The sequence below is a fragment of the Zalophus californianus genome, chromosome 14, assembly GCF_009762305.2.
Source record: "Zalophus californianus isolate mZalCal1 chromosome 14, mZalCal1.pri.v2, whole genome shotgun sequence".
In the NCBI taxonomy this organism is placed as follows: domain Eukaryota; kingdom Metazoa; phylum Chordata; class Mammalia; order Carnivora; family Otariidae; genus Zalophus; species Zalophus californianus.
This window is the reverse complement of record NC_045608.1, coordinates 16558878-16669121: the sequence shown is the minus strand read 5'-3', so window position 1 is coordinate 16669121 and position 110244 is coordinate 16558878. Positions and strand designations below refer to the sequence as shown.

The window sequence follows — 110244 nt, the reverse complement described above, 5'->3', positions numbered from 1 at the left end:
CACTGATGGTAAGAGCTGACGTTTTTGAGCATTTATCCACGTGACCTACTATGACTACTGGGAGGTGAGAAACTGAGTATCTTCCATTTACCTGTCTAGAGCCACTGTCCACCTTCTTCCACTCGGCTCTATGCCCACGGAAAGACTGACCTGTTCAGGCTCAACAGTCTCCTATATCCTTTGGCTTTTAATCAGGTTTGGCCAATGGGGAGCCCCCAGGGAAATATGGAAGAAAGAAGGAAGCGTGAGATCAGGGTAGTTCTTCCTGGGCTCCCTCCCTGCAGGGCACCTCCGGCTGGCTCTGTTCCTCAACAGAAGGTCACAGCTTCTCCCTCAAGGTGGTTCTCTCCGTACAACCCCTTCTGAGCCAGGGAACTGCTCCCTTGGCAGCCAGGTGTAGGCAGGTAGGAGCTCTCACACTGTAACTTGCCCGGGAACGCACTACCCTGGTGGATCCCCGACACCCTGCTGACACATAACTAGTCCCTTTATTCAGCCTTCCTCAAGTTACCCAATTTGAGCGTGCCATCTGTTTCCTTCTGGGACAGACTGGCCACCCTAATTAAAATCCCCCTACTTTACAGAAGGAAGTAGAAATTCAAAGAGGACCAAGGAGATTACTCAGAAACACATGGAAAAGCAACAGGCCACCCAGAGGTGTACTCTGCAGGCAATGGGCACTGAAGATGCTCGTTGAATGAATGAATGAATGAATGAATGAATGAATGAAAGACTTGGTGGGCGCCAGGAAGGACTCACTCGCCCTGCTTCCTTGAGGGCTATCGGTACTTTACAACAGGATGTCAGCAGCTGAACTACTTCAGCCAGACAACTGATAACCAGCTCCCCAGCCCAGCCCAGAGTTGGCTTCAGGAAGTCTTGCGTTGGAAGGATTAACACACAGCCTGGGACACCAAGGAAGCAGCCCCCCACCTCAGTGAGACTCAGGAGTTATTTTTGAAAAGCAAGCAAGGCCTGCGGGCGGCCCTGGCAGAGCGCAGAGCTGGAAGAGAGAGCCAGGAGCAGAGAGAACAGACAGATACAGCGGAGCCCACGCCCCAACCCTGTGACGTCAGCCCCACGCACTGTGACATAACATGGCGGCGGTGGCGGGGAGGGGGTGTCCTGCATCCCCTTGGGAATTTTTTATTAGCTGTGGCAAGATGCACATCCCATAAAATGTATCCTTGGGGATTTTTGAGCCACTCCCACCCAGGCTGAATGACCCTGGGGAATGAATTCCAACAGGAACAGGGACTCAGATCACCAGCCAAAAATATCTGTGTCCAAATGGTGTGTGAGATTTTTGCTCAAGTCTGGAAAAATCCTAAAACTGAAGGGAGGGTCACTGCTATGAGGCAGAGTCAGGGGCCAAGGATCAGGAAAGAGTCGGCAGCCTTCACCCCAACCAAACAGCAGGAAGGCAGGGGAGGGCTGTGGGCCAGGGGAGGAGATGAGCGGAGAGCAGGTGTTGGGGCTGGAGTCTGAGCTGAGGGCTGCAGGGGACAGAGAGCGAGCAGCCCGAATGGTAGCTAATGAACCCTGCAGTCCGTGGGAGAGCTGTGTGCAACGGGGTGGGGGGTGGAGGGGGAGGTCAGAGGCAGCCATCAAGGCCCCAAAATAACTCCTGCTTCTGCTGGGAGGCTCTGGAACTAATCAAGATGGGAATAATCTGAAAATCCATCAGACGGAGGGTACTGAGAGGGCTTGTGTCTCCAAGCAGGGATTGGAGGGGAGGGGCCTTAACAAAAAGATGTGCTTTGCAGTGAGGAGTTGTTGTCCTAGAAGATGGCACCGACAGGAAAGCAAGGTCTCCCCAGAGTCCCCGTCTGTGGAGCACCGACAGTGTGCCCAGCACTGTAGCATCTGCTAAGGACGTGAGCCCTGAAGTCAGCCTGCCTGGGTTTGAATCCCTGCTCTATTTCTTGCTGCCTGTGCGATCTTGGGCAAGTCACTTTTTCCCCCCAACTCTGAGCCTGCCTCCTTACCTGGAAAATGGGGATAAAATTCATACCTGCCCCCATAGGGTAGGTGAGAATAAGAGCTCAGTGGGGGGCCTGGGTGTCTCAGTCGTTGAGCATCTGCCTTCGGCTCGGGTCATGGTCCCGGGGTCCTGGGATCGAGCCCCGCATCAGGCTCTCTGCTCCGCGGGAAGTCTGCTTCTCCCTCTCCCACTCCCCCTGCTTGTGTTCCTGCTCTTGCTGTCTCTCTGTCAAATAAATAAATAAATAAATAAAAGAATAAGAGCTCAATGTATGAGAACGTTTAATAGGATCTTCCCAGCAACCCTCAACCCTGAGGAGGCGGGGTGGTAGGCTTCCATCTCCTCATCTTACCAGGGGGGAAACTGGGGCTCAGAGAGCCCAAAGCTACGTGGTTAAGAAGTAGAAGCGTCAGGAGCCTGATTCAGGTCAGTCTAAGTCAGAAGCTGCCCGGGCCCCGCCTCACTACCATATAGACAGGGCCCAACCCCTCCCCCACTACCTCTCTGCAGGCCCCATGTAGGAAGGCAGATCCAGCGTGGACATTGGAAACAGCCTCCAGGTGAGACATGTAGGGTCCACTGGGGAGAACATCGCCTTCGACTCACTATATGACCTTGGCTGAGTCCTTTCCCCTCTCTGGGCCTCTGACTCCTCAGTTGCCGAACAAGGGGCTGGTAGCAGGTGATTGTAGTCCTGGAGGGTCTAGGTTCTCGCTTGCTGTTCTCTCCCAGTGCCTGGTGCAAGAGGCAGTGAGGAAGGGAGTAAGAAAGAGACTTGGGGGGCACCTGGGTGGCTCAGTCGTTGAGCGTCTGCCTTCGGCTCGGGTCATGGTCCCTGGGTCCTGGGATCGAGCCCCACATCGGGCTCCCTGCTTGGCGGAAGGCCTGCTTCTCCCTCTCCCACTCCCCCTGCTTGTGTTCCCTCTCTCGCTGTCTCTCTCTCTGTCAAATAAATAACATCTTAATAAAAAGAAAGAAACTTGGGCAGGGGTGCCCCAGTGACTCAGTCGGTTAAGCGTCCAACTTTCTTGATTTTCAGCTCAGGTTATAATTTCAGAGTCGTGAGATCGAGCCCCTCGTTGGGATCCCTGCTCAGCTCAGAGTCCGCTTGAGATTCTCTCTCTCCTTCTGCCCCTCTCCCCAGCTCGCTCATATGCACACACGCACACTCTCTCTCAAATAAATAAATAAAATCTTTAAAAGAAAAGAAACAAGACCTGGGCAGCCAGAAAGCAGTGTTTCCTTCATGTTCCTTTCCCTTCCTCTGGGGAATGGGTCTAGGCAGAAGTAAGAGCAAATGCAAAGCGCAGGAGATGAGAGCAGGCATGGTACGTCTGGAGGGCTGCAAGCAGGATGATCTAGGAGCCCCGTTAATTCATCCACTTGATGATTTAACCAATGTTCATTACCGTGAGCCAGACATTGTTCTAGGCACTGGGGACACAGCAGTGAACAACACAGATGAAATCACCATCTTTAGGGAGCTCACATTCTCCCTAAATGGGAAAAACCAAGTAAACACCACCAACCAGGATAATTTCAGGATGGGACAAGTGCTCTATGCATGATAGCAAATATTTGTAAAGCACCTAATAGGGGCCAAGTATTGTGAGCAGGTGTTAAATAATGTCCCATGGGGTATGTGCGATTATCACCATCCCCATTTTACAGCTGGGGAAACTGGCACTCAACATACCCAGGGCCGCACAGTTAGGAGCATCTCAGCATTACTGAGATTCAAACCCAGGCCATCTGGCTCCATTGTGAGGACATTGTGGGGACATCATGAGGACAGCATTAAATAGGGCAATTCATTCAGGGGAAAACACTCTAAAGAGGTAAAATTTTATCTGAGACACATAATAAGACACCAGCCATGGGAAATCCAGGAGGCAGAAGGTTCCAGATGGAAGCAACACTGAGTGCAAAGGCCCTGAGGCAGCTAGGAGCTTCCCAGGTTGGAAGAGGAAGAAGGAGGCCAGTTTCCAATGGAGCGGAGGGAGAGAAAAGGTCAGAGAGGCGCAGGGCAGACACGTGGAGGGAGGGAGGGAGGAGATGCAGGAGATGCGCCCAGGATCTTCTCAGCTGGGATGCTGAGAAGCACAGTCTAAAGCGGTTCTGATAGGCGTGGCACCCTCCTCTCCTTGCTTCAGGCCAATTTGGTCCAGGCAGAGCTGAGCTTTCCCCCAGGGTCTATTGCTGGGAAAGAGCTCCAGCTGGGCTGCCTGCCTACTGTTTATCTGCTGCCACACCTCCACTAGGAGGCCACCTCCATGACTGATGGGGACCGGAAGGAAGGACTCCTCCCATTTCTCACTGCCAGTCCTAAATCCACATCCTCCCTGGCCTTGGGCTCCCCACAGACCCACCCATGAGGGCCTCCTGGCCTCCAGTAGAAGCTAGACTGTTTTGCCCCTGCCCTCGGGGATCCCCTAGGTCTGAGTCTAGTCCCATCCAAGTGAGAGGGTGGACTGTTGCTCAGCCTGGCCTATAGTTAGAATCCACATTCCACCTCGTGTGATCTTGGGCAAGTGGCTTCACCTCTGTAAGCCTCAGTATCCTCATCCAAAAAATGGGAATAATGCCTCATAGGGTCACTGTGAGAATTAAATATAACAGGCCCAAGAGGGAGTTTTCTGGGGGATGGAAATGGTCTACAGTTTTACCTGGGAGGTGGTATATATAAAATTTAATGAACTGTGCACTTTAGGTTTGTTCGTTTTATACTATGACCATTATAGCTCGGTTTTTTAAAAAGTGCTAAGTGTCTGGTCCATGGTTTGTGCCACAAAAATGTTACCTAGTGTCAGTATTAGGCGTCCCATAACTATCTACTGAATGGACGAAAACTTTAGTGTCCTTCCATATTTCATCTATCATGTATGTGATTTCCGATGCTCTCAGTGCCTGGATGCTAAAGGAGCTCTAACTCAACATGTCCGGGACTGAGTTCTTCCCTTCACCTAAGTCTTCCCCATCTGCCCAGATCAGAAATGTGGATGTCACTCTGCCCGCCTTCTCCTCTTCCCTCCTTCGCCAACCCCTCACAGCCAACCCATCACCAAAACTGTCTCCAAAGATAAACCCCAACAATTCCTTCCCCTCGCTGAAAGGGCATGCTGACCTCCAGTCAAGAGAAAGAGCTTAACCACATGCAAAAGAATGAAGTTGGACCCCTACCTCACTCCATAGACAAAAATTAACTTAATGGATCAATTACCTAAATGTAAGAGTTAAAATGACAAAACAATTCATAAGGGTAAATATTCATGACCTCAGGTTTGGCCATGGGTTCTTAGATTTGACACGAAAAGCACAAGCAACAAAAGAAAAATAGATAAATGGGATGAAAAGTAAAAATTTGTGTGCATCAAAGGACATTATCAAGAAAATCAAAGGGGGCATCTGGCTGGCCCAGTTGGCACAGAATGTGACTCTCAATCTCAGGGTCATGAGTTCAAGCCCCATATTGGGCATGAAGCTTACTTAAATTTTAAAAAAGAAAAGGTGAGGGGCACCTGGATGGCTCAGTCGGTCAAGTGTCCAACTCGGTATCAGTTCAGGTCTTGATCTCAGGGTCGTGAGTTCAGCCCCAGAGCTGGGCTCCATGCTGGGTGTGGAGCCTACTTAAAAAAACAAGGACACCTGGGGAGCTCAGTCGGTTAAATATCTGTCTTCAGCTCAGGTCATGATCTCGGGGTCCTGGGATGGAGCCCCGCATGGGGAATCCCTGCTCAGCAGGCAGTCTTCTTCTCCCTCTCCCTCTGCCCCTCCCACCTTCCAGCTCATGCTCTCTCTCTCTCTCAAATAAATAAATAAAATCTTAAAAAAAAAAACAGTGAAAAGGCAGCCTACAGAATGGGAGGAAATGTTTGCAAATCATATATCTGATAAGGGTTTAGTACCCAGAATATTAAAAAAATAAACTCTTAAGATCAACAACAAAAAGACAAACAACCCAAGTAAGTAAAGGACAAAGAAGATATACAAAAGGCCAAAAACCACATGAAAAAATGTTCCACATCATTGGTAACTAAGCAAATGCAAATCAAAACCAAAATGAGATACTACCTCACATGTACTAGAATGGCTTTAATAAAAATAAAAATAAACAGAAAATAGTAAATGTCAGCAAGGATATGGAGAAATAGGAACCCTCATACATGCTGGTGGGAATGTAAAATGTTCAGCCACCATGGAAAACAGCTTGGTGGTCCCTCAAAAAGTTAAACATAGAGTGACCATATGACCCAGCAATTCCATTTCTAGGTACATACCCAAAAGAATGTAAAACAGAAACTCAAACAGGTATTTATTTACTGATGTTCATAGCAGCATGATTCACATTATGGTAGAAACAACTCAAATATCTATCAACAGATGAATGAATAAACAAATCATGGTCTATTCATACAATGGAAAATTATTCAGCCATAAAAAGGAATGAAGCACCCATGTATGCAACTTGGATGAACCTTGAAAACATGATGCTCAGTGAAAGAAGCTGGACACAAAAGTTCTCATTTAGGGCGCCTGGGTGGCTCAGTTGGTTGGGCGACTGCCTTCAGCTCAGGTCATGATCCTGGAGTCCCAGGATCAAGTCCCACATCGGGCTCCCTGCTCAGCGGGGAGTCTGCTTCTCCCTCTGACCCTCTTCCCTCTCGTGCTCTCTATCTCTCATTCTCTCTCTCTCAAATAAATAAAATCTTTAAAAAAAAACTTAAAGGCTTAAGTTTAAAACTTAAAAAAAAAAAAGTTCTCATTTATAGGATTCCTTTTGCATGAAATACCCGGAATCGGCAAATCCACAGGGACAGAAGGCAGGTTGTCAGAGACTGGGGAGCAGGAGATGGGGAGTAATGGCAAAATGGGGATGGAGTGTTCTTATGAGGTGGTTAAAAAGTTGAAATTAGGGAGGGCGCCTGGGTGGCTCAGATGTTTAAGCGTCTGCCTTCAGCTCAGGTCATGATCCCAGGGTCCTGGGATCGAGTCCCGCATCGGGCTCCCTGCTCCGCGGCAGCCTGCTTCTCCCTCTGCCTCTCTCTCTCTCTCTGTCTCTCATGAATAAATAAATAAAATCTTAAAAAAAAAAAAGTTGAAATTAGGGAGAGATGTTGGTTGCAAAACATTGTGAATGCACTAAATCCCACTAAACTGTACAGAAGAAGGAGGAGGAGGAAGAGAGGAAGAAGTACTGTTTCCCCTAACCCTTAAATCGGGCTGGTCTTAGGGCTGGATTTCACCAACACGACGCAGCAGAAATAATGTTTCTGAGACTTTTGAGTCGAGGCCTTAACAAGCCTGACAGCGTCTGTTTCTCAGAAGCCACCTGCTACGCCGTGAGAACCACACGGAGGTGAGCTGGGGCCCCCCAGCCACCAGCCCCTGCTGAACTCCCAGCCGGCAGCCAGCCATGCGGGTGAGGCCATTTTGGAGCCCTCCAGCCACCCCAGTGCCCCCAGTTGACACCACATGAAGCACCCCCGGAGAATCCTAAAAAAATAAGTTGTTGCTTTAAGCCACCAAGTTTGGGGGTGATTTATTACACAGCAATACATAACCAATTCTACATCTAAAAACTTCACAAAGCCACACGTGGCTCTCCACGCCCACCCCCAGCACTGGAGGCCAAGTCTCTCATCTCCCTCCAGGCAGTTGCTGCCTCCTCACTGGCTCCCCTCCTTCAGTTCAGCCTCTTGAGCTTCACCCTCCTCCAAAGCCAGAGGGAAACTTCTAGCCTTCCAGATAGCAGCCAAGCCCGTTAGCGAGGACAGCAAGGCCCTGAATGACCCAAGCCCATCCATCTCTGCAGTCCCAGCGCCCTTCACCCACACCTCCAGCCCCTACCACTCACACTTCCTATAACCCAGCACTACCACAAGCTGTCCCTCTACCCAGAACACTCTTTCCTACTCCCCTTCTCTTCTCCTGGCCTCAGCTCAGACATCACCACCTCCAGGAAGCCTTCCCTGATCTCCCAGACTGAGTTAGGTACCTCCTCAGGGTACCTTGTCCCCTTTCTAACCCTCATCACAGTAGCTGCCTCTGAATTGCTGTTGACATTTCGAAGCACTGTGAGAAATTTCAGGGTAGGAACAAAGTCGTCTTTGTGCTCTCAGAGCCTAGTACAGGCCTGACACATAGCAAGTACCCAGGGAAACCCAGGGGAATTAGGGAGTGCCGGCTGGGGACCCCCTCACATCTCATATGGGACTGTGCTGGGGCCGGAATGATGACTGTCAGAGCTGAGAGAGTGGAGCCCTCCCATATGCCCAACGCCTGACTGCGCGAACAGAATGACTTGTCTGACTCATCTGTCTCCCCAGTAAAGAGACAGTCACATGCAGTGGCTCCTTGTATGAGCTATGCAGGCGGGCAGCTCGGGGTTCAAATCCTGACTCTGCTACCTGCTGGCTGTGTGACCCTGAAGAAGTGACTTCACCTCTCTGGGCACACTTCCCTCATCTGTGATAATGGCGCCTCATAGAGAGGTATCGATGAGATGATATCGGTAAAAATGCTTAGCACAGTAACTGGTCCATGGCAGGCTCTCTGAAAGGTAACTGGTCTCTTCTTGCCACACACTGAGCTGCAGGATCCAGGCCTAGCACTGTGCCTGGCATATGGTGGCTGTTCAGCCAATGCCTTAGGAATGAATGAGGAAGGGGTCTGGTGATAAGACAATAATAATCATAACAGCACATAAGTATTAACTCATTCAGTCTTCGCTACCACTAAAGGAAGTGGGTACTGTTATGATGTGCATTTTACAGGTAATGAGATTGAGGCCCAAGAGCACACAGGTCTTCAGTAGTGGAGGTTAGATTTGGACTGAGACAGTCTGAGCCCTTTCACCCTCCAACCACCACCCAGACTGCCTCTCAACACCCAAGGCCTGCTTCTCCTGTCAGCTTGGCTTCTCAAAGCAGCTTTGTGGTCCCAAGCACATGAATCTCTCTCTGGGCCTCAGTTTCCCCACCTGCCAAGAGAGAACTGTAGGAGACAGGAGCCAGTGTGGAATCCAGGCCTAGCCACTCTCTGGTCGGGGCTGGGGACCTGCTGAGCAGCCAGCCCCGGCCGGGGCCATATTTTCCATGGGCTGGACTGTCCCAGGAGGTCACTGCATATTGACCACTGCACTATCTCCCCACGTTGGGAGGAGTCTGGCCTCTGCTTATTCCTGTCCCCCTCCCCAGGGCCCCTGAGGAAAGCTGAGGCGGCCACCCCCAGATGTCTATTCCTGTCCCTGGCCTAGCGCCGTGCTGGGGAAGCAACAGCTATTTTGAGGCCCTTCTCCCTCCAAGCATAAGCGGTGGGAAGGCGCTGGGAACATCCCGAACTAGGAGGCCGCCCATCGCAGCCTCACCCTGGATCTGGGCCACACCAGCCCTGCGGCTCTGCCCCTTCTTCCAGCTCTTGGCGATGTGATCGGTTCTGATCACAGCCACCGCGGTGGGATAACCCCGGAGAACCAGTTCCCAAGGACTTCCGCTAGAGGCTGGAGCACAGGGAGGCTGGGCCTTGCCCTTTTGGGAAAGGACTGGAGCAGGCACAGCTGGACACCCCAGCTGCGAGGAGGAACTGCTCTGAGCTTGAAATCGGGGAAGACAATGTGCGGGGCAATAATATAAAAATACCTAACATTTCTTGAGCGCTTGTGATGAGACAGGCCCTGTTCCAAGCACTTGACATGGAGGTAAGTCTTTTAATTCTCACAGAGAGGAAAACCTCACTGAGGTCTGGAGAGGGTAAGTGACTTGCCCAAGGTCACACAGAGGGTTGAGTGGCTGAGTCAGGACTTGAACACAGGCAAGCTGGCCCCCGGCATCCATGCTTTTAACCGTCTGAGCCTTGTTTTTCTTCCCTCTGAATCTTGCAAGCCCAGGGGGCTAATATAAATTAAGGGAATGAGCACTGGGTTGAGAGCCCTCTTGTCATTCCCAGGCACATGGCTGGCCGGCCCATGCAGGGAGTTCAAACTTCCTCACCTACAAAATGAGGCTGATATTACCCACTCCCAGGGTTGAGGTAAGAACTAGCAATAACACGCTTTGGGGACTCAGAAACGCCTCTAAATTATGAAATTAACACGTGCACCTGGTAAAACAGAATGGTACAAAAGGGGACCCAGGAAAAAGGGAGTTCCCCTCCGACTCCACACCTTTAATTTTTCTCCCCAGAGGCAACTTCCGCCAATTGCTTTTGGGTCCCTTTTTGGAAATTCTCCATGCACATAAAGACAGAGAAGTTATATTCGCATAGGGATTTAGAATATGGGCTGCCTGGTACTGCTGCTTACTATCTATGTGAAGCTTGGGCAAGCTACCTGTTCCTTCTGGGTCTCCCTTTCCTCACCTGTAAATGAGTTACTAAAATTAAAGTATCTCATGTAAAGGGTAGCTGTGAGGGTTAAAGGAGTCAATCTATGTAAAGTGTTTAGAACATCCTCTGGCACATGGTGTCCGATAGATATACACATACAGTGGATCCTTTCTGATAGACATTGAGATAGCCTTGTGCTATCAGAAACAATACTGCAAGACACATCCTCGTTCACCTGTCATTTGGCACAACTGCAAGAATCTCTGTGGGATAAATTCCTGGCAGAGAAATTGCTGGGTCAAACCGTAGTGCCCTTGTAATTTCAATTAATTTTTGGATGAGTGAACCCTCGCGGCAGGCAGGGAAGAGGGAAGGAAGTCCACGAGGCAGTGAGGACGAGGGAGGAGTGAGATGCAGTGTTCTGTCTCTGAGGCCCAGAGAGGGCCATGTCTGCCCCCCCGGGAACCTGGAGGACGCAGCAGCTCCCTAAGCCCCTGGCCAAGCAGATGGAGGGTTGAATTTTATACAGATTGTTCCCATAAAGGTTTTACAGGGAAATGGTTGATTGGATCAGAGGGGCAGGCGCCCCTAATGAGCAGCAGCTGCTTAACAAAATGCTGCAGCAGATACAATTTCCCTTTACCACTACCCACCATGGCAGCAAGCATCCACACCCTGGTAGGGACACTTGGATGCCCAAGTCACCTCAGAATGACACCCCAATCGGGTTTGCCTTCTCCGAACATCCTTCTAGGTCCCAGACATCCGAGAAGAGGTAGAGAGCAAGGGGTTAAGAGCACAGGTGTGGGGGGGAGACAAAAAAGGTCTTTTGTCTGCTGACATTACATTGTGACCTTGGACAAGTCATTTGCTCCTTGACCTCAGAGAAGGTTGTCCTGAGGGCTAAATGAAAGTGCTTACACAGTGCCTGGCACACAGTGAGAGCCTGATACATGGAAGCCCCGAAGATACAGATGAAGAATAAAAGCAGCTACTCTGGACCCCACCTCAGAAGAGCCTGGGAACAAGGTACACAGCGGTGGCCCCCCCATCCCCATCTAGGAGAGCGATTTAGCAGTTGCCCCAACCACGTCCTAGGGAATGTTCCAGATGTCCCAGTCTGGAAAATGGGATGTGTGACTTATGTTTCCAAGTAAGTTTTAAAGGCCTTGCCAAAGCTAATAATTCCATTTTGTGTCTGATCCAAAAGAGCAAATGGGAACTGTCAAGTGAGAAGAAGGCACTGGAAGAAAGTTTCCCAAGCACCCCCACCTTCCCCTTATTGATCTGATGTAGGATCTGCCCTTTCAGAGAATTCCCAGGAGTAACAACAGCAAGTACCCCCACCGATCAAGTAAGTGCCCAGGTTCGGGGTCAGATCGCGATTAGCCTCTTCCCGCCTGAGTTCTGTACCTGTGAGTTTGAGCCTCGGCGGCCCTCCTCCCTGTAAGGTGGGGATCACTCGGGCGCTGCGGTGAAGGTTCGAGGAGCGACTGCGGGCGAGCGCCCCGCCCCCGCCCGGCAGGCATCCCGGGGACCCGCACCACCGAGGCGCAGGCGCGTCGCCGCCGCCGAGCGCGTCCACGCCTCCACCGGCGGATTCCCCCGCGGCCTCCCGCGCCGCGCGGCGGGGACCCGGGTGGTTGCAAACAGCCGCCGGCCTCATTAGGAGACGTGTAATTAGCGGCTGGCGGAGCCGGAGCCGGCGCGGGCTAATTACCGCGGCGAGCGGGCTGCACCGCCCACGCCGCCGCCCCGGCCGCCGGGCCACGGCGGATGTCTGGACCCCCCCCCCGTGCGGCCGGCGGGGGGAGCCGGACCCCGTCCCGAGGAGGGGAGGCCCGGGACTGCCCCCCAGTGTGCTTGCTCCGGGGGCTACGCCGGGGGCGGGGAGGAACAGACCATTCACTCAAAACGGCGTGTACGGTGCGCTCCCGGTGTCAGGCGTTTCGCCCACGCTATCTCGTTTCTCTCCGGTTCACTCGCGAGCGAGGGACCACCGTCATCCTGTTACACAGATGAGGAAACTGAGGTCTAGGGACGTGAATTAGCCTCCCCGGCAGCAAGTGGCTGGAAAATAGTGAGGGGACAGGCAAAACCGTGCACAGGCTAGCAGCTGCTGCGTGGGCGAGAGTAAGGACTCGAGTCGGATGGCCTTGGGTTCGAATTCTAATCCAGCTCCTTACTGGATGTGACTTTGGTCTGAGCCCCAACTGCATCAATAAAATGGGCGCGGCGTTGGGATTAAGCGAGTTGAAAGCTAGGAAGTGTTGGTGTTACTTGAGGGACGCGAGGCGCAGGGAGGGGTGCTCTGAGGCTCTTCTCCGCGCACAACGGGCCTCTGACGCCCCCTGCTGGCCAAAGGGGGATGCTGGCGAAACCATTTTTGGATAAACAGGTTGTTTTGGGATGAGATAGCGTAGACACAGGTCCCTCAGCAGGGCCACTGCCCTCCCGCCTCCCCGCCTCCCCTCTTGCCCTTCCTTCCTCAGCATCCCTTCTTTATGGTGGCAAAGAGTTGAGAGATGGGGAAATTGAGGATTCATTCCAGACTTTGCAAATACGTGGCCTCCCTTCATAGACCTCACAGGGCCAGCCAATTCCACAATTCTACAAATAGGGATAGGTATAAAGATCAAGTTACAAAGCTGTGAACCACCGTACTGGGTATAACAAAAAAATCTGGAACTAATTTGTCTATCGTGGGAATACTGACCAATTAACAGTGTTATATCTGTGCAGCTGAAAAACAACATTGCAGAAGGGTTGACATGAAAACAGTCAAACAAGAATGAATCTTACAGACGTTATGTGGAGCAAAAGGAGCCACACACAAACAAACACACACACACACACACACACACACACACACATACTGTTGGTTTTTATATAAAGTTCAAGAACAGGAGTGCCTGGGTGGCTCAGTTGGTTAAGCGGCTGCCTTCAGCTGAGGTCATGATCCCAAGGTCCTGGGATCCCAGCCCAGAATAGGGCTCCCTGCTCATCGAGGAGTCTGCTTCTCCCTCTCCCTCTGCCCTTCCCCACTGCTTGTGCTCTGTCGCACTCTCTCTCTCAAATAAATTTAAAAAATAAAATCTTTAAAAATAAATAAAGTTCAAGAACAGGCGAAATTGGTCTTATGATAGAATTCAAAACAGAGGCTATTTCTGGGAAGGTTTTGACTGGGAAGAGAGCAAGGAGCCTTCTTGGGTGTGGAAATGCTCCCTATTAATATGGGTGGTAGTTACAAAAGTCTACACATATGTAAAAATTCATTAAGCCTTACACTTAATATGTACTTTATGCATAGTACACCTCAATAATTCAGTTGTAAAAAAAAGCAAAAAAAAAGTGCTAAACAGTTTGATTCTATTCATAAGAAAATAAAAGGAAAAATATAATTAATCATAGAGCAGCAGTTCTAAGTTTTTTGTCTCAGGACCCCTTTATGTTCTTAAATTATTGAGGATCCCAAAGAGCTTTTGTTTTTATAGGATATATTGATACTTATCATGGATATTAAAACTGAGAAATGTAAAGATTCCAAGTAAACAAATAAAACTGAGAAGTGTTTAAAACACAATAGAAAATCCCATTAGCCATCAGAGTTATAATGTCAGCACCTGTCACATAGTCTCTGGAAAACTTTACTGTCCACTCTGAGAAAGTGAAAAAGGCAAATAACGTTTTAGTATTATTATGAAAGTAATTTGACATTAGGGACACCTGGAAAGAGTCTCAGAAAACCCAGTGGTCCGATGGCACAGGGGGAACGAAAAGGAAGAAAATACACTACATGATAAATTATTCTCTCCCGGTGCTGAGATTATAATTTTTTATTTCCTTCTTGATACTTTTTTTTTAAGTAAAATGTAACAACCACGGATTGTTTCTGCAAACAAAAGCCGAGGCAATACACAGGTTTCCATAAGATTGTTGAAAGACCCAAACAGTAATAATATATTTGGCTGTACGAAAAAATTAAACAGAGCTCTAACCTGAAACTAGGGGTCCGATTTACCGTGTCAATCCCAGGCGTGTAAATGCAGGGTCTTGCCCTCAAAAGTTGTGCCGTCTAGTTTAGGGAGCGAATATAAGTGCATACACAACTTCACTGCAAGGTAATAAAAAGTAAATAGCCCAAGAGCCCCAAATGCGGCTGCGTCCTACACAGAATTGCAAACTAGCGTGTTGCAGAAACACCCAACGCAACCACACGCCACTCCATCGCGGATCTCCACCCCCAAACAACTAACTCGGCGGGGCTGTCAGCAGGACGCATGCGCTCTACAAATGTAGAGGGAGGTAGGGCTTAAAGGAGACTGACACTGGGTTCGGCCTCCCAACTCTCTAGCCCCGCCCTCCTACCCTGTTTCCCTCTCTGAGTGGTTGCAAGACGGCGGAGGGTAATTTCCCATTGGCCGCCAGCAGATATCCGGTTCGGGCGCAGGGCCGCCGGGCGCGGAGGCAGCCATGGTGCGGTTCAAACACAGGTAAGGACTCTGTCCAGCACCCGCTTCCCTGCCGGGTCCCCGCGGCCTCGGCCCCGCGCTCACTTTCCTGCTGCCTGCCGCAGGTACCTGCTCTGCGAAGTGGTGTCTGATGACCCCCGCTGCCGCCTGAGTCTGGAGGACCGAGTGCTGGGTGGCCTCATACGGGACACGATCGCCCGCGTGCACGGGACTTTCGGCGCGGCCTCCTGCTCCATCGGCTTCGCGGGTGCGAGGGTCCTGGGGAACTAGGCGGACGGCGGGATTGGGAGGGAACGGGGGCCGGAAGAGGGAGAAAGAAGGGGTACGAGCGACCGCAGGAGCTTCCAAGCCCTATACACAGACTTCACTGTACAGTATTGTCCTCTTGAGGCCACTCGGAGTCTAAGCCCAAGTCTGGACGAGTCCGAGGTTCCGCGGAGAGCTGTAAGGCAGGGCACTTTGCGCAAGAATCTGCTTTACCTATTTCACACGTGTATAGTGGGGATTGTGATTGAATTGAGCAGGATAATGAATTAAATGGGGAAAGCCATGTGTAGTTCCGAGTTAAGTTACTTGGTTACATTGACATCCCATGGGGAAAAATATTGTCAAAATTACCCCTAAAAAGCCCTTAATAGGGCAGATGAAATACAGAACCCACCACCGTATGTAAATGAGGAAGAGGATTCTTCTGACAGGCACGCTTTTTTCAAGTGGTTTTTTTTTTCACGATTTTATTTAAATATTTATTGGAAAGAGAGAGACAGCGAGAGCGAGCAGGAACAGGGAGGAGAGGGAGCAGCAGACTCCGCGTTGAGCAGGGAGCTTGACACATCCCAGGACCCTGGGATTAAGACCTGAGCTGAAGGCAGACGCTTAACCGACTGAGCCACCCAGACTCCCCTAGCCACACTTTAATATTTAAATTCATTACCTCTTTTACCCTTTGCTTAAAATTGAACACTGGAGAATTACATGCACATAGGCACAGTTCACTTATATTGGGTCATTCTCAGCCTCTTCAAGTACCTAGAGAGTCCAGTTGCAATAGAACCTGTTTTTCAGGGGGCGCCTGGGTGGCTCAAGTGCCTTAAGCTTCTGCCTTTGGCTCAGGTCATGATCCCACAGTGCTGGGATCCAGCCCATCAGGCTCCCAGCTCAGGGGGAGCCTGCTTCTCCCCCCGCTTGTGCTGTCAAATAAATGAAATCTTAAAAAAAAAAAAAACCCACCACCTGTTTTTCAGCCAAGGGTTTCCTCTGAGGAAGATGGTTCCCTGCCAATCCCTACCCCACTTATCAGTTAATCAGGGAATTAGAGGAGCATTTAAAATTCCAAATTCATTCACCAGTTCTGAGTGGTGTACAAAGCCTTGGGTGTGGTTTATCCCTTTTCCATAAATGAAGGTCTGTCCTAAGGTTTTTTTTCCTTCAGAAATTTTTTACTCACTGATGCATCCCAAGCGCCACTGCCTGGCACACAGTAGACTCTCAGTTACTCTTAAGATTTTTAAGTGAATCCAGTTTCCCCAAATGATTTTTTCCCCCTGCTGTAGTGCGATACCTCAATGCCTATACTGGAATAGTGCTACTTCGATGCCGGAAGGAATTCTACCAACTTGTGTGCTCAGCTCTTCCTTTCATCACATACTTGGAGAACAAAGGACACCGTTACCCGTGTTTCCTCAACACCTTACACGTGGGAGGTAGGGGTGCATGTGGTATGGCTGCTGATTTTTCAATAGTAACAGGTCCAGGGTTCAGTCTTGACAGGCAGGTGGGTCTTCCTGCTATCCTGCCAGAACGGGAGGCTTTCACCTAACTTGGAAAGTCTTTGAGGCAGACACCTTTCACAAGCTGTTGACCATGGAGCTCTTTCATGTGCCAGGTACAATTAGAACATGTCAGAAGTTCCTGATTCGTTACAACAGGAGACAGCTGTTGATCTTATTGCAGAACTGCACTGATGAAGGTAAGCAACATTAGCCAGTGCCCACTGAGCAGTAACTAGCCTGAGTAAGAGGTCACTCCCAAAGACCTCTTTCATCCCTGCTCTGCCTGCCTTTCCAGCAGAACGGGAAGCTATCCAGAAGTCTGTCACCAGAAGCTGTTTACTAGAGGAGAGATCAGATGAGGAGGAGCTTTCAGACAATGGCGGTGAGGAGGAGGCTGCTGAAGCAATGGAGTGAACCTCTCTGCAGGCTGTGCTGGGCCTGAGATTCAGGGCCCACTTGTTGGAACAGGACATTCTGGAAGGCAGCAGCATCTGCTAGTTTGCCAAAATGGATGACTGCAGACCAGAGGCCAAGGTATCAGCTCAAAATGGAGGACTTGTTCACTTAAACTGAAGTCACCTTTACCTAGCGCTGCCTGGCTAAGTGGTTCTGCAGGTGGTGAACCCCCAGTAGTTACAGACGTCTCTATCTAATTGCCTGGCTGAGTAGGTTTAATAAAAGTACTTGGCAAGGCGCCTGGGTGGCTCAGTCCGTTAAGCATCTGACTCTTGGTTTTGGCTCAGGTCATGATCTCACGATTGTGGGATTGAGCCCTGAGTCCCGGCTCTGTGCTCAGCATAGAGTCTGCTTCGGACTCTCTTTGCTCTCTCCCTCTCCTGCTCTGTCTCTCGCCTCTCTCTCAAATAGAAACTTAAAGAAATATACGGGGCGCCTGGGTGGCTCAGTCATTAAGCGTCTGCCTTCGGCTCAGGTCATGATCCCAGGGTCCTGGGATCGAGCCTCACATCAGGCTACCTGCTCCGCAGGAAGCCTGCTTCTCCCTCTCCCACTCCACCCTGCTTGTGTTCCCTCTCTTGCTGTGTGTCTGTCAAATAAATAAAATCTTAAAAAAAAAATGTACTTGGCTTCTGTAGCATTTAGTATACTTATGAAGTTCAAGCTTGGCCAGGTCTCCTTCCCCCTCTATCCCTGGCCTCAGCGGGGAGACTGGCTCCCTATAATGCTAGATGTATAGCCTCCCACTTGAGGCCTTGTGCCCTCACCCCTAGGATGAACCCTAAGCAATTCAGGTTATTTAGAGTAAAAGTATTAGTGAGACACGACAACTGAACTGGCACAAATCTATAGCTGGTCTCCTTACTGACCCACGGGGCCTTAAAAATACGAGATTCCTTACCAATCCTTAATCAGGTAACAGGATAACAAACGTCGTTCTTGCACTTTTCTTGGGGTGGGTGGGGGTGACAAAACCTGGCCTTGCCTGACATTACAAAGCCAAGCAGCAGCTGTCAACTTCCAGTTTTCTGCAGGCCGGGCCACCTGAGACGGAGTGACACTGCCACACTCACAGAGGTTAGGAGGATTTGGATCCACTACTTAACTAAGGACATTTCTAGGATCTGTTTTCTTGTATAACAAAACATGTTATTCAAAATCCCTTTTACATTTAACAGATTTGTAATGTTTGCTTCAATGTGTCCCCTCACTTTCAGGGCTGGAACACCCTCATGCACCCAGGACAGTTCCTGTCCCAGGATTTCTGAACCTCTTTCTTAAAAGAATGACAGGTAAAGCTAAGCCCAACTCGAGAACCCCTTAGGCCTGACAGTAGGAAAGACACTGCCCCATGTCGGCAGAGTGCTCAAGCTTGTAGCAGCTATTACTTTAACCTATTTAAGAAGTGTGTCTAGGGGCGCCTGGGGTGGCTCAGTCGTTAAGCGTGCTGCCTTCGGCTCAGGTCATGGTCCCAGGGTCCTGGGATTGAGCCCCAAGTCCGACTCCCTGCTCTGCAGGAAGGCTGCTTCTCCCTCTCCCACTCCCCCTGCTTGTGTTCCCTCTGTGTGTCTGTCAAATAAATAAAATCTTTAAAAAAAAAAAACAAAAAGAAGTGTGTCTAGCTAACCTGTAAAGAACTTTAAAAAACCAGAAAGCTCAGCGTTGCTTGTGCAGGTGATTTATTGCAACTGTTTGCCTTCACATTCTATATTATACCTAGAGGTCACTATTAAACAGCAAAATAATTCACATCACTCAAATTCTGCTCCAACCAAGTCATTGACTGCTCTAGAAAACAGGGAGGCAGTGGGCACTACCACTGCTTTCAAACCTGCCCAGCTCCGCCTCCAGGTGTGCCAGACTCCTCTGTTCCTACAACTCAGGCCACTGTCACTAGAAACAAGCTTCATCTAACAGTTGGCAGGTTCCAGGGCTTCTTTAGTGACAATTACAGCTTTCCTTGCCAAATGAGCCACATACAAGATCTAAAACCCTCTAGCACATAGGTAAGCAAACCAGGCCCGGCACCGCAGCCTGGCCATTTCTCAGAAGAAAAACTGCAATTCAAGCTGGGCGTCCTAAATCCATTTTATTCCCATCCTCTCTTTCTTTAACAAGAGGAAAACTAAACAGGAAAGACTCAACTATTATTAAAAGACACACTGAGCGATGTGTTGAAACCATGAGGCTCTGACATGTCAGCAGAGCAGTGCTAGAACACTCTGGGGTGTGGGCTACTCCAAGGGATGGTGAACGGACTCAAACTTATTTGGGCTGAGAAAAACTAATTACACATGGGTCAAAAAAAAGACTAACCCTGGTAACAAACTAAAAATCTTGGCAGGAAGAGATCTCTTGTGTCAATACTTTATTTTGGTGTAAAGATGGGAAGCTGGAAAATACACTGTATTTAAAATTTTCTTGGTTCCCCCTCACGCTGTGGAAACCCCCTCCCCCCAGAGCTAATCTTTTCAAACTCAAATACTTAAAAATTACAGCAGCAAAACAAAAGCACAGAAAAAAGAAAACCAGATGGAGAAGATAGCTGGGCCAGTAGTGTCACTTGGTGTGGACGACTGAGGTGCTGAACAGGAGCTTTTGTTTCTGTTTTTTTCTTTTCTTTCCTCCTTTCTCTTCTAAATGGAAACACAGAAAGAGCTTATTAGCTTTTGAATGCCATCCCCTTGCCCACAGTCAGTTTTCACTCCTGAGAGTCCCAGAGAGGCAGCTAAGGTTCTAGGATGAGGACTGCATGGATCCAGATACCAGTCTTTGCATGCTCCAGGTATTTGGGCAAGTCCCTTTAAGTCCCTAGACCCATTTCCTCATCTGCTCTACCCGTGATAGTTCTACCCATTTAATATAGTTGGTGGGAGAATAAAATGAGCACAATGCTAAGCACAGAGAAGGCACACCCTGAACGTTAATGTTCTTGTCTAACTGAATAACCACAGAGTGGTGTGGGCTTCAAGCCTGACTTCTCCATCTATTAGCCACCCTCTACCAAACTCAGGATTCTAAAATCTACTCTCCACTACTATGTCTTAGAAGGGACAAAATAGAGTTTCTCAGAATTTCACATCTAGGCCTCAAGAATTAATGTGGGGTGGCAAAAAGGTCCTAGCTGACATACCAAAAGGACTATTAACTGACAATAGCCTGTGAACCTACAGGCTCAGAGAGAAGTGCCTAATTAGTGATGTCCACCATGGGATCCAGGTGGGAATGACAACCCTGTACCGAGCACTCCATTTCTTTGCTTTTACCAGAGAGGGGATCTGAAGTAGCTGGTGTGTCCAGTTTCATGAAGGCTGCTTCAATAGCTTGGCTGAAGGAATTCTGGAAACTGGGCACAGGAACACGGTCTGAGTTATCACTCTCCCCATCGCTGTCCACAGGAGCAGGAGGAACTAAGCTGTTCTCATCTACAAAATACCAGTGTTACAATTTTAGAGACGATTCTAGAGACTCTGACATTCTGAAAGGGACCAAATTCCCCCTCCACTAAAAGGTCATTCTCACCTTTTTTGGGAGCAGTTTTGGGCCACACATCTGCTTTTGCTTTTCCAACCCTCAGCATCTGCCCAAGTGGGAAAGAGGGGAGAAAATAATTTAAGTAACCAGTCCAATTTCTTTTCCAGACTTGTCTTGACACTAACTGGCTAGGAGGACAAAGAATTATCACCTCTGGAAAAAAGGATTTTCCAGGTACTTCTTTCTTCCACACACTATTTCGGTCATGTTCTCTATATCCTGACCAGTAGAACGAGCAGTGAAGTTCCCAAGGTGTAAGGCCAAAGCCTGTTTTATTCCTTAGGAAACAGGTAAAGAATAGTGCATTGACAGCACAAGAGGTTCTTAACTCGGTTGGGAATCCTGACTTTGTGTCACTCCCTTCTGATAAGTTTTCCCCGCTCTTCTTGGGACCCCTAAAAACATAAACCCCTTGGAATAAGCAGTGTGCAGTACCCTCCAATTTTAAAATGAACCACCTGGCTATTGAACTCCAGTTACTTTAAGGCCAAGAAAACCAGAATAAATTTAACTTTATCCTGAAACTGCTCCAACAACCTTCATTACCCTTCAGTCTTTGCTTTTCCAATGGCTCCTTAATAATTAACTTTTAGATCCAGCCATAGACCAGATTCCTCCATGTACAGTAAAATCAGAATGATCCCTCCTGCCCCTGAATGAAGGAACTCTTTCATCTCATCTGGCCAAGGGCAGCTTCTTAATTATTGAGGGCCAGTGTGAGTCCCATCTGCCACACATGCCATGCTCACAGCAGGGGGAGTTTTATTCCTGGAAAAATACGAGACAAGCCCCACAAGATTCAAATAGGAATTTCTTGTTCTGAAGTATGTGTCCCTAAGTGAGGTACGATTATTATTCAAATGGAGTTGGGCTGGCAGAAGTTGATTTCATTGAATAACCTTTCTTTATCATGATCTTTTCCCTTGGTCCCTGGGAGTTTGGGGTTCAAATAATACGGCATCCAAATCATCTTACTCTTAAAAGGTCATTAAAAAATATATCACCTATGAATGTTTAAATGTTTAACCCGAATCTACTCATGAAAAAAAGAAACCAACAAATCCAAACTCTAGAGCTCCATATACAACAAATGGCCTGGATGCTTCAAAAATATCCATGCCATAGGAAGAAAATAAACAAAAAAAAAAGAGGCCAGAGAAACTGTTATAGATCAAAGGAGACTGAAGACTTGACAAATACATATGATGAGCAATCTCTGATTGGACCTGACTGAAAATACAGGACCCTTGAGACAAATGGAGAAATAGAAATATATACTATATGAGGTATTTAATTAGCTGAATTTCTTTGATGTGGTCATGACAACTGTGCTTATACAGAAGAATGTCATTTCGGGAGCCATTTTTCTTGTATTTGGTGGTGAACTGTCATTCATGAGGTCTGTAACTTATTTTCAACATAGTAAAACAGTAAAAAGAGAATTGTTAGCAAAATGCTAACAATTGGTGAACTTAGGTGAAAGGTAAAAGCGTTCATTATGCTATTCCTTCAACGTTTTTAAGTTTGAAGTTGTTCACCATATAATGCTGAAAAAAAGCAATGGCAATAAAACCTAGCTTAAAAAAACAACTTAAGCATTTGACATAACTCCTGGAAGCCACTTGCATAATTATCACCTCTGAAGCCTACCAGTTAATATTTGGGATTACTCTCAATTATTTCTTCCTCCTTGACTTCAGGACTCTCCTTACCAAAGTCCAATTCCTGCTTTTTTCTCAGCACACACTGCCATTCGTTGTGAGAAACATCCATTATCACCTGCACTAAAGAACTGTTAAGCTGATGATTCCAAACTAGCCCCAAAGAGGTTAATACTAATTCTAATGAGGGTGCTTGGCAAGCTGTCCATCCATCTTCCTTAGTTATCTCAATGCAGGAATGCTGAGTGTTGGTTTGTTGTTTTAAAGATTAATAAAGTCATCTGACATTCTTTTGCGTCGCTGCATCCAAGAGAGCAAGCTGGGTCACCAGCAGCTCTACCGGAGCCATCCAAGGAAATTTAGCCAGGGTTCTCGTTCTTGCTGTGTTTGCTCAAACCCACACGGTCTGAGATCCGGAAATAGGACCTCAGTATGTGCCACCAGTGTTTCCATCAGTACTCAAAGGATACAGGCTTCAGTAAATTGGATTAAGTGAACTTCCTTGAATGGGTCATCCAAGAGACCTATCTTAATGCTAACTCATTGTACATAAAATACTTCAATTACTGGGGGAGGGGGGGTGCGGGGGGGGTCTGACAAGTGTCACTAGCCTAGTGTTCCTCTAACCCAGCTGCCCAAGAAAGCTGGTCTGGCTAGTTATAGAACAACCAAGACCTTTCCCTTCCCAAAGTGAAGAGGAATGGTTTATTATCTGTAACAGATACACCCTACCTGAATCCAAGGTCCTAGAACTAGGGACCAGCTAAAATTGACTGATGTCTCCCCAGCCCCTACAACAGTGCTCACTACCCAAGTATCTAATGATTTTTTAAATAACTGAAGCTCTGATTCTCCCTCAGCTACTCTTGGCCTCTTTCCTTGGTAAGTCTATACAGTGATATCTGAGACTAAATCCATGAGATTTCCTCTTAAAAAAGCTTTCCATGACTATTACCATCCATGCAACATTAGCCTGTAAGTCTCTCCTTTTCCAACGGAAAGATTTCCAGAAAGAACAAGCAGCAGAGTTCATGTTAGATACCCTTGGGCTGTTTTACAAGCAAAAGATTTACCTGGGCAAAGGAAGGGAAAGGAGAGTCTTCTTCCAGACTCCCAACGCAGAATGAAGGACTGCCCTGACTGGCAGTGGGTGACAGAGGGGTCAGCAGAAAGTCTGAAAGGAAAGCAGACCTGATTATGTAAGTGAAGCTCCAAGGAGCTAGTCTATTCTTAACAAGAGAGAAAAGATGAACCCTGAATCAGGTCTGGATAATTACCAGCCCCACCTCAAAAAGCAAACCTGATGCAATTTCAATTCTGCCATGTTCTTACAAAGTCAAGAACACGGCCCACTATTCACACTAGTGATCTAGGGAGAGAAAAATTTAGTAGTCACAGTAATACTAGAAAGCATGGCAGAATCTATTCCCACACTAAGAAAAACCCTTTTCAAAGCAGCTGACTCTTGCCTTAGAAAAGCTAGTATGTGAAAGCACATACACAAACACAATTTTTATATCACAAATAATGTCATCAATGTTATGCAAGAGCAGTTGGATGGTGCTAGGAATGAGAGTACTTAAATAGCTTTGGCTGACTGCGGGTCTGCTACTGGGAGAGTGAATAGGCCCTTCCCTCCCAGCAGTGATCAGAACAGTGGATAGACCTGTGGGAAATGCTCAACTCTAGGTCAGAAAGGATGGAGACTATTACCTAGGGAGTATCAAGGAAAAGCTTGCATCTTCATACTGGATTTTGTTCGTGTGTGGGTGTGTTTTGGATTCTAACTGAATATTCCCAGGTCAGACACATCTGGCTGGAACATAAAGGCTAACCTGATCACATTTTATCTTTTTCTTGAAACTTTTTCATTCACATAAAACTAGTCCATGACAGTCCCTAGTACCTAGGCCTGGAGTCAGCTGAGATGATTATGTTCTGCCATATTCCTCTGTATAGCAGCTCTCTTCTTAAACTAAAGAGCATAATGGTCATGCGCATGGCCCTCAAGATGCAGGTTTCAGTCATATTCCTGTCACTAAGCCCCTGCCTTAGCCTCAGGCTACTAATCTGCAAAGTGACAGGCATACGATCACAAGAGGGTCACCAAGAGTTTTAAATACTCTGCTTAGGACATTTTATTAAAATGGCTGGCCACAAAAAAATTAAAAAAAAAAAAGGGCGCCTGGGTGGCTCAGATGGTTGAGCGTCTGCCTTCGGCTTAGGTCATGATCCCGGGGTCCTGGGATCGAGTCCCGCATCGGGCTCCCTGCTCCTTGGGAGCCTGCTTCTCCCTCTGCTTCTCTCTCTCTCTCTCCCTCTGTCTCTCATGAATGGATAAATAAAATCTTTAAAAAAAACAGACTTCGTTGATCTTTCCACTGGGAGGACCAAAAAATAAATTACAAACGGATTAAATGGGAAAAACAATACAAACACACACAAAAAAATTTAAAATGGCTGGCAAAGAAATACATTTTAATTATCAAAAACTATCAGCCATGTGGATGAAGATTAGAAAAGATAAATGTTTAATTTCATAACACAATACATTCTCTCTTTAAAAAAGTATTTTAAAAGGCTAAAGCCTCTTTGAACAACCTCTGAATCCTGATCTCACTTCCTAGAGTAAAACACCATTACCAGTTTAGAACATAATCATCTCAGTATTTTTTTTTTTTTTAAGATTTTATTTATTTGACAGAGACACAGCGAGAGAGGGAACACATGCAGGGGGAATGGGAGAGGGAGAAGCAGGCTCCCTGTGGAGCAGGAAGCCCAATGCGGGGCTCGATCCCAGGACCCTGGGATCATGACCTGAGCTGAAGGTAGACACTTGATGACTGAGCCACCCAGGCACCCCTCAGTATTTTTCTACACATTTAGATATATAAACCCATAACAAAATGCTGATTTTTATATTCTTTTAAAATCCACAAATGTGGGGTGCCTGGCTAGTTCAGTTGGTAGAGTATACAACTTGATCTCAGGATCATGAGTTCAAACCCCCACATCGGGTGTGGAGCCTACTTAAAAAAATAAATAAATAAAACCCCCAAGTGGTATCATACTTCGTCTTGTTCTACAACCTCCTTTTATCCTAAAGGTCCACCCATTAGTTTATGGAGACGGCTATTAACCTCTTTAAAAGGTGTAAAGTATTTCATAGTATAAATGCTATACAATTCAGCCATTACCTTACCACCAGATTTCATAAGCTTCCCCCACCCCCATTATAAACAATGCTACAATAAGGAGACATGTACAAAGATGCTTAGGCATACAAGGGGATTATATCACAAGTACAAACTAGAAATAAAACAGCTGGGTCACAAGGAAGAATCTAAGTTAAACTGTCCTGCCATATGAACTGCCTTGAGATTTTGAGATTTTTAGAAGACAGCAGGGTATAAAGTAGCCAGTACAGCCAATGGCAAAGGTGAATCAAATGGCAAAAATCTGACGTACCTCGGGAATATATTAACTACCCAAAGTAATGTTAGTCACCTAAAGATCCCACCATGCTGAGTAGGTCAGAGTTGTAAATTCAGACACCAGGGCTTTACTTAAGGTCTGTGGCTAGTGGCCAACTTCATTCTTTAAATCCCAACTCATTTACCTGCTTGGGAACCTGGACTTCTGCTAAGAGGAGAAAGGGAGAGGGCACCATGGCCCTCAGTGCTGGTGGGACCCAAAGCAGAACCGGAGGTGCAGGTATAGGAATTGAAGGCAGGAAACTGCTGTAGATTCTCTAGGGGAATGTGGACTTCTGGGTCTGCAAAGAAAAGATGAGAATGGTAGGCCCATTTAGAATATTCCTCAAATCTTTTCCAATAGTTGAGGACCATCAATATGAATCCCCCAAGGGTCTAAAAAAAGGATGTAAACAGAAGCTTTAAAACCCAAATTTAGGGGCATCTGGGTGGCTCAGTAGGTGAAGCGTCTGACTCTTGATTTCAGCTCAGGTCTTGACCTCGTGGGTCATGAGATCGAGCCCACCTTGGGCTCCGCCCTCAGAGGGGAGAGTCTGCTTGGGGACTCTCTCCCTCTGCCCTGCCCCCTCTACCTGCCCCCCTCCCTCCCCCCCACCCCACTTGCCTGTGCACGTACTCTCTCTGAAATACATAAATCTTTTAAAAAAGTGAAATAAAAAATAAAAATTAATAAATAAATCCTTTGTTCTTACTATTCCTAATTGAACTAGATGATAAACATGAGGCTTAACTATATTATTCTACATACTTGTCTTTGAATATTTCCATAATAAAGAAGGCAAAACAAAAAGCCCCTGTTCCTGAAACACCAGTTTTTCAAACATTTGGGAAATGTGCCAAACAGCTATATAGCATTGGGACCCAGCTACATACTTAACCTAGTTTAAGAAGTAAAAAAATTTAAGTTTTTTTTTTTTTAATTTATTCATTTGAGACAGAGACAGAGAGCATGAGCAGGGGAGAGAGGCAGAGGGAAAGGGAGAAGCAGACTCCCTGCTGAGCCAGGAGCCCAATGTGGGGCTCGATCCCAGGACCCCGAGATCATGACATTAAGCCAAAGGCAGACACTTAACCAACTGGGCCACCCAGACACCCCAGAGAAGTAAAATTTATGTTTACCATACTATATGTAGTCAAAAACAGTGAAGTCCTTTCCTAGCAGAAGACTCAATTCTTTGTTTTCTGGAGGAAAGTAGGCCCTCATGTCACACTAATCTCCTGGGTTCAATGAAGCTTACGTTGGAGCAGCAGATCAAAAGACTCTATACTTACTGGTATGAAAAATCTAACCTGGACGTATTTCCTAGTTTGTCAAGGTTTCTACTACATCAGACCCCCTTGGCAGACATGCTCTGCTAGATACAGATGTCCCCTTTAGTACAGTCAAAGGTGGGATCAATGTTCCATCTAGAGTGCACAGGAGACAATGAGCCACCAAATTCAGCAGATCTCTAATTCTCTTCCCAGAACATGTTTTTTCACCACTACGCCAAGGATGAATTTAACCTCATCCCTTAAGAGCTATGAGCTTTGACTCACATTAACCCATTTAATTCTCAAACAAGACTATGAAGGAGGTACCCTCATGATTCACATATAAGAGTTGAAGAGGGTACCCGGGTGGCTCAGCTGGTTAGGCGACTGCCTTCGGCTCAGGTCATGATCCTGGAGTCCCGGGATCGAGTCCCATATCGGGCTCCCTGCTCAGCAGGGAGTCTGCTTCTCCCTCTGACCTTCCTCCCTCCCACACTCTCTACCATTCTCTCTCTCTCTCTCAATAAATAAATAAAAATCTTAAAAAAAAAAGAGCTGAAGAAAACAAGTGGCAGGGCTGAGATGTGAACCAAGCAGTCTGGCTCCTGGGCCCAAGCACTGAGCCTCTCCTAAGACGACGCACAGCTATACTAGTCAATTATGGGAGCTCCTGAACTTACACTTGCCCTGTTTCTTGTTCTCCTCCATCTCAATCCTGCGCTCCCGGCGGCGTTCCTCCCGAGCCTTCTTTTGGCGCTGACGCTTCCTCTTCTCAATGTCATCTGTGGGTTGGTCACATGGTGAGGAGGCAGCCCAAGGACAGCCTAACCATTAACTCCTCCCAGGTGACTAGTAGCTAGGGCCACATAAGGAGACAGCCAGACTGGATGAATAGATGGAGTGTTTCTGGAGGTATGGAGGCTCATGATGGAGCTCCTTAATTCCTCCCACACTGGGTTTCCAGTCAGAAGAACCCCTGAACTCCTCCATCAACAGAAGCAGAGTGGGTGCATTCTTACCTGAGAATATCTCTAGGGTTTCCTTAGAGACCACAGGAGGCTGCAGAGCCAGCTCACAGATGCTGAACTCACAGGTGAGCGGCAGGTGAGAGAGGTATCTATGGCGCTGTCGAACGTCCTACCATGGAAAAGGGATCAATACTCAACTAACACCGGACCAGGCTCTGAGGACAGAGGTTCCCACCCTAGACAGCCAAGAGTACAGTACGCACGCTCACACACAGCACACTCACACACAGCACGGGGGGCTCAAAGAGCAGTACTCAAGTTATCACCCTTTTACAAAGCGAAACAGAAACTGTCAATTAACATACAATAAGGTAGAATGCGCCACCAAAAGGCTGTGAATGAATAACTTGGTAATAAATAATCTAAAGCTGATCAGCTATTTCTGATTTTCTGGGGCCCACAACTGAGGGGGGAGAACAAGGGGAGATAAAAGAGTATTTGAAAATCTGGGATCCCCAGACAGAATTAAAGATAACTGGGAAGGCAGATAAAGCAGATTTCCCTATGAATAAAGCTTGGCCTGAAACAGTGAAAAAACGAAGGCCATCTGGGGCACCCGGGTGGCTCAGCTGGTTAAGCAACTGCCTTCGGCTCAGTTCATGATCGTGGAGTTCCCAGGATCGAGTCCCACATCGGGATCCCGGCTCAGCAGAGAGCCTGGTTCTCCCTCTGACCCTCCCCCCGTCATGCTTTCTCTCTCTCTCTCAAATAAATAAAATCTTAAAAAAAAAAAAAAATGAAGGCCATCAATTTAAGTTTAACTTTCTTTTCCATTCATTTTCTGCATGTTTGACGGAAAGTTTATGGTGCTCATAGTCTCTAATTTTGAGGCTTGTAACAAATTTGTGATCAACACGGGGATAACTCTCAAAGGGTAAAAACTCACATATGTAAATTATCAGACAATAATTAACAGGTTATCTGCTGAGCCAAAAATGTGTTTCAAGCTTGTATAACCTAGTGTAGAGCCTCCAAGAACTTTTCGATTCCTTGGACATTTTTCCAAAGCCATAAAGAAAAACAGAAAAACAAACTCATCTTGAATGAAAGTGGGACAAACCACAATAAATGAACCAGTAAAGCAGAGAGCACAGTGACTAACAAAACTCCAGCAAGATAAGGGAGCACCACTTAATCTCAAAACTTTGCAGGCATCATCAGTGACAAAAAAAGACTTACAACTTACAAATACAAGAGCTACGATCCCTGAAGGATTGGGAGCATGGGCTGGCTAGCCCACGTCAAAGAGAACAGGTTGATGGCACTCCGGAACCGTGCCCTTCAGGGCAGGCAGGACCTTACCTCGGACATGGAGTAGCCAGCGATCTCCACCACTACCGCCGAGATCTTCTCCGGGCTCTGCTCCAGGCTGCCGTACTCCCTCACAAGGCAGCGCACGTTCACAGGGTGCAGGAACATGTGCTGCCCGTCCTCCGCTGAAGACAAGCGCTCTCTCACACAACAGTCTTGGCCAGTCCTCAAGAGAGGGCCCCCCGCAGAGGTAGGCCTGCCTCTCCCTCCCCGAGGCCGAAGGCACAACAGACCCAAGCGCCCACAACCAGCAGCAATACCTCTTCCTGCTAAGAGGCCAGGTCATCTGGCTGAAACCTCTCTATGGCAACCCAGCCCTCCTCTCGGAGACACTCACCTTGATAAAAGTAGTAACAAGGAGAGCTGCTCAGGTGTGTGAAGCCTGGCTTGGTGATGGGTTCCTGCTGGCTGGACTCAGGGCAAATGGTCCCCTCTCCGAGACTGTCATCTGCTAACTCTGAGTCATCACAGGCCTCGGGCTCTGGGTCAGACACTGCTTCCTCTTCCTCCACCAGAGGGAGAGCAAGAGGACGAGCGGAACCCAGAGAACAAACTTCGGTGGTCTCTTCATCAAAAGCAGAAAGATACTCTAGCACACCCTGTTGGGACAAATTCTACATCAAAAGAAAGTACACGTGGCAAAGGTAGGCACCGGAACCAAGTTCTCTGGATGTTTTTCTTAGCTGTCACATTCACGGATTTAACATCCCTGGGTGAAGAACTAATAAGCACGCAGGAAATCTCATAGTCCCTCCTCTCCCCACAAAGTCCAGCGCCTACCACCTCAACAGCAGCACTGACGAACAGCAGCCGTTTAGTCTGGAACAAGGACACACTCACCTTCCTGGGTTGAAAAGCGGACTCCTTCGCCAAGGGAGCCATCAGCACCAGTTGTTCCAGAGCAGGCACAACACCAGGGACCTCCCTTCCGCTTTCAGTCAATCCTGACAGAGCCTCTTCCCGAGTCTAGACCACCAGAGAGAAGACCAGAGAAAGCTAAAGTTTCCAGAAACGCTGAATTTGGCAAGGGCTTACAACGGACTCTCTCCACAGGAGCCTAAGTTAAAAGGCAACAAGACCCAATGGGAAGAGTGCTCCCATCCCCCCTCAGTGCTTTATTTTTCTCCATAGCATTCATTTCATCTAATCCTATATATTTTGATTCTTTATTTTGACTATTTTCAATCTTGGTCTTAGAACGTAACTGCCAGGGGTGCCTGGACTTTAAGTACTTCAAATCCTCAACCTTTAAAGGAAACAGGAAGCAAAAAGCACTTGGTACCCAAATGGGATGGTATTCTGCTTAGAATCTGTGACAGTGACAATGATAACACTACACAAAAACTTCCTGAATAAAAATCCAAGAACACAGAACTCGTCTTCTTGTCTTTATAAGCTCTGCTTGAAGGGCCCCAGTGCAAGAGGCAGGGGTTTGGCCAACGCCCACCTCAACCTGGACAGCTCTACTATATAGCTCTTCTTCTCTGAAATGCACTGGAACAAATGCTCTACATTATAGGAAAAAAAACAAATTAAATACACAGTACCCTGCCAGAGAAGGCTCAGAAAAGACAGGAATTCAAATATCAGCTTTACCTCTTATTAGTTATATGTCCTCAAGCAAATTACCTTACGTAACCCATGACTCCATGTACTCATCCATGAAAGGGGATAGGTGTATCTATCACACCAGGATATGACGCTTAAGTGAGATAAATGTAAATACGGTACCTTCACACAGGGCCTGTCACATGCCAATCACTCAATAAACAAGGCCTTTCGTTGCTCTAATTAAGATCTGTAATTCTCAAAATATGGTCTGAGGATGAACAACATCAAAATCACCCCGGAACGCATTATAATGCAAATTATTAAGCCTACTGCGCCCAGCCTTGACTGAATCCACTTCTCAGGGGAGAGCCCGACAACCAGGGATTCTGATGCCTATTAAAGGGTACAGAGCTTAGGAAATTCTGTATTTGGGAAATTCCTGCTGCTCCAAATCCTCAGCAGGCATTGCTAGGGACTGCTGGATAGGCCATACTTTCTTCAAAATGTCCCTCAAATAAAACATCTCTAAAAGTAAATCCAAGTGTTTTCTTAGGGAAAAAAAAAGTCTACCTTGCTTAATTCAGAATCTAAGACTTCAGTGACTCAACTAGCTATAAGATCATTTTAGTTTCTTCCTTTCAGCTCCAGAGAGCATTTTAAAAACCACTAGGTGCCCCCGTCAAAACAAAACACAAAAATCACTAGGTCAGCCCTTCCCTCCCATCACCAAAACCTAGAGCAAACTGGCTTTTTTAGCCTTTCCCTGGTCACTACCTTAAATGTGGGACCGAGGTAACCTATCCCCACCACCCTATCCTGTTTCCAGGCACCGTCTTACCTTGAGCTCCTGAATAGCTGCCTCAATAAAGCAGGACTCGGGAGTGTGCTTCTCCTCCGCCAGTTGCTGCTCCAGAGCTACCTTCTCTTCCCGAACTACCCGGTGCAGCACCTGCTCCTTAGAGGCCAGCAGCAACTTGGAGTACTGGCTGTGCTGTTCATCTACAGGAAAGCCGGCAAGACCACAAAAATGCAACATTCAAAGCAAGCGCATGGCTACAGAGGAAGTTTTACACACAGCTTTTTTTCCCCTAAGTTGCAAAGATGGAATAATTTAACGTAATTTTCTAAAAAATAATTCAACAATGACCTTAATACAAGGTTTCTAACTCTGACCCCATTTTATAAGGCATCTAAGAAAACAAAAGATGCAGGGCGCCTGGGTGGCTCAGATGGTTGGGCGTCTGCCTTCAGCTCAGGTCATGATCCCAGAGTCCTGGGATCGAGTCCTGCATCGGGCTCCCTGCTCCTTGGGAGCCTGCTTCTCCCTCTGCCTCTCTCTCTCTGTTTTTCATGAATAAATAAATAAAATCTTTAAAAAACAAAAAATTTTAAAAAATTAAAAAATTAGCCTTTAAAAAAAAAGATGCAGTAAAAAAAAAATTTAGCCAAACAACATTCAATAATTACATCATCTGTAATATCAAAAAGCTACTATCAACCAGTATAGTCCAATAATAAAGAAACAGTTAATTACATGATGGCATAGTTCATTAAAGAGAATCTTGCAGACATTAAAAATGGTTTTCTGGGGCACCTGGCTGGCTCAGTTGGGAGAGCACACAACTCTTAACCTCCAGGTCAGGCGTTTGAGCCCCATGGTGGATGCTGAGATTACTTAAAATAAAAATAAATAAGCTTTAAAAAATTTTTTTAAAATAAAAATGGCTTGCTGAAGACACTTATTGACATGTAGAAATACATTACGTGAATAAAATGCAGACACCAAACTAGAAAATTTAATCCTAATCTCCCAAAAATATACAAGCATAGAAAAAAAATCTACAATTTTGGGGTACCTCTGGGTAAAAGGATCATGGAGGATTGATTTCCTTTACTTCCCTCCCCCATATTTTCTGTACTTTTTCAAAAATTTAAGACAATATTCTTTTGAGAAACCCTCAAAATACCATTCCCCACTCTCCCATCCTAGTACCCACCCAGAAATAACCATTTACAAATTTCAACGTTTTCATCAAATCTTTTTCTATACATTTATATACCCATGTTCATTTAAAGAAATAAAAGTTTTTCCATAAATGATAAACTCTAAGCTTTGTTCTTCATATTTCATCCAATGTGTGCTAAAATCTCTCAAAATATTAATACAGAGATCCAATTTTCACCTTCTGTATTGTGCTCCACAGTATGATACACTCTACTTTGAGTAAGTTCTTTATGGAACATGCAGCTTATCGTCAACTTCTATTACATTTTAACAAAAAATCCTTATACATGCTCCTTGGTGCAAATAATTTCCTTATGATATTTAAATATAAATGCTGGATCAAAAGTTGTGCTTTTTTTTTTTTTAAGTTTTATTTAAGTAATCTCTATACCCCATGTGGGGCTTGAACTCACAACCCTGAGATCAAGAGTCCCACGTTCCTCCAACTGAGCCAGCCAGGCACCCCTGTGCATATTTTAAATACTACCAAATTGCTCCCCCCAAAAGGCTACATCAAGTTATACTGCCACCAAGAACAACAGTACTCATTTTCCTACCCCTCCCAAAACCTGGTATTTCCAATGTTTTTTTTCTTTTTCTTGTGTGTCAATCTGATAGGCATTTTGATTTACACTTTTTTTTTTTAAGATTTTATTTATTCACTTGACAGAGAGAGAGACAGCAAGAACTGGAACACAAGCAATGGGAGTGGGAGAGGGAGAAGCAGGCTTCCTGCCGAGCAGGGAGCCCGATGCAGGGCTCGATCCCAGGACCCTGGGATCATGACCCGAGCTGAAGGCAGATGCTTAACGACTGAGCCACCCAGGCGCCTTGATTTACAAACTCTTAGCAAAGTTAAATCTCTATATATAATTTAGGAGGTATTCCAATATCCTTTTCTAGAAAATGCTTTGCACATACTTAGCCCATTCTTCTACTGGGTTGTTAATCTAATTTATAGGACACTCATACGTACTATACATTAGTTTTAAATGTGTAAATCTGGGACACTTGGGTGGCTCAGTCAGTTAGGCGTCTGCCTTAGGCTAGGTCATGATCCCAGGGTCCTGCGATCAAATCCCGCATCAGGCTCCCTGCTCAGCAGGGAGCTTGCTTCTCCCTCTGCCTGCGCTCCCCCTGCTTGTGCTCTCCCTAATAAATAAAATCTCTAATTAATTAATTAAAAATGTGTAAATCTTCCCCTAGTTTATCACCTGCTGACTTCAAGGAATCTTGTCAGATTTCACTCTTATAAAATCACATATATATTTTTTTCTTTTATAGCATCTATGGTTTTAGACTGGTTCAAAAATCCATCCCTACCTGAGGATTTATAAAGATACTATCCCATATTTTTTCTTAACTGTTTTAGATTTTTAAAAATTCAGTTACTCAATCCATGAAGAACTGATTTTTATGAATGGTATGAGACAGGGATCTAATTTTTTTTTCCATAAGAAGAATCAATTGTTTCAATACTATTTACTGAAAAATATCTTTTGCCCAGAAACTGAAATGCCACTTTAATCAATACTCGTTTCTGCAAGGAATATAGAACATACAACCCTGTGTACTTTCCTCACTGTGAATACTTCTCACATTCTATATTCTAATTGCCTGGCCACCAGTATGTCTCTTCTACTACTGAGTTCCTTGACAGGCACTATTTCAACAAAATTAAAAATTAAGGGGCGCCTGGGAGGCTCAGTCAGTTAAGCAGCTAACTGCCTTCGGCTCAGGTCATGATCCCGGAGTCCCAGGATCGAGCCCTGCATAGGGCTCCCTGCTCAGCGGAGACCCTGCTTCTCCTCATGCTCTCTCCTGCTCTCTCTCTCAAGTAAGTGAATAAATAAATCTTTAAAATTAAAATATATATAACTGAACCATACTTGAAACCAAGGGTTAAGCTGCTCTCTGCAAACTCCCCTCTAACCTACCAGAATCCTAAAAGTGATCTGGAAATGCTAGAAATGGCTTGCCCCAAAGGCTCAATTTCTGATTAGAAAGATATACTCAGTAGCCTTAAAGGATGTAGCCAGGATTATTTAGCCCCTAAATTAACAGAACTCACCTCCTAGATGAATAGGATGGCCTACATTCATCCATTTAGATTTGGGCAAAGCCAACAAGACCCCTTTCTCCCGCTTCATCAGCTGCATCGTAATGGTATCACCAACAACATACTGCCGTGACTCTGTGGCAACAACACTGTAACATGGACATTTAGATGGAAAAGAGCAAGGAGTCAGCAGATGGGGGTCTAATCTATTAAATGTCTCCATCTCACCTCTTGAGATCCTTCTTATGCACAGAACTGTAACAAATGGGACATTTACTCCAGGTCTTCTCACTCAGTGAAAGGTAGTGCAGAATGCATGCCCAGCAGAAGATGTGTCCACAACGGGTTATCTTGGCTGCAGTAGGTGGATATAGGCATATTGGGCAAGATGGCACTTCATGGCTACAAATGCGCTGAAACAAAACAGCACCACAAGTTATACTGCTTTCAAACTGACAAAGGACTGTCAAAGTCAAAGTCTCTTCTGTCCCATCCCCAACCCTGTACATCTCCTACTCAACACATCTTCACAAAATTGTTCAAAAATGCAGGTATATTAAAAGAAAAAAAAAAGCAGGTATATAACACTTTAAGTAAATCATTAAAGAAACCACAATGGCTTAATAGAGTAACAATGGGCACCTGGGTGGTTCGGTCAGTTAAACATCCTTTTTTTTGTTTTTTACGATTTTATTTATGTATTAGAGAGCATGGGGGGGGGGGTCAAAGGGAGAAGTAGACTCCCTGCTGAGCAGGGAGTCCGATGTGGGACTATCATGATCCTGGGACTCCGGGATCATGACCCAAGCCAAAGATAGTCACTTAACCACCTGAGCTACCCAATCACCCCATAAGCATCCCACTCTTGATTTCAGCTCAGGTCATAATTTCAGAGTTCTGGGATCAAGCCCCACATGAGGCTCCCCACTCAGCATTGAGTCTGTCTCCTTCTCCCTATCCACCCCCACCTCATGTGCACACACATGTGCATGCTCTCTTTCTCTAAGTAAATCTTTAAATATATATATATATAAATATATATATACACATATATAACTACACAAAAGGTATTTTAGAGGTTCCACAAAGGGAAAAAGTGACAAAAATCAATATATGAATCAATATGAGATTTTTTTTGTTTGTTTTAAAGATTTTATTTATTTATTTGACAGAGACAGCAAGAGAAGGAACACAAGCAGGGGGAGTAGGAGAGGGAGAAGCAGGCCTCCCGCTGAGCAGGGCGCCTGATGCAGGGCTCAATCCCAGGACCCTAGGACCATGATCCGAGCCAAAGGCAAATGCTTAATGACTGAGCCACCCAGGCGCCTCTATGATCCGCCCACTTTTTTTTTTTAATATTTTATTTATTTGAGAGAGAGAGACACAGCAAGAGAGGAAACACAACCAGAGGGAATGGGAGAGGGAGAATCAGGATTCCCGCCGAGCAGGGAGCACGATGTGGGGCTCGAACCCATGACCTGAGCCGAAGGCAGATGCTTAACAACTGAGCCACCCAGGCGCCCCGATCCCATTTTCTTAAAAAGATTTTATTTATTTGAGGGTGCCTGGGTGGCTCAGTTGGTTAAGTGACTGCCTTCGGCTCAGGTCATGATCCTGGAGTCCCGGGATCGAGTCCCGCATCGGGCTCCCTGCTCGGCGGGGAGTCTGCTTCTCCCTCTGACCCTCTTCCCTCTCGTGCTATCTCTCATTCTCTCTCTCTCTCAAATAAATAAATAAAATCTTTAAAAAAAATATTTTATTTATTTATTTGAGAGAGAGAGAGAAAGAGAACATGAGCAGTGGGGAGAGGGAGAAGCAGGCTCCTGGCTGAGCAGGTAGCCCAATGTGGGACTTGATCCCAGAACCCTGGGATCATGACCTGAGCTGAAGGCAGACGCTTAACTGGCTGAGCCACCCAGGCACCCCTATGATCCCATTTATAAAAAAAAAGATTTATATGTACACATACACAAAGGCATTAAAAAGGTCAAGAGGTGATGTACCAGTAATTTTCCAGCAGAGAAGTCAATGAGACTCACTTTATATACATCTTTATTTTTTAACCAATGAATATAAAACTTAGGTTTCATAGGACTTCTTTGTCATTCTCCGATGATTTTATGGATTTTCATACTTAATGGGAAGCCAGGCTTTGAGGCCTGTAGTTTTGTTTTGTTTAAAGATTTTATTTATTTATTTGACAGAGCTAGACACAGCAAGAGAGGGAACACAAGCAGGGGGAGTGGGAGAGGGAGAAGCAGGCTTCCCTCGGAGCAGGGAGCCCGATGTGGGACTCGACCCCAGGACCATGGGATCATGACCTGAGCCCAAGGCAGGCGCTTAACAACTGAGCCACCCAGGCATCCCGAGGCCTATAGTTTTAAAAAGTATTCTACATCCCTATAAGCTAAGAATAGCAAGGGAAGACCCAGAGCTCCTAACTTCAACAGAAAACAAAACACAACAGTGGCTTAGCAGTGCAGCTAATGGCTCATTCACCTGCCACAAGACTGAGGCCTAATTTGATACTGATTACTACAAATAGCTACCAATAAAGCCACGTCCATGCTATGTCCACCCCAGGTCAGGAGGGTAACCAGAGTTCCTCATATATTTCCCTGGTTCCTTCTTCCCAGGAGAGGTTGTAGATAGGGCTGCTTTGGTACCTTTTAGATGAAAGTTCTCCAATTCCCCAATCCTGTAGACCAGCCAATTAGAGAGCACAAACTGAACTCGAGGAGAAACCAGGACTGATCTCTGGGGAATGTCTACAGGGCGGCCATGCAGAAAAACGTATTAACAGTGAAACCAGCCAACAGCTGCTGTGTCACCATGGTCCATTTCTTTAGTTCTCGCTCCCACTAACAGCTTACAAGCTTAGCTGAGCTACTCACCACTTGTTCCACAAAGTCCCAGTTGACTAAGATATCAGGATCAGCAAAATGAACTGTGTAGTCCTGGTCTTCAGACACTACAAATTGGCAGCTGGAAATAGGGAAAAAGACAAGGAAAAGGCAGACTGTCAGAATCCACCAACATGCCATCAGCAGAAAGTCATTACTCCTTCACTTAGTGATCAAATACAGGCCATCAGCAGCCTTGGTTTGTGAAGCACTGAACTAGGACTTCAGCCTCAGCTCTCAGCCCTGGCTCTGCAGGGAATCCAAAGACTTGGCAAGTAGGAGTCTAAAACCATGAACTCTGTTTCTTCCGCTTCCAAGCCCAGCCAAGCTGCTGTAGGCCTCCCTTGAGCTAAAATTAACCTAGCCTATGGCTCCATCAATCAGCAGGGAGCCAGATTTCCTCCCTCCTTGTGAGAAACCTCAGCACACAGCTAATCTTCAAGGCAGTAGAAAGACTATTCTCAATCATTTGACTACCAATTTATGTAAGGTACTAACCAGTTACTTCAGTCAAGATCCAAGGTCAAAACTTACATAACTAATGACACACAAAAGGAAACAAAAGGGAATCAGTATTTGAGCAAATATATGCCAAACACTCCAACCTGTCATCCAATTCTCCCTTAAGTAATTCTCCTCCTTTACAGGGAGAAGCTGAGTCTCAAAGTGGCTAAACAAATTACCCAACGTTGAAGGTGAAAATAAAATTCAAATCTGGGTCCAATTCCAAAGCAAACACTTTTACTACCTCATCATGACACTAAAAGCATTAATTTTATCATTAATTTATTTAAGCATTATATTCTTTTAAACACCAAGAACATCCGCTTGCAAAGCTGTTTTTCAACACTTGCCACCGCACCCCCCTCAAAAAGAGAGAGAGGGAGAGGAGACAAAGAACCAGATCAACTCCCTTTCTACCTCTCTCCCACAGCCGTTTAAAAGAAGCTTCTTCTGGGGCACCTGGGAGGCTCAGTCAGTTGAGCAACTGCCTTTGGCTCAGGTCATGATTCCAGGGTCCTGGGATTGAGCCCCGAGTTGGGCTCCCTGCTAAGAGGGGAGTCTGCTTCTCCCTCTGCCCCTCACCCTGCTCGTGCTCTCTCTCTAACAAAAATTTTTAAATAAAATAAAAGTTTCTCCTAAATTAATAAAATAAAAGCTGCTTCTCAGCTCCAGCAACTGCCCAGAGGTTCAACTGCACTTTCCTCCTAAGAGCAGACATACTCACTTGGCCTGTAAAAAGAGTTCCTTGTTAAAAGGCTTATGCCCCCACTTGTTCCTTTTTCCCCAGCTGCCATGTCCACTGCCTTCAAAGTGACCCGCCTGGCCACGGGGTTCAAAAGTGAAATTCAACAAGTGGTTCAGATTGATCTTCTTCGGACCAGAGAACTGGGCAGGGCTAAACTCTGCCCTCTGAGCCTCTGCTACCTAGAACAAGAATGAATCAAGTATTTCAGATTATTATTTATAGCAGAAACTAGCACAACCCCTCCTTCTACATGGCTTAAAATACTAACTAAATGAAACACAGGCTTAAAGTAAACAATCTTCCTAGGAGAGGGTAATACAAAAGTCCACCTAAGATGTGGATGTGAGTGGAGAGGGGGACCAGGGCCTTTAACATACAATTCCTTAAACTGTTCAGCCTGGCCTGTGAAAAGGCCATTAACCCTTAAGTGACAAAACCCAACAGGAACTCCTCTAGCTATCTTGAAGTACAAGGATTTACTTACTGGATTAATCTTTTGACAGTCCCATAGGACTCCTACACCTTCACTCTTATTAGCTACTTGTTCTTTGGTTTGTTTCTGGCAAAAGCGAGTCTGTGGAACTATACTCTGGAGGCGGCTTGCAGGCAGCTGCTAACTGCCATGGGCTTCAGAATCCTGCCAGAGAGACCTCCTGTCTAAGACATGCACTGCTATTCATTGTTAATTAAAACTGACGGAATTAGAACATGTAGGCAGACTACCTCTGTGTCCAGAAATAAACCCCATCAGCAGATTCAGAAACAGTTTAGAAAGTGGCAAGAAACCACATGGGAGAAATACCACTGCACACAAAGATGGAAGAAATCATGTTGGGGCTTTTTTGGCTCTTTTTTTTATTTTTTAAGGTTTTATTTATTTATTTATTTGACAGAGAGAGAGAGAGAGGGAGAGCAAGCGAACGCACAAGCGGGGGGGGGGGAGCGGCAGGCAGACAGAGAGGGAGAAGCAGGCTCCCCACTGAGCAAGGAGCCAGACGTGGGGCTCAATCCCAGGACCCTGGAATCATGACCTGAGCCGAAGGCAGATGCTTAACCAACTGAGCCACCCAAGCACCCCTTTTCTTGGCTCTCTTAACATTCCCAAATTGAAATGGTAGATATCTGTTAAGTCAGCTAGTGCATTCCCTAATCCCAATTTCTCATTTAATGTTATAAACACTTTGCCATGTCAGTCATATTAGCGTATAGTCACTTTAAATCCACTACGTCATATAGGTATACTATAATGCCCCCTGTAGGACACACTGTTCATAGCTTCTCCTCTGTAACAAAATAATGTTATGATACACCTATTTTTGGATAGATCTTCATGCACAAATATTTGGCCACATTGGGCGCCTAGGTGGCTCAGATGGTTAAGCGTCTGCCTTCGGCTCAGGTCATGATCCCAGCGTCCTGGGATCGAGTCCCGCATCGGGCTCCCTGCTCCTTGGGAGCCTGCTTCTCCCTCTGCTTCTCTCTCTCTCCCCCTCTGTCTCTCATGAATAAATAAATAAAATCTTTAAAAAAAATAATAATGTTATGATACACCTACTTTTGGATAGATCTTCATGCACAAATATTTGGCCACATAAAATTATTTCTTCTGAACGTATAGTAGGAATTACTGGGTCAAAGGAAATACAAATTTAAGGCTTTTGCTACCTAGTCAAATTTAGAGATTAGTAAACAGCACCTGCACAGACGTCATGAAGAGTACAGGGGCGCCTGGGTGGCTTGGCTGGTTAAGCATCCAACTCTTGATTTCAGCTCAGGTTATGATCTCAGGGTCGTGAAATGGAGCCCGAAATTGGGCTCCATGTTTGGCACAGAGTCTGCTTGAGGTTCTCTCTCTCCCTCTCCCTCTGCCCCTCCCCCTGCTCATGCTCTCTAAATAAAATAAATAAAATCTTAAAAAAAAATCTAAAGAGTACAAAGAGGGATATGGTGAACTATACCTTACACTGCAGAGACAACCAATATGGCCTGAGATATCCTATGCATATAGACCCAAGTATAGGACCCTTATGATTGAGTACAGTGGCACTGGGGCGCCTGGGTGGCTCAGTTGGTTAAGCGGCTGCCTTCGGCTCAGGTCATGATCCCAGGGTCCTGGGATCGAGCCCCACGTCAGGATCCCTGCTCAGCAGGGAGCCTGCTTCTCCCTCTCCCTCTGCTGCTCTCCCTGCTTGTGCTGTCAAATAAATAAATAAAAGCTTAAAAAAAAAAAAAAGTACAGTGGCAAACCATAAACAATTTCATCTCAACACTAGATCCTGGGAGACAACACCTCCGACTGTTTATGTAACTGACCACAGGGAGCTCATGACTTCCAGGTCATCTGTTGCCTCTCATCCCCTGGATGCTCATTTCCATGTGGCTCTGCTGTCCCCTCATCAGTCTTCCACCCCCAGTGTCCCAACCCTACATAAGAGCTGGTGCTCACTCCACGAAATCCTCCACACCTTCAACCTTCTATCATCACCTTGTTACCCTAGTTGGCCCACTGCCCCCCTCTTCAATACTGCCCACCACAATTCCTGATAAATTATCCTTCCAAAACACTGACCTCTCAGTTCCTTGACCCTCACCTCCTTCAATTAGCTTGCCCTCCACTCTACCTCAGGAACGCAATTCCCAAGGACATACCACCTAGATCTGTGCCACCTTATACAGCAACCACAACTAGCCAGATGTGGCTACTGAGCACCTGAAATGTGGCCATTGCCACATAATACCATTTTAGCTATATTCGGTAAAAACATAAAAACTATTTCATCATTTCTTTACTTTTTTAATGTGGCAACTAGAAAAGTTTAAATTATGTATGTGGCCTGCATTTCTACTGGACAGCACTGCTCTACATCTAGACTGTTAAGAATAACAATCACACCTCTTCCACCATCTTAACTTTGAGCGCCCAACATCCAAGCAGCAACTCCCTCCTTTCCTAGCTTGTTCCCTTTAGTCCTGTTTCCCACAATTCTTTAGCCCCACTGGAATCTCCAAACCAGTGATCCAACCCACCCCTACAATTTTCTTTCCTTACTTGGCCTAGATCCTATGGTCCACTACCCCCTTCTCTTTGTCATCTGAATTCACCTGGCAAAACCTTCCCCTGATTAACCCAACTCTCTGCCTATGTATTTCCACATCAGCACCAGTTATACACAAGAACACAACCACACCACACTGACCAGTCTCACTAAGTAGACCCTCAGGCTGCCTGGCAATACTACCACAACCTGATGACATTTCTGTACCCACTTAATTCCCCAGTCACCCAGTCATCCATTCCTCAAGGCTTCCAAGGCTCCTCCCTCAGCTCACCTTCCATATTTCACCGAGACAATAAGAATAATCAGTAAAGAATTCCTACATCCTCCTACCAGTACTCTGCCTTCCTCTTATTACTGAGGATGAACCGGAAAAGCTCCTATCTAAGCCAACTCCTCCACTTGTATACAAGATCCCAACTCCTCAAGGACTCAAGGACACTGTTCCAGCAATTCTCCCCCTTTCCTCTGCATCAGGTTTGCCCCCTCACAGGACAATCCCATTACCAGAGATATGCTGTTTATTTCTCTAACTTTAAAACCTCTCGACTTCATACTCCCTCAAGCTACTGCCTCAGCTCTCTGCTCCCCTTTAGAGCAAAGCCACCAGAAAGTGCTGTCTGAACTTGCTGTTTCTTCCTCCCATTCTTCCATTCTCTCTAAATCTATGCCAATCAGGTTTTTGTCCTCACCACTCCACCAAAGCAGCTCAAGGCCAACAACCTACCTTCCCATGATCAAATCTACTGGTCCACCAACCTGCCTTCCTATTATGAAATCTACTGGTCCACTTTCAGTCCTAATTTTCTGCTTACTGGCAGAGGGCAAAACTAACCACTGTCTCCAAATGGCTTTCTCCCTTTTTGCTGATGCCTCATGATCCTGACTCGGGCCTCAGTCCTTAAATCTACTCCCTTTCTGCTGCACTACTCCTTAATGATCTCACTTAGTTCCACAGCTGTAAACATCAAATGCATGCAGACACCTAGCTCTAGCTCTGGGTCTCCTCCTTCAACTCCAGATCCCATTAACTGCCTATCTCTTAGAAATCCAGTAAACATCTTCACACAAATGTACTTCCAAAATGAAGTTCTTTATCTCAACTCCCCTTCCCTCCCCACCACCCCCAAACCCTGTACTTCTCTGGAAATCTTCCACACTTGAGCATATGGTATCTGAATTGGGCTCCTGCCGAAAACATTCATTTTTTCATAGTCATTCATTTCTCTGCTCAGACCCCATATCTGACATATTAAAAAAGTCATGTTGGCTCTACCTTCAAATATCACCCCAACGGGCACACCTCTCACCAGCTATCACTGTTTCAAAGCTTCCAACACTCTCACCAGAAATCTTAACAGCCTCCTAACTAACCTCCCTGGTTCCACTCTTCACTTTAAAACTCCAAGTCAGATTATAGTACTTCTCTTCTTAAACCCCCAACAGCTTCCCATCTCTCTGAACAAAAGTCAAAGTCCTGCAAGGCCCCACATGATCTGACCCTCTTTCCCATTCTTTAGCTTCATTCCCTCCTCCTCCTCCTCCTCCTCTTCCCAGGGTAGCCTACTTGCTTTACCTCAAACAAACCAAAAACATTACTACCTCTGATTCCTTGTCGCTTGTGCACTTGTTATTCCTCCTGGCTAAAGACACTCTTCCTCAAAATTGTATGGTGTGCTCCCTTGCTTCATTCAGGAGTCTACTCATACTTCACCTCCTCAGAGCAGCTTTCCTTAGGCACCTTCTAAAACTGTACCCTTGGGGAGCCTGGGCAGCTCAGTCGGTTAAGTATCTGCCTTCAGCTCAGGTCATGATCCCAGGGTCCTGGGATCGAGCCCCATATCAGGCTCCCTGCTCCGCAGGGAGTCTGCTTCTCCCTCTCTCACTGCCACCCTCCCACACACTCATGCATGCTCTCTCTCTCGTCTCTCTCAAATAAATAAAATCTTCAAAAAAATAAAAAATAAACTGTACTCTTTGTTACTCTCTATCCCTAACTCTTAGTCTACTTTTTGCTAATTCAGTAAGCACTTACCTTTGGATTTATTATACAGATGACTCTTGAACAATGCAGGCATTAGGAGCACTGACCCCCTGCACAATCAAAAACCCATGTATGACTGTTGACTCCCCAAAAAACTTAACTGCTATAACCTACTGTTGACTGGAAGCCTTATCAGTAACATAAACACTCAACACGTGTTTTTTTATGTTATAGGTATTATACACCGTTATTTTTACAATAAAACTAGAAAAAAGGAAACGTTATTAAGAAAATCAAATCAGGGACACCTGGGTGGCTTGGTTGGTTAAGCGTCTGACTCTTGATTTCAGCTCAGGTCATGATCCCAGGGTCGTGAGATCAAGCCCCATGTCAGGCTCCATGCTCAGCATGGAGTCTGCATAAGATTCTCTCTCTCCCTCTGCCCCTCCCCCTGCTCACACACTCTCTCAATAAATGAAATCTTAAAAAAAAAAGTCAAAACACATTTACAGTACTGTATTTATTAAAAAAAAAATAAAAATCCACATAAGTGGACCCATGCAGTTCAAACCTGTGTTGTTCAAGGGTCAACTGTGTAATCATTTATTGTCTCCCTAAACTAGAATATAAGCTCCTGAGGGACAATATTCCACTCACTACTGTATTCCAAACTGAATGGTTATTTGTTACACAGTAAAGGAGAACTAAATTTTTGGTGAATGAATGAATTCTTCCATAAGTACATTAAATCTGTCTTATTCTATAATGGTTACAAAGTATGGAACATTCAAACAGGAAGATAATTTAACCAGCCCCTTGCTAATTTAGGTTGTTTCCTAGATTTTGCAACTACCAACAATGCTACAATTAACTCCCTTATACAAAAGTCTCTACAGACTTATAAAAGGATATCTAAGAAACTCCTAAAATCAGAGTACCTGGGACTAAGGATATAGCATCTTGCATTCTGCTAGATACTATAGGGCAAATGTCATTAATTAGTTGAAGTCACTTTATTACCTAAATATTCAAGAGGTACCTCTAATTCAGGAGTGATGACAGAAGGACTATACAAAGTAAGGCACCCCAAGTCTGCTATAATTTCTCACAATCCAGGATTATGATGTCTTCCTCCTCCAAGGAAATTTTCAAAACTTTCAAGGGAAGAAAGGCAAAGTTCCAAACCTAGTTAAATTCTCACCTATTCAAGACTGCTTTGGTTATTTACTCTTCCAACTGTTTCTCCCCTCCTCCCCAACTAATGATAAACCAGGGGCGGGGGGATCAGAGCTCTTGCTTCTTATTCTAGAAAGACCATTCTGAAATTCCATACCTCATCTCGTCTTCCACCATTAAAAGAAGAGCTAAAGATTTTGCTGCTGCCGCCGCCCCTCTGTGGAGGCATCTTGTTAAAAGTTTTGCTTTTCTGTGAACTGGAGCGACGGGACTGGTTGCTAAAATTTTCATTTTTGGGATAGGAAGGTTCACGTTTGCGATTAAAACGCTTGGATCCACTTGAGTTCTTTCCATCTGAAAGCGAGAAATGTGAAGAATTAGTTAAGAAATGATACACAGGGCTCCTGGCCGATCAGTTGGAAGAGCATGCAATGCTTGATCTTGGGGCTGTAGGTTCAAGCATCCCCATCAGGTAGACACTACCTAAAAAAGTAAAATCTTTTAAAAATAAACAACAGGGGTGCCTGGCTGGCTCAGTCAGAAGAGCCTGCGACTCTCTTGATCTCAGGGTTTTAAGAAAATAAAATCTTTAAAAATAAAAACAAAGGTAAATAGGCCCTTCCACAACCTCTAAGAAATCTGGGTTTGGACAAGAACTTTGGACATCTCATAGTAAGGTGGTTTTTGCTTCTGCTTTTTATTTTTATTTTTTTTAAAGATTTTATTTATTTGAGAGAGAGAAAGCGCGCAAGCAAGCACGAGCAGAGGGAGAGGGAGAAGCAGACTCCCCACTAAGCAGGGAGCCCAATGCAGGAGTCCATCCCAGGACCCCAGATCAAGATCTGAGCCAAAGGCAGACGCTCAACCAACTGACCCACCCAGGTGTCCCTCTTCTGCTTTTTACATCACAAAGCCTAAAGGGTCCCTCCTTCGGGAGGGATACAAATGCAGATGAAAGTACATAGATTCTTAGATCAATGTCTCCCTTTTTTACAGGGTTTAACCACTGCTCTTACTAAGGTCCATTTAGATGAAATGATAGAAAAGGTAAGAGCCTGGAGCACCTGGCTGGCTCAGTCCACACAGCATGCAACTCTTGACCTCAGGGTCCTAAGTTCCGGAGCCCCACGTTGGGCATGGACCCTACTTCAGAAAAAATTTATATATATATATATATATTTTTTTTTTTTTTGGTATATTTTATATATATATACGTATTTTTTTTTGGACAGAGAGAGACATAGCGAGAGAGGGAACACAAGCAGGGGAAGTGGGAGAGGGAGAAGCAGGCTTCCCACTGAGTAGGGAGCCCGATGTGGGGCTCGATCCCAGGAACCCTGGGATCATGACCTGAGCCGAAGGCAGACGCTCAACAACTGAGCCACCCAGGCGCCCCAAAAGAAATTTTTTTTAATTAAAAAAAAAAAAAGAAAAAGAGAACAGCCTATCTGTATTAGGGAAAAGTATTTTATCTGGAAGCAGGATAGAAGACATTATTCTCCTTAAATTACTACAATATAGCTAGATTCTATAGTGCACAGGTTTGGTCTAGGCCCTGGCAGGTACACTCAAGAGGCATAAAAGCAAAACAATATTTACATATACACTAGGCCTCAAACTGAGAAGCCATTAAATTGACAAAACAAAAGAAGTTGAGTTCTAAAAACATATTAAATCAGCATGAGTCATATCCTTTTAAAAAATATTTCTTGGAACGCCTGGGTGGCTCAGTCAGTTAAGCAACCAACTCTTGGTTTCAGCTCAGGTCATGATCTCAGGGCTGTGAGATTGAGCCCTGCACCGGGCTCCACTCTCAGTAGAGTCTGCTTGAGATTCTCTCTCCCTTTGCCCCTCCCCCTGCTCACACTCTCTACCTCTAAAATAAAATCTGAAAAAAAATTTTTTTAAATATATTCTTTGCTTTCTTTTCTCCAGTTGTAAGAATATACGTTCAATTTTGAAATCTGGAAGAATTGAAATTTGCCACTATCCATATACTAAGTTACAGTGCATAATTTCCTTTCACTGCCCATTTTATACACTTGCCACATCTTCCACAAAATGACAGACAAAATATACTGTCTTCTATTACTCCATGAGCATTTTCATGCATCTCTAGTCTTCAAAGCATGATTCATGGCTGCATTGTCTACCATATGCTTATAAAAGAATATAACCGATCTCCTACTGCTATATATTTAGGTGGTTTCTAATTTTTTGCTAGTTAGCATTGGGAGCCGCTTTTATAGAGGACTGTGTGTATGATTATGTCAAATTCTCAGAATGAGGGATGCCTGTGTGGCTCAGAGGGTTAAGCGTCTGCCTTCGGTTCAGGTCATGATCCCAGGGCCCTGGGGTCGAGCCCCGTGGAGCCCCAGATGGAGCCTCACATCAGGCTCCCTGCTCAGAGGGGAGTGAGTCTGCTTCTCCCTCTCCCTTTGCCACTCCCCCTGCTCATGTTCTCTCAGGCTCTGTCAAATAAAATAGTAAAAAAAAAAATTCTCAAAACAAAATCAGCAGATTAAGTATGATCATTAAAACCTTGTATGCAGGGGCGCCTGGGTGGCTGTCATTGGGCATCTGCCTTCGGCTCAGGTCATGATCCCAGTGTCCTGGGATCAAGCCCCACATCGGGCTCCCTGCTCCACAGGAAGCCTGCTTCTCCCTCTCCCACTCCCCGCTTGGGTTCCCTCTCTCGCTGTGTCTCTATCAAATAAATAAAATCTTTACAAAAAAACCTTTTATGCATTCTCAAGTTGCTTTCTAGAGCCATTATACCTATTTACTTATATTCTAACAACACTGTAAAAGAGAAAGTTTAGGTCACTACATTATTGACAATGCAGAGTTGAATAAACTTTGTTAAAACTGAAGGGTCAAAATTCTTGTTTTAAAGTTTATTTTCTCTGACGAGTAGCAACAAATACTCTTTCAATCTACTGACCATTTGTATTTTATGTAAAGGGCACTTGTTTGTATTCTTTGCCCCATATTTTCTACTTGGGGGCTGAAGTGCACATTTTGTCCCAAATTGAAAAAATAATCCTGACGAGACACATTTAACATGTGCCAAAGTTTGCTGGTTTAAAAAAAAAAAAAAAAAAGGAAAATGAAACCTATCTGAGAACCATATACATCTAAATAACTAAATGTGAAAGAGGTACCCAAATTAGTCTTTGGGCAAAAAAAAGACTAGTTTATCTTTCTTGTCCCTTCGCTCATTCCATGTTGTCTTTTTTTTTTTAATCTCAGAATAAAACTTATTTTTTTAAAGGTTTTATTTGAGAGAGAGAGCATGAGAGAGAAAGAGAGAGAGAAAGCAGAGGGGAGGGGCAGAGGGAGAGGGAGAAGAAGACTCCCCACTGAGCAGGGACCCTGATGTGGGACTCTGTCCCAGCACCCTGGGGATCATGACCTAGGCTGAAGGCAGACGCTTAACCAACTGAGTCACCCAGGTGTCCCCAGAATAAAATTTATTTTAAAAAAGATTTCCATCCTGTCTTAGATTTGTCTATATTCACTTCGTGTTGTCTTATTTCAACATGGAAATCTGACCAAATCAAGCCTGCATACTAATTTAATGGCTTTCCTTTAAGCAGAAACTTAAGAATGGAAATTGGGGGACTTTTAATAATAAACCCATTAGGCTTAGGCTCAAACCTTAAGGGGATGGTGGTTTACAAAGCCAAGAGGATTCCACCATGAGCTTCAGAAACTACAAAGTGTCTCCCCGCAAAATAGCTTAATCCTGTTTATGTTAAAAATATAGAATTCAGGGGGCACCTGGGTGGCTCAGTTGGTTAAGCGACTGCCTTCAGCTCAGGTCACGATCCTGGAGTACTGGGATCGAGTCCCACATTGGGCTCCCCCTTCTCTGTGGGGAGCCTGCCACTCCCCCTGCTTGTGCTCACTCTGTCTCTCTCACTTGTGCTCTCAGAGATCTCTGTCAAATAAATAAATAAAATATTAAAAATATATATATATAGAATTCAGGGGCACCTGGGCGGCTCAGTCGGTTAAGTAGCTGCCTTTGGCTCAGGTCATGATCCCAGAGTCTGGGGATTGAGCCCCGCATCTCCCCCTCCCTTTGCTGCTCCCCCTGCTTGTGTTCTCTCTTTGTGTCAAATAAATAAATAAAATCTTTAAAAATATATATATATAGAAATACATATAATTCATAGAAAAATAAAGATACACACACACACACCAAGAAACAGACTCTTAACTAAGGCAAACAAACTGATGACCACCAAAGGGGAGGTGGGGGGGGATGGGTGAAATAGGTGAAGGGGATTAAAGAGTACACTTATACCATGATGAGCACTGAGTAATGGATACAACTATTGAATCATGATATTGTACACCTGAAACTAATATAACACTGTATGTCAACTATACTGGAATTAAAAGTAAAAACTTAATTAAAAAAATTTTTTCTAGGGACACATGTATGTGTGTGTTTGTGTATATATAAATATAACTCATAGAAACAGGTCTGGAGGAGCGCCTGGGTGGCTCAGCCGGTTAAGAGTCTGCCTTAGGCTCAGGTCATGATCCTGGGGTCCTGGGGTGAGTCCCACATTAGGTGCCTGCTTCTCTATCTCCCTCTGCCTGCCACTCCCCCTGCTTGTGTGCTCTGTCAAATAAATAAAATCTTAAAAAAAAAAAGAAAGAGGGCACCTGGGTGGCTCAGTTGGTTAGGCGACTGCCTTCAGCTGGGGTCATGATCCTGGAGTCCCGGGATCGAGTCCAGCATCGGGTTCCCTGCTCAGCAGGGAGTCTGTTTCTCCCCCTGACCCTCCCCCCTCTCATGTGCTCTCTCTCTCTCTCATTCTCTCTCTCAAGTAAATAAATAAAATCTTTATTAAAAAAAAAAAGAAAGAAAGAAGGGGCGCCTGGGTGGCTCAGTTGGTTGAGCCACAGCCTTCGGCTCAGGTCACGATCCTGGAGTACCGGGATCAGGGACTGGGTCCCGCATCTTCTCCCTCTGACCCTCCCCCCTCTCACGCTCTGTCTAATTCTCTCTCTCAAATAAATAAAATCAAAAAAAAAAGAAAGAAAAAAACAGGCCTGGAAAGGCAATGCAGCAGGCTGTTAAGACAGTTAACATCAGGAAATGCAGCTTCACTTTTACCTAATTGAGTGGTTCTCAATCCTGCCAGTTTGAAGGAAATCACCCAGATGAGCTTTTAAGAGATTCCTATGCTCAGGCCTCACCCTCTAAGATTCTGACTTAAGTATACAAAAAGTTCTGTATATTTATCATTTGGGTAATTTTATCTTTTGAGTAATTTTAAAAACTATTAAGTACCTAGAAAAAATTATTTCTAGATAAGATGACCAGCTTATTTTATAGCAGACTAAATAAATCCAAGATGAAGCATATCCTCAAAGAAAAAACGGAAACATGAGCTGATAAAATCAGAGTCCGAATTTTGTTTTTGTTTTTTTCAGAGTCCGAATTTTGAAAGCAACCACTTCACACTTACTTTGTCACCACCATGGGATAAATGAGTTAATGCCATCCTCTCCAAACCTGACCAAACCACAACCTGGGAGTCGAGCTAACAGTCACGGGAGATGGGAGCAATGCAGAAAGAGAACAGATGGGTCACAGAAACTCTGCCAGGCTAGGTTTACCCCTACCAGTCACCTTTAAATCCCAGGTAGGAAAGTGACCAGAGTTTAATCTGAAGCTAGAACTTAAGAACTACACTTTTACCTACTACTTCAGTCAGCCACAGTTATTGTCCAACACAGCATCACTGGTAACAGAAAGCGAAGCTTCAGATCTCTTACAAATGTTCTTACCTATGGAGTTGATAAGATTTCAAATAAGTAGAAAATTCAGAGGGATAAAATGCAAGCTAACTTTACCATGAAAACAAATGAGGTCTTATGAAAACAGGCATACACGGAAAACATGGATTCCCCACACCTCATTACCTAAGACAATTTCGGATGATACTGCATTTGACCCTAATACTTTCAAGACAAGCACCTAATAGTTTGCACAGATTTAGGTAAAGCCAGATTCTATATTTGAACAAGAAACTTCTATTTTCATTTCTTCACTTATTACCACACAGGAAGGAAACAGTTTCATCACATTTACAGAACTGCTTTCTGATGGACAGGGAACTGCTCATTTCTAAAACAGGTTACAAAATTGACCACATATGGATCCACTATTTTAGTCACGAAAATCAACTCCTTCATCATATCTTCCACTTGCCTACGGGTATGAAGTTAGATATCTAAAGTGAGAGGCTGGCTCTTATCTCTAGACCCAGGCAACAGGCAGCTAAAGATTGAAGGTACAGTCAGGCCTGTGACCCAGAGATAAAATTCAGAGTACTGTTTTTGGGATGTCTTGCAGACAACTTGCCAGTACACACATGTGAATAACATGGGGGTAGAATCTGTCCTCCTTTCTCTGAAAGGAGATAGCAATGAAGATGATCTGCATCAGATTTTGGAAAGCAGAAAAAAAAGTCAAGTTCCTAGCAGAAACATATTCTCTGCTGCAAGTTTTAAATTTCCAAGTGGTGGTTCTCAATCCTGGCTACACAGAAGAATCACTTGCAGACTTTTAAAACTGGATGCCAGGGTCCGAGGACCCAACCCAGACAGAAAGAATCCCTAAGTAAGAGCTCCACACATCCCTATTTTTAAAAAAAGAGCCTCAGGAAATTCTGATGCACAAGCCAGAGCTGAGAACAACTGCCGAGAACTACTGTCAAGACACATTTCAAAATGGACAAGACCATTACGTTAGTTAAATGGCTCAAATCCAGAACTCAGGATCGCAGTGCCAACAAGAGACTTGAAAACAATCCATTGTCTCAGTTCTTCCACATCTCCCTAACAGAAAGGTCTGCTACCAAATAACATATCTCAGTCTTTCCCCCCATTTCTAAATTAAAGGCCATAAGTTTTTCAGTTAAATAATTTGGCTTCATCAACATTTCTAGCTTTGGTTCTAACAGGTGGCACAACCTAGAGGTCAGAATACCAGCCAGGAAGTTTCTGCTGCTGATTCATGCTATAATCACAAACAAGTTGCTTACCCATCACTCAGAGTAGTTGACAAGCACCTCCAGAGAGGCAACATAGGACCTTACTATAGAAACAACTGACAACAAATTGAATCCAGCTGAAATTAGTAATTCTTTTTTTTTTTTTTTTAAGATTTTATTTATTTGACAGAGACACAGCGAGAGAAGGAACACAAGCAGGGGGAGAGGGAGGAGGAGGCTTCCCGCAGAGCAGGGAGCCCGATGCAGGGCTCAATCCCAGGACCCTGGGATCACGACCCGAGCTGAAGGCAGACACCCAACGACTGAGCCACCCAGGCGCCCCTGAAATTAGAAATTCTGAACGAAAGGAAGAGAGCGATGGTATCAAGAATGACACGTGCCAAGGTACTTGCCTGTTAAGTGAATTTATACAAAGGGCAATTTATAAATATTGCCTAGAACTTTTTTTTTTAAGATTTTATTTATTTGACAGAGTGCTCGCCTCGGCAGCACATATATTTATTTGACAGAGAAAGAGAGAGAGAACACAAGCAGGGGGAGTGGCAAAGGGAGAGGAAGAATCTGGCTCCCTGCTCAGGACCCTGGGATCATGACCAGAGCCCAAGGCAGACACTTAACGGACTAAGCCACCCAGGCGCCCCTGCCTAGTACTTCTTAAGAATTCACTTGAGGGGCACCTGCGTGGCTCAGTCAGTTAAGCACTGAACTCCCGATTTCAGCTCAGGGGCATGATCGAGTGGTCCCAGGCAAGGAGCCCGCTTAAGATTCTCTCTCTCCTTCTGCCCCTCCCCCAAGCCCTCACGCCTCTCCCTCCCTCTAAAAAAAAAAGAATTCACTTGAACAAATCACTCTCACCCCCCTCTAAAGCCTTAGTTTTCTTGTCCATGATATGAGGCTTATCCTCTACCATGCCTCCTCCTAGGGCCTTGAAGATTAAGAGAAAACTTCTATAAATGTCTACCACAGTGGTTGGCACAAAGTTGCCATTACTATTTGGAAGACTATTATTAATATCTAAATCATTCCTGTCAAAAGCACCCCCTAGACTTCCAACAAAACCATATAAACCAAGGACTCCAGCCAACAGGCCCGGAAATTCCTGTAACTTCTCTAAGTGATTTTTATTAAAGGCTCAAGTCACCTCAATTTTCAAAGCCATCAAAACCTCCAGGTCCATTTACAGCTCAGAAGCATTCTTCAAGGCAGATTACCACTAGTAACCTGGCTCCTGGTACCCGAATAAGAGGAAGTGTGTCAGGATAGTTCTTCATATCACCAACCTCAAAATAACTGCTTCAAAATACCTGACCTTCCCTTAACCTCCATGGTAGTACCATTCCCCGCCCAGGGGAATGGGGCAAGAGCCTGGTTCCGGGCCAGGGTCCATTGTTTTGTCCATAAACTGCTTAGCCTCTCTTGCCTCTTTTTACTTTCTTTGCTTTTTCTAAATGACTTTTCCCGATCCCTAAACCACCTTTCTCCTCTGGGCTATATTCCTGGGCTATTCACTGTTAAGTGTTCTTAGAATTACATCTTAGCCCTACTGGAACAAAGCTGTAGGAATATATCCAAGAAACGGAGTATTATGTGAATGTTTGAAGCAATTAGCCAAAGCAAAGAAACTTCAGTATGCCACTCTGGCAGAAAAGATCAAGTAAATCCCAGGAGCCAAATTCACCTATTTCCTGCGTGCGTGAACTTAAGCCAACTGCAGGAACAAAGACTCAAGTATATTAAACATGTAGCTAGAAAGCAAAGGACCATTTCTGACATGCAGTTTAGAACACAGAAGAGGGTTTTTTTTCTCACATGAGGTAGGGAAAGGAGAGGAAAGGGGAATTAAATATTTGAAATCTGAACAACCCTTGTTCCTGTTACTTTGACAAAAGAAGGCAAGTTATGTATTTTCACCTTACCCTCCCTTTTCTTTCTTCAACTCAGTATTTTGAAACTCAAGAGGTCCTTTCAACAGTTTCCAGCAGAATCGAGTACATGAAGTGTCGGGTCAGCTTCTGAAATACTACAGAAACCTCTCATGGAATTACACTGAATTTGAGCCTACCATTTTGTTAGAGCAATCCTCCAGAAATCACTGTATAAGAGGTCCTAAATGATATCTGCCATGGTCTTAGCTAGCTATAATGTTCTTAAGGTTGCATATGTTACCCTTCAGTTCAACCTTAAAAGTTAGCCAATATCCAGCATTTCCTAAGCCATTTTTAATATCTACCTGTTCTGCCTTTGATCTGTTCCTAAACGCGTGCAGTGGATTATGGCTATCAACTCTGTATTTAGCTACAAATCTTTCCTTCCTATTTGCTAAGGGTACATACCAGTAACCAGAAAAGTAGGCACTGGCAAGGGCAAACATGCACAAGCTTTCTAACATACTAAACAAAACCTAATGCTACCAGAGGGCACACTGTGTATTTCTTAAAACTTAGCAAAAAATCCTTTACAGGAGTTTTTACTTTCTCAGAAGCTTTCAATTAAGAAGGTGAACAAGTGTTTTAAGAGCATTTTATAGTATTTGTCATTAAAAAAATCACTTTAGTCAGAATGAACCCAACAATAAGTATTATATACAAGTCTATCTGAAACATTAACACTGACAAATATTTTCTTGGTTAAACAACAGAATTCTCTATCAACCTCTTGGGTAATCAGAGTTAGTCCTAATAAACATATTCAAAGTCAGGGACAAAATGAGTAAAATGTTTTAAAATACCTCAGTTTTTTTGTTTGGACTGCCACACTTTAACTAGTGCCTCATTACAGAATAAACTGAAGGCATTTATGGCAAGAGACTCATTATTTTATGTCAGTGGCTTAAAGGAGAGCCCAAAAAAATCAGCTGACAATTCAGACAGCTAGAAAATCACCATCTTTAACTTTATATCTGGGAATAGAGTCCAAAAGTAGTTATTTATCAACTACCCTGAAAAATATTCAGACCACACTAAACCAGCAGTTCCAACACTGGCCAAGAAGGCTGACTACCCTCTATCTCTAGAGGAATCTGTGATAAAGCTACACTTGTGCAAAACCCCCAAATTAATCTACATAATACTGCCCGAGAAAAGTCCACACTAATCCCTGCTTACATATTTAAAGCATTCATTTATTATCAAGACAACTGGCTTCCACCTGGAATTCTATAACCAATTTCTAGAAGTACTCAGCATTCCAGGTAAACAAGTTTGCTATATCCAACAGATTAATTCTGAACAAGTCAGCCTTACAGTTGTTTTTTTCTTTTTGTTTTTAAGCCTTATAATTTTTAAATCTCAAAAAGTTTTAAACTGGACCTCCACATTTGGGGACTTCAAAAATGTTCACCTGTCTGCCACACATCTCCACTTCCACTGAAAACATCTTCCTATTACTGATAATATAATCACAGCACAAAATAGCAGAGATTTGTACACAGACTTTGAAGAAAGAAGGAGAACATTCAATTCCAGACTCTGCCAACTCCTAAACTCCTGGCCTCTCGGCTTTTTCCTTCTTTAGAAATGAACAATTCCACCTTACTGGATAGGTTAATAACTGGAGTACACATAACAGAAGTATAAACCTAGCCCACTCCCTGGCATATGGTAAGCCCTCAATAAATGATTGCTATCATCACCATAATGGTCATAATACTGAGACGCATGACTACAAAACTGACAAAATCTTCCCTGTAAAAGGACTCTAGCCTACCACAGGGAAATAGGCATGACGTGTATTTGGTGCATAATAGATGTCAGGTATTCTTTTAAGCTCTTAGTTGATTTGCTTCCTAAGTTAATTTATTTAATTCTTATTACCTCCACATTTACAGAAAAGGAAATTCGAAGGCTCAAGGTCTGGCAGATCTAAAAAGACTGAATCAGAGCCCATGCTCTTTAACCACTACTCCACAGTGAACAAAGCCATTAGAGGACGAGTTCTCTTCAACAGAGGGATGGATCTGGGACCAGGTTATTAAATATGAAATTTGAGTTTGAAAAATCCTTGGGCCCCACCCTCCCCTGTTTAAACTTGAACACTACCCAATGCTAATTCAACATTAAAGGGTAGCACAACTTGGTGGTTTAGGAGCTTGGACTGGTGAGTCAGACAAACCAGGTCTTAAGGCAGGCCGTGAGGCACATACTGGCTGGGTGACCTTACCTTTTCTGAACCTCAGTTTCCTCATCCGCAAAATGGGGATAAGAATAGCACCTACTTCACCAATCTGTTTCGAGTATTAATGCAAGGTTAATGCAAGGATTCACGTAAACCGCTCTGCACAGTGCTCATTAAGTGTTAATCTTTAAATAATGGGAGCCACGGAAAAATGGGAGAAAAGTAGGAAACGACAGTTGAAAAAGGAGCTGTCCCTGGGTGACCCAGCAGACACCAGAACGAGGATCTTCCCCAGCCTCCGGGGCAGTCGCCCCCACCCTCCCGCCCACCCCCCGTGGGAGCCCGCCCTTACCGCTCTTGGGTTTAGACTCGCCGGCCGGCCCCGCCGACGCGGAGCGGGGCGGCTGTTGCCCTTTGCTGCTGCCCGAAGAGGCGGAGGAGCTGCTGGAGCCGCTGTTCTTGTCCATGTCGGAAGCGGTGGCGGCGGCGCTGGGGGAGCTCTGCGGCATCAACGGGGGCCTCGGCGGCGGTGGCGGTCGGAGCGGAGCGGGCGCGGCGGGGACCCAGGCTCATGGCGTTCGGGGCCGGCGGGGGTCGGCGGCGGCAGCGGTTCTCGGCCTTCATGGCGACATTTTTCCCTGTTTCCTTCTTCGGCTTCTCAAACTGGAAAGAGAAGCGGCGGGCGGGGCTGTGGAGCCCGGCGGCGGCGGCGGTGGTGACAGAGAAGGAGGAGGCCGGGGCTCGGAGGTCCGGGCCGGGCCTGGCGGGGCGGAGGCTGCGGGGGAAGGGGAGGCGAGGGAGGGTGCGCGAGCCCCGCCGGCCGGCCGGACACGCTCTCCCGCCGCGGGGCAGCGGAGAGGGCTGGTTGTCTTGGTGTCGGGGACAGGTGTCTCCGACACAGCGACCGACACTCGCCTCTGGGCCGAGGCCGAGGTGCTCCGGGAATGGCGACGAGTCGCCAAACAGCATCTCGAAGAACCCGGATGGACTATATATATAGTGGCGATGTGAGACTGAGGCCCTCTGGGAAACGTAGTTTTCTATCTACATCCGGTCCCAGTGATTCTCTGCCGCCGCCCCGCCCCCCCACTCCCCACCACCACGCCCGCCGTTGAAAGGATGATGGGACTTGTAGTTCAGGTTTAATTTTCAGTACGCTGATAATGTGCATAATATAATATGCACCACTACTAATAACGAATCCAAACATTGGAATACCTGTGGAATCCGTTTACTTATGGCTTAATTTATAGTTCTTATTCTAGTATTAATATCAATTTATTTATGGCTCTTATTCAATCTCCCAATAATAAGGGCAAAAATAATGACAAAACCCTACATTTAATATCACTTTACAGCACTTCGCCATACAGAACTTCATTTCATTGTTAACAAGTCGTTTATTAATATAAGCCATTGTCAGGGCACCTGGGTGGCTCAGTGGATTAAGCATCCAACTCTTGCTTTCAGCCCAAATCATGATTTCAGGGTCATGAGATGGAGCCCCGCCTCAGGCTCCTGGCTTGCAGAGCCTGCTTAAGATTCTCTCTCTCCCTCTCATTCTGCCCCTCCCCTCCCCCACTCGCACGTGCATGCTCTCTCTCTCAAGAAAAAATATATATGTCATTGTTAATATTTCATTTCATTGTTAATAGTATTATCATTGGGTGCTTATCATTAGCAGGCATTGCATTGTGGGTTATATGGATTATCACACTTAATCCTCACATTAACTCAAATTTAAAGACAAGGAAACTGGTTCAAAAAGTTTAGATCAGTTACCCACCATCACATAGATAATAAGTAATGTTCTCAACCACTCATGAGATAACCAGTTCTCCATATTACAAATATGGACACTGAGACTTAGAAAATCTCATCACAGCCACCTGTACTTTGGAAAATTATAAATGATTCCTTTCAACCATAGCAGTTTGAGATTTGAAGGATCACATACACATACTGTTAAAGAGATGAATAAATAATTTTTCAGACTAACCTCAGCTAGTTAGAAACTATTATATGCCAGGCACTGCGCTGAGCACAAGGAATGCCAAAATATATTCAGATTGAGGTCTTTAATATACTCATGGTTTCCTAAGTAAATTAAGCAAATAAGAAACTACAGTGGTTAGGCCAGTGCTCACCAAAGAGAGAAGGCCATGTTCAGTTCAAGCCAAAATATCATGAAGCCCAATGGCTATGGAAGAGTCCAGCACCTCCTAAGCTATCCTTGAGCTGAAAATGAACTCAAAACTCAAGGACCAGCTAAGGGAGTTGAATATAACAACAGCCAAGGAAACTTAAATTGGTGGTCAGAAAGCTATTATAATCTTTGTTCCCATTCCTCAGTTGAAATCTTTCCAGAGAATCCAAGTCCAGCTATTTCATAAACTGGAGAAAAAGTTCAGTGGGAAGTGCAATGTTTTTATTGCCCAGAGTTGCCTGAGCCAACTCAAAAAAGCTGTACAAAAAATAAGTGTTCCACTCTGACAGCTGTGCATGGTACAATCCTGGAGGGCTTAGTCTTCCCAAGTGAAATTATGGGCAAGAGAATCCACGTGAAAGTGGATGGCAGCCAGCTCATAAGGGTTCATTTGTATAAAACATAGCCAAACAATGTGGAACACAAGGGTGAAGCTTTTCCTGCTGTCTATAACAAGCTCACTAGCAAGGATGTTAATTTTGAATTCCCAGAGTTTCACTTGTAAACAAAACTGACTAAATAACATATCATTCACCCAAAAGAAAGGAAAGGAGGGAGGGAGGGAGCAAGTAGGGATGAAAAACTACAAGGGAAGATAGTAACAAGAGCTATAATAAAGTCAACACAAAATGCTGACTATAGCAAAGGCTTCAAGGAGAGGTGTACAAACGGTTGGGGGTGGGGGGTAGAGGGCTTCCCAGAGAGGCATCACTTGAGCTGAGCATAGAAGGATGAGTGGAATTTAAGCAGTCCTATATGAACAAATAAATTGGCAAAATCCTAGAATTCTCCTAATTGGGTCCTTTTTGGCTCCTTATCCATCAAAACATGCAATACAGAACATTAATAAGTAACATATATATAAGTCAATCAATTTCTTGAAATTAATAGTTTTAACTTGAATAAAGAAAATTAGATACTAATCTCATATTTTTAAATTTCCTTAAAATGGCCTCATCAGTCCTTGTCTTTCTTCACCTTTTGCAGTTTTTTCCCCACAAGTCATATTGAAATGAGAACAAATACATGATGTTGGTTTGTTTGGAAATTTACTTTGATGATTACAAAGAACAGCCCCAAAGCCCAAGGTCCATTCTTATGTATGACTAGATATGGAAGATATACTAAGTTTCCTTGATGAATTTTTATTTCCTTTAACAACGATGTGAGAACTCTAATTACTCTATCACTTTTAAAAATAAAAGAGAGGGAAAGAAGAAAAACCCGTGCAGCTCTTCCAAAAGAAAGCAGTAGGTGTCCATCTGTCAGGCTACACATTAAACCAGGAAGAGATTTTTCATTTTCAAAATAGTTTCTTAGGGTCCTTGGCACTTTCTCCTTGTGAAATATTTACAGGAAACATACATTTAAAAAGAGAATCAAAGCAGAAACATAGAAATCCAAGCAAAACTCACCACCTCCATCCTCTTTTGCTCAAGATGGTCTACATTACCCTTTCAATAAAAAAAGAACTGGAAAATCTGGGTTGGAAGTAAACATCCATGCTATGCCAGTTGGCGCTAGAAGTGTAGCTTTGTGACAGCAGAAGAAGGAGGGTGAGTGGTGAGTAGGTCTGACTCACTAAACAGACACCAGAGCTTTCCTTCCCATTTACAAATTTCTTAGGTACATAAAATATAAAGACCAAAGAACAGCCTTTTGTACGTTTTTTGGTTTTTTTTTTTTAAGATTTTATGTATGTATTTGACAGAGAGAGCACAGGTAGGGGGAGCAGCAGGCCGAGGGAGAGGGAGAAGCAGGCTCCTTGCTGAGCGGGGAGCCTGATGTGGGGCTCGATTCCAGGACCCTTGGATCATGACCTGAGCCGAAGACAGACGCTTAATGACTGAGCCACCCAGGTGCCCCAGAACGTTTATTTTTCAGAGCAGTCTAGCACATGTTTCTCAAGAATGGTCTGCAAATTCCTTGCATCAGAATCACCACAGGAGTTTGCAGATCTCCTGGATGGCTCAGTGGGTTGAGCATCGGACTCTTAATTTTGGCTCAGGTCATGATCTCAGGGTCCTGAAATGGGACTCTGCGCTAGGTGTGGAGGCTGCTTTGGATTCTCTCTCTCCCTCTCCCTATGCTCCACACCCCCCCAATAAATAAATCTTAAAAAAAAAAAAAAACCCACCACAGAAGATTGTTCAATAAAGATTCCCAATGCCCATCCCTAATGTAAGGATTTAAAATCTCTGATATTTGGGCCCAGGAATCTGCTGCTGCTGCTGCTTCTTTTTTTTTTTTTTTTTTTTTTTCTTTTGGAGATAAGATAGAAAAGAGGGGCAAAGGAAGAGAGAGAGAATCCCAAGCAGGCTCCACATCCAGCATGGAGCCCTACGGGGGCTTGATCTCAAGAGCCTGAGATCACGACCAGAGGAAAATCAAAAGTCAGAGGCTTAACCCACTGAGCCACCCAGGCGCCCACCGTAATCTGCATTTTAAAGATCAAACCAGGGGCGCCTGGGTGGCTCAGTCGTTGAGCGTCTGCCTTCAGCTCAGGTCATGATCCTAGGACGCCCCGCATCGGGCTCCCTGCTCTGCGGGAAGCCTGCTTCTCCCTCTCCCACTCCCCCTGCTTGTGTTCCCTCTCTAGCTGTCTCTCTCTCTGTCAAATAAATAAATAAAAATCTTAAAAAATAAAATAAACAAATAAAGATCAAACCAGGTGATTCTTAGGCACATCAAAGTTTAAGAGAACTGACCTTGTAATCTCTTGCCTTGTAACCACGGTACCTTAGTTCCTACTTCTGCACCAGAAAACAAAGAGTTACTGGTATCTTGCTAGTTAGCATTCATACTGCTACTTAAGATTCAGAGACATGGCCGCTGAGAGGTGATTGCGGACTTATCCTAAGGTCCCTTCATTTCTGGTGAATTCTATATTCAAAGTGGGAAGAGAGAGAAGAAGCGATGTCCGGTACTCAAAAACTAAGTAGCCTCCGGATCCCAGAGGTCATACGCATAGCTCCCTAATCAAGGGTTTCAGGACGCGTTAGGCTAACACTGTCTCCTACCGGCCACCGTTGGCCCTCTAGTGATGCAACACTACGTACTGTCGGTCGCCGTCACGCTACTGCCAAGATGGCGACCCACAGGAGCCGTGCTCTGTGGTCGCGGGTGATGCGGAGCTGCCGGCTCCCCGGGTTTCGTAGCTCCTGGCCCAGGGGCCCGCTGGGTGCGCGGCACGTGTCCCAAGAGAAGCAGGCAACGGAAACACATTTCGGGTTTGAGACTGTGTCGGAGGAGGAGAAGGGGGGCAAAGGTGAAAGGGGCGAGAGGGCGGACGGAGGGATCTATCTTTGATCTAGTTTCTTCTGCTCAGCTAGGAGTTGATTTAACGTCCTGTTGACTCGGATGCCGTAGCCTGTGTAGTCCTGACCTCCAAGGAGTCCACCTCCCCCCACCCCCAGCCTGACCCCGCAGAGCTTAGATGCCTCCTCTTGTTAAACACAGTAATTATCACTAAATCCCAAAAAGTGGGTGTTTATGATGTGCCAGGCACCATGCAGATATTATTCCCAATTTTCATTTCAACCTCCGAACAATGGTATTGTTATCCCCAAGTTACACATGAGGAAATTGAGACTTCGAGATTAAACAAGAACTTGCCCAATTTAATATAGTAAGTGGCTGAACCAGTCTTCCAACCCACTCTGGTGTGACTACAGAGCTCATGTTCTTCACCTCTTGCTAAAGGGTAGGGCCATTTTTTATAGAAAGGAAGGAGGAAACTATCTTCGCTGTGCCCCAGCTTCCAAATTGTATGAGTAGAAATAATAGTAACTTTTCTCTTAGAGTTATAATGAGGATTAGATTACTTCATACATTAAAATATTTTCAACAGTGCCTGGCACTTCGTAATTGCCCAATAAAGGTTAGATATTGTTGAGTAGTTTGTGTCCAGCATTGTGCTATAGGCATGTGAAAGGAAAGGACTGTTTTAAAACTCCAACTGTACCATTTATAATGGGGAAGGTATTATTTTAACTAAACCTTTTAACAGGTGGATATGGTGAGGCTCTGAGAGTTTCCTTCACTTGGCCTGTGGTCACCCAGGAAATAGAAAGAAACAATGGAATATCCCATCCTCTTAAAGACTACTACATTGTCTTACATCTGACCTCAGCCTTACTAAATACATAGCTCTACTGTAACTCTTTGAATATTGATTTTAAATTAACATTTATTTCACTGGAGTGAATCCCCAGAAAGTTAGGACAGTGGCTCCATTCATGTCTATATTTCAGTGGCTGATGCACATTAAAAGCTTGATAACTGCTTGTGAAATAAGGGAAGCCAAGTAAAACGATAGCAAACTTAAGGACTTGAAACCTTTTAGAATACTTTACATTAATTCTTGTAAATACCTTATAAGGTAGAGACTAACAGCCTGATATTATAGATGAAGACACTGTTGAAACAAAGATAGTAAGTCACTTGCCCAAGATTCTGCCAGTAAGTGGCAGAGCCAGGGATTTTAATCCAGGTGGGTTGCTTCCAAAATGATAATAATGCCTAACTTCTGTATTGTACTTTACAAAATATAAACAATATTTCACACACACAAGCAAGGAAAGGTTATCCACTGAGCTAAACATATAGCTCCCAGATGGAGACCCAACATTGAAGTACAGGCAGTCTTCCCTTTGCACAGTAGTGCAGGACTGTAAAAATGACCATGCATGCTGGAATCATGCACAGTGATACTAATAATAAATGGGAAAAATTACAACTGTTCTAGGACCTCTAAAAATTATTGAACATTGGGGGTTCCTGGCTGGCTCAGTCAGTGGCGCATGTGACTCTTGATCTCAGGGTCATGAGTTTAGGCCCCACATTGGGCATAGAGTTTACTTTAAAAAATTTAAAAATTATTGAACATCAAAAACTCTTTTTGTTAGTTATAAATGTATAGAGAAATGAAATAAATAGTAAAGTTAATACTTATTTAGCAAACTATTTTAAATTTAGGTTTAATTTTAACAATGTAATTAGAATTTTTAAATTTTAAGTTTGTTTTTTAATTAAATTAAAATTCTAATAAAAAATTAGAAACATTAAGTTGTTTTAGTCCTTCATAAAAAATATGTCCCAAGAGTAGTTTGAACAGTGTTTGCTACCTTCTGGTCATATAATTTATGATAGGGAGCAAGCATCTTCTCTATGCTTTGGCAAATTGTCGTACTCCTTTCTAAATTTTAATCAGCTTGTAAGATTTTATCCTTTCACTGTCAATGTCATGAAATATCTCCAAGAATTCCCCTAGGGTGAGATTTTTTGCTGGCATCATTTCCTCTGGGACATCTTCAACCTTTTCATTACAACCATATCCTCATTTATGTCCATAAATTCATCTTCACATAGTTCTTCTGGCTGCATATCTAGAGTCTCTCGAGCATCAGCATTCCCACAGTCAGCTGTTTCACCTATAACCCCATGGACATTTCACTTCCACTATTACCACTTTTCATTTCTTTGCAGTGCTTTCATTTTCGTTGGCCAATTTCCTCTTTTAATTATCTAGTTTTGTAAAATACCACGTGTTTAAAACTGAGAGATAAGGAGATAACACATCTACCTACTTTGCTATCTGTGTGTGAAGTGAATGACTGATGTGTAGTGACCTACCAAGTGCAAACTGAAAGAAGTGACATAATTGGTTACTGATCATGATGCGTGTCTGTTATTTACAGAGTGATTTATGGGCTGAAGAACTACCAGTGAAGTTTGTACTTTATGCAGTTACTCACAGTTAATACACCACTGCACATGAATGATGTTGCTGAGGGACTGGTGTTATTTAACTAAACCACAGTCACTGAAATTCATGTATATCGGAACCATGCAAAACAAAGATTGCTTATACTCGATGGGTTGAGCTGTAGTGTCCGTGAATACCCCAAAAACAAAACAAAAAAAAGCAAGCTTGGAGATCCTGGGGTTGAGAAAGGCATTCAAGATTGAGTTCAGGAGGAGCGCTTATAGTCTGCTGATTCAGCAGAGGACAGTGATGTTTTGGATCTATGCAGCACATTTCATTTAAGAAACAAAGCATATCCCCTTTACCTAATTCAGCCTTATGGCAGGGTGATAGGGAGCTGGCACTGAGGTTTTCATCTTATGGGCAGAGAAACAGGTATAAAGAAGTTAAATGTAGCCTGTGCTTCACAGTGCCTTAAGTAGTAATTCCTTCTCCCACTAGACCAGATTCCATATTCTCCCTTGATCCTGTCAGATTTATGAGATTTATGAGGGCCCTCTGCAGTGTGGCTTGGCCCTGATTCACATCTTGCCATTCATCTGCCCACCTTATTGTACCTGAGCTTTTTCTCTGTGATCCAGGCAGGGATGAGCTCAGGCCTTCCCATCCATTAGTTACGTATTTCTAATGATTCTGTTGTTTTTCTATTATAATAACCATTAGAAAAATTCCATACTCCCCCATCCTCTAAGAAATGGAAACCTACTTAGTACCAAGTAGGTGCATGGGGTAGTGGTCCTAGGTAAAGGTAACTAAGACAGCAGAAAAGAGGTTGGTTTCTCACATGAAAATAACTAAAGCCTTTTTAAAAAGAGGTTAAAGGGCAGATTTGGGCATCAAGCAGTATAACTTAACTTTACCTGACAAAGATGGGCAACTTCAGGGGAGAAAAGCTTCCTCCTCTCTCATTTAGGAGTTCCCCTAGTTGATCTTGTTAATAGCACAATTGTGTTGTATTTCTCCTATGTCAGTCTATCATGTGTTTGAAAGTGTGGCCAAGAAGTATGATGTGATGAATGATATGATGAGTTTTGGTATCCATCGTATTTGGAAGGATTTACTGCTCTCGAAGATGCACCCGTTTCCTGGGACCCAGCTGCTCGATGTTGCTGGAGGCACAGGTAATGTCCCGTCGAGTATCCTCAAGTATTGCTGAGCACCTTTTGTAGAAATTAGTGTCTCTTGTTGGAATGAGCTAGCTTATCTACCATTAGGCTGAAGATGGTAATTGAAAATCAGCACACTCCTGGGGCGCCTGAGTGGCTCAGTCGTTAAGCGTCTGCCTTTGTCTCAGGTCATGATCCCAGAGTCCTGGGATCCAGCCCCGCATCAGGTGTGTATTCCCTGCTCTGCTGGAAGCCTGCTTCTCTCTCTCCCACTCCCCCTGCTTGTGTTTCTGCTCTCGCTGTCTCTCTCCCTCTGTCAAATGAATAAATAAAATCTTAAAAGAAAATCAGCACACTCCTAAGAAAGGTTTACTCTTTTTAACTAAATGTCACTCAAAAGCACAAAATATCAGCTTTATGCCTGTCATTTTTCTAAAATGCACAGGGTTACAAAGTAAAAAAGATCACTTCTTTACTCCAGTGACATCTCACCATGTGAATGACTTTTATTTTGTTTAACTTTAATCCACTTTCCCTCTTTCTTTGGGGCGGGGATGCCTTTTCTCATATTCCATAAGCTTTCTGCCTAATCCATTATCATATCAGAAATCAAAAGCTCAATTGTTTATACATGGTCCTTTGTTACTTGGTGCACACTAGATATCTGGGGAGAAAAATGTCATGGGTTTCTACAATGCATCTTGGTGATGTTATTACATGGTTAATGTACATGTTAAATTACATTAGAATAATGGGTCATATAATGTAATAATGTGATAATCTATACCAATAGAATAATATAGAATAAGAAATGACAGAAGAACAATCTCCATGTGTGAAACATGTTTATGTGTGGCTTTGTTGGTGTGGTCTTCTCCCCAGTGGAAACTCAGAAGGGAGTAAGACACCTTGCTCAATGGAGGACAATTTATTTATTTATTTATTTATTTATTTATTATGTTATGTTAATCACCATGCATTACATCATTAGTTTTTTTTTTAAAGATTTTATTTATTTATTTGACAGAGCGAGAGAGCACAAGCAGGGGGGGCAGTAGAAGGAGAGGGAGAGGGCGCCTGGGTGGCTCAGTTGGTTAAGCGACTGCCTTCGGCTCAGGTCATGATCCTGGAGTCCCTGGATCGAGTCCCGCATCGGGCTCCCTGCTCGGCAGGGAGTCTGCTTCTCCCTCTGACCCTCCCCCATCTCATGTGCTTTCTCTCTCTCTCATTCTCTCTCTCAAATAAAATAATCTTAAAAAAAAAAAAAAGAAAAAGAAACCTCCCTTAACTTTAAAAAAAAAGAAGGAGAGGGAGAAGCAGGCTTCCCGCCAAGCAAGGAGCCCGATGCGGGGCTCGATCCCAGGACCCTGGGATCATGACCTGAGCTGAAGGCAGATGCTTAATCATCTGAGCCACCCAGGTGCCCCTTACATCATTAGTTTTTGATGTAGTGTTCCATGAGTCATTGTTTGCTCAATGGAGGACAATCTAACAGAATCTATTAAAATCTAAAATCTTTTATAGTCTAGGATATAATTCTAAATCTCACATATCTAGTCTAAAAAAAAAAAACTTGCACAAAGGGCTCAGTCAGAGCTGCCTACATCTGTGCCTTCACCTGCAGCGTTACTACATGCTGCCAACTGCCCATTTAGAAAATGTAATTGGAAGGTAATTCCATGTATTAAAAAAGACATTTTAAAAATATATAGCTACAAATATGCTCACTGCATCATTTTTAGTAGTAGTGAAAACTTGGAAATAACCTATTTCTGCCTCAGTAAAGAAATTGTTTTAAATTAAGGTACACCCATTCTATGAAATATCATGTAGCTATTTAAAGAATGTGGAAAACCTATAAGTACTGATGGAAGGTTCTCAAAGACATATTCAGTGGGAAGAGAAAGAAAACAAGTTGTATAACTATGTGTATAATATGATCCCCGTGTATGTTAAGTTGTTTCATATAAAATATTTAAATATATAGGAAAGGGACTGGAGAATACCTAATTTGTTGAAGACTCTAGAAAAACTTAAGGATATATTTCTTGCAACTGGTGTTAGAAAAACAAAGACAACATTATAAGAAAGGAAATGTGATCCTAGAAAGCACTGTCTTGGCCCAAACAGTATTTACCTGGTCACAATAACATAAACACTTTTCAGCTTTTAGACTCCAGCAAAGCACAGAAGACATAATTATAGCTACTGAACAAACAGTATGTTATCAGTCTTGACAGTGTAAAAGTGCACACAGAAGGTTGAAAGGAGTCAAGAGGTACCATCTGTAATCTATTTCATCTATTGATGAAAAAGCATAGATGCTTCTCCCTCTCCCACTCCCCCGCTTGTGTTCCCTCTCTCGCTGTGTCTCTCTGTCAAATAAATAAATAAAATCTTTAAAAAAAATAAAAATAAAATCTTAAAAAAAGGATATTAGAAGTTAAAAAAATGTTTTTTTTTTAAAGATTTTATTTATTTGTTAGAGCACAAGCAGGGAGAAGCAGCAGGCAGAGGGAGAAGCAGGCTCGCTGTTGAGCAAGGAGCCCAACGCAGGACTCGATCCCAGGACCCAGAGATCATGACCTGAGCCAAAGGCAGACGCTTAACTGAGCCACCCAGGCGTCCCAATTTTTTTTTTTAGGTTACCATAGAAATGAAGAGAAACTTCAATTTTTGGATACTCCTCAAATCTTGTACCTTTTCACCCTCTTTGGGTTTTGGAAATGTTGGATTTTTGCGTGTGTTTCTGTTTGTGTTTGCATCTTCCTCCTGTTGGCTTCCCACAGGTGACATTGCATTCCGGTTCCTTAATTATGTCCACGAACAGCATAAGGGAAAGCAGAAGAGGCAGTTACGGGCCCAGCAAAATTTATCCTGGGAAGAAATTGCCAAAAAGTACCAAAGTGAAGAGGATCCCTTAGGCGGTTCCCGGGTCGTGGTCTGTGACATCAACAAGGAGATGCTAAAGATTGGAAAGCAGAAAGCCCGTGCTCAAGGACACAAAGCTGGTAAATCCTATGGCAAGTAGACACAGTGGCAATGTTTGTGTGTTTATGAAGTAAGATGGGATATAGAAAAGGTTGAAGTGCTTTATTTTCAAAAACATATAGATAGGCAGGAGTCGAAGATAATTTGTGTGCCTGAATCCAGTTCGTGTGCTGTTATGTACATTATTTCGGCAACCCAGGGAGTTAGTGTGATTATCAGCCCCATGTGATGGAGCTGATAACCAAAGCCCAAAGAGCTGCTTGAGTAAAGTGCCTCTGCTCAAGTAACACAACTTTTAAACGGCAGATCCCAAATCGGAGCTGAGTCTTGGGATCTTAGCTCTTGGACTCTGAGACGGAAGTTTTGCTTTCAATTCCCAGCAACTCCCTGCTGACCCCAATGTCCTGTTTTGGACCCATCCTAATCCCCGTCAGTACTCAGAGGGTTTGACACGTGTGGAAGCTGGGAAGGTGCTCTGCCCTTAACTGGGGAACTTGCACTTCAGACACAAGCTCTTACAACCTTCAGGCTCTGCCTCCGCTTCCAGGTTAGGCTCTTTGCTGGACGTGCTCCAGAGCTCCCTGCTGGGTTGGCTAAGGCTTTATCGGATCTGCATTGAGGTCTACAGGCTTTCCCCACTCAGTCTTGCTTCCTCTTCCTTTTATCCAACCCCAGGTGTTCTCCCTTACCCCACCCCCCCACCCCCGCCAAGGAAAACCCCTTTTGCACTCCTCCCTCATCTGGGCATCTGTTCCTCTGAGGGCCCAGGTGATAGAATTAAAGAAACCCCCGAAACAGTATTCCTGTCAGCAGCAGATAGGAGAGTGACTGCATGTCTCTGGGAACCCACTGCAATCTGAAAATTGACAGTTTGTGCCTGAGCTTAAAGATGTAGATTTCACATTTTGCTGTTTGTTTTCATCTCTTAAAATACTGCCCCCCCCCCCAACTTTATCAAGTAGAAGTAAGGATGTGGCAGGCTCTCTGGAGCCACTGCCCTGGCCTCTCCCTAGCTGGCCGAGCACTGCGGGCAGCCACTGTGAGGCAGTGGTCTGGGACCAAGAAAATAAAGGTCCTCAGGTCAACCTCAGCGGTCCTGTGCTCCGCCCCCCCAGAAGTGAGTATGGTTATTTTAGTTCAGTTCTTCCTCCTCTGCCCCCCACCCCCAGAACGAGCTGCCTAGACAGACCACAGCCCACTTGGCCTCCAAGATGAAGGGCTCTTTTGTTAACCCTCAGTGCTGATCAGAAAGCAGACAGTCCCTAGTGTTTTTAGACAAAGGCACTATGTTTCCTTACTCCTACTGAAAAACGTGTTTCCCTTCCCTCTGGTGCTCAGCCATAAGGAATGGAGAACAAGGATAGAAATGATAGGCAATGCTCCATTTCTGGAATCATCCCTTCCATAGCATAGCTTGTCCTTCAGCCTCTCCTCACTGCCAAGACAAATCCACTGGTGTATGAATTATTAAGTGCTGCATAGGCCAGTTTTCCTTATCTTTCCTCCTTGCTTCATCAATGTCCAACAATGATGTCTTTGTAAAAAATATCACGAAGAAAAGAGTTGAAACTAAGGAGGATCCTAGAAATTATTTTGTAATAGTAAGTTAATGAGAAAGGTATGTTTATGTATAGCAATCTTGTGTGTTTTATTTACATCTTATGTGGATGGAGCACTTCCTCCCCAAATGGAAGTTCTGAGGGCAGGAGCTTTTTTTTTTTTTTAAGATTTTATTTATTTATTTGACAGAGTTAGCGAGAGCAGAACACAAGCAGGGGGAGCGGGAGAGGGAGAGGCAGGCTTCCTGTCAAGCAGGGAGCCCGACGTGACCCGGGGCTCAATCTGGGATCATGACCTGAGCTGAATGCAGAAGCTTAATGACTGAGCCACCCAGGCGCCCCTTGAGGGCAGGAGCTTTAAAAAAATTATTTGAGGGGTGCCTGGGCTCAGTTGGTTAAGTGTCTACCTTTGGCTCAGGTCATGATCCTGGGGTCCTGGGATCCAGCCCTGCCTGGGCTCCCTGCTCAGTGGGGAGCCTGCTTCTCCCTCTCCCTCTACCACTCCCCCTGCTTGTGCTCTCTCAGGCGTACTCTCTCTTAAATAAATAAATAAATAAATAAATAAATAAATAAATAAATAAAATCTTTTTTTTTTTATAAAGATTTTATTTATTTGACAGAGAGACATAGGGAGAGAAGGAACACAAGCAGGGGGAGTGGGAGAGGGAGAAGCAGGCTTCCGGCAGAGCAGGGAGCCCGATGCGGGCCCCAATCCCAGGACCGCGGGATCATGACCTGAGCCCAAGGCAGAAGCTTAACGACTGAGCCACCCAGGCGCCCCATAAATAAATCTTTAAAAAAAAATTATTTGAGGGGTGCCTGGGTGGCTTGGTTGGGCGGCTGCCTTCGGCTCGGGTCATAATCCTGGAGTCCTGGGATCGGGCCCTGCATCGGGCTCCCTGCTTGGCAGGAGGCCTGCTCCTCCCTCTCCTACTCCCCCTGCTTGTGTTCCCTCTCTTCCTGTCTCTCTCTCTCTCTGTTAATTAAATATTTTTTAAAAGTATTTGATAGGTTATAAAAGTGATATATCTGAGAGAATTGTGGATTTTGCAAAAGTATTAAGAAGAAAGTAAATGTTACCTATAATTCCAACATCAAGAGATGCTTCCAGTATTTTAATGTATTTCCTTCCTAGCTTTTCCTAATCATTTCCTTTTTATAAAATTGAAGACTTCCTGTATATACAATTTAGTATCCTGCCCTAACTCAGCATTGTATCATGAGATGCCCACGTCATTAAAAATTCGTTAAATTTATTATTTATGATATTCTCCTGTATGGATGTGAATCACGAAGATTCACATGACCAATTTACATAACCAGCAACCAATTGATCTTTCACTTTTTTCTAAAGCTTTTGCACAGAACACAGCATTGTGACATCCTTATTTGTAAATTTTTGCATGCATTTGTTAATTTTTACCTTCTATATAACCTCGGACAAGTGTTTAAACTCTCCAGATCTCAATTACCTTATCTAGAAAATGGTAGAATAAAAACCACCTTGTAGTAGGAGGTAATATACCATAGCTATTGAAAACACAGGCCCTGGGATAAAACAACCTGAGTTCCAATCCATCTGGGTGATCTTGGGCAAGGTGCTTTCATCTTCCTGATACTCAGCTTGGCTCACATAAAACATGAGGATGATAGTAGGAGCTATCCCATGGAGTTAGTATGGGAATGTGATAAGGTAATGTGTGTAAGGTGATAATATAGACCCTGCCATCAAGGGCTCAGAGCAGTTGCTATGATGATGATGATGTCATCAACATCATCCTCCTAAAAATCAAAAAGCTGGTTCAAAGGATATGGTTTTTGGTGTTTTTTTTTTTGAAAGATTCATTTATTTATTTGAGAGAGTGTGTGTGAGCTGGGGGAGGGGCAAAGGGAAAGGGAGAGGGGAAGCAGACACCCTGCTGAGCACAGAGCTCCACAGAGGGCTAGATCTCCAAGACCTCCATCATCACCAGATCACGACCTGAGCCGAAACTAAGAGTCCACTGCTTAATCGACTGCTGAGCCACCCAGGCACCCCACGGTATGGTTATTTTTAAGGGTTTTGTTAAATACTGCTACTTTGCTTTCCAGGAAGGCTTTCATTTACTTTCCTCTGTAGAGCCTTCCTTCTATATTGCATTTTATGTCTAATTTGCTGCAAGTTGAACAATGTTAAAGCCGAATCAGGATCCTTTAGTAGACGTAGCTACCCTGTTATGGGGTTCCCTTCGGTGTTTTCTGAACTTGTGACCAGATTTACGGTCTAGACACTTTGATTCTCCAATAGAACCAATATAACTAGGCTAAATTCCATACTTAGAATACTTCCAGTGATGCTCTGAAGTTGGTACTATTATTAACTCCATCTTACAGATGAGGAAACCAAGGCAAAGTAGTTTATTCAAGATTATACAGCTAGGGCGCCTGGGTGGCTCAGTCGTTAAGCATCTGCCTTCGCCTCAGGTCATGATCCCGGGGTCCTGGGATTGAGCCCCGCATCGGGCTCCCTGCTCGGTGGGAAGCCTGCTCCTCCCTCTCCCACTCCCCCTGCTTGTGTTCCCGCTCTCGCTGCCTCTCTCTATGTCAAATAAATAAATAAAATCTTTAAAAAAAAAAAAAGATTATACAGCTAATAAATGTGAATAAAGCTGGAATTGAAATCCTGGCAGTCTAAACCCCAAGACCTGGGATCTTAACCATGGTACTTTACACAAACAGTTGGGTAAAAATTGCTTGAGGGTGGGCATAACTAAGTATTCATCAGGTTCTTCTCTGAGACCCATGGGGGAAGAACTTCCTGCTAAACTTGAAGAAATTCAGATTCTCAGGCCGAAGTGACACCGTGAAGACAGCGGCCAGGAACCCAGTGATGAAGGCAGATGTGTGATGGTTTCTGATACCACACGTATGGTTTTCTCCAGCACCAAACTGTTCTCCAATTCTCCCACACCAACTACGTGTGCAATAATTCAGCTCAATTCTGACACTGACTCCCAGAGTTAGTCTCAGATTCCAGACTGCCCCCACTTCAGAAGTCAGCCATCAATGGGGTGTGCAGGCTGCCCACACTTCAACCTGGCTGACTGCAAATTGGGGGATTCCCACAATGCCCTCCTCAGGTTTGACAGTTCACTGGGTACATAAGAGACAGCGACCCAGACTGAGACCAGAAATGATTTTCTCTTTCAGGACTTGCTTGGGTATTGGGAGATGCTGAAGAACTGCCCTTTGATGATGACAAGTTTGATGTTTACACTATTGCCTTTGGGATCCGGAATGTCACACACATTGATCAGGTATATATGGCTGCATCTTTAGCTTGTGTGACTCTTGTGCTATGAGATCTCCTGGAGCGGCCCCACAAAAAATGAGGAAAGAGGGAGGGATTCTTCTCCCCGCCCAGCTCTTGAATGGAATGACTATTTCCGGCTTAGGGGTTTCAATCCTTGAAGTTGCCAATTTTCCTAGTCACAAAATTGAAAAAGACCAAAACCACAGAGCAGATCCCCATAGAAGCCTTTGTTGCTTGGGTTGGTATTCACATCTTTGAGCTGTCAGTCATGCTTTGGCATTCCATCTGTTTCTGCTCACTTGTGAAGCTGTCTGAGCCTGTGAGTTTGCAGATCAGAGGCGTTTCTAAAGCCAACACAGAAGGCACTCAAACACTTATTTTGGCAGAAGGTACCTAGAGTCATGGGTTCCTCTATAGGGAGAAGGGAACATTTAGCTCTTAATCTTTTTTTTTTTTTTTAAGATTTTTATCTTTAAGTAATCTCTGCACCCAACATGGGGCTCCGACTCCCAACCTGAGATCAAAAGCTCTACCGACTAATCTAGCCAGGCACCCCCTAATGCAGCTCTTCTTCATTTCTACTTCAATATTCTATCCCAAAGCATTTGAAGACAATGTGCAAGGCACCACATTTTGTTTTTGTAATGGAGGGCTCCAGTTACCTGGTTCCTCTGCTTTCGGTGAGACATCTACTTCAGCTTGGTTTTTATGACCTGCCCCTTGTATGCAGCCAGCTTATTAGTTCTTCTAATTAAAAAAAAATTTTTGAGTAGGTTCAGAGTACAAAAGGGCATGTCAGTGAAAGTATGCCTCCCACCCCTGTGACCCAACCATTCAGTGCCTCCTCTCCCTCCCTCCAATCACCAATTTTTTGTGTACCTTTGCAGAGATGTTTGGTGAATATTAAATGTTTTGCTTTTTCTTTTTTTTATACAAATATTAGCATATGAAATTTGCCCATTGCTTTCTTTCCCTTAAAAATATATCTTGGGAGATTTTTCCATGTCAGTGCATAAAGAGCCCTGGCTCTTCCTTTTTTTAAATAGCTGCATAGATTCCATTTATATAGACATTCCATTACTTTTTTAAAAAGATTTTATTTATTTATCTGACAGAGACACAGCGAGAGGGAACACAAGCAGGGTTAGTGGGAGAGGGAGAAGCAGGCTTCCTGCGGAGCAGGGAGCCCGATGCAGGGCTTGATCCCAGGACCTCTTGGGATCATGACCTGAGCCAAAGGCATATGCTTAACGACTGAGCCACCCAGGCGCCCCTGGACATTCCATAATTTAACCAGTATTTAACCAGTATCTCATTAATAGTTAAGATGCTTCTAATCTTGTGCTGTTCAAACAGTGCTGCAGGGAATAACCTATACGCATGTCATCTCTACAATAGATGCTTTTTTTTTTTTTTGGAGGGTGGGAAGGGGCAGGAGAGGGAGAATCTTAAGCAGGTCCCACGCCCAGCATGGAGACTGATCTCATGACCCTGAGACCTTGACCTGAGCCAAAATTGTCAGATGCTTAACTGAGCCAGCCAGGTGCCCCTACAACAGATGCATTTCTATAAGATAGTTTCCTTGAAGTAAAATTCCTAGATCAAAGAGGATATCCATTGTGATTTAAATGAGTAATTGTAGGGGCACCTGGCTGGCTCTGTTGGTAAAGGGTGCAACTCTTGATCTCGGGGTTTTAAGTTCAAACCCCATGGTGGGCAAAGAGTTTACTTAAAAAAAAACAAAGAAAAAAAGAAAACCTCGAATGAGCTTTTAATAAATAAATAATCAATAGACAATTGAGAAATTGGCCGCCATGTGATTGTACCAGTCTGAGTACTCCAAGTAACCCCTTCATGGGCAGCAGAATGCCTATAAAATTTAGGATATTGTAGGGTTATCTCTGCTGCTACAGCTTTCCAACTGAGAATGCCAAGGGATCTTTGGGAAATGCTGACTTTTATAATGCCCATCAAAAGTTAAAGCTGTTGTGGCCTCATGGAATTGAGTTCTGCTGAGGAGTGTGTTCTCTTGTTCCTTGTCTTGCTCAGGCACTCCAGGAAGCCCATCGAGTCCTGAAACCAGGAGGACGGTTTCTCTGCCTGGAGTTTAGTCAAGTGAACAATCCCCTCATATCCAGGTTGGCACTGTTAACAGGGCTTTATTCTCATTGGCTAGCCAGCGGTTCCCCATCCCAAAACGGACATAAAACAGCCAGTAAGCGATAAGCATGAACCTCATAGTTCAGAGTCTCTAAGGGTCAGTGCCACCTCAAAGTCAGCCAGTTCTGAATGACAACACCTAAGCCAGAAGAGTTTCAAACCAACAACCAGAGGCTCAGGTTGGCCCACAGATCTATTTTGTTTGATTCATTTTATTTTAAGAAATTGACTTACAGGTTTGTATTTAAAAATCAGGAAGTTTCACATAAAAATCTGAGTATCCAGCTTCACTTGAGGAACCATATAGGGCAGTGCTGAGCACTTATTCCCACGTGGCCGTAGTCAGAGCTGAGTAGTACCTGCCTCTTCTCCACTTTTATGCTACTTCCTAATTGCACCTGTCACCACATCCTCACTAGTCCCTACTGGTCTTACACGGGGCCCACATTACTTTCAGGGACTTGACCCCTATAGGCATTTGAATTTATAAATCCACGCTTAAACCTTCTTGCTTCTGCCCAGGGGGCATGTTGTAGTCTTAATCTTTTGCCTTTGTGTTTAGGCTTTATGATCTATATAGCTTCCAGGTCATTCCTGTCCTGGGAGAGGTCATTGCAGGAGATTGGAAGTCCTACCAATATCTTGTAGAAAGTATCCGACAGTTCCCATCTCAGGTACAAAACTTTGATATTTTACAACAAAGGCCCTAGAGTTTAAATCCAGGTGATCCTTGCTGTATCTTTGTGTTTTAGGAGGAATTCAAAGAGATGATAGAAGATGCAGGTTTTGAGAAGGTGACTTATGAAAGTCTCACATCAGGCATCGTGGCTATTCATTCTGGCTTCAAACTGTAACTCCTTTACCATTCTGGAGTGTGAACCAGTCCCATCCTGTCGAAAGCCTGAAACTGAAGGAGAATCTGGCTAGTGAGACCGGCCGCAGAACATCTCCTCTTAAGGTCATGTGCCTTGGACGCGTGTTCTGACGTGACCAGTCTCAAAGTGGAAGAAACAGATCCTACTGTCACCCTACTGCGGCTTTCACTAGGAGCTGCTTTAGGGCTTCTCCCAGAGATATTTGCTCTGTATTTTTTGCTCAACTCCTGCTAATTTTTCTTGGCTGTGCAGTGTGTGGTTAAGGTAAAACCAGCACTACTTCTCATTTTTGAAATGCATTTGTAGCTTCTCTGCTGGTGCTGCCTTCCACAGGGATGACGACTCATTTGAACCCAACAAGGATTTGAACCAGAAAACGTCCTAGCTGTACCTGAGTCAGTCTCTCAGCCTAGGACTAAGTCTGGGGCCGAAAACCAAGGCCCAAGTCAGAGTGCTAACAATCACAACTAGAATTATGAACTGAACCACTGAATGAGTTTACAGTTTGTGTGGTATTTATTTCTTCTTGGGTGGGGGAGTGAGGGAAATACATTTTTGTCATCACTCAGTCCTCTTCTACCAAAAACTACTATTGGATCCTCAGTGCCTGTCATGAAAAAAACCCTTGATGAAAGAATAAATGTTCCAGAAAACTCCTGCTTTTGTGTTTTATGTGGAGAGCTTCTTTATCAGAATACATTTGAAGGGTTTTATAGCCAAAAAAGAAAAAAAAAAACTTGAAAACAGTCCAGTCCAGTACCCTTTCAGTACTAAGGGGCAGAGCTGGGCAGAGTGCTTGTCTCCTTAATACAGTCCAATGTTTGATGTTGAAATGAGACCAAAAATATTTTGAATGTGGATTAAGCTTATGGTTTTTAAGGGGCTTTGCTAAGACATTGCAGAAAGCAAACTATGACTTGACTGGCCATTTGTTAATTGTGGGTAACTTAGTTCAAGGCTATTTCAAAAGCCTTTAGATATGCTGCCTCTAGGCCCAGCACAGTAAGGGTCTTGCTTTGCCCTATCATTGAAAAGCTTTCACACACAGCTATCTATATACAACCATCTCAAAGAACAGCAAAGAGCGTTAGACAAAGTGCTAAACATTAAAAAACTTTTAGCTTACTTTTTCAGCCAGCTGGAGCCTGTTGGCCTTTGAAATTAGAATTAACAAGGAGCAGATGCTGAAGGAATTTCATAAACCATCAACCCAATCCTATCTTCCTGGCGAAGTGATTTTTTTCACATCTGAATCAAAAAATAAAAGTTAAAACCTGCCACTTCCAGGCAGTAGATATGGGCCTGATAAATTAAAACCCCCAATGTCCAGCCATTTGTGGACTTAAATCAACTCCTAGGGTCTATTGCCAGAAGACTATTTGGAAGTAGGGCTAACTGAACAAGAATGATACAGCTTTGGGGGCTTCGAATAGAAACACAGGTCACCGAAGAGGGGAAGGAGCTAGAAAAAAGATGAATTATGGAACATCTTCAGTATGTTCATATAAATACAAACCTAAATCACCTCAGTTACACTCCTGTTCCACAGAACCTCATCCTTCTTTCCTGCAAAAAGCCGGGGGAAAATTTTTGTCCCATTTTAACTGCCACAATAAACAGGAAGACAATTTTTTGCCTCTTTACCCTGAAACGTTCCCAGTCCTAACCTAGCTCAACTTAATGATTCCTAAAACCCCAAGTTCTAGTAGTAATAATATCCCAAAGATGTTACAACCTAATGCTGTCTTTTTAAGATTTTATTTGACAGAGACGCAGCGAGAGAGGGAACACAAGCAGGAGTGGGAGAGGGAGAAGCAGGCTTCGTGCTGAGCAGGATGCCCGATGCAGGGCTCGGATCTTCAATCCCAGGACCCTGGGACCATGACCTGAGCCGAAGGCAGATGCCCAACAACTGAGCCACCCAGGCGCCCCCCTAATGCTGTCCTTAAGGTGGAGTCATTTCAACTCTATCCTCCCCTTCTGTGTAGCAGTAGCCTGGCTGCTCAGAAATCCTAATTGCACATCTCACAAAGTTTAAAACAAAAAAAGTGTTACCTTGTGTGAACACTGAAAACATAGGGAGACTAGAAAGTCAGGACCTTCCTTGCAACTTCCCAAGAGGAGTGTGGGTTGTTTCAGCCTCTGGCATATTTCCTTTATGCCTACGAAAGCCAAGTCTGCTATATTTGATTTTCTTCCTAGAAAAGACTTAAGTCTTCTTAAAATTGATAGCAGGAAACCTTTAATGAAGGTTACTTATCCACAGCTTTAATTGGGCCTTTTAATGAAAGCTTCAATTCACATTTAATTGTAACGGGGTTTCTAAGCATAGCTAGTTAAAGCAAAGCACAGCAGGCTTACACATTTAAATTCCTGCAGACTTTATTGGAATCACATGGAGGGCTGCTGCTCAACGTTCATTTTCCCTTTTAAGACCCCTTTTAATCTGAGTGTCCTTTTGGGACAGGGCAGGAAAAGGGGGTGGAGGCGAACAGCCTAGAGCCCAGCAAATTTCTCATTAGCTCAACTCAGTTATTGGCTTATTTTATAGCCAAAAAAAAAAAAACTTCGATAAAGTTCTACACATTCACCACCACCACCTGAGGCCCAAAGTCCAGAACACCCTCTTTTAATAAAATGAGCACTTAAGGATAGTATTTATCAGATTAGTAATGAGATTTAACCCAAAAGTTTCTGTGCCATGTGTTTCTTAACGTGCACTTCTGAGCAGTATTCTTCCATGCACGACAGCTGCAGGATGGGCGAGAGTAAAGACTCAAGATGAGCACTATGAATAGACTAGTCTATTACATCCCACAGAAACTCACTTCAAGGACTGACCCCCACTAACCTACTCAAGATTAAGTGATAAGCCATTTTCAACCCTAGATTTGAACAAATCGTAACTAACACACACTTCTCCAACAGATTTATTTTGAAAGAAATGGATTTTAGGGGAAAAAACATGGGGTAGAGGTATGGAATAGAAAATAAATACAAATGTAAGCTGTTTTGCTAATTGTTTTATAACCACAACAAATTTGTACAGAGAATGCCCTGTACAAAACAACACAATAAAGGTTCAAAGATCGAGGTGTTCCCCTAGGCAAGGCTGAAGATTTCAGTCTCTGGTATTTGGAATTTAGGCTGCAGTCCTTGGTTTTGGATGGATCACTGGGTGTGTGACACAGTCCATGCTTTTAACCAGATTTGAACAGAAGAATGGCCACTTGGCCCAGGTAGAAGTAGATGAAGTGTTTGGTTTCATGTGTCACATAACTACCGAAGTTCCTCCCCACGATGCAGTGCCAGGTGGGGTTGTACTTCTTATCAAACTCCTGGTAGGGGGAGAGGGGGAAAGAAAAAGAACACTAGAATTTCAGTGCTAAACCAGAGGTCAGAGTTTGCCTCCTAGATAAGCAGAGCCTGTAGGGGCAGAAAGAAGGAACGTTAGCATCTGCAAATTCTTAGCATGAAAGAATGTTCCCCAGCTCCAAGTCGCCTACATAGTGCATTAATGCATACATACTTGCAGTCTGAGCTAAGCTGAGAATGGGGGCTGGGGAGGTAAAAGGCAGTAAAGGCAGCCTCATAGACAGGGCACTTTGTTATCATGGTAATTTCGCCTTCATAGCTCCTACGATATTCTCCTTAATTGACAGCAGGTGATAACAGTTCCAGTTTATCATGTTATGTGTAAACAGAACAAACGAAATTATCCTCCTGTAGGTCACGCACCACAAAATCCAAAATGGTAAATATTTAGCCCCAAATACCCCATTCCTTAACTGCACTCCAGTATCAATGAAAACAAAAGATGTGTGAAGGGCAAAGCCTCAATTCGCATTTAAACCACTGTGGATCAAAATTTAAAGGGTACCAGATACTCTGCAATCCACTGTTCCCACAAAAAGAATGGTAGAAGCAGAATCTGATAGTCACCTGTCAGATTTTATCCTTAATTTCAATAGCCCTCTCTTCCACATCTATCCTGATGGTGCTAATCTATCACCTAGTACACAAAGATAGCAAACTGCAGGAACAACTTTCCCTATTTTCCTCAGCCAAAGGGGCTCTGAGAACAAGAACGCCTGTGGTAATTTCTTCACTAGGTGACTGTAGGGCGGGCGCCAAAGCCAGTCTTTCTCTATGTAATTCTTACAAGTCTCTGTGAGGAGTTACACAAAATTCGGCTCTCACGCTGTATGCAGCATGAACATCTTTTACATCTACTGGAAAAACATTCTTACAAGTTAGAGGAACCCACGGCTGCGTTTGTCAAAAAAGGTATTTCTGTTCCATCTGAAGTCTTTCATCTCCCCATTCTCAACTAGGAACCCTCCCACGGCTTAAGCTGCCAGTTCCCTTCCCTTCCAGAAAACACAGCTCGGGAGAAATTGGCAGTCCTGCCAGCTTTCTACAGACTGCCATTTACCAAGCCCTCACCCCAGCCCCCTAACCACCACTACCACCCACTTTCCCTCAACTGCCGACCAACTCCTCACTGAAAGGCTGGCAAGATCTCCCTCCGGCCCGGCTGTAAACACCCACGCAGCTCCCCCCCTCCGGAACACCCAGATGGATCCTCCGCGCAGGAATCATGCAGAAGAGGGGGAACCGCTGCTCCCTGATCCTAGAAACCGTTGCTAGGTGGCGCTTTCCCCCTGCGGAGCTGGGTAATAAAAAAACTTCGGGCGCGGAGGGTCTGGTCTTCTCATCAGGAGCGCAAAATTCATCTGCGTCCTTTCTGGAAACCTCTACACCCGAGCTGCCCTGCGTGCCTCCAAGGATGTCTGCCAAGAGCTCTGGGGACGCAGGATCGGGGAGAAGGACTAAGTTGTGACTCGCCCCAGCTGCGCGCAAACGGCCCGAGCCCCCCCTGCCCGCCCGCCCTGTCCTCACCTTTTTAATATGGGCCGCAATGTCCTTCTCTATGTTATATTTCTCCAACGCCTGAGTCGCACACTCCACCGAGTCCTGTTGCATCTCCTCCGACATATCGGCATTTTTGATCACGGCCTTTCGGTCGCACATGGTTACCTGGGGGGCGAGGCCCGGGCAAGAGGTGAGGAGTTGGGGTGCAGGCTGCGCCTGTAAGGCGCCAGCAACCCCAGTCCGCTCCTCCCGCCCCCCACCCCACTTCTCAGAAAGCGCGGGCCGCGCGGACCGAACAGCGGGAGAAGTCCGGCGGGAGATGTAACCAGGCGGCGAAGCCCCCCGCAGCCCCCGAGTCTCTCACCGAGGAGCAGGGGGCGGCCAACTGCAACGGTCTCCTGGGGGAGGGGCTGGCGACACTCAGACCCGGCGAGAGCTACCGTCGCTACCAAAGCCGTGGCGCATCTAAGGAGCCCCACGCCAGCCGCCGCCGCCTAGTGCCTAGGCCCCGCCCTGCTCCCGCCAGCCCCGCCCCCCTAGGAACGTCCCCATTGGCTTGACGCAGCCCCCAGGACTCTCCCATTGGCCTATAGACTCAATGGTTCCCTCAGGATCTTTCTCCTGCATTCTGTTGCAGACCACAATGCATCGCTCGCGGCGTCGGTTGCCCCGGCAATGAGCCGCACGCGGTGAGGCCCACACACCCCGAAGGTGGAGCTGGGGCGGGGTCGCGAGGACCACCCAGAGACTAGAGAGGTGCGAGGGGACTTTGTGCCCAAGCCAAGAGAAGTGCCTCCAGATTTTCAAAGGTTGTCCCAGGGTGTGTTCTCGAATATCTTGGGAAGCTGGGTGTCCTACGTAACCCCCACCTCCACCCCAGGTCCAAAGGGTTTAAGGATTCTAAGTGAGGTAGCCAGTCCGTTTACTTAAAGGGTATTTCTGAAGCAGGGCTGGCTTTATGGGCGAGTAACCAGGGCAGTTGCCGAAGAGGGGCCCCAGGGCTTGGTTAATGCTCACTCTCTCATTCTTGAAATTCTTAATTTTTTTTTTAACAAGGGACCCCACATTTTCATTTTGCATTGGGTCCCACAAATTATGTAGCCGGGCCTCTTCTGAAATTTGGGGGTGGGGGGTAAGGTCTTCAGGAATGGGAGAGGTTTCCTTATTCTGGCTGGGCAAGGGAGACTTCCTTCAAGGGGCTAGGGTTAGGAAGTGCTGATCCCAGGTATGTGTGTGGGGATGGGGCTTCTTGCTCGTTGAGGCAGTCTTTCCTGTGAGGGAGTTTCTTGGTTGCGGATTTATCTCTAAGGCGGAAGTACCCTAACGGATAGAAGGGCGTCCTTCAGCGGTATTTTCCGCTGGCTTTGGGAGACTAACCAGTAAGTGGTCTTGAGAGGTTGGGGAGCAGGGTCAGATCAGGATTTAAATCCCACCACTGTCATTTACTAGCTGATTGAATCTCAGTTTTCTTATCCGTGAAGGGGGGACTGAATATAAAAGGAAACCACTTCCTAGGCATGTTGAAAATATTAAAGGAACTGATGCTCTTGAAGTTCCTCAGCGCAAGGTGTGGCATTGTAGTAAGTGCTCGGTACATCTTATCAAAAACTATGGAACTATCCCAAGAGTCACAGCAAGATTTTGACCAATGCTTAAATGCCTATAATGTGTTTTTGCACTTCCATAAACAAGTTACCAGATTCATCATACAAACGGAAGCTTTCTGTTTACATTTCTGCATTTTCCTTCTTGACCATTACTCTGGTTAACCCAGAGCCCCTTAATAACAATTGGACCAGACAGGCACACAATTCCAAAGAGAACAGATGAGAATAATGAGAAGAGCTTCAGGTACCACATATGCGTATCAATTAAATAAAATTAAGAGGCGGTTCCCAGTTCCAGGTTTCCAGTGGAGGGATTATGGGTTTCAGGAGTTAAAATAGTTCTGTATGGTGTAAGGAGGATGAAGTTGGGTTGGCAACAGGGGTGAGGCTGGGTGAGTGCCTTTACCTGACTTGGGTGTATGATTCAGAGCTATGGAATCTCCTTATGAGGCCAGAACCTGAATTTTTCTTGGGGGCCTTTACTTTACATGAACATGTTTATATTTACTTTTTTAAAAAAAGATTGATTTATTTGAGAGAGAAACATGTGCCTGCACCCCAGGCTCAGGAGCAGGAGGGATGGGGGCGGGGAGGAAGAAGAAGAGAGAAAGGGAATCTCAATCTCACGACCCTGAGACATGACCTGAGCCAAAACCAAGAGTCAGACACTCAACTGACTGAGCCACCCAGGTGCTCCTATATTTATTCTTCATATATTTTTTTCAAATATATATATTTATTCCTCTGATCTATGCCTTGGCCAGCTTCTCCTTGTTTGAATAAAAGGAGCTGAGAGTAAAGTATATGCCATAATAAGAATAGCAGCTGTTTATTGAGTGGTTGTTTACCACTGAGTGCTTTCATTCATTCAGTTATTCCTCAACAGCTGGGCTTGGGACCCCTTTCCTCCTGTCTCCCTTTTGGCATAGCTGTCTGCTCATTTAGATTTCAGCTCAAATGCCACCTTCCCTGACCTCCCATCTCTACTTGCCACTACCACCACCCTTTAGTGACTTTCTACAACACTTCTATTTCCTCCATTGTACCTGCTTCATTTATTCCTTCAGAAGGATTATCTCATATTTATTTGCTTGGTTATTGTCTCTCTGTCTCTGTCTTGTTCACTGCTGTGTCTTCAGCATCTAAATCAGGGTCTGCAATTGCATTTATAGTATGCATTGAATTAAATTTACATTGAATTAAAATTACCAGGTCTTACATTGCCATTTTACAGATTAGGACGTTGACTTTCTCAAGGTCACATTTTTTGTTTAAAGATTTTATTTATTTATTTATTCATTTATTTATCTATTAGAGAGAGAGTAAGAGAGCACAAGTAGGGAGAGCAGCAGAGGAAGAGGCAGAAGCAAGATCCCCGGTGAGCAGAGAGCCTGATGTGCGGCTTGATCCCAGGACCCTGGGTCATGACCTGAGCCGAAGGCAGACGCTTAACTGACTGAGCCACCCAGGTGCCCCTCAAGTTCACATTGTTAATAAATGAATAAGTTCCAGGTCTGGATGATCCTAAAATCCATTCTATCTCTCCCTCTTTGTTTTTAATTGATTTGAGAGAGAGAGAAAGAGAGAGGGAACGGGAGAGCACAGGCAGGGGGTAGGGCCAGAGGGAGAGGGAGAAGCAGACTCCCTGCTGAGCCAGGGAGCCTGACACAGGGCTGGATCCCAGGACCCCGCGATCATGACCTGAGCCAAAGGCAGGCGCTTAACCAACACTACCACCCAGGCGCCCCTTAAATCCATTCTCTTAACTTCAATATTATCTTAATATATTTAGCTGATTAGATAGTCCACCTTTTTCTTATTTATAACTTTGAAGACAAGGAGTTTGAAATGGGATGATGTTGGGACGCCTGGGTGGTGCAGTTAAGTGGGACTCTTGGTTTCTGCTGCGATGGTGACATCTCCGTGCTTAGGGAAGAGTCAGCTTGGGACTGTCTCTCTCTCCCTCTGCCTCCACCTCCACCCCCACCCCCACCCCCGTGCTTGTGCGCGTGCTCTCTCTCAAATAAATAAATAAATAGATAAATAGATAAATCTTTTGAAAAAGAAATGGGGAGCGCCTGGGTGGCTCAGTCGTTAAGCGTCTGCCTTCAGCTCAGGTCATGATCCCAGGGTCCTGGGATGGAGCCCCGCGACGGGCTCCCTGCTCAGCGGGAAGACTGCTTCTCCCTCTCTCACTCCCCCTGCTTGTGTTCCCTCTCTTGCTCTCTGTCAAATAAATAAATAAAATCTTAATAAATAAATAAATAAGTGGGATGATATTAAAGTTTTCTAACAGATAATAGGGTTTTGTTTAGTAAATGCCTATAACTTGTTCTCCATTTGTAGCACCTGTGTTCCCTCACATGCCTGTGCTTGTACTGCTCATCTCCATCAGCTCTTGACGCTATAATTATTTTCCATAAATGTGAAAGAAGGGCACTACCAGAAATCCATGCCTTCTGGTCTGTGCCTGATCCCCAAAGACCCGTTGGGGGGGTATTGTTTCTAGGAACCAAATACCTGTCTTTTTCATTCCTTTATCACTTATTTTTGCAGAATTATTTCTCATTTCCTATCTATTCATCCCACAGTGAGGCATCCCCTAATTATCAGAGAAATATACTGTGCAGCACAGATGCTTGAAATATGTACCTAGATTCAGTTACTGTCCCAACCTCAAGGAGCTTCTAGTCAACGGGAACCTAATCCTTCTAGTATCATAGGTTTGAGGGTTTGAAATACAAGGGGCCCAGCTGGTGAGCGAGGTGAGGTAGGTGGAAGTGGTAGGAACTATGGCAAATAGAAAAGCCCTTTAATTAAAAAAAAGTTTTTTTAAAGATTTTATTTATTTATTTTAGAGAGAGAGTGTGCAGTGGGGAGGGGCAGAGGGAGAGAAGAGAATCTCAAGCCGACTCCACACTGAACCCAACATAGGGCTCTATCCCGGGACCCTGAGATCGCGACCCGAGCCGAAACCAAGAGTTGGATGCTTAACCAACTATGCCACCCAGTGCCCCTAGAAAAAGCCTCTTTAAAAGTGCCAGGCAGATAATTGCCATTTGGGAATGCTGACCCAGTGTTGCTAAATCTTCTGATTTTTCAAGAGGAATGAGACATCTGGATTATTTTTGAGAGAAATATCATTTTTAAATGTTGGTTGCAAATTGATTTTTTAAAATACAGTGAAGTCTGGATACAGCCTATGGTCCTCTCATCTAGCTGAATACTCTCTTTTTCCAACCAGAAGACAGACTCAGAGAAGACATGCTATAATAATATATATATATATTTGGTCTTTGTCTAGAGTTCCTGACACAGAGCCCTAAATGCCCTTGGAATTATCTGGAGTCTGCTTTTGTTATTCATAATGAGCCCCTATTAACTACTGATACCTGAGTTTATGCCAATGAGGTGACTTTTTGCAGGAGGGGGGCTGGATAGCTTCAGATATCTTTTTTTTTTTTTAAAGATTCTATTTATCTATTTGAGAGAGAAGAGAAACAGCATGACAGGGGAGAGGGTCAGAGGGAGAAGCAGGCTCCCTAGTGAGCAGGGAGCCCAATGTGGGACTCGATCCCAGGACTCTGGGATCATGACCTGAGCCGAAGGCAGTCAATTAACCAGCTGAGCCACCCAGGTGCCCCAGCTTCAGATATCTAGATAGCTAGTCCCCAGAGGAACCAACCTTGTGATTAGAGGTTTAAAACTTTCCAACCCCCTTCCCCAGCCATGTCCCCTTCTCTGACCCTCCCCAGTTCCTCACCTTTTGGGAACAGAGAGGGGCTGGAGATTAAATCCAATCTCCAGTGGCCATGCCTCGGTAATGAGATCTCCATAAAAACTCCCAAACCATGAAGTACTGTGAGGGTGGTGCCCCTGGAGAGAGCATGGAAACTCTGCATCCCCCCCATATGCATCTCTTCCATTTGGCTGTTCCTCAGTTGTCCTTTATAATAAATCTGTAATAGTAAGTAGAGTACTTTCTTGAGTTCTGTGAGTTGTTCTACAGAATTATCAAACCTGAGGAGGGCGTCATCAGAACCCCCAAATTTTTAATCAGCTGGGCAGAGTGGGAACCTCACTTGTAGGGACATCTGAAGTGGGGGCAGTCTTTTTTCTTTTAAGGATTTATTTATTTATTTATTTATTTAGAGGCTTGGGGGACGGGCAGAGGGCGAGAGCATCCCAAGCAGACTCCTCACTGGGTGCAGAGCCCACGTGGGCTCGATCTCAGGACCCCGAGATCAAGTCAGTGTCAGAATTGAATTGGATTGTTGATGTTGGAGAATTGAAGAATCTGTATGGAAAAATAAGTGCTTGGTGTTAGGGGGTAAAAAAAACAGTGATGGAAGCGGTGTCAGAAAAAAGACACTACAGAAGGAAAAGGACCTGCTTGTGATTACACGGCAAGTTAGTTATGGAGCCTGGTCTGACTCCAGATCTGGTACTCTGTCACATCAGACAGGCTAGCTTATCCTTGGGTGCCAGGGATTTTATACTTTCTAGGAGTGAATGGAGTGTGGTCTATGCTTGCTAAATGGCACGTAATGTTTGCGGAATGAGTGCTGAATAAATGAATGGATATAGCACCAAAATGCCTACACTTAGAGCTGCACGAAGACAATATCTGGTGTAGTTCTGATTGGCAGCAGGGAGGGGACAACTCATCATAGTCACGAGGGGATTCCCTGGGAAGGGGAGAAAGTGGAGACTCAACCTCATTTTTAGTTGGTGAGAACCATCTGATCAGATTTAGAAAGCCTGAGAATAGGTCATTTCCAGGGTCCACTGGAAGTTCAGATGACACTAGAGTAAACCCACTATAACTCCACCAAGTAGAAACCCCAGAGAAGTTTCCTAAATCATTCTCATGATTTTTTGCCATACCTGCCATACCTGTGCCCTACCTCTACTACTATTTATTCAATATTTTTCTTTAATTAAACTCCCTTTATTTTTTATTTTATTAAATTTTTAAAAATATTTTATTTATTTATTTATTTATTTGACAGAGGGAGAGCGAGACAGCACAAGCACGGGGAATGGCAGGCAGGGGGAGAGGGAGAAGCAGGCTCCCTGCAGAGCAAGGAGACCAACGCAGGGCTTGACCCCAGAATCCTGGGATCATGATCTGAGCTGAAGGCAGAGATTAACCAACTGAGCCACCCAGGTGCCCCTAAAATAAGTATATTTTAAAAGGCAAATGTATATTATTACATATTACATATATATTACATCCTACATTACATAGGAAATGACCTATTCTCAGGCTTTCTAAATCTGATCAGATGGTTCTCACCAACTAAAAATGAGGTTGAGTCTCCACTTTCTCCCCTTCCCAGGGAATCCCCTAGTGCCTATGATGAGTTGTCCCCTCCCTGCTGCCAATCAGAACTACACCAGATATTGTCTTCGTGCAGCTCTAAGTGTAGGCATTTTGGTGCTATATCCATTCATTATTCAGCACTCATTCCACAATGGAATAATGGAAATAAATGGAAAACCAGTCTCATTTGTCATAAATGGAAGGTAACTATAAAACATGAATAAATATTAGAATATAAAACAGTTTGTCCTCATATTGTTAAACTGATCTTGGAGACCACTAGTGATATGGTCCCACACTTGGGAAATGCTGCCCTAAGAGGAGGGTTCTTAAAGGGGGTCCATGGTTGGGTTTTCCACCCCCCTAGAATTATGCGCAAAATATGTGTTGTGTTCAAAGGCATTTTTCCAGGGAGAGGATCTATAACTTCCAGCAGATGTACGAAGGGCTTTAGAACCCAAGGAGCATAAAAAACAATTGCCCTAGAGTAACCCAAACTCCTGAAATGAATGTTCAGATTCCCTCCCCAGAGTCCACTGAATTGGCCCACCTGGGGTTCCATAGCATCACATATCTGGGCAACTCACTCTATTCCACTCTAGCTACTAAACCTGCTTGAGGGGCGCCTGGGTGGCTCAGTTGGTTAAGCGACTGCCTTCAGCTCAGGTCATGATCCTGGAGTCCCAGAATCAAGTCCCGCATCAGGCTCCCTGCTCGGCAGGGAGTCTGCTTCTCCCTCTGACCCTCGCCCCTCTCATGCTCTCTCTCTCTCAAATAAATAAATTAAATATTTAAAAAAAAACTTGCTTGAAAAATCTTCTAAACCTGAAAATGTGCATTTTCTTTCTTGTTTTTTTTTTAAGATTTATCCATTTATTTTAGAGGGAGAGCATGTGCATGCAGGGGGAGGGGCAGAGGGAGAAGGAGAAGGAGAGAAACAGACTCCCCACTGAGCGCAGAGCCTGGGTGGCTGAGGGGCTCAATCCCACAATCCTGAGATCATGACCTGAGCCAAAATCAAGAGTCAGACACTCAACCAACTGAGCCACCCAGGCGCCCCAGGTTCCTGATTTTTAAATGGCAAATGTATAAGGTGTATATTTATTATAAGGTGGTGGGAAGGATTATATTAAATAATGCATCTAAGACCTAACCAAGGTCCAAAAAAATGGTAGCTATTGCTGTTATGTATTGAGAACTTAGTATATGTTTATATACTTATATACTTAGTATATGCTTATATACTTATACTAAGAGAACTTAATTGTCTCATTGACTTCTTACAACTCTATGGGGTGGATATCAAGAATCTCTCCGTTACACAGATGCTGGTCTCTCCGTTACACAGATGAGGAAAATTAGGTTCAGAGAGGTGAAGTCCCTTGCCTACAGTCACCCTGCTCAGAAATGGCAGAGCTGGGTCTGACTCTGCAGTCACATATGGTAGGGAGAACCTCTGAGCTGCCCCACCTCCCCAGACAAAGAGAGATGATGCTCCAGTTCCTGGAGACTGTAGGTATCCCTGGCTCCTGGCTGAAGCCCCCTACATATATGTTGGATGGGTGGATGGATGGACGGATGGATGGAAGGATGGATATTTCAAACTAATTCAACACTGCTTCCTTTCACACTTGACCCTAGATTGGCCCTTGACTGTCTTGATCTTCCCTGGACAAACTACCTTTGTATTTTAGCCACCACACTTTCCCAGGGCCTTCAGAAAGACCTTTGAGATTATTCATAAGCAGGCTGAGGGATCCCTTGCAGGGCCTGGAGCTCTACCCTCCCACAAATAGGCTAGAAAAGACCACAGCCTGCTCCACCGCTGCTTGCCACTGGTCCAGGATTACACTGTTCCCAGCCATGTCCAGCAATCATTTTTCAAGGTTTCCCGGGACCTCAAGCCCTATCTTGGACCAGTTCTGTCATCAGCCCAGCAGCCCTAGCCCTCCCTTACCTGAAAGGACATGTGAGATGTGACCTTGCAACTCCCAGAATTGATTCAAGGACTCCTGCCCAGAAAGGATGGGCTCCATGGGAGAGTGCACAAGGCCTAGGTCTGAATCCAGAAACTTCCTCCCCATAGAGAAGGGCTGGCACTAGCCTGGGGCTGGCAGGGGAACTGGGCTTTAGAGCCAAGTACTGTACTGCAGTGCAGGGAGAGTGAGGCCAGACAGGCTAGGACACCTCAGGGAAGAAAAATCTCCCTGGCCGATAGCCAAACCTTGCCTGAGTGGACAGACCCCTCTGAAGGCTCACTGCTCAGCCTTCTGTCCATGGGGGGCAGCAGATGAATTCAGGCACATCCAGAAAGGCCTAGTTCACCCCACTCAGCTTCCAACTAGTGGGCAGAGCAACGCAGAGCAGAGGCTAAAAGGCCACGTGGGCTTGGGTATGCATCCCGGTTCTACCCCAACTAAAGTGTGTAACCTTAGGTAAGTGAGTCCACCTCTCTGAGCCTCAGTTTTCTTATTTGTAAAATGGGGATTGCAATAGTCCTTGTTTCTCAGGGACAATTTGGAGATTGAGATGGTGCATATAAATTATATAGTGCAAGACTTGGCACATGGCAAAAGTCAACGATGCCAGCTACCAATTATTAATGTTACCCTAAACCAGGATTTTTCCACCTTGGCATTAACATTTTGGACCAGAAAGTTTTTTGTTGGGGAGCCATCCTGTGCTTTGGAAGATGTTCTCAGCATCCATAGCCTCTACCTACTAGACGCCAATTGCATTTCATGCCCAATTATCAACCAAAAATGTCTGCAGACAACACCAAATGTCCCCTGGAGGGTGAAATGGTCCCAGTTGAGAATGACTGCTGTAAACAATCTAGACTGAGTCCAAATTTCATGAATGCCAAATTCACAGCCCCTTGTAAAGACCACAAGGCAGGCAGGCCTACTATAGATGAAGGGATGGGACATCCAACAATTACAGAACAAGTTCCCTCCAGTGTGCGCTAAGAAGCAGGACCTGTACTTGCTCTGGGAGCTAACAGCCCCCTCTGACTCACTAGGGACCTCAGTACCACTCTTTAATTATGTGCAAAATGGCCACCAGTTAAATCTCAATTATTCTAGGGCCCAGACAAAGGAACAAGTTGTGGGTATCTGATTTCTGGCATCTGCATTCTTTTTCACTGACAGGGAGAAACTTGTCTCTCCAGAACTCAAGAGTTCATTCAGACTTTCATTCATGACTGCTGAAAGATTTTTTTTTTTTTTTTTTTTAAGATTTTAGGGCCTTGGGCACCTGGGTGGCTCAGTTAGGCATCTGCCTTCGGCTCAGGTCCTGATCTCAGAGTCCTGGGATCAAGTCCCACATGGGGCTCTCTGCTCAGCGGGGAATCTGCTTCTCTCTCTGCCCTCACCCAGCTTGTGCTCTCTCTCTCTCTCTCAAATAAATAAATAAAATCTTAAAAAAAAAGATTTTAGGGACTGCTGAGAGATTTTTTTTTAAAGGAGAACAGATTCTTTTTTTTTAAAGATTTTATTTATTTATTTGAGAAAGCGAGAATGAGAGAGAGAGAGAGAGCACATGAGAGGGGGGAGGGTCAGAGGGAGAAGCAGACTCCCTGCTGAGCAGGGAGCCCGATGTGGAACTCGATCCCGGGACTCCAGGATCATGACCTGAGCCAAAGGCAGTCGCTTAACCAACTGAGCCACCCAGGCGCCCACTGAGAGATTTTTGAGAGAGAACTAGGTGTCGGTCATTGTTCTGGGTGTGGAGGATTGTGATATTGTGACTTATAATGAAAAATATATATTTGATCTTCATCCAGGTTCCTGGCTCAGAGCTCCCAAAACCTTGGAATTTCCTGAGCAGTTAAAGAAATGGCAGCATCTTTTTTTCCATTTTATTTTATTTTATTTTAATATTTTATTTATTTGACAGAGAGAGAGAGAGAGAGCACAAGCAGAGGGAGCAGCAGAGGGAGAGGGAGAAGCAGGCTCCCTACTGAGCAGGGAGCCCAATGCAGGGCTTGATCTCAGGACCCTGGGATCATGACTTGAGCCGAAAGCAGACACTTCACCAACTGAGCCACCCAGGCGTCCCCCTTTTTTTTCCTTTTTAAACACAACTCAGCTATTGTATCACTTTATTTGTAATCAGTTTGTGTCTCTGTGGCAGCATCTTTTGTCATAACATTTGGTCTCTAGTTTCAGTTCCTGAAATGGGTGAAATGGGTGAATTGGGTGTCTTGCTATCATAACAAGTCTTTCTCTACTATGTTTATGTTAATAAAGTGACTTTTGGAAAGTACCTAAGGATTGGAGCTGATTGCCAGTGGAGCCAACCGTTAGAAGGTTGGAACTTTCAGCCCCACCTCTGACCTCCAAGGGAGGGGTGAGGGGCTGGAGGTTGAGTTCAATAATAACTAATGCCAATGATTTAGTCAATCATGACTGTTTTGAGGCCTCCATAAAAACCCGGAAGGACAGGGTTTGGAAAGCTTCTGGGTTGGTGAACATGTGGAGATGCAGGGAGAGTGGCAGGCTGGGAAAGGGTGTGGCAGCTCTGAGCCCTTTCCCCATACTTAGCCTTATGTGTGTCTCTTCCATCTGGCTGTTCCTTTTACATCCTTTCATAATAAACTGCTGATCCAGTAAATAAAATGTTTCTCTGAGTTCTGTGAGTTGCTCTAGCAAATTAATCAAACCCAAGGAGAGGGTCATGGAAACCTCTGATTTATAGCCAGTTAGAAGTATAGGTAACACACACACACACACACACACACACACACACACACACACACACATACACACACACACACATACACACACACACACACACGAAGAAGAAAAAGAAGAAGAAGTAGTAGTACAGGTAACAACCTGGGCCTGTGACTGGCTTCTGCTGTGGGATGGGTGGGGCAGTCTTGCAGGACTGGGCCCTTAACCTGTGGATTCTAATGCTATCTCCACATAGAGTGTCAGAATTGAGGTGAATTGTAGGACACCAAGCTGGTGTCCAGAGAATTGCTTGTTGGTGTGAGGGAAAACCCCCCGCCCCATATATAGTAATTGGTAACCAAAACCCGATTAGGAATGTACAAGAGGGTTGCCTGGGTGGCTCAGTTGGTTAAGCATCCCTTGATTTCAGCTCGGGTCATGATCGCAGGGTCATGAGATGGAGCACTTGCATTGGGCCCCACACTGAGCGTGGGGCCTGCTTAAGATTCTTTCTCTCCCTCTGCTGCTCACTCCCCAACCCCCGACCCTGCTCACCCACATGCGTGCTCTGTCTCTAATAAAAAAAAAAAAAATTTTAAAGGAATGTACAAGAGAACAAAATGCACAATATCCCATCTTCATGGAACCTATATTCTAACAGGAGAATAAAGATAATAAACAAGCAAAAATATGTCATACCCTGGTAAGTGCAATGGATAAAAATAAAGTAGAAGAAGAGAACCAAGGGTGACAGGATGAGGAGTCTTGTTTTAAATAGAGGTTTCTGGGAAGGACTCTCCAAGAAGGTGCCATTTGAGCCAAGATTAGATGAATGGGTGGAGGATAGAGTGTGGAGAAGTCAGTGGGGGCAGAGAGGCCAGGTAAAGGCTATTGCATCAGATGGCTTGAACCAGACAGAGGTAGGAATAGAGGTGGTTAGATTTTAGATATATTCTGAGGGTGGAGCTGACAGATTTGCTGATTAATTGAATGCAAGGTGTGAGGAAAGAGAGGAGTCAAAGCATGACTCCAAATCTTGTGGCCTGAACAATGAGAAGAATAGATTGGGTTGAGGAAGGCTGGACAAAACAGAAACAAAAAGTTGTTTTGGCCATGTTAAGTTTAAGATGCCTATTAGACATTCCAAGGGGAGGTGTCAAATAAGTAGTTAGATATATGAGTTCTGGGAAGAGGTCCAGGCCAGTGCTATAATTTGGGGAGTCATCAGTTTATAAGTGACATTTAAAGCCATGAGACTGGATGAGCTCATCATGGAGGGAGGAATACATGAAGATGGAAGAGGTAATGCTTATTCAGCTAACAACATTCTCTGAGCTTTTAAAATGGGCCAGGCCCTAAGGTAGGTGCTAGGTACAGAGATGTATATCCCTAGGCACCTACCCAAGAGACGCTCCATTACTTATTTAATTTTTCCTGTCTAAGTGCTTTGGCCACTTAGAGGATAAACATTGGGAGTTCCCACCCTGCCTCTTAGTCACTTATTTTTTTCAACAGATACTTATTGAGCACCTACTTGTACAAGGCCCCTGTTTAGGCACTAGGATCATGAAAGGAAGTAAGTCAGATACGGCTCCATACTAATGGTATTTACATTTTGTATGTGGAAGAGGTGGGCATTGAACAAGATGCATATGATGATGTGATTACAGTTGTGACAAATGCAATGACAGAGAATGTAGGCTAGTATGAGAGCTGTTAACAAGGGCTGTGCCCATGGGGCACCTGGGTGGCTCAGTCGTTGGGCGTCTGCCTTCGGCTCAGGTCATGATCCCAGGGTCCTGGGATCGAGCCCCGCATCGGGCTCCCTGCTCTGTGGGGAGCCTGCTTCTCCCTCTCCCACTCCCCCTGCTTCTGTTCCTTCTCTCACTGTATCTCTCTCTGTCAAATAAATAAAATCTTAAAAAAAAAAAAAAAAAAAAAAACAAGGGCTGGGCCCTAGCCTGGGAGGTAGGAAGGCTTGCCTGGGAAGTCACATCCGAGGAGCAATCTAAACGAAGACGAGCTTGCAGAAGGGGACATGCAGAAGCTTCTCAGGTGAAAGGAATAGCACAATGACCTGAAGGCTCAAAGGAGGTTGAGAGCTCAGGAAGGCCAACTTGGCTACAGAGAAGTGCTCTGGGGGAGTGGGAGAGATGAAGCCGGATGCGGGGGTGGGAGTGGGCAACAGCCAGACCTTCAGGGTCTTGTGAGCCTAGCTAAGACACATGGACTCTGTCCTGGGGCCACCATTGGCCCTGAAAGGCTATAGCTTGGGCTTCACATGATCATAGGGTCACTAAGAAAGGTAGGCCAGGGCAGGGGAGCCAATGTGGCAGCCAAGTCACCACTGAAGAAGTATTTGACTATTGCCCCTTTGCCTCAGTCTCTAGGTTGCTCCATTTTAGACATCTGTTTGTAGGGCCCCAGTTCCCTTCAGGGCAGGAGGGATGTCCTCTCTCAGAAGAGTAGAATCCTTGGTGCCCCCAAAATTGGCATCTGGGGATCTCAAAGCCAGATTTAAGGCTGGACATAAAAGTCTGTTTCTTCTAGGAGCCACTCCAGAGATATTACAGATAGTCCCTGGTTTAGAAGATGGTTAGACTTAAGATTTTTTGACTTTACAATGGTGCAAAAGTGATACACATTCAGTTGAAACCATACTTTGAATTTTGATTTTGGATCTTTTCCTAGGCTGGCGATATGTGGTACTATATGCTCTCACCCACAGCTTCTTGTCAGCCGTGCAATCGCAAGGGTAAAAGACTGATGATACACGAACAGCCATTCTGCTTCTCACTTTCAGTACAGTGTTTAATAAATTAAATGGGCTAGTCAACATTTTATTATAAAATAGGATTTGTGTTAGATGATTTTGACCAACTATAAGCTAATGTAAGTGTTCTGAGTATTTTTTTTTTCATTTATTTGACAGAGAGAGACATAGTGAGAGAGGGAACACAAGCAGGGGGAGTGGGAGAGGGAGAAGCAGACCTCCTACTGAGCCAGGAGCCCAATGCGGGGCTCGATCCCAGGATTCTGGGATCATGACCCAAGCTGAAGGCAGACGCTTAACTGACTGAGCCACCCAGGTGCCCCTATAAATATAGTTTTTGTTACATGCTATTCCATGTCCTTAAAAACCTTCTACAACATAATTTTTCTTTTTTAAAAAGATTTTATTTATTTATCTGAGAGAGAGAATACAAGCAGGGAGAAAGGCAGAAGCAGACTGCCCACTGAGCAGGGAGTGGATGTGGGGCTCCATTCTAGGACCCCGGGATCATGACCTGAGCTGAAGGCAGATACTTAACCAACTGAACCACCCAGGTGCCCCCAACATAATTTTTCAATAGCTTCTTAATAGTCCATCCATAACTATTTTCCATCAATCACTTTTTGAAACAATCCCTTATCCTTGGACACTTGGGTTGTTTCCAGTTTTTCAGTATCGTAACAACACTTTGTTCTGATGAACATCCTTCAAAGTTAAAAATAATCTTTGTTTTATTCTATTTTCAGAAGTAATAGGTACTCATTGTATAAAGTCAAACGCTGCAGCAGTTTAGACTCTGGAAAAGAACATTCCTGGTAATCTAACAACTCAAAGATAACAACTGTTAAAATTAGATTTTTTTAAATGCATAGAATAGTTTTTTTCTTTCTTTTTACCAAAATGAGATGATTCTGAGTTTTCCATGTCACGACATATAAATCTGCTTCATTCTACAAGCATCTTCCCTACATTCCCCCCACGATCGCTCCCTGCCCATGCACATCTGTATGCACACGCTGCCTCCCCTCCAGGTACCAGGCATGAACCATGAGTGCTCCTACCTAAGGCCATCTCCCTGGCCCTGAGACCATCTCCTCTCACTCCTGTGATGGCCAGTGTGTCAAATCCTGCATCATTAATTTCCCCCATCTACTGGATTATTCCCATTAGTGTACAAACATCCTACAACACTCTCCATCTTTAATAAATGCCTTCCTTCACTCTACATTCTCCTCTAGCTACCACCCCATTCAGCTCTCCTCCAAAGAGTTGCCTACACAGTTAGTGCCCCCTTACCCATGGAGGATGCGTCCCAAGACGCTCAGTGGATGCCTGAAACCACAGAGAGTACAGAATCCTAGATATATACTATGTTTTTCCTATACAGACATACCTATGATAAAGTTTAATTTATGAATCAGGCACTGTAAGAGATTAACAGGAATAGCTACCTAACAATAATTAACAATTAGTAACACTTAACAATAAAATGGAACAATTATAACTGTAGAACAATTATAGAACTGTCGTAAAAGTTGTGTGAAGATGATCTCTCTCTCAAACTATCCTATTGTGCTGAACTTCCCTTTCTTTTGAAGTGAGATGATAAAATGCCTGTGTGATGAGATGAATTGAGGTGAATGGCAGGCATTGTGACGAAGCTAGGCTCCTATTGACCTTCTGAGAATAGTCAGAGGAGGATCATCTGCTTCCAGACTGAAGCTGGAACCCGGGAAAGTGAAACTGTGGATGCGGAGGGGGTAGGGAAACTACTATTTCAATGTCTCTGATTCAGAACTATGAGAAATGAATTTTGCTCGCTTATAAGCCACCCAGTCAGTGGTATTTTATTACAGCAGTCCAGAGGGACTTTTGCCCATTGTCTCCTCAAGTCACTGCACCAAAACAGCTTATCAGGGTGACCAGTGACTGCCATGTGCTAAATCCAGTGACCAGTTCTCAGCACTTACATTGATGTACTTGTGTCACAGTTTGCTTTTTTCCCTTCTGAAGCTCATTATTTGCTTGGGTTCCAGGATCCCCGGGACTCTCACCGTTCTCCTCTCTCCCTGGGTGCCCATCCTCAGCTTCAGCTGCTTGCCCGCCTCTTCTCCCTGACCTCTGAAAGAAGGAGTGTCCCCGGCCTCACTCTTTGGGCCACTTCTCATAGTCTCTATTTTCATGGCTCGAAAAACCACCTCCATGCCCAGGATTTCTGTGTTAGTCTGCTTGGGCTGCTATAAGAGAACACCATAGACTTGGGGGCTTAGAAACAACCAAAATTCATTTCCACAGTTCTGCAGGCTGCAAACCCAAGATCAGGGTGCTGACATGGTTGGCGTCTGGTGAGAGCCCTCTTCCTGGTTTATAGCCAGCTGTCTTCTCCCTCTGTCCTCACACGGTGGAAGGAGAAAGGGACTTTCTGAGGTCTCTTTTATAAGGACCCCAGTCCAATTCTTAAGAGTTTCTTAAGAGTTCTACCCCTTATGGCCTAATACTTCCCTAAAGCCCTTCCTCCTAATCCTATCACACTGGGGGGGGAGGGGCATAAACATTCAGTCTGTGGGAAGCCCTAAATTTGTAGTCAGCCAGAAAAAGAACTGGGTATACTGGAACCCCATTTGTGGCCCTTGCCTAAAGGAAGGATAAGTTTTGCAGGACTGAGCCCTTAACCTGTGGGGTTCTGCACTGACTCTGGGTAGTGTCAGAATTAAATTGAATTGGGGCGCCTGGGTGGCCCAGTCAGTTAAGCGTCTGCCTTTGGCTCAGGTCATGATCTCGGGGGCCCTGAGATTGGGCTCTGCACTCAGCAGGGAGCCTGCTTGTCCCTCTCCCTCTCCCTTTGCCCCCCTCCCACCACTCATGCTCTCTCTCTCTCTCAAATAAAGAAAGTCTTTTGAAAAAAGAATTGAATTGAATTGTTGGACACAAAGTTGGTGTTGGATAATTGATATGGAAAAATGACACATTACATGTCAAAAAAAAAAAAAAAGACACCAGAGGAAGTCTCTGGGTATTAGCACAGTGCTAGATGTACAGACTTCAACAGATATAAAAATTATAAGCCACCGGCGCCTGGGTGGCTCAGATGGTTAAGCGTCTGCCTTTGGCTCAGGTCATGATCCCAGGGTTCTGGGATCGAGCCCCACATCGGGCTCTGCTGAGCAGGGAGCCTGCTTCTCTCTCTCTCTCTCCCTCTGCCTGCTGCTTCCCCTGCTTGTGCTCTCTCTCTCTCTGTCAAATAAATAAATAAAATCTTTAAAAATATATATATATAAGCCACAAATAGGAGAAAAGAAAAGTTGTGAATAAATGGAAAGTAACATCAAGGTTCTGGATGGGAAGGCCAAATATAGCAAGAATGAAAAAATTTTCCACATGTAAATTTATAGATTTAACACCATCCCAATTAAACTACCAACAAGATGTTGATAGAAAGATGCTAGATTATGCTTAGATAAATCATGGGGTGCCTGGGTGGCTCAGTTGGCTAAGCGTCCAACTCTTGATTTCATCTCAGGTCATGATCTCAGGGTTGTGAGATTGAGCCCCGGGTAGGGCTTTGCACTGGGCATGGAGCCCTGCTTAAGGTTCTCTCTCTCCTGGGGCACCTGAGTGGCTCAGTTAGTTAGGCATCCAACTCATGACCTTGGCTCAGGTTATGATCAGGCCCCTGCATGGGGCTCTGTGCTCAGTGGGCAGTCTGCTTGAGATTCTCTCTCTCCCTCTCCCTCTGCCCCCTTTCCCCCAAAAGAGTTTGCAAATCAGCAACACAACTAAGCCTTTCAGAGGTACAAATTAGGAGGACAGTTCTAGTCTGGGGTCATAGAGTTCTTGCTACCACTGAACACCAAAACTCACCAAGTCAGGGATCTGGAGGCCACAGAGGGTTTGGCCAAGCAAAAGACTGGGGAGGCAGAGGTGGAGAAATCAATGTTCCAAGAAGTCGTAGCCCCTGTGAAGATCAAGTGCAGGCTTTCAGACACAGAGAAGCTGGCTGAGGAGTAGTGCGAGATGAGGAGAAGTTGGGGGAGGCACCTGATGAAGAGCCAAGATAAGGGGTGTGGAGATGGGGCTCTCTCCAGGGGGCAGACGCTTTGTCTCCTCCACTGCCGAGTCCCTAGTATCTAGGCCAGTGCACACAGTAGATGTTCTATAAATATCATGAAGATCTTTCCATACCTGCATATATGGACTTGGATTTTGTAACATCTGCATAGTGTTCAGGCCTCCACATTTCCCCTGTGACAGGTCCATCTCACTGGATGGACCTGGAGGTTGCTTCCAGTTATCAGGGAATCATAGTTATTATTAATAAACATCCTAGCAGGGTGCCTGGGTGGCTCAGTTGGTTAAGCGACTGCCTTCGGCTCAGGTCATGATCCTGGGGTCCCCGGATCGAGTCCCACATTGGGCTCCCTGCTCAGCGGGGAGTCTGCTTCACCCTCTGACCCTCTTCCCTCTCGTGCTCTCTATCTCTCATTCTCTCTCTCTCAAATAAATAAATAAAAATCTTTAAAAATAAAAAAAAATAAAAAATAAACATCCTAGCATTTCGAATACAGCTCCCCCTGTGGCCCTTCTTCCCAAGGGCCAGGAGGGATCCATTGGATTTTTGCTTGGTCCAGTTCTGCTCTCTTGGTTCCCAAACAAGCACCCTTTTGCTATTCAGGGTCCCCTCAGAGACTGTGAGACTAGAGTCCCCTCAGGCCTTCCCGTCCCCCCAGCCTACTCCCCTTTACAATCATCCTATTCAGGGATATACAATAAACATTTGTATGGTAAAGCAACTCACGCCGATTTCTACTGAGCAGCTGAAATACTCAGGACTTAGATATATACCCTAACCCAGCCAGGCTCTGATTTACATTAGGGCTTCTCACCAGAAGTCACCTATGGTTCTAGAGGTAGAAAGAACACACCTCACTCCCAACTCAGGCCATTATTGTGCTGAGCTACTGAGCCTCCCCCAGAGCACCAAGCTCTTTTTGGCCCTCCCAGCTAATTCTTTGCACAAGCTCTTCCTTCTCTCCTCAGTACCTGGCTAACACCAGCTAGTTCTTCAGGTCTCACAAGCCACTCCCTCTAGGAAGCCTTCCCTGAATACCCACTCCGGCCTGGGTCAAGAGACACAGAAGCACCCCGTTATTTCTTGTGGCACATATCCTACTTTGTTACAATTTCCTTTTTGTTGTCCATGAACGCTGTGAGGGCAGACTTTGGGTCTTTTTTTTTTTAAGATTTTATTTTATTTATTTATTTGACAGAGAGAGAGACAGCGAGAGCAGGAACACAAGCAGGGGGAGTGGGAGAGGGAGAAGCAGGCTTCCCGCCGAGCAGGGAGCCCGATGTGGGACTTGATCCCAGGACCCTGGGATCATGACCTGAGCCGAAGGCAGACTCTTAACGACTGAGCCACCCAGGCGCCCCAGACTTTGGGTCTTGTTCACTGTTTTGTCCCTGGCGCCCACCACAGAGCCAGGCCGTTCTGTGGCTCAACCCATATCAGTTGAATGAATGAACAAATGTCAAGTGCGCAAGGAGTGGGGGAGCCACCAAAGTCCCAGAGGCCACATACAGCACTGTGGGCTCTTAGAGCTGGGGAAGGAGCATTCCATAAGGGACCAAATCTTGGTTTCCTGCAGGGACCTTCAAGGAGTCTGTCACAAGACAACTGTCAACCCAAAGGAAAGGATGGGGTAACAAAAGAAACTGGTCTCCAGCTGCCTTGCTCCGGGGAATGTTTGTTAGTGCGACATTCACAGAAGTCCTGCACACGGGCTGACTAAAGGGGAGAGCCAGCCTCAGCCAGACAGAAGGAAGTTCAGTTACTGTGCATGTGTTAGCACTAAGTGATGTGTGGCTTAGAAGCTTCTTGGCTCTGCGTTCATTTTTTTTTTTTTTTTTACTTTTAAAAAACCTCCAGATATTTCATTTATATATATATATACCTTTAAAGAATGTTTTTATTTTTGAGGTGCTGTTACCAAATTATATGGACAGAGTTCATTAAAAATCTGCTTAGTACAAAACTGGTTCGAGTCCAAAAATATTAGAATTCTATTAAACAAATGCATCTTCTTGCTGCATCAAAAAAAATATATCAGCACTGTCATTAATCATTTTGCACACCTTCAACCCTTTGCTTGTGTTGCTGGTTTGCTCTGCCATAAAATGAGTTTCAAAGGTATGTGATAGGGTGGAGCGTGTTTAGGGAATAGTTCTGGGTTGAGGGTAAGGAATTTGGAGCTGAGAAAATAAAACTTAGTGAACTGCAGGAGCCCTTCTGTCATTTTGTACCTCAGTTCCCCTTTTCTGGAGCCAGAATAATTCTTTTTTAAGTACTAGTTAATAAAGTCAACAGGTGTTTATTAAGCACTGTTAAAAAGAAAACCACAGGCCCAAAATGGTGTCACTGAGGTAAAGACCCCAAGTCAGTAAAGCAGGACTTAATGGCTAACCTAACGGTAGTTTCAACCCCCCAGAAATGTAATCTTTAACCAGTCAACGTGGGAATTTTCTGGTTAACACTAGGAAATTTACTGATAGACCCCTTCAGTTCCCCTTGGGAGGGTGACTTTGCCTAAAACAATGGATTCTTTGCTAATCATTTGCTTCTTTCCATTCCCTCTCTACCTTTAAAAACCTTTCCTTTTCTGTAGCCCTTTGGAGCTTTCGTTTACTTGCTGGACTGGATGCTGCCTGATTCATGAATCAACTAATAAAGCCAATTAGAGTGGCGCCTGGCTGGCTCAGTCAGAGGAGCATGTGACTCTTGATCTCAGGGTCCTGAGTTCAACCCACAATGGTGTAGAGATTACTAAAAATAAATAAATAAACTAAAAAAAAAATAAAGCAAATTAAATCTTTTTTTTTTTTAAGATTTTATTTATTTATTTGACACAGAGAGAGAGACAGCGAGAGAGGGAACACAAGCAGGGGGAGTGGGAGAGGGAGAAGCAGCCTTCCCGCGGAGCAGGGAGCCCGATGCGGGGCTCGATCCCAAGACCCTGAGATCACGACCTGAGCCGAAGGCAGTCGCTTAACCAACTGAGCCACCCAGGCGCCCCTAAAGCCAATTAAATCTTAAAATTTAAATTTTTTATTGTTATTTAACAGCACCTACTATGTGCCAATGTAACATGGCTGCTGTAAGGGGAAATGACTGGTCTCAGTGGTTCTTAACCTTTTCTGGGGGGATGTAGATTTACAGATCTTTGAGAATGATGAACTGCCCCACCCTATATGGTAGCCACTAGCCACATTTGGCTATTTAAATTAATATAAACAAGGGCGCCTGGGTGGCTCAGTCGGCTAAGCATCTGACTCTTGATTCCGGCTCAGTTCATGATCTCATGGACTGTGAGATCGAGCCCCATGTTGTGGGGCTCCGTGCTCATCAGGGAGTCTGCTTGAGTTCTCTCTCTCCAGCTCCCTTTGCCCCTCCCCCAACTCCTCTTGCTTCTCTCTCTCTCTCTCTAAGGTAAATATATCTTTATAAAGGAATAAAGTAATATTAACTAATTACAATTAAATACAATTAAAAGTTCAGTATCTCGGGGCGCCTGGGTGGCTCAGTTGTTTAAGCGACTGCCTTCGGCTCAGGTCATGATCCTGGAGTCCCGGGATCGAGTCCCACATCGGGCTCCCTGCTCAGCAGGGAGTCTGCTTCTCCCTCTGACCCTCCTGCCTCTCATGCTCTCTCTCACTCTCTCTCAAATAAATAAATAAAATCTTTTAAAAAAAAAAAGTTCAGTATCTCAGTTGCAGTAGTCACATTTCAAGAGCTCAAGAGCCACATGATGCTAATTAGCTACCACACAGAACTCAGATATAGAATGTTTCCATCATCACACAAAGTTCTACTGGACAGCACTGCATGCATATTCTCCCCAGAATAAAGGCTTTTCTGTTCACATGCAATAGTTTGCATCCAACTTTACAACTTTTACAGTTTTGCAGGGTTGGGGTGGGGGTTAGGTGGGGAGGTAGTCAGTCATTCACTGATTGCTGAGGCCCCAGAATCCAAGAAAAAGAAGCCCTGATATGATAAGCAATTTGAGGACTTCATCTCAGAAAACAGCAAGTTGACAAAAATAAAGCAACAAAGCTGCTACAAATTCAGTATGCTCACTGCTTTAATTGTTCCTCCTCATGTAAAGGGTGATTCTTACCTATCCAGCCACATTTAAAGAAAACATCAGCTTAGGGGCCCCTGCGTGGCTCAGCTGGTTAAGTGTCTACCTTCAGCTCAGGTCATGATCCCAGGGTCCTGGGATGGAGCCGACATCAGGCTCCCTGCTCAGCGGGGAGTCTGCTTCTCCCTCTCCCTCTGCCACTCTCTAGCTCTCTCTCTCAAATAAATAAATAAAATCTTAAAACCACCACAACAACATCAGCTTATTATCCAAAAATAACTGAAAAACAATGTTAAGGATCTTCTGCAATCTCTTAAGAAGACACCAAAGGGGAATAATATTCACAACACACTGCAAATCTTCTTGAATTATCTTTCCTATCTTTTTCCTCTTCTCATCCTCCCACACATGGCACTCGCTTCCTGAGAGCTCTCTGCATCCAAACCCCCTCCAAACCTAGTCTGCTGCTGCTTCTCCCCTTCCTCCCCTGCACGGCGAAGTTCTCTGTTATGTAGCTCTGCAGAATATGTTTTATTTTATTCCGTCATACAAATACAGTGGCAAAGAATAACAAAGAGAAAGCTCCCAGGGTGATGTGACCAGGCACACATTCCACAGTGACCCAACCCACAGCTCTCCCTAGCAGCCTGGACCAGTTTCTCTGAGGTGACTCATTCTCCTACTGATGGTTTACTCCCCACATCAACTTCCTCTTCTGTCCTCTGCTCCCAAGGACCAGAGTCTGGGAGAAACTCACGACTGAGCCTGACCCAGAAGAAAACATTTTGCTGGGATGCCAGAGGGAACTGATGTCATAGGGAAAGGGAGAAAACCAGACGGGCCAGTTCATAGAATGTTTTATCCCCCACTGATAATTGTTTTATTATTACTTTTTATTGGGCATTGCCCTACTCCCTAGTGAATGGCTTGCTGTGGGAAATACATTAACTCTTAACACTCTGTGAAGGTCAAAGGCTTCTTTTCAATCTGAAGATAAGCCCAAGAGTGACATTCTTATCTTCATATTAGGATTGAGCTCCCACGTATTTCAGGTGAAAGCTTATCCCTGTAGAAAGAGCAGTCCTGGGGCGCCTGGGTGGCTCAGTCCTTAAGCATCTGCCTTGGGCTCAGGTCATGATCCCAGGGTTCTGGGATCGAGCCCCATGTCGGGCTCCCTGCTCAGCAGAGAGCCTGCTTCTCCCTCTCCGCTCCTCCTGCTTGTGTTCCCTCTCTCACTGTGTCTCCGTCAAATAAATAAAATCTTAAAAAAAAAAAAAAGGAAAGAAAGAAAGAGCAGTCCTATCTGAGAACTCCGATGCCAATCCACCATCGTCAGGTCACACACCCAGAATTAGTGGAGAAGGCACATAGAGCCGAGAGCTGTCACATTTCTTATCCTTCCTTATGTTCTTCACACGCATCAGAACTCGTCATCATTGTCCATTCCATGTAGATCACTTCCTTCTGCTTTATTCCCCATTTCAGAATGCTACCACTGCATAACCAGTTCCTCAAGCCAAGAACTTGGAAATCAACCTGAACTCCTCCTCACCCAGCCTCCCACATCCAGTCTATCTCCATGTCCTATGATATTGCTTCCTTGGGATAACTCACCTCCTTAGTATGTATCTCTATCACCTTACATCAGGCCACTGGCATCTCTTGCTTGGAGAACTGCAGTGGTCTCCCAGCTGGGGTCTCCCTGCACTGGCTCCCATGTTACTTCCCCCTGTAACCTGCTAGTCAGTGGGCCATGTGGGGCTATCCCTGTTCTTACCTTTATATTCACCTTTAGGCCAATCTGACTACACTGTCATATCTTCCCAGAACAGTAAGAATCCAACTGCAAAATCACTAATGGATAATGTAGTTTTAAATGAAGGGATCTGTAAAGTCCCAGGAAGGGGCTTCAGTACTTCCTACACAGAACCCTCGTCTCTCCTCTCTCCCCACCTCATTATGGCAGGTATGGCCACCCCTCTCCCTCACTCCGTTTCTTCCCCTATTATCCCGCAGCTGCCCTCTAGTCAAATTAGCTCTCGGTCTCCTCCTCCATATCTCCTACTCTGTCTCTCTAATCCTTTCAGCTGCCATTTCCTTCTGAAACTATCTCATCCCAACAGAACTCCTTAAAGCCCTTCATGGCTACTCACCGCTTTCAGTAGAATCCACACTCCAGAACATGGTCTACTAGGCTTCGCAAGCCCCAGCCCCAGCTCCTTCTCCTCCATCTCCCCCACTTGAACCCTCTGCCCCAGACATACCATAGGGTAGTGGGGATCACCCCTGGTCTCCTGTGCTCTCTTCTATGTGGGCGATCTGTCATGCTCCCCTTTTTCCCTATGATTAACTCCTACTGTCTTTCAGGGCTCAACCTAAACATCTCCTGGAAGCCTGCCTTATAATCTCTAAGACTGTTAGGTGGTCTCACAGCAGTTTACCCTTATCACAAATGTGCTCTCAACGGCTGTTTGAATAGCAGCTTGAATATACACTTCCACGACAGAATTGTATTACTGCATGCCTTGGGCCTCTTAGAGGGCCTCAATTATAGCGTTGTACTCAATGATGATGAGTAACTAGATAAACAAAAGCTTAAAAGCATGTTCCTGCCTTGGGTCTGTGGCCTTAGTAGAGAATGGAACCCATTAGCCCCTTAAGCATTAAGCCCATGATTCTGGCCTTGTTTGTGTTCTAACCTGCAAAGGTTAGTACCTGGGTTCACAGAAAAAAAAAAAAAATCCACCTTTAGGGTTCCATGGATGATCATAAATGCCCCCTAGCAATTTAGCTGTGTTCCTTCTAATTCTGGAAGGCTGTACTTGGCCCTATCTCCACATCAGGGCACATTTTCTAAGCTAGACATGAACCCCTCTGGTGATTGCATACTGTGAGACTGCACAATATAAGCTGAATCATTACTATTTATAAGCAATCTTCCACCTTGAGTCCTAGTAGGCTACTTAGTTGACTCCACTTCTCTCCTAGGAGATAACCAAATTGTCTCCAACCATTTTTGGGGGGGGGGGGTCTTTCCAGGCAACAATTATGTAGAAGTGGTAGGAGTCAGATAGTGCTATTAACACACCTAAACACACCCCCCAAATGGGGAGGCATCTGGACTTCTGGATGCCTTTAGCATGTGTAAGCTCCTGTAAGGTTTTGTACTTTGACTCAAGATCATATTTGGCCAAGGCTCTTTCCTGCTTGACTTCTGAAGGCCAGCAAAGAACAAATAGAAACTTTACATAATCCAGAATACAACAGATGGTTCTGTTTTATTTTAGAAATAATTTATTGTGCTTTATTCCAACTATAAAAGTAGTACATGCTAATTACAATTTGATAAATACAGAACAGCATAAATAAAAATACAGAAATCATTTCCAACAAGAGATATCTCCACAAACATTTGGAAAGTTATTTTCTTCTATGCTTTCTCATTATAAGCAATGAATATATATGTGTGTGTGTGTATATATATATATTTTTTTAAGGAACCTCCAATGAGTGTGTGTGTGTGTATTCCCTTGAACAGAACTGAATAGTACTGCTCAAATTTTGTTTCCCTTTTTTTTTTCAGAATATAAAAATGAAACATAGTTGCAGTAACTATTTTTAACTTTACAGAGATGTATAAGGTCTAAAGTGAAAGTTCCCACAACTGCATTCTTTGGACACAACTGGTATCAACCAATTTAATGGATTTCTTGAGAACATATACTTACATGTGTCCAATGTATTTATTAAACATTTTTTTAAAATTAAAAAAAATTTTTTTGCTATGTTAATCACCATACATTACATCATTAGTTTTTGATGTAGTGTTCCATGATTCATTGTTTGTGCATAACACCCAGTGCTCCACGCAGAACGTGCCCTCTTTAATACCCATCACCAGGCTAACCCATCCCCCCACCCCCCTCCCCTCTAGAACCCTCAGTTTGTTTTTCAGAGTCCATCGTCTCTCATGGTTCTTCTCCCCCTCCGACTTACTCCCCAACATTTTTTTTTTAAGTATGCTCCATACCCAGTGCAGAGCCCAATGCAGGCTCAAACTCACAACTGTGAGATCAAGACCTGAGCCAAGATCGAGTCATCCACTCAACTGACTGAAGCCACGCAGGTGGTCCTTAAACAACATTTTAAATTCATTTTAATTATAACTAAATTACCATGACCTTAATATCCTTCAAAATATCATTTTATAACCATGTAACATTCAAAATTATTATGTTGAACCACTCCCTTATTATCAGGGGTTCAATTTTTTAATTGCACAGAATGCAATGAACATACATAATTTATTGTAAGGATTTCTTATTTCCTGATGATAAAATCCTACAAGTGAAATTACTGGACCAAGAGCTATATGTATATTATCAGGACCTGATGTATAACATCAATCTACCTTCCAAAAAGGTTATACACTCAGTAGTTATGCATGGGTGCCTATTTTTTTTTTAAAGATTTTTTTTTTATTTATTTATTTGAGAGAGAGAGAATGAGAGATAGAGAGCATGAGAGGGAAGAGGGTCAGAGGGAGAAGCAGACTCCCTGCTGAGCAGGGAGCCCGATGTGGGACTCGATCCCGGGACTCCAGGATCATGACCTGAGCCGAAGGCAGTCAGTCGCTTAACCAACTGAGCCACCCAGGCGCCCCCTATTTTTTTTTTTAAGGTTTTATTTATTTGAGACAGAAAGACAGCGAGAGAGAGAACACAAGCAGGGGGGAGCAGGAGAGGGAGAAGCAGGCTCCCTGCTGAGCAGGGAGCCGGACAAGGGGGTCTCGATCCCAGGACCCTGGGATCATGACCTGAGGCGAAGCAGATGCTTAACAACTGAGCCACCCTGGCGCCCCAAGGATGCCTATTTTTTTTTTTTTTTTAATTTTAAAAGGCTCAGAGGTGGGGGCGCCTGGGTGGCTTAGTCTGCTGAGCTTGAGACTTGATCTCAGCTCAGGTCTTGATCCCAGGGTCCTGAGTTCAAGCCCCACCTTGGACTCCACGCTGGGCTTGAGGCTACTTTAAAAAAAAAAAAAAAGGGATGCCTGGGTGGCTCAGGTCATGATCCCGGGGTCCTGGGATCGAGTCCCACATCATCGGGCTCCTTGCTCAGTGAGGAGTCTGGTTCTCCCTCCGCCTGGCGCTCCCGCTGCTTGTGCTTTCTCTCTTTCTCTCTAATAAATAAATAAAATCTTAAAAAAAAAAAAAGGCCTCAGAGGTGGTATAACTACAAATCAACTACTGTACCTTCAGATTAAATGTTTAGTTTTATTCTCTTGCTATTGCTAGCATTAATGGAGTTCTTGTTTGTTTGTTTGTTTATTTGTTTTAGTAATCGCTGCACCCAACGTGGGGTCCAAACTCACAACCCGGAGATCTGAGTCACCCGTGACTGAGCCAGCCAGGCGCCCCTAGAGTTTGTTTTTAACAAGTTTCATACCTGCCCCCCAACATTTATTTTATTTTATTTTTTAAAGATTTTATTTATTTATTTGACAGAGAGAGACACAGCGAGAGAGGGAACACAAGCAGGGGGAGTGGGAGAGGGAGAAGCAGGCTTCCCGCGGAGCAGGGAGCCCGATGCGGGGCTTGATCCCAGGACCGGGGGATCATGACCTGAGCTGAAGGCAGACGCTTAACGACTGAGCCACCCAGGCGCCCCCCCCCCAACATTTATTATAAACATTTTCAGATATACAAAAAGGCTGAAAGAATGGTACACTGAACATACTGAACGCACCGTCTGGATTCTACAGTTAACATTCCGCCGTATTTGCTTTTGTGTATCTGTCCAGGCATCAATCCATAGAGGTTTCCTTTTTTTTCCCACAGGTTTCATTTTTAATATACAAAGCTCTTTTTAGATGTCTATCTTTGTAACGTCCCCAGGTTCAGTGCCCTGAACTATGGGAGGTAAATGTGAAAAAGTGCCAAGATGGCAGTCTACCTGAGCTCCTCAGAGGCTCGGCCCACAGGCTGGGAGCATGGCTGCAGGTTCTAATCCTGGCCCCACTATGAGACCTCAGTTTTCTCACCTGTAATATCGGAATCCCATCATCTTTGGTTAGGATTAAAAACACAAATAGTGGGAGGCACTCTATAGCGACAGCTGAGATAGCTGAGACTCTTGTACTCCCTCCTAGTCTCTCCTGAATGTCAAGCCCAAGTTCTGGAGGCCATCTCAGGCCCCTCACGCCCATCTTTAGTCCACCTTAGACCCTCAGTTCTAAGCGATTGTAAAATGGGGGCAGGGTCGCCCAGAGGGCTACTGACCTGAATCTGTGGGCCGCGACAGCCCCACCCAGCCCACCGTCCCGGACTCCTTCAGGCCGCAGCCGGGTCAGCCTGCGGCCCGGGCCTGGCTCCCTCCCTCCGGCGCCCCGCCGGACACTGGCCACTACCCGCGTCACCTCAGGGGGTGCTCACAAAATCCTGTGAGGTAGACAGCGCTACAGAGGCAG

At 44.8% G+C, this 110244-nt stretch overlaps 4 protein-coding genes and 2 pseudogenes across 9 annotated transcripts; 4 read left to right on the top strand and 2 right to left on the bottom strand.

Annotated features, from left to right (window-relative positions):
• Window positions 1-14742: 14742 nt before the first annotated feature.
• Window positions 14743-17363, top strand: POP5 (POP5 homolog, ribonuclease P/MRP subunit). Of its 2 annotated transcripts, none has more exons than XM_027576268.2 (5): window positions 14743-14799; window positions 14883-15025; window positions 16332-16481; window positions 16664-16747; window positions 16849-17363. In XM_027576268.2, the coding sequence occupies exons 1-5, from the start codon at window positions 14780-14782 to the stop codon at window positions 16962-16964; spliced, it is 513 nt and encodes a 170-aa protein (XP_027432069.1). In that variant the 5' UTR covers window positions 14743-14779; the 3' UTR covers window positions 16965-17363. The 2 variants fall into 2 exon arrangements, with proteins under 2 accessions (XP_027432069.1, XP_027432068.1); XM_027576267.2 differs by having other exon boundaries at window positions 14748-14799; window positions 16846-17363.
• Window positions 17364-18668: 1305 nt separating this feature from the next.
• Window positions 18669-56959, bottom strand: RNF10 (ring finger protein 10). 2 transcript variants are annotated; one of them, XM_027575788.1, is made up of 17 exons: window positions 56777-56959; window positions 45429-45625; window positions 39035-39234; window positions 37798-37888; window positions 35132-35316; window positions 34916-35052; window positions 31678-31838; window positions 30129-30254; window positions 29626-29887; window positions 29280-29413; window positions 27969-28086; window positions 27630-27731; window positions 25821-25976; window positions 23275-23375; window positions 20529-20586; window positions 20273-20431; window positions 18669-19642 (listed from the first exon to the last, which is right to left on the bottom strand). In XM_027575788.1, the coding sequence occupies exons 1-17, from the start codon at window positions 56931-56933 to the stop codon at window positions 19566-19568; spliced, it is 2421 nt and encodes an 806-aa protein (XP_027431589.1). In that variant the 5' UTR covers window positions 56934-56959; the 3' UTR covers window positions 18669-19565. The 2 variants fall into 2 exon arrangements, with proteins under 2 accessions (XP_027431589.1, XP_027431590.1); XM_027575789.1 differs by lacking the exon at window positions 25821-25976.
• On the top strand, window positions 21159-23262 carry LOC113912973 (annotated as a pseudogene).
• Window positions 56960-57964: 1005 nt separating the features above from the next.
• LOC113912821 lies at window positions 57965-60353 on the top strand (annotated as a pseudogene).
• Window positions 60354-61700: 1347 nt separating this feature from the next.
• Window positions 61701-77037, top strand: COQ5 (coenzyme Q5, methyltransferase). 4 transcript variants are annotated; one of them, XM_027577329.1, is made up of 7 exons: window positions 61701-61898; window positions 65369-65518; window positions 68293-68514; window positions 73243-73349; window positions 75395-75483; window positions 76068-76179; window positions 76258-77037. In XM_027577329.1, the coding sequence occupies exons 1-7, from the start codon at window positions 61718-61720 to the stop codon at window positions 76357-76359; spliced, it is 963 nt and encodes a 320-aa protein (XP_027433130.1). In that variant the 5' UTR covers window positions 61701-61717; the 3' UTR covers window positions 76360-77037. The 4 variants fall into 4 exon arrangements, with proteins under 4 accessions (XP_027433130.1, XP_027433131.1, XP_027433129.1 ...); XM_027577330.1 differs by having other exon boundaries at window positions 68293-68526; window positions 76086-76179; XM_027577328.1 differs by having other exon boundaries at window positions 68293-68526.
• A 2257-nt stretch (window positions 77038-79294) lies between these two features.
• Window positions 79295-81773, bottom strand: DYNLL1 (dynein light chain LC8-type 1). The gene is made up of 3 exons (XM_027576509.2): window positions 81620-81773; window positions 81283-81420; window positions 79295-79718 (listed from the first exon to the last, which is right to left on the bottom strand). The coding sequence occupies exons 2-3, from the start codon at window positions 81412-81414 to the stop codon at window positions 79581-79583; spliced, it is 270 nt and encodes an 89-aa protein (XP_027432310.1). The 5' UTR covers window positions 81415-81420; window positions 81620-81773; the 3' UTR covers window positions 79295-79580.
• Window positions 81774-110244: the final 28471 nt, after the last annotated feature.

Coding starts and splice junctions, on each gene's coding strand:
- POP5 (XM_027576267.2), top strand. CDS start 14,780: ATGGTGCGGTTCAAACACAG. Junction 14,800..14,882: donor ATGGTGCGGTTCAAACACAG/GTAAGGACTCTG, acceptor TGCCTGCCGCAG/GTACCTGCTCTGCGAAGTGG. Junction 15,026..16,331: donor CTGCTCCATCGGCTTCGCGG/GTGCGAGGGTCC, acceptor CCCCTGCTGTAG/TGCGATACCTCAATGCCTAT.
- RNF10 (XM_027575788.1), bottom strand. CDS start 56,933: ATGCCGCAGAGCTCCCCCAGCGCCGCCGCCACCGCTTCCGACATGGAC. Junction 30,255..31,677: donor CAGCTATTCAGGAGCTCAAG/GTAAGACGGTGC, acceptor CTGGTGGTCTAG/ACTCGGGAAGAGGCTCTGTC. Junction 23,376..25,820: donor AAGTCCAGGTTCCCAAGCAG/GTAAATGAGTTG, acceptor CTTTCCTTTCAG/ACTTTCTGCTGACCCCTCTG.
- DYNLL1 (XM_027576509.2), bottom strand. CDS start 81,414: ATGTGCGACCGAAAGGCCGTGATCAAAAATGCCGATATGTCGGAGGAG. Junction 79,719..81,282: donor TTGCGGCCCATATTAAAAAG/GTGAGGACAGGG, acceptor TCCCCCTACCAG/GAGTTTGATAAGAAGTACAA.
- COQ5 (XM_027577328.1), top strand. CDS start 61,718: ATGGCGACCCACAGGAGCCGTGCTCTGTGGTCGCGGGTGATGCGGAGC. Junction 65,519..68,292: donor CGATGTTGCTGGAGGCACAG/GTAATGTCCCGT, acceptor GGCTTCCCACAG/GTGACATTGCATTCCGGTTC. Junction 75,484..76,067: donor AACAATCCCCTCATATCCAG/GTTGGCACTGTT, acceptor CTTTGTGTTTAG/GCTTTATGATCTATATAGCT.